Source organism: Aplidium turbinatum, chromosome 4 (genome assembly GCF_918807975.1).
Source record: "Aplidium turbinatum chromosome 4, kaAplTurb1.1, whole genome shotgun sequence".
Taxonomy (NCBI): domain Eukaryota; kingdom Metazoa; phylum Chordata; class Ascidiacea; order Aplousobranchia; family Polyclinidae; genus Aplidium; species Aplidium turbinatum.
The window spans coordinates 23,872,085-24,016,263 of record NC_137475.1 but is presented as its reverse complement, the minus strand read 5'-3'; the positions used below and the strand labels follow the sequence as shown (position 1 = coordinate 24,016,263).

Here is a 144,179-nt window from a genome sequence, read left to right as displayed (position 1 = left end):
CACCATGCGGACCAGACGGTAAAGTAATTGGCACTCCAGCATCAACTCCAACTGGAAATTATGTTGATGGTCTACCTGCACCATGTGTCAGCACGCCATTTGTACCAACCCCATCGGTAATTCCTCAGCCATGCGCAGCACCAACTGGCGGTTTTGTTGATGGAGTACCTGCTCCATGTGACACACCTGTGTATTACGAAAGCGGATACGTTCCAGAAACAGCACAATTTGCACCATGCGGACCAGACGGTAAAGTAATTGGCACTCCAGTATCAACTCCAACTGGAAATTATGTTGACGGTCTACCTGCACCATTTGTCAGCCAGCCTATCATTCAGCAACCAATGATAATTCCTCAGCCATGCGCAGCACCAACTGGCGGTTTTGTTGATGGAGTACCTGCTCCATGTGAAGCACCTGTGTCCTACGAAAGCGGATACGTTCCAGAAACAGCACAATTTGCACCATGCGGACCAGACGGTAAAGTAATTGGCACTCCAGTATCAACTCCAACTGGAAATTATGTTGACGGCCTACCTGCACCATGTGTCAGCCAGCCATTTGTACCTACCCCATCGGTAATTCCTCAGCCATGCGCAGCACCAACTGGCGGTTTTGTTGATGGAGTACCTGCTCCATGTGACACACCTGTGTATTACGAAAGCGGATACGTTCCAGAAACAGCACAATTTGCACCATGCGGACCAGACGGTAAAGTAATTGGCACTCCAGTATCAACTCCAACTGGAAATTATGTTGACGGCCTACCTGCACCATGTGTCAGCCAGCCTATCATTCAGCAACCAATGATAATTCCTCAGCCATGCGCAGCACCAACTGGTGGTTTTGTTGATGGAGTACCTGCTCCATGTGAAGCACCTGTGTCCTACGAAAGCGGATACGTTCCAGAAACAGCACAATTTGCACCATGTGGACCAGACGGTAAAGTAATTGGCACTCCAACATCAACTCCAACTGGAAATTATGTTGATGGTCTACCTGCACCATGTGTCAGCACGCCATTTGTACCAACCCCATCGGTAATTCCTCAGCCATGCGCAGCACCAACTGGCGGTTTTGTTGATGGAGTACCTGCTCCATGTGACACACCTGTGTATTACGAAAGCGGATACGTTCCAGAAACAGCACAATTTGCACCATGCGGACCAGACGGTAAAGTAATTGGCACTCCAGTATCAACTCCAACTGGAAATTATGTTGACGGCCTACCTGCACCATGTGTCAGCCAGCCTATCATTCAGCAACCAATGATAATTCCTCAGCCATGCGCAGCACCAACTGGCGGTTTTGTTGATGGAGTACCTGCTCCATGTGAAGCACCTGTGTCCTACGAAAGCGGATACGTTCCAGAAACAGCACAATTTGCACCATGCGGACCAGACGGTAAAGTAATTGGCAATCCAGTATCAACTCCAACTGGAAATTATGTTGACGGCCTACCTGCACCATGTGTCAGCCAGCCATTTGTACCTACCCCATCGGTAATTCCTCAGCCATGCGCAGCACCAACTGGCGGTTTTGTTGATGGAGTACCTGCTCCATGTGACACACCTGTGTATTACGAAAGCGGATACGTTCCAGAAACAGCACAATTTGCACCATGTGGACCAGACGGTAAAGTAATTGGCACTCCAGTATCAACTCCAACTGGAAATTATGTTGACGGCCTACCTGCACCATGTGTCAGCCAGCCTATCATTCAGCAACCAATGATAATTCCTCAGCCATGCGCAGCACCAACTGGCGGTTTTGTTGATGGAGTACCTGCTCCATGTGAAGCACCTGTGTCCTACGAAAGCGGATACGTTCCAGAAACAGCACAATTTGCACCATGCGGACCAGACGGTAAAGTAATTGGCACTCCAGTATCAACTCCAACTGGAAATTATGTTGACGGCCTACCTGCACCATGTGTCAGCCAGCCATTTGTACCTACCCCATCGGTAATTCCTCAGCCATGCGCAGCACCAACTGGCGGTTTTGTTGATGGAGTACCTGCTCCATGTGACACACCTGTGTATTACGAAAGCGGATACGTTCCAGAAACAGCACAATTTGCACCATGCGGACCAGACGGTAAAGTAATTGGCACTCCAGTATCAACTCCAACTGGAAATTATGTTGACGGCCTACCTGCACCATGTGTCAGCCAGCCATTTGTACCTACCCCATCGGTAATTCCTCAGCCATGCGCAGCACCAACTGGCGGTTTTGTTGATGGAGTACCTGCTCCATGTGACACACCTGTGTATTACGAAAGCGGATACGTTCCAGAAACAGCACAATTTGCACCATGCGGACCAGACGGTAAAGTAATTGGCACTCCAGTATCAACTCCAACTGGAAATTATGTTGACGGCCTACCTGCACCATGTGTCAGCCAGCCTATCATTCAGCAACCAATGATAATTCCTCAGCCATGCGCAGCACCAACTGGTGGTTTTGTTGATGGAGTACCTGCTCCATGTGAAGCACCTGTGTCCTACGAAAGCGGATACGTTCCAGAAACAGCACAATTTGCACCATGTGGACCAGACGGTAAAGTAATTGGCACTCCAACATCAACTCCAACTGGAAATTATGTTGATGGTCTACCTGCACCATGTGTCAGCACGCCATTTGTACCAACCCCATCGGTAATTCCTCAGCCATGCGCAGCACCAACTGGCGGTTTTGTTGATGGAGTACCTGCTCCATGTGACACACCTGTGTATTACGAAAGCGGATACGTTCCAGAAACAGCACAATTTGCACCATGCGGACCAGACGGTAAAGTAATTGGCACTCCAGTATCAACTCCAACTGGAAATTATGTTGACGGTCTACCTGCACCATGTGTCAGCCAGCCTATCATTCAGCAACCAATGATAATTCCTCAGCCATGCGCAGCACCAACTGGCGGTTTTGTTGATGGAGTACCTGCTCCATGTGAAGCACCTGTGTCCTACGAAAGCGGATACGTTCCAGAAACAGCACAATTTGCACCATGCGGACCAGACGGTAAAGTAATTGGCACTCCAGTATCAACTCCAACTGGAAATTATGTTGACGGCCTACCTGCACCATGTGTCAGCACGCCATTTGTACCTACCCCATCGGTAATTCCTCAGCCATGCGCAGCACCAACCGGCGGTTTTGTTGATGGAGTACCTGCTCCATGTGACACACCTGTGTATTACGAAAGCGGATACGTTCCAGAAACAGCACAATTTGCACCATGCGGACCAGACGGTAAAGTAATTGGCACTCCAGTATCAACTCCAACTGGAAATTATGTTGACGGCCTACCTGCACCATGTGTCAGCCAGCCTATCATTCAGCAACCAATGATAATTCCCCAGCCATGCGCAGCACCAACTGGCGGTTTTGTTGATGGAGTACCTGCTCCATGTGAAGCACCTGTGTCCTACGAAAGCGGATACGTTCCAGAAACAGCACAATTTGCACCATGCGGACCAGACGGTAAAGTAATTGGCACTCCAGCATCAACTCCAACTGGAAATTATGTTGATGGTCTACCTGCACCATGTGTCAGCACGCCATTTGTACCAACCCCATCGGTAATTCCTCAGCCATGCGCAGCACCAACTGGCGGTTTTGTTGATGGAGTACCTGCTCCATGTGACACACCTGTGTATTACGAAAGCGGATACGTTCCAGAAACAGCACAATTTGCACCATGCGGACCAGACGGTAAAGTAATTGGCACTCCAGTATCAACTCCAACTGGAAATTATGTTGACGGTCTACCTGCACCATTTGTCAGCCAGCCTATCATTCAGCAACCAATGATAATTCCTCAGCCATGCGCAGCACCAACTGGCGGTTTTGTTGATGGAGTACCTGCTCCATGTGAAGCACCTGTGTCCTACGAAAGCGGATACGTTCCAGAAACAGCACAATTTGCACCATGCGGACCAGACGGTAAAGTAATTGGCACTCCAGTATCAACTCCAACTGGAAATTATGTTGACGGCCTACCTGCACCATGTGTCAGCCAGCCATTTGTACCTACCCCATCGGTAATTCCTCAGCCATGCGCAGCACCAACTGGCGGTTTTGTTGATGGAGTACCTGCTCCATGTGACACACCTGTGTATTACGAAAGCGGATACGTTCCAGAAACAGCACAATTTGCACCATGTGGACCAGACGGTAAAGTAATTGGCACTCCAGTATCAACTCCAACTGGAAATTATGTTGACGGCCTACCTGCACCATGTGTCAGCCAGCCTATCATTCAGCAACCAATGATAATTCCTCAGCCATGCGCCGCATCAACTGGCGGTTTTGTTGATGGAGTACCTGCTCCATGTGAAGCACCTGTGTCCTACGAAAGCGGATACGTTCCAGAAACAGCACAATTTGCACCATGCGGACCAGACGGTAAAGTAATTGGCACTCCAGCATCAACTCCAACTAGAAATTATGTTGATGGTCTACCTGCACCATGTGTCAGCACGCCATTTGTACCAACCCCATCGGTAATTCCTCAGCCATGCGCAGCACCAACTGGCGGTTTTGTTGATGGAGTACCTGCTCCATGTGACACACCTGTGTATTACGAAAGCGGATACGTTCCAGAAACAGCACAATTTGCACCATGCGGACCAGACGGTAAAGTAATTGGCACTCCAGTATCAACTCCAACTGGAAATTATGTTGACGGCCTACCTGCACCATGTGTCAGCCAGCCTATCATTCAGCAACAAATGATAATTCCTCAGCCATGCGCAGCACCAACTGGCGGTTTTGTTGATGGAGTACCTGCTCCATGTGACACACCTGTGTCCTACGAAAGCGGATACGTTCCAGAAACAGCACAATTTGCACCATGTGGACCAGACGGTAAAGTAATTGGCACTCCAACATCAACTCCAACTGGAAATTATGTTGATGGTCTACCTGCACCATGTGTCAGCACGCCATTTGTACCAACCCCATCGGTAATTCCTCAGCCATGCGCAGCACCAACTGGCGGTTTTGTTGATGGAGTACCTGCTCCATGTGACACACCTGTGTATTACGAAAGCGGATACGTTCCAGAAACAGCACAATTTGCACCATGCGGACCAGACGGTAAAGTAATTGGCACTCCAGTATCAACTCCAACTGGAAATTATGTTGACGGCCTACCTGCACCATGTGTCAGCCAGCCTATCATTCAGCAACCAATGATAATTCCTCAGCCATGCGCAGCACCAACTGGCGGTTTTGTTGATGGAGTACCTGCTCCATGTGAAGCACCTGTGTCCTACGAAAGCGGATACGTTCCAGAAACAGCACAATTTGCACCATGCGGACCAGACGGTAAAGTAATTGGCAATCCAGTATCAACTCCAACTGGAAATTATGTTGACGGCCTACCTGCACCATGTGTCAGCCAGCCATTTGTACCTACCCCATCGGTAATTCCTCAGCCATGCGCAGCTCCAACTGGCGGTTTTGTTGATGGAGTACCTGCTCCATGTGACACACCTGTGTATTACGAAAGCGGATACGTTCCAGAAACAGCACAATTTGCACCATGCGGACCAGACGGTAAAGTAATTGGCACTCCAGTATCAACTCCAACTGGAAATTATGTTGACGGCCTACCTGCACCATGTGTCAGCCAGCCTATCATTCAGCAACCAATGATAATTCCTCAGCCATGCGCAGCACCAACTGGCGGTTTTGTTGATGGAGTACCTGCTCCATGTGAAGCACCTGTGTCCTACGAAAGCGGATACGTTCCAGAAACAGCACAATTTGCACCATGCGGACCAGACGGTAAAGTAATTGGCACTCCAACATCAACTCCAACTGGAAATTATGTTGATGGTCTACCTGCACCATGTGTCAGCACGCCATTTGTACCAACCCCATCGGTAATTCCTCAGCCATGCGCAGCACCAACTGGCGGTTTTGTTGATGGAGTACCTGCTCCATGTGACACACCTGTGTATTACGAAAGCGGATACGTTCCAGAAACAGCACAATTTGCACCATGCGGACCAGACGGTAAAGTAATTGGCACTCCAGTATCAACTCCAACTGGAAATTATGTTGACGGTCTACCTGCACCATGTGTCAGCCAGCCTATCATTCAGCAACCAATGATAATTCCTCAGCCATGCGCAGCACCAACTGGCGGTTTTGTTGATGGAGTACCTGCTCCATGTGAAGCACCTGTGTCCTACGAAAGCGGATACGTTCCAGAAACAGCACAATTTGCACCATGCGGACCAGACGGTAAAGTAATTGGCACTCCAGTATCAACTCCAACTGGAAATTATGTTGACGGCCTACCTGCACCATGTGTCAGCACGCCATTTGTACCTACCCCATCGGTAATTCCTCAGCCATGCGCAGCACCAACCGGCGGTTTTGTTGATGGAGTACCTGCTCCATGTGACACACCTGTGTATTACGAAAGCGGATACGTTCCAGAAACAGCACAATTTGCACCATGCGGACCAGACGGTAAAGTAATTGGCACTCCAGTATCAACTCCAACTGGAAATTATGTTGACGGCCTACCTGCACCATGTGTCAGCCAGCCTATCATTCAGCAACCAATGATAATTCCTCAGCCATGCGCAGCACCAACTGGCGGTTTTGTTGATGGAGTACCTGCTCCATGTGAAGCACCTGTGTCCTACGAAAGCGGATACGTTCCAGAAACAGCACAATTTGCACCATGCGGACCAGACGGTAAAGTAATTGGCACTCCAGCATCAACTCCAACTGGAAATTATGTTGATGGTCTACCTGCACCATGTGTCAGCACGCCATTTGTACCAACCCCATCGGTAATTCCTCAGCCATGCGCAGCACCAACTGGCGGTTTTGTTGATGGAGTACCTGCTCCATGTGACACACCTGTGTATTACGAAAGCGGATACGTTCCAGAAACAGCACAATTTGCACCATGCGGACCAGACGGTAAAGTAATTGGCACTCCAGTATCAACTCCAACTGGAAATTATGTTGACGGTCTACCTGCACCATTTGTCAGCCAGCCTATCATTCAGCAACCAATGATAATTCCTCAGCCATGCGCAGCACCAACTGGCGGTTTTGTTGATGGAGTACCTGCTCCATGTGAAGCACCTGTGTCCTACGAAAGCGGATACGTTCCAGAAACAGCACAATTTGCACCATGCGGACCAGACGGTAAAGTAATTGGCACTCCAGTATCAACTCCAACTGGAAATTATGTTGACGGCCTACCTGCACCATGTGTCAGCACGCCATTTGTACCTACCCCATCGGTAATTCCTCAGCCATGCGCAGCACCAACTGGCGGTTTTGTTGATGGAATACCTGTTCCATGTGACACACCTGTGTATTACGAAAGCGGATACGTTCCAGAAACAGCACAATTTGCACCATGTGGACCAGACGGTAAAGTAATTGGCACTCCAGTATCAACTCCAACTGGAAATTATGTTGACGGCCTACCTGCACCATGTGTCAGCCAGCCTATCATTCAGCAACCAATGATAATTCCTCAGCCATGCGCCGCATCAACTGGCGGTTTTGTTGATGGAGTACCTGCTCCATGTGAAGCACCTGTGTCCTACGAAAGCGGATACGTTCCAGAAACAGCACAATTTGCACCATGCGGACCAGACGGTAAAGTAATTGGCACTCCAGCATCAACTCCAACTGGAAATTATGTTGATGGTCTACCTGCACCATGTGTCAGCACGCCATTTGTACCAACCCCATCGGTAATTCCTCAGCCATGCGCAGCACCAACTGGCGGTTTTGTTGATGGAGTACCTGCTCCATGTGACACACCTGTGTATTACGAAAGCGGATACGTTCCAGAAACAGCACAATTTGCACCATGCGGACCAGACGGTAAAGTAATTGGCACTCCAGTATCAACTCCAACTGGAAATTATGTTGACGGCCTACCTGCACCATGTGTCAGCCAGCCTATCATTCAGCAACAAATGATAATTCCTCAGCCATGCGCAGCACCAACTGGCGGTTTTGTTGATGGAGTACCTGCTCCATGTGAAGCACCTGTGTCCTACGAAAGCGGATACGTTCCAGAAACCGCACAATTTGCACCATGTGGACCAGACGGTAAAGTAATTGGCACTCCAACATCAACTCCAACTGGAAATTATGTTGATGGTCTACCTGCACCATGTGTCAGCACGCCATTTGTACCAACCCCATCGGTAATTCCTCAGCCATGCGCAGCACCAACTGGCGGTTTTGTTGATGGAGTACCTGCTCCATGTGACACACCTGTGTATTACGAAAGCGGATACGTTCCAGAAACAGCACAATTTGCACCATGCGGACCAGACGGTAAAGTAATTGGCACTCCAGTATCAACTCCAACTGGAAATTATGTTGACGGCCTACCTGCACCATGTGTCAGCCAGCCTATCATTCAGCAACCAATGATAATTCCTCAGCCATGCGCAGCACCAACTGGCGGTTTTGTTGATGGAGTACCTGCTCCATGTGAAGCACCTGTGTCCTACGAAAGCGGATACGTTCCAGAAACAGCACAATTTGCACCATGCGGACCAGACGGTAAAGTAATTGGCAATCCAGTATCAACTCCAACTGGAAATTATGTTGACGGCCTACCTGCACCATGTGTCAGCCAGCCATTTGTACCTACCCCATCGGTAATTCCTCAGCCATGCGCAGCACCAACTGGCGGTTTTGTTGATGGAGTACCTGCTCCATGTGACACACCTGTGTATTACGAAAGCGGATACGTTCCAGAAACAGCACAATTTGCACCATGCGGACCAGACGGTAAAGTAATTGGCACTCCAGTATCAACTCCAACTGGAAATTATGTTGACGGCCTACCTGCACCATGTGTCAGCCAGCCTATCATTCAGCAACCAATGATAATTCCTCAGCCATGCGCAGCACCAACTGGCGGTTTTGTTGATGGAGTACCTGCTCCATGTGAAGCACCTGTGTCCTACGAAAGCGGATACGTTCCAGAAACAGCACAATTTGCACCATGCGGACCAGACGGTAAAGTAATTGGCACTCCAGTATCAACTCCAACTGGAAATTATGTTGACGGCCTACCTGCACCATGTGTCAGCCAGCCATTTGTACCTACCCCATCGGTAATTCCTCAGCCATGCGCAGCACCAACTGGCGGTTTTGTTGATGGAGTACCTGCTCCATGTGACACACCTGTGTATTACGAAAGCGGATACGTTCCAGAAACAGCACAATTTGCACCATGTGGACCAGACGGTAAAGTAATTGGCACTCCAGTATCAACTCCAACTGGAAATTATGTTGACGGCCTACCTGCACCATGTGTCAGCCAGCCTATCATTCAGCAACCAATGATAATTCCTCAGCCATGCGCAGCACCAACTGGCGGTTTTGTTGATGGAGTACCTGCTCCATGTGAAGCACCTGTGTCCTACGAAAGCGGATACGTTCCAGAAACAGCACAATTTGCACCATGCGGACCAGACGGTAAAGTAATTGGCACTCCAACATCAACTCCAACTGGAAATTATGTTGATGGTCTACCTGCACCATGTGTCAGCACGCCATTTGTACCAACCCCATCGGTAATTCCTCAGCCATGCGCAGCACCAACTGGCGGTTTTGTTGATGGAGTACCTGCTCCATGTGACACACCTGTGTATTACGAAAGCGGATACGTTCCAGAAACAGCACAATTTGCACCATGCGGACCAGACGGTAAAGTAATTGGCACTCCAGTATCAACTCCAACTGGAAATTATGTTGACGGTCTACCTGCACCATGTGTCAGCCAGCCTATCATTCAGCAACCAATGATAATTCCTCAGCCATGCGCAGCACCAACTGGCGGTTTTGTTGATGGAGTACCTGCTCCATGTGAAGCACCTGTGTCCTACGAAAGCGGATACGTTCCAGAAACAGCACAATTTGCACCATGCGGACCAGACGGTAAAGTAATTGGCACTCCAGTATCAACTCCAACTGGAAATTATGTTGACGGCCTACCTGCACCATGTGTCAGCCAGCCATTTGTACCTACCCCATCGGTAATTCCTCAGCCATGCGCAGCACCAACTGGCGGTTTTGTTGATGGAGTACCTGCTCCATGTGACACACCTGTGTATTACGAAAGCGGATACGTTCCAGAAACAGCACAATTTGCACCATGTGGACCAGACGGTAAAGTAATTGGCACTCCAGTATCAACTCCAACTGGAAATTATGTTGACGGCCTACCTGCACCATGTGTCAGCCAGCCTATCATTCAGCAACCAATGATAATTCCTCAGCCATGCGTAGCACCAACTGGCGGTTTTGTTGATGGAGTACCTGCTCCATGTGAAGCACCTGTGTCCTACGAAAGCGGATACGTTCCAGAAACAGCACAATTTGCACCATGCGGACCAGACGGTAAAGTAATTGGCACTCCAGCATCAACTCCAACTGGAAATTATGTTGATGGTCTACCTGCACCATGTGTCAGCACGCCATTTGTACCAACCCCATCGGTAATTCCTCAGCCATGCGCAGCACCAACTGGCGGTTTTGTTGATGGAGTACCTGCTCCGTGTGACACACCTGTGTATTACGAAAGCGGATACGTTCCAGAAACAGCACAATTTGCACCATGCGGACCAGACGGTAAAGTAATTGGCACTCCAGTATCAACTCCAACTGGAAATTATGTTGACGGCCTACCTGCACCATGCGTCAGCCAGCCTATCATTCAGCAACCAATGATAATTCCTCAGCCATGCGCAGCACCAACTGGAGGTTTTGTTGATGGAGTACCTGCTCCATGTGAAGCACCTGTGTCCTACGAAAGCGGATACGTTCCAGAAACAGCACAATTTGCACCGTGCGGACCAGACGGTAAAGTAATTGGCACTCCAGTATCAACTCCAACTGGAAATTATGTTGACGGCCTACCTGCACCATGTGTCAGCCAGCCATTTGTACCTACCCCATCGGTAATTCCTCAGCCATGCGCAGCACCAACTGGCGGTTTTGTTGATGGAGTACCTGCTCCATGTGACACACCTGTGTATTACGAAAGCGGATACGTTCCAGAAACAGCACAATTTGCACCATGCGGACCAGACGGTAAAGTAATTGGCACTCCAGTATCAACTCCAACTGGAAATTATGTTGACGGCCTACCTGCACCATGTGTCAGCCAGCCTATCATTCAGCAACCAATGATAATTCCTCAGCCATGCGCAGCACCAACTGGCGGTTTTGTTGATGGAGTACCTGCTCCATGTGAAGCACCTGTGTCCTACGAAAACGGATACGTTCCAGAAACAGCACAATTTGCACCATGCGGACCAGACGGTAAAGTAATTGGCACTCCAGCATCAACTCCAACTGGAAATTATGTTGATGGTCTACCTGCACCATGTGTCAGCACGCCATTTGTACCAACCCCATCGGTAATTCCTCAGCCATGCGCAGCACCAGTTGGCGGTTTTGTTGATGGAGTACCTGCTCCATGTGACACACCTGTGTATTACGAAAGCGGATACGTTCCAGAAACAGCACAATTTGCACCATGCGGACCAGACGGTAAAGTAACTGTTACTCCAGTATCAACTCCAACTGGAAATTATGTTGACGGCCTACCTGCACCATGTGTCAGCCAGCCTATCATTCAGCAACCAATGATAATTCCTCAGCCATGCGCAGCACCAACTGGCGGTTTTGTTGATGGAGTACCTGCTCCATGTGAAGCACCTGTGTCCTACGAAAGCGGATACGTTCCAGAAACAGCACAATTTGCACCATGCGGACCAGACGGTAAAGTAATTGGCACTCCAGCATCAACTCCAACTGGAAATTATGTTGATGGTCTACCTGCACCATGTGTCAGCACGCCATTTGTACCAACCCCATCGGTAATTCCTCAGCCATGCGCAGCACCAACTGGCGGTTTTGTTGATGGAGTACCTGCTCCATGTGACACACCTGTGTATTACGAAAGCGGATACGTTCCAGAAACAGCACAATTTGCACCATGCGGACCAGACGGTAAAGTAATTGGCACTCCAGTATCAACTCCAACTGGAAATTATGTTGACGGCCTACCTGCACCATGTGTCAGCCAGCCTATCATTCAGCAACCAATGATAATTCCTCAGCCATGCGCAGCACCAACTGGCGGTTTTGTTGATGGAGTACCTGCTCCATGTGAAGCACCCGTGTCCTACGAAAGCGGATACGTTCCAGAAACAGCACAATTTGCACCATGCGGACCAGACGGTAAAGTAATTGGCACTCCAGTATCAACTCCAACTGGAAATTATGTTGACGGCCTACCTGCACCATGTGTCAGCCAGCCATTTGTACCTACCCCATCGGTAAATCCTCAGCCATGCGCAGCACCAACTGGCGGTTTTGTTGATGGAGTACCTGCTCCATGTGACACACCTGTGTATTACGAAAGCGGATACGTTCCAGAAACAGCACAATTTGCACCATGCGGACCAGACGGTAAAGTAATTGGCACTCCAGTATCAACTCCAACTGGAAATTATGTTGACGGCCTACCTGCACCATGTGTCAGCCAGCCTATCATTCAGCAACCAATGATAATTCCTCAGCCATGCGCAGCACCAACTGGCGGTTTTGTTGATGGAGTACCTGCTCCATGTGAAACACCTGTGTCCTACGAAAGCGGATACGTTCCAGAAACAGCACAATTTGCACCATGCGGACCAGACGGTAAAGTAATTGGCACTCCAGCATCAACTCCAACTGGACATTATGTTGATGGTCTACCTGCACCATGTGTCAGCCAGCCATTTGTACCTACCCCATCGGTAATTCCTCAGCCATGCGCAGCACCAACTGGCGGTTTTGTTGATGGAGTACCTGCTCCATGTGACACACCTGTGTATTACGAAAGCGGATACGTTCCAGAAACAGCACAATTTGCACCATGCGGACCAGACGGTAAAGTAATTGGCACTCCAGTATCAACTCCAACTGGAAATTATGTTGACGGCCTACCTGCACCATGTGTCAGCCAGCCTATCATTCAGCAACCAATGATAATTCCTCAGCCATGCGCAGCACCAACTGGCGGTTTTGTTGATGGAGTACCTGCTCCATGTGAAGCACCTGTGTCCTACGAAAGCGGATACGTTCCAGAAACAGCACAATTTGCACCATGCGGACCAGACGGTAAAGTAATTGGCACTCCAGTATCAACTCCAACTGGAAATTATGTTGACGGCCTACCTGCACCATGTGTCAGCCAGCCATTTGTACCTACCCCATCGGTAATTCCTCAGCCATGCGCAGCACCAACTGGCGGTTTTGTTGATGGAGTACCTGCTCCATGTGACACACCTGTGTATTACGAAAGCGGATACGTTCCAGAAACAGCACAATTTGCACCATGCGGACCAGACGGTAAAGTAATTGGCACTCCAGTATCAACTCCAACTGGAAATTATGTTGACGGCCTACCTGCACCATGTGTCAGCCAGCCTATCATTCAGCAACCAATGATAATTCCTCAGCCATGCGCAGCACCAACTGGCGGTTTTGTTGATGGAGTACCTGCTCCATGTGAAGCACCTGTGTCCTACGAAAGCGGATACGTTCCAGAAACAGCACAATTTGCACCATGCGGACCAGACGGTAAAGTAATTGGCACTCCAGTATCAACTCCAACTGGAAATTATGTTGATGGTCTACCTGCACCATGTGTCAGCCAGCCATTTGTACCTACCCCATCGGTAATTCCTCAGCCATGCGCAGCACCAACTGGCGGTTTTGTTGATGGAGTACCTGCTCCATGTGACACACCTGTGTATTACGAAAGCGGATACGTTCCAGAAACAGCACAATTTGCACCATGCGGACCAGACGGTAAAGTAATTGGCACTCCAGTATCAACTCCAACTGGAAATTATGTTGACGGCCTACCTGCACCATGTGTCAGCCAGCCTATCATTCAGCAACCAATGATAATTCCTCAGCCATGCGCAGCACCAACTGGCGGTTTTGTTGATGGAGTACCTGCTCCATGTGAAGCACCTGTGTCCTACGAAAGCGGATACGTTCCAGAAACAGCACAATTTGCACCATGCGGACCAGACGGTAAAGTAATTGGCACTCCAGCATCAACTCCAACTGGAAATTATGTTGATGGTCTACCTGCACCATGTGTCAGCACGCCATTTGTACCAACCCCATCGGTAATTCCTCAGCCATGCGCAGCACCAATTGGCGGTTTTGTTGATGGAGTACCTGCTCCATGTGACACACCTGTGTATTACGAAAGCGGATACGTTCCAGAAACAGCACAATTTGCACCATGCGGACCAGACGGTAAAGTAATTGGCACTCCAGTATCAACTCCAACTGGAAATTATGTTGACGGCCTACCTGCACCATGTGTCAGCCAGCCTATCATTCAGCAACCAATGATAATTCCTCAGCCATGCGCAGCACCAACTGGCGGTTTTGTTGATGGAGTACCTGCTCCATGTGAAGCACCTGTGTCCTACGAAAGCGGATACGTTCCAGAAACAGCACAATTTGCACCATGCGGACCAGACGGTAAAGTAATTGGCACTCCAGCATCAACTCCAACTGGAAAATATGTTGATGGTCTACCTGCACCATGTGTCAGCATGCCATTTGTACCAACCCCATCGGTAAATCCTCAGCCATGCGCAGCACCAACTGGCGGTTTTGTTGATGGAGTACCTGCTCCATGTGACACACCTGTGTCCTACGAAAGCGGATACGTTCCAGAAACAGCACAATTCGCACCATGCGGACCAGACGGTAAAGTAATTGGCACTCCAGTATCAACTCCAACTGGAAATTATGTTGACGGCCTACCTGCACCATGTGTCAGCCAGCCTATCATTCATCAACCAATGATAATTCCTCAGCCATGCGCAGCACCAACTAGCGGTTTTGTTGATGGAGTACCTGCTCCATGTGAAGCACCTGTGTCCTACGAAAGCGGATACGTTCCAGAAACAGCACAATTTGCACCATGCGGACCAGACGGTAAAGTAATTGGCACTCCAGTATCAACTCCAACTGGAAATTATGTTGACGGCCTACCTGCACCATGTGTCAGCCAGCCATTTGTACCTACCCCATCGGTAATTCATCAGCCATGCGTAGCACCAACTGGCGGTTTTGTTGATGGAGTACCTGCTCCGTGTGACACACCTGTGTATTACGAAAGCGGATACGTTCCAGAAACAGCACAATTTGCACCATGCGGACCAGACGGTAAAGTAATTGGCACTCCAGTATCAACTCCAACTGGAAATTATGTTGACGGCCTACCAGCACCATGTGTCAGCCAGCCTATCATTCAGCAACCAATGATAATTCCTCAGCCATGCGCAGCACCAACTGGTGGTTTTGTTGATGGAGTACCTGCTCCATGTGAAGCACCTGTGTCCTACGAAAGCGGATACGTTCCAGAAACAGCACAATTTGCACCATGCGGACCAGACGGTAAAGTAATTGGCACTCCAGCATCAACTCCAACTGGAAATTATGTTGATGGTCTACCTGCACCATGTGTCAGCACGCCATTTGTACCAACCCCATCGGTAATTCCTCAGCCATGCGCAGCACCAACTGGCGGTTTTGTTGATGGAGTACCTGCTCCGTGTGACACACCTGTGTATTACGAAAGCGGATACGTTCCAGAAACAGCACAATTTGCACCATGCGGACCAGACGGTAAAGTAATTGGCACTCCAGCATCAACTCCAACTAGAAATTATGTTGATGGTCTACCTGCACCATGTGTCAGCACGCCATTTGTACCAACCCCATCGGTACTTCCTCAGCCATGCGCAGCACCAACTGGCGGTTTTGTTGATGGAGTACCTGCTCCATGTGAAGCACCTGTGTCCTACGAAAGCGGATACGTTCCAGAAACAGCACAAGTTGCACCATGCGGACCAGACGGTAAAGTAATTGGCACTCCAGTATCAACTCCAACTGGAAATTATGTTGACGGCCTACCTGCACCATGTGTTAGCCAGCCATTTGTACCTACCCCATCGGTAATTCCTCAGCCATGCGCAGCACCAACTGGCGGTTTTGTTGATGGAGTACCTGCTCCATGTGACACACCTGTGTATTACGAAAGCGGATACGTTCCAGAAACAGCACAATTTGCACCATGCGGACCAGACGGTAAAGTAATTGGCACTCCAGTATCAACTCCAACTGGAAATTATGTTGACGGCCTACCTGCACCATGTGTCAGCCAGCCATTTGTACCTACCCCATCGGTAAATCCTCAGCCATGCGCAGCACCAACTGGCGGTTTTGTTGATGGAGTACCTGCTCCATGTGACACACCTGTGTATTACGAGAGCGGATACGTTCCAGAAACAGCACAATTTGCACCATGCGGACCAGACGGTAAAGTAATTGGCACTCCAGTATCAACTCCAACTGGAAATTATGTTGACGGCCTACCTGCACCATGTGTCAGCCAGCCTATCATTCAGCAACCAATGATAATTCCTCAGCCATGCGCAGCACCAACTGGCGGTTTTGTTGATGGAGTACCTGCTCCATGTGAAGCACCTGTGTCCTACGAAAGCGGATACGTTCCAGAAACAGCACAATTTGCACCATGCGGACCAGACGGTAAAGTAATTGGCACTCCAGTATCAACTCCAACTGGAAATTATGTTGACGGCCTACCTGCACCATGTGTCAGCCAGCCTATCATTCAGCAACCAATGATAATTCCTCAGCCATGCGCAGCACCAACTGGCGGTTTTGTTGATGGAGTACCTGCTCCATGTGAAGCACCTGTGTCCTACGAAAGCGGATACGTTCCAGAAACAGCACAATTTGCACCATGCGGACCAGACGGTAAAGTAATTGGCACTCCAGCATCAACTCCAACTGGAAATTATGTTGATGGTCTACCTGCACCATGTGTCAGCACGCCATTTGTACCAACCCCATCGGTAATTCCTCAGCCATGCGCAGCACCAATTGGCGGTTTTGTTGATGGAGTACCTGCTCCATGTGACACACCTGTGTATTACGAAAGCGGATACGTTCCAGAAACAGCACAATTTGCACCATGCGGACCAGACGGTAAAGTAATTGGCACTCCAGTATCAACTCCAACTGGAAATTATGTTGACGGCCTACCTGCACCATGTGTCAGCCAGCCTATCATTCAGCAACCAATGATAATTCCTCAGCCATGCGCAGCACCAACTGGCGGTTTTGTTGATGGAGTACCTGCTCCATGTGAAGCACCTGTGTCCTACGAAAGCGGATACGTTCCAGAAACAGCACAATTTGCACCATGCGGACCAGACGGTAAAGTAATTGGCACTCCAGCATCAACTCCAACTGGAAATTATGTTGATGGTCTACCTGCACCATGTGTCAGCATGCCATTTGTACCAACCCCATCGGTAAATCCTCAGCCATGCGCAGCACCAACTGGCGGTTTTGTTGATGGAGTACCTGCTCCATGTGACACACCTGTGTCCTACGAAAGCGGATACGTTCCAGAAACAGCACAATTCGCACCATGCGGACCAGACGGTAAAGTAATTGGCACTCCAGTATCAACTCCAACTGGAAATTATGTTGACGGCCTACCTGCACCATGTGTCAGCCAGCCTATCATTCAGCAACCAATGATAATTCCTCAGCCATGCGCAGCACCAACTGGCGGTTTTGTTGATGGAGTACCTGCTCCATGTGAAGCACCTGTGTCCTACGAAAGCGGATACGTTCCAGAAACAGCACAATTTGCACCATGCGGACCAGACGGTAAAGTAATTGGCACTCCAGCATCAACTCCAACTGGAAATTATGTTGATGGTCTACCTGCACCATGTGTCAGCATGCCATTTGTACCAACCCCATCGGTAAATCCTCAGCCATGCGCAGCACCAACTGGCGGTTTTGTTGATGGAGTACCTGCTCCATGTGACACACCTGTGTCCTACGAAAGCGGATACGTTCCAGAAACAGCACAATTCGCACCATGCGGACCAGACGGTAAAGTAATTGGCACTCCAGTATCAACTCCAACTGGAAATTATGTTGACGGCCTACCTGCACCATGTGTCAGCCAGCCTATCATTCATCAACCAATGATAATTCCTCAGCCATGCGCAGCACCAACTAGCGGTTTTGTTGATGGAGTACCTGCTCCATGTGAAGCACCTGTGTCCTACGAAAGCGGATACGTTCCAGAAACAGCACAATTTGCACCATGCGGACCAGACGGTAAAGTAATTGGCACTCCAGTATCAACTCCAACTGGAAATTATGTTGACGGCCTACCTGCACCATGTGTCAGCCAGCCATTTGTACCTACCCCATCGGTAATTCCTCAGCCATGCGTAGCACCAACTGGCGGTTTTGTTGATGGAGTACCTGCTCCGTGTGACACACCTGTGTATTACGAAAGCGGATACGTTCCAGAAACAGCACAATTTGCACCATGCGGACCAGACGGTAAAGTAATTGGCACTCCAGTATCAACTCCAACTGGAAATTATGTTGACGGCCTACCAGCACCATGTGTCAGCCAGCCTATCATTCAGCAACCAATGATAATTCCTCAGCCATGCGCAGCACCAACTGGTGGTTTTGTTGATGGAGTACCTGCTCCATGTGAAGCACCTGTGTCCTACGAAAGCGGATACGTTCCAGAAACAGCACAATTTGCACCATGCGGACCAGACGGTAAAGTAATTGGCACTCCAGCATCAACTCCAACTGGAAATTATGTTGATGGTCTACCTGCACCATGTGTCAGCACGCCATTTGTACCAACCCCATCGGTAATTCCTCAGCCATGCGCAGCACCAACTGGCGGTTTTGTTGATGGAGTACCTGCTCCGTGTGACACACCTGTGTATTACGAAAGCGGATACGTTCCAGAAACAGCACAATTTGCACCATGCGGACCAGACGGTAAAGTAATTGGCACTCCAGTATCAACTCCAACTGGAAATTATGTTGACGGCCTACCTGCACCATGTGTTAGCCAGCCATTTGTACCTACCCCATCGGTAATTCCTCAGCCATGCGCAGCACCAACTGGCGGTTTTGTTGATGGAGTACCTGCTCCATGTGACACACCTGTGTATTACGAAAGCGGATACGTTCCAGAAACAGCACAATTTGCACCATGCGGACCAGACGGTAAAGTAATTGGCACTCCAGTATCAACTCCAACTGGAAATTATGTTGACGGCCTACCTGCACCATGTGTCAGCCAGCCATTTGTACCTACCCCATCGGTAATTCCTCAGCCATGCGTAGCACCAACTGGCGGTTTTGTTGATGGAGTACCTGCTCCGTGTGACACACCTGTGTATTACGAAAGCGGATACGTTCCAGAAACAGCACAATTTGCACCATGCGGACCAGACGGTAAAGTAATTGGCACTCCAGTATCAACTCCAACTGGAAATTATGTTGACGGCCTACCAGCACCATGTGTCAGCCAGCCTATCATTCAGCAACCAATGATAATTCCTCAGCCATGCGCAGCACCAACTGGCGGTTTTGTTGATGGAGTACCTGCTCCATGTGAAGCACCTGTGTCCTACGAAAGCGGATACGTTCCAGAAACAGCACAATTTGCACCATGCGGACCAGACGGTAAAGTAATTGGCACTCCAGCATCAACTCCAACTGGAAATTATGTTGATGGTCTACCTGCACCATGTGTCAGCACGCCATTTGTACCAACCCCATCGGTACATCCTCAGCCATGCGCAGCACCAACTGGCGGTTTTGTTGATGGAGTACCTGCTCCATGTGACACACCTGTGTATTACGAAAGCGGATACGTTCCAGAAACAGCACAATTTGCACCATGCGGACCAGACGGTAAAGTAATTGGCACTCCAGTATCAACTCCAACTGGAAATTATGTTGACGGCCTATCTGCACCATGTGTCAGCCAGCCTATCATTCAGCAACCAATGATAATTCCTCAGCCATGCGCAGCACCAACTGGCGGTTTTGTTGATGGAGTACCTGCTCCATGTGAAGCACCTGTGTACTACGAAAGCGGATACGTTCCAGAAACAGCACAAGTTGCACCATGCGGACCAGACGGTAAAGTAATTGGCACTCCAGTATCAACTCCAACTGGAAATTATGTTGACGGCCTACCTGCACCATGTGTCAGCCAGCCATTTGTACCTACCCCATCGGTAATTCCTCAGCCATGCGCAGCACCAACTGGCGGTTTTGTTGATGGAGTACCTGCTCCATGTGACACACCTGTGTATTACGAAAGCGGATACGTTCCAGAAACAGCACAATTTGCACCATGCGGACCAGACGGTAAAGTAATTGGCACTCCAGTATCAACTCCAACTGGAAATTATGTTGACGGCCTACCTGCACCATGTGTCAGCCAGCCATTTGTACCTACCCCATCGATAAATCCTCAGCCATGCGCAGCACCAACTGGCGGTTTTGTTGATGGAGTACCTGCTCCATGTGACACACCTGTGTATTACGAAAGCGGATACGTTCCAGAAACAGCACAATTTGCACCATGCGGACCAGACGGTAAAGTAATTGGCACTCCAGTATCAACTCCAACTGGAAATTATGTTGACGGCCTACCTGCACCATGTGTCAGCCAGCCTATCATTCAGCAACCAATGATAATTCCTCAGCCATGCGCAGCACCAACTGGCGGTTTTGTTGATGGAGTACCTGCTCCATGTGAAGCACCTGTGTCCTACGAAAGCGGATACGTTCCAGAAACAGCACAATTTGCACCATGCGGACCAGACGGTAAAGTAATTGGCACTCCAGCATCAACTCCAAGTGGAAATTATGTTGATGGTCTACCTGCACCATGTGTCAGCACGCCATTCGTACCAACCCCATCGGTAATTCCTCAGCCATGCGCAGCACCAACTGGCGGTTTTGTTGATGGAGTACCTTCTCCATGTGACACACCTGTGTATTACGAAAGCGGATACGTTCCAGAAACAGCACAATTTGCACCATGCGGACCAGACGGTAAAGTAATTGGCACTCCAGTATCAACTCCAACTGGAAATTATGTTGACGGTCTACCTGCACCATGTGTCAGCCAGCCTATCATTCAGCAACCAATGATAATTCCTCAGCCATGCGCAGCACCAACTGGCGGTTTTGTTGATGGAGTACCTGCTCCATGTGAAGCACCTGTGTCCTACGAAAGCGGATACGTTCCAGAAACAGCACAATTTGCACCATGCGGACCAGACGGTAAAGTAATTGGCACTCCAGTATCAACTCCAACTGGAAATTATGTTGACGGCCTACCTGCACCATGTGTCAGCCAGCCATTTGTACCTACCCCATCGGTAATTCCTCAGCCATGCGCAGCACCAACTGGCGGTTTTGTTGATGGAGTACCTGCTCCATGTGACACACCTGTGTATTACGAAAGCGGATACGTTCCAGAAACAGCACAATTTGCACCATGCGGACCAGACGGTAAAGTAATTGGCACTCCAGTATCAACTCCAACTGGAAATTATGTTGACGGCCTACCTGCACCATGTGTCAGCCAGCCTATCATTCAGCAACCAATGATAATTCCTCAGCCATGCGCAGCACCAACTGGCGGTTTTGTTGATGGAGTACCTGCTCCATGTGAAGCACCTGTGTCCTACGAAAGCGGATACGTTCCAGAAACAGCACAATTTGCACCATGCGGACCAGACGGTAAAGTAATTGGCACTCCAGTATCAACTCCAACTGGAAATTATGTTGATGGCCTACCTGCACCATGTGTCAGCACGCCATTTGTACCAACCCCATCGGTAAATCCTCAGCCATGCGCAGCACCAACTGGCGGTTTTGTTGATGGAGTACCTGCTCCATGTGACACACCTGTGTATTACGAAAGCGGATACGTTCCAGAAACAGCACAATTCGCACCATGCGGACCAGACGGTAAAGTAATTGGCACTCCAGTATCAACTCCAACTGGAAATTATGTTGACGGCCTACCTGCACCATGTGTCAGCCAGCCTATCATTCAGCAACCAATGATAATTCCTCAGCCATGCGCAGCACCAACTGGAGGTTTTGTTGATGGAGTACCTGCTCCATGTGAAGCACCTGTGTCCTACGAAAGCGGATACGTTCCAGAAACAGCACAATTTGCACCATGCGGACCAGACGGTAAAGTAATTGGCACTCCAGCATCAACTCCAACTAGAAATTATGTTGATGGTCTACCTGCACCATGTGTCAGCACGCCATTTGTACCAACCCCATCGGTACTTCCTCAGCCATGCGCAGCACCAACTGGCGGTTTTGTTGATGGAGTACCTGCTCCATGTGACACACCTGTGTATTACGAAAGCGGATACGTTCCAGAAACAGCACAATTTGCACCATGCGGACCAGACGGTAAAGTAATTGGCACTCCAGTATCAACTCCAACTGGAAATTATGTTGACGGTCTACCTGCACCATGTGTCAGCCAGCCTATCATTCAGCAACCAATGATAATTCCTCAGCCATGCGCAGCACCAACTGGCGGTTTTGTTGATGGAGTACCTGCTCCATGTGAAGCACCTGTGTCCTACGAAAGCGGATACGTTCCAGAAACAGCACAAGTTGCACCATGCGGACCAGACGGTAAAGTAATTGGCACTCCAGTATCAACTCCAACTGGAAATTATGTTGACGGCCTACCTGCACCATGTGTTAGCCAGCCATTTGTACCTACCCCATCGGTAATTCCTCAGCCATGCGCAGCACCAACTGGCAGTTTTGTTGATGGAGTACCTGCTCCATGTGACACACCTGTGTATTACGAAAGCGGATACGTTCCAGAAACAGCACAATTTGCACCATGCGGACCAGACGGTAAAGTAATTGGCACTCCAGTATCAACTCCAACTGGAAATTATGTTGACGGCCTACCTGCACCATGTGTCAGCCAGCCTATCATTCAGCAACCAATGATAATTCCTCAGCCATGCGCAGCACCAACTGGCGGTTTTGTTGATGGAGTACCTGCTCCATGTGACACACCTGTGTATTACGAAAGCGGATACGTTCCAGAAACAGCACAATTTGCACCATGCGGACCAGACGGTAAAGTAATTGGCACTCCAGTATCAACTCCAACTGGAAATTATGTTGACGGCCTACCTGCACCATGTGTCAGCCAGCCTATCATTCAGCAACCAATGATAATTCCTCAGCCATGCGCAGCACCAACTGGCGGTTTTGTTGATGGAGTACCTGCTCCATGTGAAGCACCTGTGTCCTACGAAAGCGGATACGTTCCAGAAACAGCACAATTTGCACCATGCGGACCAGACGGTAAAGTAATTGGCACTCCAGCATCAACTCCAAGTGGAAATTATGTTGATGGTCTACCTGCACCATGTGTCAGCACGCCATTCGTACCAACCCCATCGGTAATTCCTCAGCCATGCGCAGCACCAACTGGCGGTTTTGTTGATAGAGTACCTTCTCCATGTGACACACCTGTGTATTACGAAAGCGGATACGTTCCAGAAACAGCACAATTTGCACCATGCGGACCAGACGGTAAAGTAATTGGCACTCCAGTATCAACTCCAACTGGAAATTATGTTGACGGTCTACCTGCACCATGTGTCAGCCAGCCTATCATTCAGCAACCAATGATAATTCCTCAGCCATGCGCAGCACCAACTGGCGGTTTTGTTGATGGAGTACCTGCTCCATGTGAAGCACCTGTGTCCTACGAAAGCGGATACGTTCCAGAAACAGCACAATTTGCACCATGCGGACCAGACGGTAAAGTAATTGGCACTCCAGTATCAACTCCAACTGGAAATTATGTTGACGGCCTACCTGCACCATGTGTCAGCCAGCCATTTGTACCTACCCCATCGGTAATTCCTCAGCCATGCGCAGCACCAACTGGCGGTTTTGTTGATGGAGTACCTGCTCCATGTGACACACCTGTGTATTACGAAAGCGGATACGTTCCAGAAACAGCACAATTTGCACCATGCGGACCAGACGGTAAAGTAATTGGCACTCCAGTATCAACTCCAACTGGAAATTATGTTGACGGCCTACCTGCACCATGTGTCAGCCAGCCTATCATTCAGCAACCAATGATAATTCCTCAGCCATGCGCAGCACCAACTGGCGGTTTTGTTGATGGAGTACCTGCTCCATGTGAAGCACCTGTGTCCTACGAAAGCGGATACGTTCCAGAAACAGCACAATTTGCACCATGCGGACCAGACGGTAAAGTAATTGGCACTCCAGTATCAACTCCAACTGGAAATTATGTTGATGGCCTACCTGCACCATGTGTCAGCACGCCTTTTGTACCAACCCCATCGGTAAATCCTCAGCCATGCGCAGCACCAACTGGCGGTTTTGTTGATGGAGTACCTGCTCCATGTGACACACCTGTGTATTACGAAAGCGGATACGTTCCAGAAACAGCACAATTCGCACCATGCGGACCAGACGGTAAAGTAATTGGCACTCCAGTATCAACTCCAACTGGAAATTATGTTGACGGCCTACCTGCACCATGTGTCAGCCAGCCTATCATTCAGCAACCAATGATAATTCCTCAGCCATGCGCAGCACCAACTGGAGGTTTTGTTGATGGAGTACCTGCTCCATGTGAAGCACCTGTGTCCTACGAAAGCGGATACGTTCCAGAAACAGCACAATTTGCACCATGCGGACCAGACGGTAAAGTAATTGGCACTCCAGCATCAACTCCAACTAGAAATTATGTTGATGGTCTACCTGCACCATGTGTCAGCACGCCATTTGTACCAACCCCATCGGTACTTCCTCAGCCATGCGCAGCACCAACTGGCGGTTTTGTTGATGGAGTACCTGCTCCATGTGACACACCTGTGTATTACGAAAGCGGATACGTTCCAGAAACAGCACAATTTGCACCATGCGGACCAGACGGTAAAGTAATTGGCACTCCAGTATCAACTCCAACTGGAAATTATGTTGACGGTCTACCTGCACCATGTGTCAGCCAGCCTATCATTCAGCAACCAATGATAATTCCTCAGCCATGCGCAGCACCAACTGGCGGTTTTGTTGATGGAGTACCTGCTCCATGTGAAGCACCTGTGTCCTACGAAAGCGGATACGTTCCAGAAACAGCACAAGTTGCACCATGCGGACCAGACGGTAAAGTAATTGGCACTCCAGTATCAACTCCAACTGGAAATTATGTTGACGGCCTACCTTCACCATGTGTTAGCCAGCCATTTGTACCTACCCCATCGGTAATTCCTCAGCCATGCGCAGCACCAACTGGCAGTTTTGTTGATGGAGTACCTGCTCCATGTGACACACCTGTGTATTACGAAAGCGGATACGTTCCAGAAACAGCACAATTTGCACCATGCGGACCAGACGGTAAAGTAATTGGCACTCCAGTATCAACTCCAACTGGAAATTATGTTGACGGCCTACCTGCACCATGTGTCAGCCAGCCATTTGTACCTACCCCATCGGTAAATCCTCAGCCATGCGCAGCACCAACTGGCGGTTTTGTTGATGGAGTACCTGCTCCATGTGACACACCTGTGTATTACGAAAGCGGATACGTTCCAGAAACAGCACAATTTGCACCATGCGGACCAGACGGTAAAGTAATTGGCACTCCAGTATCAACTCCAACTGGAAATTATGTCGACGGCCTACCTGCACCATGTGTCAGCCAGCCTATCATTCAGCAACCAATGATAATTCCTCAGCCATGCGCAGCACCAACTGGAGGTTTTGTTGATGGAGTACCTGCTCCATGTGAAGCACCTGTGTCCTACGAAAGCGGATACGTTCCAGAAACAGCACAATTTGCACCATGCGGACCAGACGGTAAAGTAATTGGCACTCCAGCATCAACTCCAACTGGAAATTATGTTGATGGTCTACCTGCACCATGTGTCAGCACGCCATTTGTACCAACCCCATCGGTACTTCCTCAGCCATGCGCAGCACCAACTGGCGGTTTTGTTGATGGAGTACCTGCTCCATGTGACACACCTGTGTATTACGAAAGCGGATACGTTCCAGAAACAGCACAATTTGCACCATGCGGACCAGACGGTAAAGTAATTGGCACTCCAGTATCAACTCCAACTGGAAATTATGTTGACGGCCTACCTGCACCATGTGTCAGCCAGCCTATCATTCAGCAATCAATGATAATTCCTCAGCCATGCGCAGCACCAACTGGCGGTTTTGTTGATGGAGTACCTGCTCCATGTGAAGCACCTGTGTCCTACGAAAGCGGATACGTTCCAGAAACAGCACAAGTTGCACCATGCGGACCAGACGGTAAAGTAATTGGCACTCCAGTATCAACTCCAACTGGAAATTATGTTGACGGCCTACCTGTACCATGTGTCAGCCAGCCATTTGTACCTACCCCATCGGTAATTCCTCAGCCATGCGCAGCACCAACTGGCGGTTTTGTTGATGGAGTACCTGCTCCATGTGACACACCTGTGTATTACGAAAGCGGATACGTTCCAGAAACAGCACAATTTGCACCATGCGGACCAGACGGTAAAGTAATTGGCACTCCAGTATCAACTCCAACTGGAAATTATGTTGACGGCCTACCTGCACCATGTGTCAGCCAGCCATTTGTACCTACCCCATCGGTAAATCCTCAGCCATGCGCAGCACCAACTGGCGGTTTTGTTGATGGAGTACCTGCTCCATGTGACACACCTGTGTATTACGAAAGCGGATACGTTCCAGAAACAGCACAATTTGCACCATGCGGACCAGACGGTAAAGTAATTGGCACTCCAGTATCAACTCCAACTGGAAATTATGTTGACGGCCTACCTGCACCATGTGTCAGCCAGCCATTTGTACCTACCCCATCGGTAAATCCTCAGCCATGCGCAGCACCAACTGGCGGTTTTGTTGATGGAGTACCTGCTCCATGTGACACACCTGTGTATTACGAAAGCGGATACGTTCCAGAAACAGCACAATTTGCACCATGCGGACCAGACGGTAAAGTAATTGGCACTCCAGTATCAACTCCAACTGGAAATTATGTTGACGGCCTACCTGCACCATGTGTCAGCCAGCCTATCATTCAGCAACCAATGATAATTCCTCAGCCATGCGCAGCACCAACTGGCGGTTTTGTTGATGGAGTACCTGCTCCATGTGAAGCACCTTTGTCCTACGAAAGCGGATACGTTCCAGAAACAGCACAATTTGCACCATGCGGACCAGACGGTAAAGTAATTGGCACTCCAGTATCAACTCCAACTGGAAATTATGTTGACGGCCTACCTGCACCATGTGTCAGCCAACCATTTGTACCTACCCCATCGGTAATTTCTCAGCCATGCGCAGCACCAACTGGCGGTTTTGTTGATGGAGTACCTGCTCCATGTGACACACCTGTGTATTACGAAAGCGGATACGTTCCAGAAACAGCACAATTTGCACCATGCGGACCAGACGGTAAAGTAATTGGCACTCCAGTATCAACTCCAACTGGAAATTATGTTGACGGTCTACCTGCACCATGTGTCAGCCAGCCATTTGTACCTACCCCATCGGTAATACCTCAGCCATGCGCAGCATCAGCTGGCGGTTTTGTTGATGGAGTACCTGCTCCATGTGACACACCTGTGTATTACGAAAGCGGATACGTTCCAGAAACAGCACAATTTGCACCATGCGGACCAGACGGTAAAGTAATTGGCACTCCAGTATCAACTCCAACTGGAAATTATGTTGACGGCCTACCTGCACCATTTGTCCGCACGCCATTTGTACCTACCCCATCGGTAATTCCTCAGCCATGCGCAGCACCAACTGGCGGTTTTGTTGATGGAGTACCTGCTCCATGTGACACACCTGTGTATTACGAAAGCGGATACGTTCCAGAAACAGCACAATTTGCACCATGCGGACCAGACGGTAAAGTAATTGGCACTCCAGTATCAACTCCAACTGGAAATTATGTTGACGGCCTACCTGCACCATGTGTCAGCCAGCCTATCATTCAGCAACCAATGATAATTCCTCAGCCATGCGCAGCACCAACTGGCGGTTTTGTTGATGGAGTACCTGCTCCATGTGAAACACCTGTGTATTACGAAAGCGGATACGTTCCAAAAACAGCACAATTTGCATCATGCGGACCAGACGGTACAATAATTGGCACTCCAGTATCAACTCCAACTGGAAATTATGTTGACGGCCTACCTGCACCATGTGTCAGCCAGCCATTTGTACCTACCCCATCGGTAATTCCTCAGCCATGCGCAGCACCAACTGGCGGTTTTGTTGATGGAGTACCTGCTCCATGTGACACACCTGTGTCCTACGAAAGCGGATACGTTCCAGAAACAGCACAATTTGCACCATGCGTACCAGACCGTAAAGTAATTGGCACTCCAGTATCAACTCCAACTGGAAATTATGTTGACGGCCTACCTGCACCATGTGTCAGCCAGCCTATCATTCAGCAACCAATGATAATTCCTCAGCCATGCGCAGCACCAACTGGCGGTTTTGTTGATGGAGTACCTGCTCCATGTGAAGCACCTGTGTCCTACGAAAGCGGATACGTTCCAGAAACAGCACAATTTGCACCATGCGGTCCAGACGGTAAAATGATTGTCACTCCAGCATCAACTCCAACTGGAAATTATGTTGACGGCCTACCTGCAACATGTGTCAGCCAGCCATTTGTACCTACCCCATCGGTAATTCCTCAGCCATGCGCAGCACCAACTGGCAGTTTTGTTGATGGAGTACCTGCTCCATGTGACACACCTGTGTATTACGAAAGCGGATACGTTCCAGAAACAGCACAATTTGCACCATGCGGACCAGACGGTAAAGTAATTGGCACTCCAGTATCAACTCCAACTGGAAATTATGTTGACGGCCTACCTGCACCATGTGTCAGCCAGCCATTTGTACCTACCCCATCGGTAATTCCTCAGCCATGCGCAGCATCAGCTGGCGGTTTTGTTGATGGAGTACCTGCTCCATGTGACACACCTGTGTATTACGAAAGCGGATACGTTCCAGAAACAGCACAATTTGCACCATGCGGACCAGACGGTAAAGTAATTGGCACTCCAGTATCAACTCCAACTGGAAATTATGTTGACGGCCTACCTGCACCATGTGTCAGCCAGCCTATCATTCATCAACCAATGATAATTCCTCAGCCATGCGCAGCACCAACTGGCAGTTTTGTTGATGGAGTACCTGCTCCATGTGACACACCTGTGTATTACGAAAGCGGATACGTTCCAGAAACAGCACAATTTGCACCATGCGGACCAGACGGTAAAGTAATTGGCACTCCAGTATCAACTCCAACTGGAAATTATGTTGACGGCCTACCTGCACCATGTGTCAGCCAGCCATTTGTACCTACCCCATCGGTAATTCCTCAGCCATGCGCAGCATCAGCTGGCGGTTTTGTTGATGGAGTACCTGCTCCATGTGACACACCTGTGTATTACGAAAGCGGATACGTTCCAGAAACAGCACAATTTGCACCATGCGGACCAGACGGTAAAGTAATTGGCACTCCAGTATCAACTCCAACTGGAAATTATGTTGACGGCCTACCTGCACCATGTGTCAGCACACCATTTGTACTAACCCCATCGGTAATTCCTCAGCCATGCGCAGCACCAACTGGCGGTTTTGTTGATGGAGTACCTGCTCCATGTGACACACCTGTGTATTACGAAAGCGGAGACGTTCCAGAAAAAACACAATTTGCACCATGCGGACCAGACGGTAAAGTAGTTGGCACTCCAGTATCAACTCCAACTGGAAATTATGTTGACGGCCTACCTGCACCATGTGTCAGCCAGCCTATCATTCAGCAACCAATGATAATTCCTCAGCCATGCGCAGCACCAACTGGTGGTTTTGTTGATGGAGTACCTGCTCCATGTGACACACCTGTGTATTACGAAAGCGGATACGTTCCAGAAACAGCACAATTTGCACCATGCGGACCAGACGGTAAAGTAATTGGCACTCCAGTATCAACTCCAACTGGAAATTATGTTGACGGCCTACCTGCACCATGTGTCAGCCAGCCATTTGTACCTACCCCATCGGTAATTCCTCAGCCATGCGCAGCACCAACTGGCGGTTTTGTTGATGGAGTACCTGCTCCATGTGAAGCACCTGTGTCCTACGAAAGCGGATACGTTCCAGAAACAGCACAATTTGCACCATGCGGTCCAGACGGTAAAATGATTGTCACTCCAGCATCAACTCCAACTGGAAATTATGTTGACGGCCTACCTGCAACATGTGTCAGCCAGCCATTTGTACCTACCCCATCGGTAATTCCTCAGCCATGCGCAGCACCAACTGGCAGTTTTGTTGATGGAGTACCTGCTCCATGTGACACACCTGTGTATTACGAAAGCGGATACGTTCCAGAAACAGCACAATTTGCACCATGCGGACCAGACGGTAAAGTAATTGGCACTCCAGTATCAACTCCAACTGGAAATTATGTTGACGGCCTACCTGCACCATGTGTCAGCACACCATTTGTACTAACCCCATCGGTAATTCCTCAGCCATGCGCAGCACCAACTGGCGGTTTTGTTGATGGAGTACCTGCTCCATGTGACACACCTGTGTATTACGAAAGCGGAGACGTTCCAGAAAAAACACAATTTGCACCATGCGGACCAGACGGTAAAGTAGTTGGCACTCCAGTATCAACTCCAACTGGAAATTATGTTGACGGCCTACCTGCACCATGTGTCAGCCAGCCTATCATTCAGCAACCAATGATAATTCCTCAGCCATGCGCAGCACCAACTGGTGGTTTTGTTGATGGAGTACCTGCTCCATGTGACACACCTGTGTATTACGAAAGCGGATACGTTCCAGAAACAGCACAATTTGCACCATGCGGACCAGACGGTAAAGTAATTGGCACTCCAGTATCAACTCCAACTGGAAATTATGTTGACGGCCTACCTGCACCATGTGTCAGCCAGCCATTTGTACCTACCCCATCGGTAATTCCTCAGCCATGCGCAGCACCAACTGGCGGTTTTGTTGATGGAGTACCTGCTCCATGTGAAGCACCTGTGTCCTACGAAAGCGGATACGTTCCAGAAACAGCACAATTTGCACCATGCGGTCCAGACGGTAAAATGATTGTCACTCCAGCATCAACTCCAACTGGAAATTATGTTGACGGCCTACCTGCAACATGTGTCAGCCAGCCATTTGTACCTACCCCATCGGTAATTCCTCAGCCATGCGCAGCACCAACTGGCAGTTTTGTTGATGGAGTACCTGCTCCATGTGACACACCTGTGTATTACGAAAGCGGATACGTTCCAGAAACAGCACAATTTGCACCATGCGGACCAGACGGTAAAGTAATTGGCACTCCAGTATCAACTCCAACTGGAAATTATGTTGACGGCCTACCTGCACCATGTGTCAGCCAGCCATTTGTACCTACCCCATCGGTAATTCCTCAGCCATGCGCAGCATCAGCTGGCGGTTTTGTTGATGGAGTACCTGCTCCATGTGACACACCTGTGTATTACGAAAGCGGATACGTTCCAGAAACAGCACAATTTGCACCATGCGGACCAGACGGTAAAGTAATTGGCACTCCAGTATCAACTCCAACTGGAAATTATGTTGACGGCCTACCTGCACCATGTGTCAGCACACCATTTGTACTAACCCCATCGGTAATTCCTCAGCCATGCGCAGCACCAACTGGCGGTTTTGTTGATGGAGTACCTGCTCCATGTGACACACCTGTGTATTACGAAAGCGGAGACGTTCCAGAAAAAACACAATTTGCACCATGCGGACCAGACGGTAAAGTAGTTGGCACTCCAGTATCAACTCCAACTGGAAATTATGTTGACGGCCTACCTGCACCATGTGTCAGCCAGCCTATCATTCAGCAACCAATGATAATTCCTCAGCCATGCGCAGCACCAACTGGTGGTTTTGTTGATGGAGTACCTGCTCCATGTGACACACCTGTGTATTACGAAAGCGGATACGTTCCAGAAACAGCACAATTTGCACCATGCGGACCAGACGGTAAAGTAATTGGCACTCCAGTATCAACTCCAACTGGAAATTATGTTGACGGCCTACCTGCACCATGTGTCAGCCAGCCATTTGTACCTACCCCATCGGTAATTCCTCAGCCATGCGCAGCACCAACTGGCGGTTTTGTTGATGGAGTACCTGCTCCATGTGACACACCTGTGTATTACGAAAGCGGATACGTTCCAGAAACAGCACAAATTGCACCATGTGGGCCAGGCGGTAAAATAATTGGCACTCCAGTATCAATTCAAACCGAAAATTATGTTGACGGTCTACCTGCCCCTTCGAATGAACTCTCAGTTTGCCCTGGTTTGAATTGTACCGATGAAACTCCTTTTTGTCTTGTCGGAACTTCTTGGGATGGCAGAAACTGCGTCAGCACACATGATTGTCCTTGCATTCGTGATGAACTTGTTCACGAGGTTAGTTTTTTTAAGAACTTTTTTTACTTTTGTTTCGCCGATAATGCAGATAGACTCAGTGACTACCTGAGTAGTGTAGTCTTTGAATAAAACAAAGGAACTCTTTTTAGATTTTTGTAACCAGTTAACCCAAGCAAAGTTAGCCCGTTGAAGGGCAAAATCGAATGCCTTTGGCAAACACTCATAATAATGGTTATCAGAAGTTCTAGGAGTATGAACCCTTTGGCCCTCCCTGTGCTAAGCCATGGCCTTTAGAGTCATGGCTAGCTAATAGCTATGTCACATTTGTGAGCATATATCTAAAACCCTAATTTTTTTTGATATTTTTAAAAGTAAAGAACTGCAGTGTTTGTTCAGGTTACTAGCAGTTCGAAAAACTTTTGCAGCTGTTTTGACTCGATAATAACACAAAAAAATGGTAAAACTTTATGCACATTTAGCACCAATAGAGCATTACATGCAGCCTCCTTGAGAAATCAATACAATGACAAGAGATTTCAGCAACACTTATTTACAGTATAGCCTACATTTTGTTTGTTAACTGAATGAAAATTTTACAGTAAATTTTGAAGCTCTGCAAACTCAATAAAACAACACTATAATGCAAAACCGGAATTCAATGCTGCTGTTCTTTGATGTTAATTCGTCGTCGTGTGAGCCTCTTGGGCCGAGGGTCTAACCTTTTACCACCCCGGATTAACAATGTTTCCGGACTAAGCTGGATGGCAACTAGAGAGCAGCCGGTCTTTTGATTCACCATCCAAGACACACAGACCTTCCACTCTGTTAGGTGGCTTGAAGACGGAGCAATCGTTGATGATGTGGTCTGCGGTCTGTTCTCCAAGAGGCAATTTCCTATTGCCCATTGGTACATGATTGAGCGGAAAAGCTCGATGGCCGTGCGGAGACGGTTGAACCGCACCAACGTCTGTCTTTGTAGTGTCAAGCGGGTGGCACGGGTGTTGGCATCGGAGGTGGACAAAGGTAATCTGGTGGTGTTTGACTTCCAATTAGAGTTTCATTTATGATCCGCCAAATTACCCCCAGAGATGTTTTATCCGTCAGCTTCGTTGATCAGAAGTTGAACGGCTGGCACGAATGGGTGTCTTAATTTTAGTCGATGGGGTACTCTCTTGGGGTAGCAGAGACTTTGAAATGGAGAAAATGGTTAGGCTCCATGCCCGTCGACCGAGAGATAGAGTAGCTTCTTCTTGACGAAGCTCAGCGGGTGGGATGCTAGCAAGAATATAACGATTGTCCAATGGTGTGGGACGCAGACACCAGGTCACTGTGGGCAAAGCGCTGTTGATGGCAGTGTCTATGTTGTGGCAGTGAGCACTGCGGCACCAAAGAGGTGTACAGTACTCTGCTAAGGAGTGGACAAGGGCGAGGACTGCTATACGCAAAGTGCAGCCCTCGCTGTCCAGCTAGAGCAGGGGTTCTTAAACTGGGGTACATGGACCCCCAAAGGGTACGCGGACTAGTTTTATGGGGTCCATGAAGGCCCAATGGAAATCTTAGTGTATACTTTCAAAAATGGAATAAATGTTTCAAAAGAAAAAAGATTAAGTTCAAACAAATGTCCTATCAGCCCTATCAAACACGAAGCCACAATTTCATGTTCTTCTTGAAGACAAACAGCAGCATTCTTTACATTAATAAAATTAAATCAAAGATATTGAAAAACAATCTGCATTCGTTATTTCTTAAATTTAATAAAACATAAATTTTGCTACCAATTCATTTTAATTTTATTGCGTTATGTCCAATTCATGCTGATCAAAAAAGTTTCTCGGACTAGGCCACAAAGGGGGTCCACGCAAACCAATCTTTTTTTAAGGGGTCCGAGTTAAAAAAAAGTGTAAGAAGAAGGTGTCTTTTAGGCTTTCCCATGACTTTATGGAGTGGAGAATTGCCAGGTCGTATGTGTAGAACTGTAGATGTTAAGGAGAAGTAGAGCCAAAACTGATTCCTGCAGGACACCATTTTTCAAGCGTCTCAGTCTCCGTCGTCGTGAGTTGCCGGTGATGAGGATGAAGCTTTGATTTCTGACAAGTTCCATAATCGTATGGACCATGTGTCGGTCTGAAAACAGGCGAAGCAGCTTGCAAGTAATTTACCATACGGTGTCGTAGGCGGTAGTCAGACAACTCGGCATGCGACAACTTAGCAAGTGCTTCAACTCAGCAATTACATTTCAGCAACTGCCAAGTCAACAAATGAGATTTGCGTGCTCACGTCGGACTTGCTTGGTCATCGCTTGTCAAACTTATTTTGCTGACTTATGATATTCCAAGTTATGACTTGCTCAGTTGTTACTTGCTCAGTTTCATCATTTACCCACCTCAGCCACTTGCTCAAATGTTGCTAGCTTAGTTGTCACTTGGTCAGTTGTTGTTCGCTCAGTTCACAACAGCTGACTTGTAGGAGACTCGTCGTAGGCAGCTATAAGATCTATAAAGTCAACGCCGGCCTTATTTTTTGCCTCAAAGCAATCCGAGATGTCTTCGGTCAAGAGTGTGACCTGATCTACGGTGGATTTTCCGCACGAGAACCCAGCTTGCTCAATGCTCATGTGGGAGGAGTGGGTCGATGATGGGAGGAGTGGGTCGGAGATCAGTCGATTGAGGATTTTGAAGGGAACACAGAGGAGAGATATCGGGTGATAGCTCAGTGGGTTCTCTGGTTGCTTGTAAGGCTTAGAGATCGCAACTATTACAGCTCTTCCTCATATTTTTGGGATTGTGAGGTGGTGCGAGCAGGGAGAAAGGAAACTACGTAGCCGAAACTTGAGTACAAGCTCAGGGCAGATCTTATCCGGCTCTGGAGACTTGTGTGGTTTCACTTGGCGAAGGGCGGTGGTGAACTCCTCTGCGGTGAAGACTACTGATATTGCTTCATCTGGTAGTATTTCCTTTCGTCACCGGGCAGATAGTTCCTTTGCGACAAGGCGAGTTGCTTTGCTGTCCTTTATCTTGTAGACACCACTCTGCACTAGCTGGAAAGCAATGGCATTTACAGAAATGGGGCACTGGCGAGGGGAGTTTGCTGAGCGCCCGGTAAGGCTGTTGATGATAGGCTACTACATGCTTTGCGGCTTGAGTGTGAGAAGTCGATGGTTTGGATGGCTTCGTTCATCGCTCAAGCTTCTTTGCATCCAGCCGCTCAAGTAATTTGGTGTCGGCGGTGTTAGAAGCAATACCAGGTGTGGCGTTTAAGTAGGAGCAATAGAGATTCTCACACTCAGAGTCCCAACATGTTATATAGCTGGCTCGACATCCACGAGGCATTGTGGCCTTAGCTGCAGATATTATGGCACTGCAGAAGTCCTGGTATGCCTCGTCTACGTTGCACATTTCAAGTGGTGGAAACTTTGCAGTAGACTTGTTGGTCAAGAGGCTGTATTGATTCAAATCGGCTTTTGTGAAGTTCCATCGCTTCACCTGTGAGCTCGGGACAGGAGCCACGAGTTTTGGGGCGATGATGAGAGACGACCAGTGTTGGAACCACGGGAACTTCTCAATCACACGTCTGTCTGGAAAGAGCTGTCGACACTCGCGAAGGGCAAGTCCGGGTTTGTTAGCGTTCCCCAGAAACCAGAGTGGAAACTGTCTGGTTCCTTTGGGTTAGATAGGAGGACAAGATGATTAGTGGAGGCCCAGTCAGCCAGCAATTCTCCGTAGCTGCTTGTGTTGTTGTAGTCCCAGTCAGTGTGATGGCAGTTGAAATCGCCAGCGTAGAGACAGGGGAAGGGGAGCGTTGGAAGAGATGATGGCAACATTCGCAAGGATAGGGGCTTGTAGATATTGACGACGTTGTAGTCTGAGATACATATGCACACACACTCAATCTTGGAATCAGTTGGCGATTGATCGATGAAAAGCTCTCATGCACAAACGTGGCAATGCCGTGCTTCCTGCTTAGGGTAGGCCCGGCTATCGTGTAGTTGCGAATAGCTAGCCGATATGCAGAGGTGCAGTGGATCTCTTGGAGGAGGATGACGAGTGACCGGTTAGTATAGGCAAGCTGCTCCATAACTTTGATTTGCAGGATGGTGGAACATTTGAACTTGTCCATTGCCCCTGCAGCTGTGCCGTCCGGGTAGAGGTTGTTGGTTGATAAGTTTCGTTTCTCATCTGATTGAAAGCAGATGTTACTCAAAGGATGGGGTACGGGGAGCCACTTGTCATCCGTCCCAATGTTAGTTTATACAGCAGAGTTTACAGTGTTGGCAATTGGCAGGTGACATCAGCAATTATTTTGTTCTTTGACGCTTTTTAAACCAAGCCATACTTTCCTTTCTTACAGGGTCATTAACTATTTTTTTAATTGTTTGCCATGATTTTTAAGGCAGTTTTTCTTCCGCATTTCACATGACTATCTCATGTAGGCTAAATACGGTTTTGTAAAATGTCTCTAAAACAAATAGAGATCCTTTAAGAGCAAGCGTTGGGTGTGCTTTAAAGAGGAGCCTATCTGTAAATAAATTTAATATTGCAAAAGAAGTACACACATAGTCAGCCAGGCCTGTTAACCCTATCTTAATACGAGCTGTTTTCGTACGCGGAAAGCTCGTCAAGTGCTATCTTAGCCCCGTGCTAATCAATCGCTAATAACGGGAGCTATGAAAATCACAGAGCCAAAATATATTACAAGGTAATAGCCATGTGTATTGTTCGTATAGAAATAATAGTTTTGCCCAACAAATTTATTGAAATAAAGTGTTTGAGATGAAAAAACTTCAGAAAGTCGTTTTTTATTCCGCTTTCCCAAAAATAGGTTCAAAATTGAAATTTTTGAATTATAACATAGGGTAATGCTAAACTAAACAAAAAATTACTTTTGCTCATAAATATAAGGCATTTAGGGCGTTTTTACATTTCAAAGTAATTGCACTAACATTTATATTGCACTAACATTAAATTATATATCTCTAGCATTGGAAGAAAATGTCTAGCCACCTGAGACGAAATGCTTATTGTGAAGGGCAGGAAGGTAGAAAATGAACAGTGTAGGTTTAGAAGATTCGCAATGAATAAAAACTAAACTTCAAGAAATTTCACATTTCTAGCATATTTCCTTCTGTGAAATATTTCACTAATAGAGTTGGGTGTCCTCATAAAACCCCGTGTCGCTACAGATAAGATTAATGCTATTGACCCCCCCTCGCAAAATTATCTGAAAATAGGGTAACTCACTTTTATTGCTGTTTCGTGTGAGAATTGATAAGTGAGTAAGAATAGTTGATTGATAATAAGTTAAGTTAATTGTTAGTTGATTAGTTTATAAGTTAGTGTGTGAGGTGTTTACTTTCGAATATTTCATTGACATCTTGTTTTTTTGGGGGGCTCTTGAAACTTTCTTAGTAGCCTACTATCCTTTAAGTTCACTGCTGAAACCATGCATTCCTAGGGCCACTAGTTAGACATGAAATTGAGCAAAACGAGCGAGAAAATGTTGTACAAAATACAGAAAATGTACGTGTTTTTTTTTCTATTTTGAGGAGATAAAGGCCCCTCCTCCTTGGATCCGTTACCGCGATAGGTATAGTCTACAACAGGTTATAGTTAATATTTAGTTGTACGTATTTAGTGTGTGGCTGCAATGATTTAAACTTCAATCAATTATACTTTCAACCAACTTACACTCTTGACGGTTATTTTAGACGTATGTTCTCTCGACCCGGTAGCAACTTTTTCGCGACCCGGTGGTTCGGGACCCCTGTGCTTTATGATTGATCAAACTGATATCGCATACACTGTAGTTTAAATAATTTATATAACAAAATTAAAACTACAACAAGTTTTCCGAACTTTTAATAACCTCAACAAACACTGCAGTTCTTTACCTTTCAAAGATCAAGAAAACAGAAGTATGTATTTTAAATGGTAAAAATTGCTCACAAAATGTAACATAACTAGCCATAACTCTAAAGGCTATGCCTACGCCTATGTTTCAAATAATTGTCAGAAATAAAAAATACATAATAATCAAACACCATTTGCAATTACACCATGCACCAACAAAGCCACATTTAGTCCTTCTGGGTAGTTCAAAGTTGTGTCTTTTTAGTGTTAATAACATTGAAAGTGATCAGTATTTTCCGTTTTACAACTGGCGTTAATATCGGTCAGATTAAAAACATTATTTTCTCATGTTTTCAACATACACTGCTATTTCAGTGTATCTGGTTTTGTACATTGGTATTGGATGTTGGGAAGAAATTTGTTATGAATCTAATTTGTTTGTAGTGCTGTTTCATAAGCGTTTGGCACATTTTCTCGTTTATTTCCATGGTGTGCCTCATTGTTTTCCAGTTGCCAACTTAACTTCAAATTTCTACAGTTATGTGTATATGTGTGTAGACCGGTTCAATTTGGAAAGAAGACTCTGGATGCACAAACTGCATTTGTATCGCTGGTATTGCTAAATGTACACCTCAAATTTGTGACGTAAGTTCATGTTCTCCTGGCTTCCGACTGATCCATCATGATGACCAATGCTGCCCTGTCTGTGAACCTACTCACTCCACGTGCCTGGATGGTACAAAATTGGTAAATACGTTAAACGAAGTGTGGATTTGAAGCTGACCAAGTATTTGTTTTTATTTGGCGTTACTATGTCTTGCAGCTGGGAGAAAAATGGAGTGAGGAATGTGAAATGTGCTCATGTACAGAAGAAGGCGTAGTGTGTGATCGGGTGCAGTGTCCTAAAGCAGAAAAACCAGTATGCCCAGTGGGTTACGAGATGGTCCAGAAGGTTGGCGGTTGCTGTCCAAGTTATGAGTGTGTCTGTGACAAGAGTCTTTGTGACCGAACGATGCCAGAATGTGAAGAGTATCATGAGCCCACTCCAATCGGACTAAATACTTGTTGCCCCGAGTACAAATGCGCCTGTCAACCCGAGTTATGTCCTAACATGTATTGCGCAGCCAACGAGCGCAAAGTAAGAATTAACGACGTTCAGGAATGCTGTCCTGAGTACAGGTAGGTTTTAAACAAACGCAAAGCTTTTTAGCACAGACGTGGTTAATGGAGAGCATATTTCGTTGTAGCTACGTAGCTTTTTTGTTACTTTTACGAAAAAGTGCGTAACATCATAGATGTTAATACCGTATCAATAACAAAAAATGCAAATAGATATTTAACAATAACAAAAAATGCAAAATGGACACTAAGATTGGCTTTCTTGCCTTCCCGTCCACTTAATCTAAATCTTCAACCACCAGGTGTAAGCCTGGATACGACAAAGAAGAAGATTTGCATTACGGTCTTTAGAAGGCAAGAAAGCCAATCTTCGTGTCCACCTTCAGGCATGCCTTTGAGTGTCCTACCAAAGACACAGCTGCATGCTCATGAGCGGTGTCGAACCGGCGCCCTTTCGATTGCCGTTCCAGGGCTCTCACCACTCGGCTATGCAGCCGACCTTCGGCTATGCAGCAAATCTTCTTGATGCTGCTTTTTTGAATTTTACTGTACACCTTGCTTTTAATGTCATGCTTTGTAGGTGTCAGCGAATGGGTTGTATTGACAACACAGGCGGCGCTCATATGATCGGCGACCGCTTTGCAGACCCGAGAGATCAGTGTTCGGAGTGTACTTGTGTTGCTGACGACGTCATTTCTTGTAATAAAAGGCAATGTAACGTTCCGTTCATACAAACCTGTAAGAGCGGGAACATGCCGACACTAAAACCATCATCTGATGGCTGTTGTATGGAATACTCTTGCGATTGTGAGTGTAACAACATTTTTTAATTGCATCAGACTTTTTCACCTCGCAACAATGCAGCAGTATAAGCTTACAGTATAATATGTAGGTTAATAAACAGATACGGGTGGTAACAAAACCAGCCGCAGTCTACCGAAACTTGTGCTGACAGGTAATCCTACTGTATATTGATCGTCGTCGTCGTCGGTTAAAGAAACAATTTGAAATTGAACGACAAAACTTGAAAAATCCCTTAAAGTCTAAATGCTATGCTGAGTCTTGAGTGTGAGCCTGTCTTCAATCAAGCGTCTTGATTACAGATTTAACACGGCGATAAGCTAAGCAAGTTCTAACTTTACAAATAAATCACATGCATTTGATTATTGTATTTTGTGTTATTTATATCAAATTCGGTTTGCTTTTGCATTGCATTTGTGTATTGCAATTTTGTAGAAATCTTGCATAGTGGGCTGCACATAAAAAAATGGTAGCATAAGTGGGTCTCTTGCGGAAAAGGTTTCAGAAACACTGTTCTGAAACAACAATTTTCAACTAGTGTTTTGTGGTAAACCGTCAAGCGTTCCGCATAAAATATTAGGTCTCACATTATACGTCACTGTCATTACTCAATAATAATACCAAAGAAATTTGTATGCTTGCTGGTTCAGTGGGAATAAATTTGTGAGAGTTGTGTCTTGACCTGATCATTGACCACTACAGCAATAACCATTTGCATTTCACAATAATAGCAAAACATGCCCAGATATCACACTGAAACAAAGAATATTTAATAAGCTATGATAGACTTTATTTTCTGTTGCAACATAGCTTAAACTTTTTCTGAGATTTTTTTAGTGTTAGACAAAACGTCTTTCGTGGCAACACAAAGGCGAATAGCTTAATGCTCTTCTGAAATCTGAACTATATAGATTGATTTGTTCATTTTTGTTGTGCAATATCATAATAAGAGATAAACACTAAATGACACAGCACGCATAACGATCATAGTTAACAACGAAATACAGTAAATGTACTCTGCATGGTTCAAGTAAGCAAATGCTTCAAGTAAACTACAACTAGAAGCTGCGAAGTGACCGTGACGATCTTCGAGTCAAGCAGCCGCACTGAACAAACCCATCAATATCAATGTAGTTGCAATAAAATCTGGTTAAGACTTTTTTGGTTGAATGTTTTTTTTTTGCAGGTGTCTGTTCTGGAGTAGATGTTGCATGGGAAACGTTTGACTCAAAATCCTTATCAAGTGGCGGAATAGGCGTCTACACTCTTTCAAAAGACGTCGGCGGACGAGACTTCACCATCAAAATCAGCAAAGCAGCAGACGGATTGTCTTTGATCGCAGAATATATCGAACTTGATGATTTAGTCGGAAAGCACAAAGCAAGAGCTAATAGAAGCGGGAAGGTTAGCACTGATGATTTTTAATGCTTGTTGTAATATATTTCAAAGCCTTTTGCGATTGAATGTAAATTAGGAACCTTGGGCAATTGTAGGTTTGTTAAAAATTAAATTTTCTGTATACAATAACTTTACACAGGATAAAAGAAATTAGGTTCGTAGTTTTCAGGGAGGAAAATACCAAGAGAAGCAAACTTACCACTCAGTTCTTTTGGTTGGCTAGTCTACTGGATACTAACTAAGTAGTGATAGTATTTCACAAACCTTCACGGGTCGTATGGATTCACCTTTACCTAGAAAAAGGTTTAGAATTTGGCAAAACATAGAAAATTTATCAAAGCAAGCCTTTTAATTGTGAATTAACAAATTCTTATTCCAATAATGCAGATTGAAATCGACAAATTCGAAATCAAATTATCTGCTGGTACATCTTCCTCTCAAAACGGATTTGCTCTTTCACATCAAGCAAATGGTGACATTAAAATTCGATCATTGGCCACTGACATAACAGTGACTTTGGGAAGTGACGGACACTCTTGGTCGGTGGCGGTTCCTTCATGCTATAGAAGTCAGACAGAAGGCTTGTGTGGTACATGCGACAGTGATATCACCAACGAGCTATGGAGTGGCGAAAAGGTATGAAGTTGTTCCAAATGATTTATTGTTTTTTTTACCTCAGTAAATATTTGATTTTATCACTTTTTAATGTTGCAGGCTATTAACTCCGTCAAAGAATTTATGACTTGCTTCAGTGACGACGGGACACCAGTGTTTGTCGATTATCCAACAAGCTGCGAGGAAGCTGAGGTCTGCCACACCATTGCTGGCAGTACGTTCACCTCTTGCCCAGTTGACTCCAGCATGTACATCGACTCATGCGTCACGAGCCTCTGCAATGGTATGTACTTTCCTTTCGTGTCAAGCGTTATGGCTACATCGGCTTATTTTGTCGTCTTTATATTTGTAGTTTTTTTTTCCTATCTGACAAAGCCACGTTGAGACGACGTGGTTAAAAAGTTACAAATATAACTAACGATGTTGGTTCCGTGTGTACGTGAAGAGCGTGGTATTGACTCAATATCACGCTATTGACGTTGAAAATTATTTTCGTAAAATGTTCAAACTTGCATGAAGTTATCGTAAAATTCCTGTGGCGTTATTAATGTATCTGTTAATAATGCCACTGTTATGTGAGGCAACATTCTACCCACGTTCTTTCGTTTCACCATTTCTGAAACAGAAGCGTAAGATGTTTTACTACTGCATATACTGTACAGAATAATGACCGTAGGAGTTGTATAACTGACAACAGTTTGTTAAAATACTGTAAAACATTATAGTTTACACTAGCATCTGGTATGTAAATAACGTGGTGGTCACGTTTTGTGACCTTACATTTGTCTGCACGTAATAGGCCTAGGCTATAACTTTCTGTTTGCTGGGAAGCTTCCATCTGGTTCAGTTGTTTTCGTAAAAGGATTTAGTGTTACCAATCTTTATCTTTCCTAGGTGGCAATGGTTGCGATGGACTTGCAGCTCTCGCCTCTGCTTGCCGGGCAAATGGACATTGCATTGAATGGCGTAGCGATACGGTATGCCCAATGAAGTGTTCAGCAAACATGGTATATTTGTCCTGCGGGCCAAGCGTTGTTAGAACATGTGAAAACTACAAAACATACGACTCACTGAGTGTCAAGTATACATCCGAAGGATGCTTCTGCCCTGATAATATGGTAAGGAGCTTTTGCTACTGCTTTTTGCTAACCCATTTGCTACTGCTTCCCTAAGGCAACAAAAAGCTTTATTTTCATAAGGAGACAGCAAAAAGTAAAAAAAATCACAGAAAATGTCAGTCAAACACCAGCAGTAGCTGTAATTAAAATCTGCAAAATGTGATAAATCAGGCCGCATCTCCTGGTGGACATGTTGTTCCTAATTGTCTTTATCAAAATTAATACAACTTTACTTCACTATGAAGAAATCAAACTCTCAAAAATCATCGATGAATAGCCTATACTGTAAATATTGAAACATTTAATTTTAGTAAGTAAACGTGTAATTAGTTACATTTGGAAGTAATTGTAAATTGATAATTTCAGAACTATGTAATTGTAACGTAATTCAAAGTTTTGATGGTGTAATATAATAGAACTCAAAGGTATGTTAAGCCTAATTGATCCAACTGTTTGAAGTCATGTCTAGGAGTAGGCTTTGTGTAGGCTATGCAAATTAGTGATTCTTGCAACTATAGGTAGAAACGCTAGTGGTGGCAATCGCCAACTTGTAATTATAAAACAAATAAAATGTACATCTATAGATATAGGGTCAAGGTAATAATAATAATGTTATGGTTTTATTTATTATCGCTTTACTTGATGCTAGTACTGTTGTCTCCGACCCTGAGTTTTACTTTTGCGCGCACAGATTCTGTTGGATGGCACATGTGTCACCAGCTTGGCTTGCCCTGTGTGCAAAGATCTAGAAGGCAATGCACGTTGCGCAGGAGAAGTGTGGGTGCAATGCGATGACCCTTGCATTACAAGCACCTGTCAAGTCGATGGAAGCGTTGTAAGTATCAATGGCAAATGTTTAAACATTAGATAGTAGTGATCAGTTTAGGAAGATCTCAATTTCAGTAGGTCTCATACGACATCGTAGGCTACTACTTCGATAGTTAAAATCAAATTTAAAAAATGTTTCATCAGTAGTTTCATAGATGAGGTCATATCATTTTATGAACAGATAGACGGAAGATAATTTGTTTTAGTTGTTTGATGCAGTCCGTCTCATTAACTAACGGTAATAACTAGGGCAACCAAAAGTCAATAAAGTCAAAATTTTTCTGCCTTGTTCAAAGTTTATAAAACGTCTAGAAACTAAATTTCAGGTTGACACGAAGAGAGGTTTCAAAGTTATTAAGTCAAAAAAAAGTCAAATTTTTTGGTTAGGTAAAAATTTTTTTTAAACGTAGTTTTTCTTCTCTCTATTGATATTTTATTAAAGCTACACAGATACTGATTTTTTGTTGCAATTTATGTTGCTACTCTGACGTAATAATACATTTGTTGCAATTTCTGTGGTAATAGCCTTGTTTCGCCCTGCCAAATTGGAAAATGGGACGAGATGATATTTCACCACATTTATATAGCCTGCTGAGGAACTCCCAAGCAACTTCTGTATCAGTAGTAAGAAGTTTCTCCATTTTAGAAAAAAAATTGGCGAGAGACAGGAATTTCAAAGGCGATAATGTGAAACATTACCGGTACTTGATGTTGAAATATAGCCTAATACTGCAGAACCCTCTCAGTAATTTAGGGATATTTAAAGACACTCCATATTTATCTTTTGCAGTTTTTCGAGTGATTTTCATTAGGCCTACATGTTCGTTAGCTGTGGTGTCATTGAGTCTTCCACATTTTTCTTTTATTTTATTAGAAAAAGAAGATATCCTTACCTTACGGTTTGATTTCTAACATGCTTTGTATTTCGCATTTGGGTTGCAAACGCAGAAAGTTATTGGTCAAAATTAGGTCAAAATTTGTAAACTATAAAGTCAAAATTTTAAGTTTTTAGGTCAAAAATTTGGTTGCCCTAGTAATAACCGGCAGTAGGGTAGGGGAAAAACAGGCCAGCGGATAACGCTGGTGAATTTCGATTTGATGAAGTATAATTTTTTGCTTTGGAAAGAATTAATTAAAAAATGTTTCAGAGCACGGTGGTTCATTGGTGATGTGACAATAACAAATACAGTAGCCTACTGCAAAAGTTTTGCTTACTGTGTTAATCTACGCTTCTGCTTACTGTGTTAATCTACGCTTCAAAACTTCCAGTAAAGTAAAACTTCACCTCCATCTTTTTGACTTACTTTTTTTTATTCCGTAGTTACGACGAAACTGGGCGGGAAAGTATAAAAAAGTTTAAACAACCATTGTTTTAAACGACAATGCGATTATTAAGTAGCCTATACCACCTTTCAAAAATATTTATCATGTTGTTAAGTTTTGAAAATTACTTTTATTGGGCATGAATTTTTGCTTACTCATTGTTATTGTGATTGGAGCAAAAAGTGCACTAATTATCTGCTTTTTTTCGACTTAAAGCAAAACCAGTCATTTGACCTTTCATGACAAATGTTGCTGTAACAACACCATTTAATTTTTTTTGTCGTTTAGCTCGTGTAAGGAAACCCTATCACGGTTAAGCCTATCGCTAAAAACTTAATCTTCCATAAAGATATATAGACGATAAAACCAAAATGTGACCGCAGTCTTGCCCCGGACTACCCTACCTTGCAACACGTCGCGTTAGCAAAGACTAGTCCAGTGGTTTTCAAACTGTGTATGATAGAAGTTAATAAAAATTAACTTTATTTTAATCGTTGTAGCAGCAGTAAAATCCTTTTTCTTTCACCGCAATTAAAAAAGTGTGCTTGCTTTTTGTACATGAATAGTCTTGATTCGGGGCTTAACATAATTTTGGAGTGGTCTGATAAGCGAATTATCGTAGGCCTATCCAGTTAATTGACGGTCTACTACAACACAAAAACAAAATTATTGCTATCTTCTGGATTTATTTGACACTTTGAAGTTTTGCGCGACTTCTGCATCATTCAGATTACAAGAGTTTTACGGCACATTTGTAACCTTTCTGTGGCACCCCAGTGTGACGCGCCACACACTTTGTAAACTCTGGCCTAGTCATCAAAAGTTTAAGTTACAGATTAGGTGCTTGGACTTCATTCAGTGCTTTGTGAATCCAAAGCAATCATGTGGTTGATTCATTAACGTATTCTTGTCTTCATTGTGTGCGCGTATAAGTGGATGAAATGTATGCAGCTTGAGCTTTTGTATCACTTTCTCTAATCTTTGTTGCTCTGATATGGCTTCTGCTGTAGGTTCGGACTTCAAAGGCATGTTCAGCTGAACCGACGTGCGTTGATGGCGAGACCATGATCAAGGTATCGGATGGTATGTGCTGTCCAGTTTACCAGTGCGTACCACAAGACAAGTGCAAGGTATTTTTCATGACTCAGCTGTTGTTTATCTACTCTACGCCATGTAGGCTACATTGATAGCGCAAAATGGTTGAAGATGTCGACAGTCGTCGTAAAAAACTTGGTCGTGCAAAGTTGTTCGATAAATGCAATTGATTGAGTTTCGCTTTTAGCAGCATGATCGTTGCTTACTTCACAAGGTAGATTTAAACGATCTGTCTTAGCCTGATGCAGCGAGTTTACTGTGGCAATAATAAGTTGCGCTAGCTTTCGGAACACAGTTCCCTAGTAATGTGCTATGATGAATGGTGTTGAAGTCAGTGGGAACTGTGCACATGACTATAGCACAGGGCTCATAGCACATGACTAGGGAACTGTGTTCCGAAAGCTAGCGCAACTTATTATTGCCACAGCAAACTCGCAGCATCAGGCTAAGACAGATCGTTTAAATCTACTTTGTGATGTTCGATAAATGTTCTGATAAACTGCATTACGTCACAAAGTCTACACCTAGTGAATAGTAAAATTGGTAAACGCAAAGTTTTCTGAGTGAAGCAATGAAAAGAGAAAGAAACGATGGCAATTCGCTCGAAATGTGTCTTTGGAAAAGCTACTTGCAAAACAGTTCTGTATTCAGTGGTGCTCGTTTGATAGATCGGAACATCATACTGCAAGTACAAAACTCATAGTATGACTGTAAAGCAAGAATGAAGAGCTTATGAGACTGCTGTTTCAAGGCAGGGGATTCAGAAAAACGGGATTTCCAATTAGGCTGGAATAACTGCCTAGATTCCTAGAAGACGGTGCATTAAGACTGAGTGTTGCCAAATGGTATTTCATATTTCAAGCAGAAATGCTATTTTAAAGCGGTAGTCGCCCAAATCCTCCCTGCTTAAAAGCCCAAAATTTGAGGTTAAAAAAAATGAAGCAAAAGACACTTACAATCTATTTACGTTGCAATAATATTTGTAAACTTACTTAATCAAAAAAGAAACTACAAATTTAAGGAATATTTTACTAAGTTTTTGAAGCTAAAAGAATGAAGAAAAAGAAAACAACGACTAAGAGACATTAAGTATCATGTGTCAAGAGATAAATCTTGTAACTTCTTTCTGGTTATAAGTTCTGCATGTAGATTGAATTTGTAAACTTATTCTGTTGAAATGAAATGGATGCTGGTGTTTCTCAACGGCTGGTCTGGTTTCTCGGTGTTACTGAGGATGAGAAGTTAGACAATGATCCTTCATTTAGGATACAACCGAACGATTAAATAAAATGAGTAAAATCAGTCAGATTCACAAACTTGGGCAAGACTTAGGCTACCAGTACTATAAAACAAAGATTTACCTGATAAGTTTGAACAAAATCTGACAACACTGAAAACTGAACACACTGAAAAAACTGAACACAACTGACAAGTAGTTGGATATCCCGTCCTACTAGAAATCCTTGTTTTGGCTTATACATTGAATACTATAGCCTACTAAGCTATAGCTTACACAGCTGTCTCTTTCAAAAATGTGTGCTCTTGTAGAAAATTAAACTTTCATTCACCTATTTGTTTACTTTTCTGCTATATGTATGAAATTAGAGCCTGATGGATAACCGACATTGTGCTGCACAGGATGTCGATTGCCCTGTGTGCCCCGTCCCAGTCTGTGAGGCAGGACAGGAGGTTCAGACAACCATACACAATGAATGCTGCCTTGAGTACAAATGTGTATGCAATCAAGCTCTATGCCCCATTACCAAAGCCAAATGCGAGGTAAGCTTAACATTGTGTCTACAAAGCGAGCAAGTAACATAAAAATATGCGCATTTATTTAAATCTCATTGCGTTAAGCTCCATCTCCAATGAACAATATAGCATTTTTCAAATGATTTTAACAAGGTTGCAATTCAAAGAATTCTCGTGCTTGAGTAAACCACCGAACATTGTAATTGTAGGAAGGAGAGGTCGAGGTGACCGTGTTGGGGACTTGCTGTGAAACGAAAGTCTGCCAGTGCAAGCCAGAAAATTGCCCTATCCAACCTTCGTGTAGTAAACCCGGCTATGACTTGCAACTTACCTCTGAAGGCCGATGTTGTTCAACATATGAATGCAGGTTAGTTATTTAATTTTTATAAGATGTCTTTACAAAAGCGATTGGTGAAAAACACCGTTCACTTCTTCCCAGGTGTAATAAATTGGGTGGGCGAAGTTGCTGAAAGAAAGGCGGCCGAGATAAAGGAACTGGCCACCCTGCTCTCGTTAGTGGTGAATGCTTAGTATAATGAGAACCTTATCTTTTCATACCCCGATGCTTTGATCAAGTATGGGACTCGCCTTTACCCTTTTTTTACAAAAGCGATGGCATAATGTGGCTGTGTGGCACGAAGCAGACACTGTCCGACTATAAGAACCCCACACGCTAAAGTTGGACGCATGCCATGGTTACAATCCTTCTGATCTATGAGTAAACGCTAAAGAAAATGGAATAACCTGTTACTACAGTATAATTTTCTATATCATTCGGTTTACAAAGCTTGCTGGAAATTGCTGATTTTGAAAAAAAAAAACATTATCAGGTGCATACGATCGCTCTGCCCAGTTTTGGATATTCCTACCTGTGGCTTGGGCGAAGTGGCTAAGATTTCTAACCTAGGCGATTGCTGTCCGATCTACGAGTGTGTTTGTGAGGATTACACCTGTCCTGCTGCTATTACTAAATGCTCCCATGGATTCAAACTAAAGGTCAGCATTATTCAAGTCTTAACTTATATCCACGAATGTTTGTGCATCAGTAGGTCTGTACATTTCATACTGTATATAGTGACAATAAAAAGCTTGGTCGTTTGTAGAGTTTCTTTGAGTAGATATTATTAACAGTGATGAACAGAATGTGGTCACATTAAACTATACAGTAATTTATATGATATCACGCATGTACTGATAAACAATGGGTTCATGTGCAGAAGGAGACCCGATTGGATCAATGCTGTAAAGACGTGTTCGAATGTGTCTGTGATGAGTCAATGTGTCCAGTATACAAAGCGCCAACATGTGATGCTACGCTTGGCTTTAAATCCATTGTCACTGCGACGCAGTGGCGCCCATACGAGATGCCATCTTGCTGTGCCGCCACCTATGAAGAAGTGTGCATTTGTGACGTGTAAGTGTTTACGTAAACCTTTTTAAATATTTGTTTTGAAACATGCTGTACATTATCATGGTTTCATTCATGATCTTGTGTATAAATGAGCTACCCAAACATTTTAGCTGTTTTAAAAACCAACTGTTGTAATCCTCCACGTTTGTCTGTGATTGTGATTACAGCAATACACTGTGATGACAGTTACCATATTTAAATCTCTAATACACATATAGATCGATGTGTCCGGCTGCTGAAGAACAAAGTTGCGAGGACTACCAATCTGTCGTCCAAGTTCCGATTTCGTCATGTTGCAGTGTAGCTCAGTGTGTGTGTGATGTATCCAAGTGTGACTCTGGGGTGAAAATATGTCCAAACAACAAGCATGTTGAAGTTAAGATTGTCAACGAATGTTGTGAGAAAGCGACGTGTGTTTGCAACGAGTGTCCTCCAGCCGACGTGTGCAAAGAAGGATGGATTGCCGACGAATCCACAGACGATTGTGGGTGCACCAAACGTATGTACTTCTTTGCTGTTGTTGACTATAGGTGATTGAATTCCATTTTAATTTTTTCAATCTATGCTTGTTAAAAAACAGCATCTACATCAGTGATGACTGAAACCGTTAACAAAAATTTTCAGGAACATGCTGCGCACCGACTGTGTGTTTGTACAATGGAGAGGAACACGACCCCTCAACCACTTGGATGGAAGACGTGTGTGTAGAGTGTTCTTGTCCAGCTTCACCTAACCTTGATGGAGAATACGAAGCAGAGTGTACTGCTATAGAATGCGGAAAATGTAGCTCAGGATACACTTACGTTCCAGTGCCTGGTGCATGCTGCGGTGATTGTGTGCCAGTGACGTGTCACTACGAAGGAGAGCAACACTCGGTGAGACTTTTTTTCATCAAATTTCCTTCTTGGGTTACTTGAACGGTTTCAAGTATTTTCGATCGATTACTTGCGCAACTTTAATCATTGGCATTTAACTTTATATGTGAATTTAGTCGAATGTATTGCTAACTTAATGATTAGCCTAGTAACTTACCGTACTGATTTCTTCAGAATTATTGAAATGAGAAAAATGTTAGTTATGCCAGAAAAGCAATGCAGATGTCAGCGGCAAACATTGAGAACTATTCCATTAAGACATCAAAACGATAGAAAAATGTTACCAGGATTAAGTCAGTTCTGCTATGATGGCTCACTTTTGATGATGTCCACATCATTTTAAACTGTTCCCTTCAGCTCGTTAATTGTTACCAGCTCGGTAACTTGAACTCTACTGTCTCTGTACATAACACCTTTATTGTTTGAAAACGAGTGATATCTTGTAATGTCAAGTGCTTGAAGATAAATTTCTAAGCTGATTTGTCGATTGTATTCAATTCGTGCATATAAGCCTAGGCTGTAGCTTAAATCAAAAATTGCTTAGATTTGATGCAAATACATAGCCTATCCGTAAAATTAGGCCCCTTAATGCGGCTGTCTTTTGATATTGTAATTATTATAGCAAACTTCTCCATGACATCAAAGATATAAACTACTCACTGGATAAATAAACATACGGTAGCCTATTTGAGAATAATATTCAGAGCCACCATAGAAACGGTAGGCACTTTAACATTACCCACTCGTCGAAAAGCGTACTCGCCATTCAGCTGATTTCAGTCATAGTAACCGTTTGAGGTAAACCACCATGTAAAATATATTTGAAAGTATTTTTTGACTTGATACGCTGTAATAGTGTTCTTCCCCACAACTTAATATTAAAAAATTGATGCTAATGCAATTTTTGTAGAAACAAATACCGCAGGGTAAAAATCCAATGCAGTCAAGACGACCTTGTCGGCCGTTGTAGTGTTAATTCCTAACATCATCGAGTATTGCAAGGAATATTTGTTTGAATGTGGTTCCTAACCTATTTGTAAACTGATTTACAAATTGATAGTTTTCTATGTTAAAGGTTGGTCAAACATGGTGTCCACATGAAGATACATGCAGCACTTGCACATGCGAAATGAACCCAGCCACAGGAGAAGTGTACACAACTTGCCAGAAAGTCGCATGCGCTCCGATTGATCCAACATGCCCTGCTGACAAAATCCGCACAACGCCCGATGGATGTTGCTCATTCTGCGATGAAAGTGAGTAGTTGACTTGGTAACTTTAGTTTATCACAAGTTGCATTCTTTTTTAACCAAACGTTAGTCGGAGTCCTATATGACTGGTACAAAAGTCGCGACTTTTCCACAGCAAAAGCCAAATTACAAAGAAAAAGGCAACTGTAACAAAAAATAGACGACTGTCGAAGAGGCCGTGGTCATGCAAGTTTTTGCTTTGTTGCTGACAGTTAAGTCTCGTGCAGTAGCCTGCATTATGATGAGTCTAGGTTGATTCACAGGAGCCAATGTTGCCGTGTTTCGCCTGCTCATGTTCACTAGTGGTAGGCCACCTTTGCTTTCATGAATAAAACCAGTAGCGTTGACAGGACTTATTTTTAAGAGCTCGGAATCTTTCCAGGAGATAAACTGGTAGAAAACGCCACGTATTTTTGAGACAACTTTGTTTTAATGGATAAATATACCGCTTCCTTTTATGAACTTACTTACTGGTAAATTTCCCTTTATTGAGGTAATGTCTTCTAAGCTACCATACTTTTTTTCCAAGCGTTTTGATTGGGTGACACAGCCTCGCATTGGCACCAGGCCCAAATTATCTTCTCAATACCGCACCCCTGAGTAAAACATTCTATTTTCACAAACAATAGTCCGAAAAATGTCAGTGTGACATTTCACCGTAATCAGAAATAGCCAAATACGATAGCGCAATCAATCAACTAGTAATGTTGAAAAAGCTTAAAAATAACTAGGCTACAATTCTCTAGTAACAATCTCCTTGTTGAAACTAGTGCTTAATTCGAATGTTGCAGGCTACATCCGCATCTCTGGAGAATGCCAAACGACTCCTGGCGTGGGTGAGCTGCTCACTATTGATGGATGCACCAGCGAAGATTTAGTTGCTATAGATACCTGCGAGGGATCATGTGTCAGCAAGTCTGTCTACTCTCTTGAGTCCAACAACTACACGAGACTATGTAGCTGCTGCAGCGCCACGGAAACCGAGACACGCTCAATCACCCTCAATTGTCCAGATGGATCAAGCAAAGAAGCTACTTACAAGGTGGCTACCAAGTGTGGTTGCCACTCCAGCAAGTGCGAAGACCTTCCTTAATCTGAAAACTGATTGACATTCAAATAACCTTGTTCTACTTTTAATTATTTCTCGTTTCATTAGCCATTTGTAGCTTTTGCAATTCCTTTGCCTTTTCAGGCACGACGGCATGCGCTTTGTGGTATATCATTGCTGATAGTTTGAGTCGCCGATTGCATTGGGTTATTGGGGGATAACCCGAGTGAGGGGCAGCCAAGCTAGTGTCATTCATCACGTGGAGAACACGAGAAATAAATCATTGCATTTAAAAAAAAGTTGTGCCAGAAGTTTTTGTAAGACGGTTCAGACTTTCATCAACAAATAAGAGAGATCCAATCGATTTTAATTCATTGAAAACAACTCAAGAATATCACGTCACTTTACAAGCCGTCACATATAAGTGACCAGTTCTCTTGGTTTCGACAAAACCGATGAAACAAGAATAGTTGCAGATAATGAAGACACGTATAAAATAATCGTTTGTGCACTACTATCCATGTAGCTTATCTGCAGATCAGATAAGCCTACATCCCTACATCAGTAGACTAAAACACCGATGAGGATGAAAAAGATCAGTGACGGTTGTGATGACATCTACTAGGCTAATTCAGTTTAAAATATGCTCTACATCAGCGATAGCGCATACGTGGTTAAACGAGTAATCCTTATCGGACATTGCATCACATCTTAAAAACAAAAGCATGTCGACGATCGTGGAAATGTTAAACAAAGAAATTATGTATCCAGGATGAGATCATGAGATAAATTTCTCTCTCTCATATGTTCATGTATTTGATGAATCTGGGTCATCTCGTCCGAAGCATCACTGGAAGTGTTGACGAGTCGAGCCGTGGTATCGCAGAGTTCTCGCTCCTTCCCGTATACTCGCTGCGAGCCGCATTCGCGTCAGCATGGCCATGAAATACATCAGAAAAATTAATAATTTGTTCACTCCACACCCCTATGTTATCTACTCAAACCCAAGAGATTGAAAAGGAATTGTTATACAGTCAAACTTCGATACTATGTCACCTTGCTATTATGCCACCCTCGCTACCTTATCACTTTTGATCGTCACCAGCTAAATTCAATAGAAAATATATTCACTATGCCACCCCTTACCCTCGCTAGTATGCCACATCAGAGTACAGTATTACTGTATTAACGAAACAATTAACGGTACGAACGAAACGATTAAACGGTTGTAAAACGGCAAAAGTATATGTATGTGCATGTAATGTGTTCTCTCAAGTTATCTACTGCAGGTCAGCCCAAAACTATGAGGAATCATCAGCTGGCGCATGTTTTTTCGGCAAATTTCGCACACCTCGTCGTCTAGCTAGTCGATCGCATCATACTGGGCTTCCCGCTTCTCTGCTGCATGAACTTCCAGACAGTGCTCCATGTCCGCTGGGCGTCCTCGAACAAAACGATTTCCTCCTCAACAGTTATCTCATCATCTTCGCTTTCAACCGGCTCCTCGCTGCGCAACATCTCCTTCGCAATCTCATCCAGAGTGAAAGATCCACCAGTCTCGAGGCGCTCATCAGCTTCAAGAAAGTCAGGCACCTCGATCTCTTTGTTCTGGTGCATCTTTTCCTCGGCAGGCAACGCTTCTCAGATCTCGAGCAGATTAACATCATCGGGCTCAGATTGGATTTCCTCGTACAATAATCGTACAACACAACGTGGCATTACATGGTCACGCGACAAGGCTGTTTTTACAAACTCTCGCTACTATGCCACCCTTGCTACTATGCCATTTTCTCTCGGTCCCAAAGGGTGGCATAGTATCGAAGTTTGACTGTATCCTAACTTCAAAAACATAAAATTGAATAAAAAAGCAGCGGGATAAAATGAAATGGGTTACTCTCCTCTATAAGTCACGGGACCTAGAAATTAGTGCATACAGAAAAAACAATCACTTTGAGACCCAATGTATTCTGATAAAAGTGGTATTGGAAATGCCAAGGGTTGGCGGTAAAAAAAATCGTTCAAGTTTTGTTCAACAAGCAATGCATCTTCTTTAGCATTTGACTTTATAGTAACAGTGAAGCTAGTGTGCCAAAACCGCAATGTGGTTTGTGGAGTTATGCTCATCAGCAATGAGTCATTGAAACTTCAGATCTAAACAAAGCACTTATATTCAAAACATAAGATTAGAACTAAGATAAAGAATTTCTTAAGGGGAAACAAACGAATTAAAAGCTGCGCAAAAAACAGATGTAGGCGTACAGATACTCATATAAATATAAAAGCTTGACTCTTATGACTCGTCTACACAGCCACATTTCGAAAAAATTTATCATTTTCTCCCGCGATTTTCTAATTTCCATGTTTCGCTGCAGTAGAGCGTAACACTCCACTTTAAAGTCTTTGCCAAATGCACTTTGAGCTAGAGAAAATATCGTAGAGGTTAGCTGTGATGGTTCTACAGTATCTGGGGTGTTGTAAGATACTGAGTGCTTGAACTTTTCCACGTTTTTGATTTCTTAACCATCACTATTTACTTGTCCGTTTCTATGCACTGTCATTATGATTGTCTTGAGGCTGTTAATTGAGAGACCTATTTCCAGGCTGGCTCGTTAATTAAAGCATGCCAGATGCCTATCTGAAGAATTGAGCGCTGCACCGAACATAAAATCCCGCTTCGTTCTATTTGATACCTCTCCTGCCCCCTCACTCCACTTGGTTCTGAGCTTTAGATACGATAGTGGGTGACGCTTACCCGATTAAGAACGGGAATTGGCCGTTTCAATGCTTACTTGACATGTTGGGGCATAAAGGCCTCTGCTGCGTGTTAGTGCGGTGCAAAGGAGCAAACAGCCAACCACACGGATTGATTTTGCGCTATAAGCAAATAATAAAATGAGGGACTAAAGCTTGGCGACCTCTCGGCCGATCAACCCTTATCTGATTTTGCACAGCACTGGTACACCGCAGTAAGTATCAATCCTTATTTGTGCATGGTGAAAGTTGGAGAAATCAATCTTTGATGGTAGTCAGTGATCTCAAACTAATCGAGTTGGAGGGTCAATTTTGCAGGTCGTATATGACAGGTAGCGTAGGCTATGAAGCTATTAAATAGGGATCTGATGATTCTCCATGCACTTTTAATAAAAAAATACTAACTTTAAATTATAAACATTCCTCATGATTAGATTTGCTTTTTTACAAACAACGAATCCACGCAATGCATTCCGCATGCAAGTGGCTGTTACGGCAGACGCACTTCCCTCAATAACACAGGTCTGGTATCCGAATTGTGTCTCCTCCTTCAATGATATCTATCTCCTCAGAACTAATAAATTGACTACAGATGTTGCGACATTTTAATTCAACTATTTATTGCCAAGTAACCTGCTTAAGGACGTCGATCTCATATTGCTTCCTTCTCAACTTCTTGTCACGCTTCTCTTTTTTCTTTTCCATCTTCTCCTTTTCTTGTTCCATCCGATGCGATGACCTTGCAGGGATGGGGGGCATACGACTGTCCATGTTTTCAAGATGAAATGTCTGAGATGGAAAGTAAATGTCTGCACCAACTCAACGTATGCGTATTATTATTACAAAGCACTTCACGACATTTACACACACCAAGGAATTCAGAGCGGGTTGCTCATCTATCTAACACACGTTCGAAAGCTATAGCTATATTTAGAAAAATATGCGTGCCTAGTGTATAAACATTTCATCAACGCATTTTTCGTATGCCATTGTATCACTGGGTATCTCAAACCAACTTTTATCTTCCATTTGAAAAAGATATAGGTCAGAGAGAACGAAATAGGCAATCTTACATGCAGTCGCTAAGGCACAAGTACCGCAATTAGGCTCCAAGGAATCAGCCACGACAAGATATTTCGTACAGTCATTCAACACAGAGCTTTTACAATGCAGGGTCATCAATAATTAACGTTACAACTTCAAACAACTGTATTTAACATCAATATTTAGCGTTACAATGTTAATAAATTGAATATTTCTCGATTTTATATTTTTAGGCCTAAATTTTACAGGCCATAAATGAAAATTTGAATAAAAGAATAGCTATTGTAGAGCTCTTCAATCGGGCAAGTCAAGGAGTGATATTTGCAAGGACCTAGAAATTAACAGAATGCCTGGAGAACTCTCAAAAGGCACAAAGAAACTTCTTCTTCAATTGCCATGCCTGAACCAGGCATCGACGGCCTCAGGTGAATAATTAAACCAAATGTTCCTATTATATATGTTGCATGGATGATTGTTTCTGTCTTGTCGTTGTTGTTTCAGATGTGTTTGTCTTTGTCTGCCAGGTGCTCGCTTTCCAAAAATTTTACGAGTTAAAGAGAGATGCTCCAGTTTTTGCTTTCTTATTACAGGACCAAGAAATTTCGGAATGGCCCGTTTCGGTGAGTCCGATTTGGTGAGTCCGATTCGGTGAGTCCGATCCCTTAACGGGGGATTTTTTCAATTTTTTTTTTAAATTATCGGGTACCGTAGCCTAATCATCATTGCCGTTTTAGGGTTAGGGGTTAGAGGTTAGAAACTCACCGAATCAGACTCACCGAATAGTAGCAGACCCAAGAAATTTATATTGTCTGGTTTTCATACTTTTTAACAGAGTTTTGGTTTGGTTCACTTGGTGTAAAATTTCTTTATTTGTTTTCTTTGCCAGCCATGAAATGCGTTGCATTCTACGGAAACACCACATTTCAAAAGCATTAATTTTTTCAGCCATTTTTGTTGAGATATTCCAGGTTTCAGAGTTGTAATGAAAAACAGGATAAATGTAGCATTTTAAAACTCTAGACCTTGTCTTGAAAGAGATATTTTTATTGCAAAGAATTGGTTTCATTTGTTGGAAGCTTGCTTTTGCTTGGGCTGTTTTTATGTTGAGCTCTGTTTCGTCTCTTGCATCCCAATTCACCATAGTACAGAGGTATTTGAATTTTTGAACCTGTTTAGGAATTGTTCCATTAACTGATGAATTACAAATAGGAGTTTCGGCTTCTTTTTTCTTTGTTCTGACCATTGTTTCTTCTTTCTTTTTATTTAATTCCATGCCAAATATCTTTCTTTTCGTACACACAATATCTAAGATGTTCTACAGTTTTACGTCCGAGTCGGCTATCAAAACGGTGTCATCAGCATATCGTATGTGGTTAATGTTGTTTCTTCCAATACTAATACCTTTTTCATCATCAATATGTCTTAAAATTATTTCGCTGTATAATGAGAAAAGGTCGGGTGATAGCACACAACCTTGTCTTACTCCTTTCTGAATGGGTATGCAGTCGCTGCAGTCATCATTAATCCTGATGGCAGCTGATTGTTCGTAATATAAATTTTGAATGATTCTTAGATCTTTGTCGTCAATTCCAATTTGGTCGAGCATGCATAACATTTTATTGTGTTGGTCTCAATGACTCATTTGGTCTCAATGACTCATTGTTTAATACACAGTGGCATACAACACATTGCCCCTTTTCAGTTCAATGATTATTTAGAGAAGTAAATCCAAACCTCATGCAACTTTCATTATACTTCTTTTTAGCCATATTTGCAGCTTTTATTTAGTAAATTTTACTAAATGTTTTTGAAAAGTAAGCTAGTTTAATAAATGGCTACTTCTCAATGCCCGCTAATCACATGCTTGACTACTCAAGTACTCACCCACTTTGAACTGCTATATCTCACACACCAGTTAAAACCCATTGTTAGTAGACAATGACCTTTCTTGGTAAATAATTATTGTTTTGTAAAATTATGTTTTTCAAAGCAAAGCGCAGACTATCTACACTACAGTATAATAACACAGTAGAATCTGTTCAAATAGCTCTGTGGCCCATTGAAAATGTCTTGGTGGCCTAGTACTGGGCCATGGCCCACAGTTTGGGAACCACTGCCCTAGACTCCCCAGACTTTGGCATCTGGTCTTACCTGGAGAGCAAGGTTTTGACTAAACACCACCAAAGTTTGGAAGCGCTGAAGGCTAATATGAAACAAGAATGGACCAAAATACCTTAAAGAGTTATTCATGACTCTTGCAAGTCCTTTTCGAAGCGTCTCCGATTTGTTATCGACGCAAATGGCGGACACATTCAGTAAAACTTGTTTTTCCTAAATATTTATTTATTTGACAATAATATTAAATCAAATATAGTTATTACTATATTTGATTTAATTTGCTCTGCTTTGCTTTTTTGCTTAGCATTGAGCACTTTTTTGTAGTATTAATAGTTTTCATTGTTTTGAAAATAATATTATATGTTTATTACTCAAAAATTGTCTACCATTTGTTTAATACAGTTGTTTGAAGTTGTAACGTTAATTATTATTATTGATGACCCCGTAGAACTTAATGGGAGCTATAGTAATTGTACGGCATCACAGCCAAACGATGCACGATAGCACGTTCAGAAACGCAAGAGAATGCGCGATTCTATGGGCATCAGTTTGCGTGACACAAAACAAGATCGTGATGAGCATTGTCTGTTTCGTACTGTGGGTATTTGTATTGTGAGGTCAGTTGGAAAGAGTACGAAAGAAAATTTAAGTTTGCTTATAGATTTTTCGAATGTCATGATAGAAAAGGCACTCATTGATATGTTCATGGATTGTCAGACCAGTCCATCTTGTGCCATCCACCAAGAAGCTTGTGATGCAGATGAATATGTCATTTGGTCATCAATCTATATCGACGGTCGAAAACAAGAAAGTCATAAGTTACATTTTGAGAAACTCCCTTTTTTGCATTTTCAAAACCTATGCACTTAGGGCTATCTACTACTACTTTACTACTATAGTTACAGATATTAATGCTCAAAGTAAATGCATTAACGAAAGTTAAAAAGGAAAAAAAAATGTTTTTTTGGCCTTTTTACTCCAAAGTGTAAAAATGCACTTACAACTTTTTTATTTTCAACTGTCGATATAGTCCGAGGCTGGTGAGGTTGTCCTATACTGAAATACTGAGCGGATTTTTTTTTTATAGAAATAGTTAGAGGGGTCCTATAGGCACAATTTTTGAAATGTGGCCACCTTCCAAACCCTGGTCAATATCTCGATTTCGTTCAGGTTTTAAAGTAGGTAAAATCGGGAAAATTTTCCAAGGTAAAATTTGGAAGAAATCTCAATTGGTCCAAATATAGGCATGTCATATATCATTTTAACGGACGTTCTCTCCAGTTTCAGAATATTGAGTTCTTAAAAATTCTAATCACTCAAAATTAAAGGTATTGACAAAAAAACTCTGATCAATTTATCACCTTTAATCCCATTAATTTTTGTTCGTTTTGTTGGCAAATAGACAAATAAAACCTAAGAACCATTTAACATAATATTTAACATAATAACACGGAAATAAACTAAAAATTACAAAGAAAGGATGAATCATATGTCTTTGATAACTACCACTTCAGGAGAAAAATAAAAGAAGACCATTACGTTTAGCTGACACAACCTGGTGACATGTACATCTCTCGTGTCACAACACCAAGTGGTCGTTCAGTCGACATTTTAAAATGTAGGCTATAATCGATGAGAATATAAACATGGATAGAATTCGAATAATAGGTTGTGACGGGACAGCAGTGAACACTGGGAATCGTAATGGAGTAATTGCTAGAATAGAAAGTCATATCCAGCATGATGTTCAGTGGAATATATGTATTCTGCACATCAATGAGTTACCATTGAGGCATCTATTTGGATTATTTGGAAAGACATCTGGTCCAGACACATTCATTGGTGAAATTGGCGATATTTTGCGGTCAAACCTTACTACCTTGGAGATCGCATTGTTTGATAAAATTGAAACTCCCCATTTGCCAAACTTGGACAATTCAAAGGACCTAAGCACAGACCAGTACCTTTTGGAAATCTGCCATGCAATCAGTTCTGGGGAATGCCCTGAAATACTCTTACACAGAGATCCTGAGAAATATAATCATTCACGTTGGCTCACAGGAGCAAATGGAATGTGCCGCTACTATGTTAGTCAACCATCAGAAGTTGTTAAGACATTGACACGATTCATTGTAACTGTATATGGGCCTGTATGGTTTGCCACTAAGATGGCCACAGATATCAGCGATACTCCAGCAGTACTTTTCCTTATGATGCAACTCAGTCGTGGAATTGAACCAGCAGAAGAGCAGTCTGTCATCCACAAATCGATCAAGCAAAATTGTTATGCAGCTCACCCCGAAAACTTACTACATGCCATGTTTCATGACAATAGACTTGCAATTCCTGAGCTAGCTGTCAGGCGAATTCTGAAAGCTCGAAAGCTTCCATCGTGCTGCTATCTGCATAGTGCGCAAAACTCATTAAAAACCATTTTATTCCATTTTTAATGAGTAATGCTTCATATAAATAATATGCCACTAAATATTGAAAAGATAATTACGATGAAAAACGAATATTCAAGGGTATTCTAATGAAAACTACATCGGCCTTCAGTCACGTCTCACGATCGCATGTTGTCAAGGCCTGTGTATATAGATCGCTATGCTTTATACAGAGTAAATGAATTCCGAGTGTACTTTTTTTTAATTCTTTGGGACTTGGGCATAGTTCAATCAATGTTTTAGAGATGTTCATATTTAAAATTGGACAATATTTCTTCTAACAATCTTTGGAACCAGAGATGCAGAGTCGCTATACAAGAGGTCTGGCTGAGGCTCCAGCTGTCAGACTGAACATGAGTGGCTCCAGCTCCGGAGCTGTCAGGCTTCTCATAATTGGCTCCGGTTCCAGATACGGAGGTCCGCTCCAGCTTCGGCTCCACAACAAGAATAGTTAAAGGCTATGGCTCCATTGAAAACGCTTGTCTCCAACTCCGCAGTCCTGTTTGGAACGTGATGATGCAACTGGAGATTTGATTAGAATCAGAATAAAAGGTACATATAGCGACTTGCATACAGCAGTGGCGAGGTATCAGTGTTACTATTAACGAGTCATAATGGTTTTTGAATTATAGTGATATCTAGTACGAAACAGACTTTCTTTTTGTAGCTAGTACTGTGATATTCTATGAACTTCGTTTTTGCCTGGTTGAATATTCCTTCTTTATCACATGAAGCAACTGTCTAATTGTCCATTGTTTTGTTTATGTCATTTATAGAGGTACCATGAAAATTGAAAAGAGCTTAAAGGTATTTCAGAATCCCAAGGAGATCGCATCAGCAAAGCGTGATAGATGATAAATATATTGATTAAACGCTGTGGTGACAAAACGTTTCACAAAATTACAATAGGCACTTTCAGTTTTAGCAAATGACAGGAAATTGGTTAAACACTTGTATGACATCTACGTATCAAGAATTTCGAAGGTTCAAAATATTGACAGCAGCTTCCAGTGACAACAAAGATAATGAAGTTAGGTTGAGAGCTGGTCTTATCCAAATACTTGCAGACAACTTCGATCCACATATTCTTTCCCAAAATGGCCTAAAACAAACGCACAATATGGCAACAATCGTTGCCCAACCAACACCTAAATCTGGACCGTCAAAGACAGCCATTCCGAGACTGAAACAAGAGAACGTGATGCATTGAACGGAACGATACTGAAATGAAGTATTTCAAGGGGCAAAACAAAACCTTATGCCAGAATCACTTTGAAAATACCAAACACTTCCACTGAAGATGTTGTTTCAAGCTTTGAGTTTAAATAAAAGTAGATGTGACGATCTTTCATTTAATAAAAAGTATCATTCATCAGAGTTATTCCCTGACTTCAATGATATAATTGCAGGCAGCTTCGAGAATCCGGAAACTCGTTAAAACCAAAATCCAAAGTAACTTTCTTACCACTCATCGATAAAACACCATCTGATCCCTTAGCAATTTTGACTGTGATGCATAGCTTGAAAGAATCACTGTTGAATCAGGGCAAGAATTTATAGTTTTACACTGAATCAGCAACTTTACAAAGTGTCTTTAGATGTTATCTGGTCTAACGCTTTACGATGGAACCACAAGATTCCAAGACTTGGTGATATGCACTGGTTAATGATTTTCAGAGAATGCGTTGGAGTTCTAATGTAAAGCAGTGCTCTTGCCCTTGGTTACAATCTGCTATTGCAATTGTACCGAAAATGATGACTGGTAAAAATTACCTTCTGAATATGCGCGCACTACGTTTTGCAGTCATGGAGTTACTTAAGAGTTTTATAGATGATATAAATTCCTGTGAAGATCTGGAGAAAAAATGGAAATTTTAGCAAAGAAAGGTGTAATTGCTGAGCATTGAATTAATAATTTGATACGGCCAGTTCTGCTTATGATACTGTTTGTACGAGCAGAACGAGGAGGGAAATTTCCCCTACATCTTTATGCATGTCAACAAATGATTTCTTATTTCTTTGATGCTGCACATATCAATTACGCAAGGTTTGGGTTGTGCTATCTGCTGACAATGTTCAGGTTGCCACCAACAATATTCTCGACCAGGTTTTGAAAAGAGAACAGGTTCTGCGCTATGGAGGACACATGGAATGGTATTTAGTCTGACATGATAACTAAAACCTCTTACATAAAGTTCGACAAAGGTCCTAATGGAATCATCGGAAAGATAAAAAAGCCAAGAACCCCACAAAGCTGGTCCAAAAGTCAAACCTCGTGCAGTAAAGTACTCCAATCCATCTTTGAATGCCGTCAGAGAGAATCAAGAATGTACGATGATAATCCACAAGGAAGAAAAAGGAAGGATAAAAGCGGATCTTACAGACAAGGTGAAGCTCAAAAACTTCATTGAAACATGCCTTCACTCTCTCGATTGTTCAAACCACTTAGAAAGTGCTTTTTGCAACATGTATACAGGTCATCTGTCTGGTACTAAAGTGAATGTCAACAAATCGGTCGAGATTGGTAAAAAACATGATTAGCTTAATTCCTGAAATCATTGCCTGATGGCTTCCGATCGTCAATAAAGAAAGTTGTTAAAAGAAAGAACAAAACAGCAGAAGTATACAACACAGATATAATTTTCTCAAGAGTCATGTATTTTTTGTCTGCTGGTCGTATCCGGATGGAAGATTCTTTTTACTATGAACTTGCACCTGTTCCAACAGCACTATTTAAAGATACAGTAGGATAAGACAGACTATACTCTACACGAGGCCGTTGAATTTTTAGTGTGAGAAGATAATAGATTTGACTGATAACCATCGTAATGACTATGTTACAGAATGCAGACCAGCAACAAGTTCAGAAACCATTGTACTGGCATTTCCAAAAGGAAGTAGCGTTCTAATCTATAGCCAAGGGAAACATTTCGCAATTTGAAAACGCTTTACAACTGTGCAAATTCAAAACCTAAATTCTGCTCTCACGGAATTTAGGTCACACTTCCGTATTTTAGAAGCGACTTGAGTGTGTAACATCTCCGCTTTCATACATCCCACCGTGATGTTACTGTTTAAAAAAGCACTACATCATGAAATAAGGCGGGGAATTGAAAAGTGCTCATAACGTATATAAACCAAAAGAATTTCCATTTTTTAAACAGACTTTCAAAACAGAAGAGGAACGACTCTTGATCAAAAGGTAAACCTCACGACGGGAGAATGTCGCTTTTCACCCGCCGCAATGAACTAAATTGAGTAGACAGAATGAATATTTTTTAATTTCCCGAGTAGGAGCTTGTATCCTTAATTGGTTATAGGCAAATTGTTCGTAAACAGTTGTTCGTAAAACAATTGTTCGTAAACAATTGTTCGTAAACAGTTGTTCGTAAACAGTTGTTCGTAAAACAATTGTTCGTAAACAGTTGTTGGTGAAATGAAATCCGTAAAACAAATCTTCGTAAAGCATTTCTTCGTATACATCAAATCTCAATTGCATGCACGAAGAAATGCTTTGGGAAGAATTGTTTTACAAAGAATCAATTTTACGAATTGTTTACGAAAAATTGCTTACGAAAAATTGTTTTACGAAGAACTGTTTACGAAGAAAACGTCGGACACCCCTTAATTAATGTAAAATACACTTAACTTCAATATACCGGACTTGTTTTAATTGTAGGAAATCATACCCTAGACTTAGAGCCTAGACAGAAACACTCTAACTTAACCTCGACAAAAGACTGAGAGTCTCTGTTATCACGCAGATAGCCTAAAACAGACGCTTTTAACCAGAAAATAGCCTACACCACCAATAGATGAAGCTTTCAAACTTATCAAACGTGCAAGATATCAAAGACTTGTATGGGGATCGTGTCTCGATGGTAACCCACCAAATGTGGACCCTTGCCAGGTAGCTTAAATTAGATAGACATTTCTATTTAAATTCTTCCTAAAATGATAAAGTAAAGTGATACAGACGAAATCGGTTAATAGTATACTGCTTAAACGTATCAATCGTTTATTTGAATCAAAACCTGAAATCCCAAACCAAATCCAATCTAATGTTAAGTAAAAACATCGGTTAAGCGTATACCGCTTAAAAGAATAAGTCGGATAAAAGCATCAGGATTTGGTTCTAGTTTGCCTACTTCATTCATTTAATCGTATAATTGTACCCGTTAGCGAAAAGAGAATGTCTCTTTTTTGCTTCGCATAATTGTCTGCAATGTTCAAAGGCGAAATGAAGCAAAGGTGAGACAGACGCAAGCGATCAAAACAAAGACAAGTGTCTGTAATCCCAGGCCATAATCTTATGTGCTAGACATCGCACTACAAAGAACCAATTTTCGCACAGCTGGGCTTCATTAAAACAGAATAATCACACTTCCCAATAAAGAAGTTTAAATGCTTTTGATGTCATCGGTCGGCGACTGGTCTTGCAAGGAAAGGACATGGACAAATTATTTCGGCTTGAGAGGGAAGTGTTGAAAAGAATGTCCAAAAGTTTAAACCAGAAAACTGTGGAGAATTTTTTTTTAAACTGCTGAAAAAAAGTAGCCTATTGTTGTGAAATGCAGTGCGTAATTTCATTTGTGCAGTATTGTTCAGTTGAAGAACATTGCAAATTAATTATTCTACCAGAAATGGCAAAACACTTGAAAAAAAAACCTTTGCGATTTCAAAACAAACAATGAGTGTGAGCTGTGTTTTTCCACCATACCACTATTTTCGTAGGCCCTTTTCCGTACTCAAAACTACACAGCTGGTACAGAGCTAAAAATAGCCCGCTTGAATCAAAATCTCCAACTCAAAGTTCGCGTTGTGACGTCACAGAGATCGGTGATATGAAAGATTGCCGATTTGCAGTCCGATTGCTGCAGTTTGCAGAAAAATGCTTTGATGGTTCTCCCAGTCAGCAAAGCTGATCTTTTTTACATTGTTTCAACGTCTGCAGACAATAAATCAATGTAAAAAAGACCAGTTTTGCTGGCTGGGACATACAGCGTAGTGGTATGTTAACACAGAACTAGGAAATTCTTTAAAGTTTAACCAGAATTGTAAACAGTTGTAGGAAGTATCAGTGGTAATGTGCGTTGCAGCCTAGTCAGCACAGACATCTTCTCAACATTACGCCCATTCACAATAAACAGTTTTTTAGTAAATTGGTTAAACGAATCAATCGTATAATCGTATCAAAATGTCTGGCAAATAGGTGATTCGATTAACCGATTTCGTCTGTATGTAAAAGTAAAATGATAAGATAAGTAAATAAGTTAAAATAATGTGATAAAAACAAAAAAGTAACAGAAAAATAACACTTTTTCCAAGAAAAATCTAACAAAACAACATGGATGCAACTAAGCAGTTATAATAGCGAGCTATTGTTTACTTTGCGTTGCTTGATTAATTTGTTGAGTCGTTTCTCCATCTCCAACTTATCGTTATTTTGGGACAGCGCCTCTCTCAGGTGATTAACTTCTTCAACTTTCTCCAATAGTTGGTCTGAAAGTGCTTCAACTTTATTTGACTTAATTGAAGCGAAACTCTCGGCATCCCTGCGGTGAATACAGCATAATGATTTAAAACAGCAGCAAGGTTCAGACTCAGTTATTTCTAATAGCACTTGAGGACAAAGAAAAAGTAGAAAAAATGTACCATTCCAGGAATATTGAAACAAAAACGGCCCACATTTCACAAAACAAGCTTTTTAAAGAACACAAAGGTCTTAAAAGTGATCTTATCTCCCACAAAAAATTATCAGCACTTATCGTACAGGACTGATAGTAGTCCTCTGACTGATACAAAGTCAAGCGGCTGATCAGGAAAGTTGCCGAATTCTCGGTGGACCAATCGGCCCTGTTTTGAAGAACAATTATCACAAAAAATATTATAAATTGGACTTAACTTGATAATTCGAGTCTCACCGTAGCTTAGCGAGATCCTTTTCGTATCCCTGAAGGAGTTGCTCCTTCCTATCCAGCTGTTGCATAGTCGACTTGGCGACGCTACAAACCTTCTCTAAATCCTCTCTACGCTGATTTACAACTCGCTCCTTCTCATCTGGAGGAAGGTTCTGCAAAGTGGCGCATCCGTGGAGGTTGCTCATGTTAAGGATGGACGCCAGGCTATTCACAATATCCATGTACTGCAAGCAGAAAAATGTGACTGGTTAGTTTTGCGTCAAAAAAGTTAAAACCACACACCATATAAAAAAAATTAAAACAGTGTCTCCATGGTAACCATCTTACGCATTTTTCGGAAGCTTCTAGTCTCGTGTCAACCTGTTCTCGCGTTGTCCTCTCTACTGAAGCCTGCATCGTTGCTGTCCGCAGTTGCTGCTGGCTATCCTGTACCTGTTACGTGACAAAGGAATAATTGCAATCAAGAACACATAGTATTGTTATGCATTACTTATTATCGAACAAAGTTGGTGTTCCGAGTCGCGCCTTTTAAAGCTCCAAGCAGTGCAGAAGCGTACAACATACGGCCGGCTGGACAGAGCACAGCCTTGATAGCCATTTATGTAAAAACATACTAGATTAGTTCTTTACATTGTTAATGGGGAAACAGTGTAGTTTTTAACGTACGAAGTGATGATGTTTTACATCATATAGCACCACACTGTTTGTCACGGTTTCTTTCTATCTCTTACCAGGAAAAAGACTTGGAAAGGTTCAATGAGGTATTTTAATGGGTTATAACCGAAAAGCAGTCAATTAAATGTCGAAAGGTTCCACTAGTGAAATGATAATCTAACTTCTTGAAGGACTTTAACGAACGGCTTCTCAAATAACTCTAATTTCGAACACAATTTATATCAGCACCAATTCTCATCTACTTGTATTCGATTTCTTCAACTCTCAATCAACAATAATTTCGGCACCAACTACCAATCCACAACTCATAACACAACTCTCATAATCAACTCGTCATAATACAACTCCCATAATAATAAAATGATTACACAAATTACACCACTATTTATAGAAGGTTGTTTCGGTCTAGTAACTTCGAGAAGGTTACGTAATGTCACATTGTTCTGTCAAGTTGCATTAATGTAAACAAGCAGAAGCTTAAAGAAGTTTAAAGAATGTCACGTAGGAGTAGAAGATTCTTACATAATAAATATTTCGCAATCGGACATCTACTAGTAAACATCCTTATGACGTCATGACATACGACGCTCAGAAATTATGAAAAACAACAGAACATTCCAGATTTGCATGCTTACAGACGATTCTGGAAATGCGTTACATAATACAGATTTCTCATTCAAAGGTTACTTCAGGTCAATACCCGATAATAACACATCGCTCAAAATTCCATAATGAAAACAGCACATTCTGTCAAGACGCAAAGCAGCCCGACGCGAGGCCTTGCACATTAGGGTGGGCCGTCGGAAACAGATCGCTTAGCAACTCGAGTTTCTTAGGAGGTTTGTCGAGTAAATGGCGAAATCGAAAACCATTTTTTAATTGAACGCCAGGAAGACGGCGCACAACTGGGACCTAATCGGTAAATCACCCCATTCCAGGGATATTGACAGGGTTGCCATAACGTCCTTATTTCTAAGATTTGTCCTTATTTTGAAGAACTCTATCTTAGAAAATATTACTGTCCTTATTGCTAGGAAATGTCCTTCTTTTTGACTTGAGTCCTTATTTTGTCTTATTTTCAACAATTAGTGAATAAACTTAGTGGAATGACAGCCAAATCCCTACTACAGTAAAAGTAAACCTAGACCTGAGTTGTCTTGAGATGCACAAAGTATTTTTTTACGAACAATGAGTTGCTGGAACACATTGTTTCTGGCAAACAATATGGCATGTGATATATAATGGCTCGTATAAATGCTGAGGTTTGTTCAAAAACGTTTGTTTTACTTTGTATGAAAATTTAATTTTTCTGTTGTCCTTATTTTGGGGTTCATGTCGATGGCAACCCTAGATATTGCAGTGGCGTATATTCAGAGTTTGTGTGCCGCACACCCATCAAACATGGTTGATTCATCAATCATCATACAGTTAAACATGCAAGTAGGCTACTTGGTAGCCTATATAAATGGTGAAGGCAGGGTATACAAGTAGCCTAAGTACTTGGTAGCCTATATAAAAGGTGATGGCAGGGTATACAAGTAAGTAGGCTTCTTGGTAGCCTATATAAAAGGTGAAGGTTTGGTATTCAAGTAAGTAGGCTACTTGGTGATGATGAAGGCGTATACAAGTACGATAGCCTAAGATGATGAAGGCGTATACAAGTACGGTAGCCTAAGTACTTGGTAGCCTACATAAAAGGTGATGGCAGGGTATGCAAGTAAGTAGGCTACTTGGTAGCCTATATAAAAGGTGAAGGCATGGTATGAGCATTGCAGGTAAGGTAGATATAAAAGTGAAGGCAAGGTAATATGGACTACTCACAGTACTCAGGTATCAGGTATATATTAGTGCTCAGAGAAGGCAAACAGGTAGGGTATTGGCCTACTGACTGAAGCAAGTATAATTGGGTTCTGTTTCAGTGAAAAGTTTATTCACAATAGTGGAGGGAAATTTAAAACAAAATTCGCAATTTATTACAGGTATTCAGTACAGTAATTCGTAGTGGTGGCGGTAGCCTACGTCGAATTTTACATTGATTGATTGAATACAAGTAATCAGTAGGCTACCGGTGGCAGTTTACCAATTAATTGCAGTTAATTGGTCTGCAATAGTTATAACATGGCCGCATATACTCGATCTGCTGATCCGGTGTTCGGCTTTGCCAAAGAAATGAATGAACTGGTTCTTCCCACCAGTGGTGACATTCTCCGATATTGCGCCCAAGTGAAAGAACAATACAAAATCATGAAGAAGAAGGACACCGGAGATTGCAAGAAGGAAATGGGGCTGCGCGAAATGGCGGAAGCAGTGGCGACTAAGATAACAAGCATCTACATATTCTACAATTTCGCCACAGTGGCGATCATTACGCGTGAGGGAGTGATCAAGAAGATTCTGAAGCAATGGGCCATGGTTAAGATGAAGAATAAAATCCCCACGGCGAGAAAGACGGCTGAATGGAAAGCTTCAATGAAGGCCAGTCTTTGCCTCGACACTCTTTTCGACGTCGTTGACGACAAATCGCTGCATTCACGCGAGGTTGATTTTGTTAAAGACCAACGCGGAGCACGCATTGGTTTCATTGGAAACGTCGATTGGAAGGCGGAAAAATCTGAGAAGAAGAGGGACGAGCGGAAGGAGCAATTGCTTTTGAGAGAGAAGCGAGAAAAAGAGCGGGAAGAACGCGAAGAATGTACTCAAGACTCGGATGACGACAATACAGAAGAAACTCCTAGAAGGCGCTTCCCTTCAGAGTGCTCGATCGGCAGAGAAGAAATCGAAGAAGAGCAGGAGCGATGTACTTTCGATCTTCGTACAGTTGCGCGTGAGGCGGAAAGGTATGGAATTTCGAGTAGAGCAGCAGCTGCCCTCGCCACCGCAACATTACTGGACACAAAAGATGATTTCAATCGGATGATGGTAGTGGATAAAAACAAGCTCGTTCGTGCACGAAAACGGCTTCGTTTAGAGATGAATCACTTTGCTTCAATTTCGCTCGGCACAATAGTTGAAGGCCTTTACTTTGACGGCAGAAAGGATAAAGCCCTTACATTGAATGGCATAACTGGCTATCGTCAAAAATCAATCGAAGACCACTACGTGATGCTGAAATACCCAGGAGGTGAATATATCGACCACGTTTCCATTCAAGGGCGTTCAACTGGAAACAACATTGCCAAAACGATGTTGGCTGCTCTTGAAGTCAAGGGAATTGACGTGAAAGGCATTCAGGTCGTTGGCTGCGACGGAACTGCCGTCAATACAGGTAAGCACACAGGAGCCATCACCAGCATTGAGCAACATATCGGGAGTGCGGTACAATGGTCGATTTGCCAGTTTCACCTCAACGAACTCCCGCTTCGGCATCTCTTCGGCGAGTTGGACGGGAAATCATCAGGACCGCAAACCTTCAAAGGATTTATCGGCCGTGTCGTCGCTAATGATAAGTACAAAATGGGAGAATTTGCAGTCGTCGAGTTCGAGAAGATAAAATCCAACCTGACAGAAGTCGATGAGGTGATGGATATTAGCGGCGATCAAAAGTATCTGCTCGATATCGTGTTGGTCATCGAGGGAAGTCTGCCTCCAGAAAGCATTCGATTCCGTGATCCAGGAAAACAGGGTCATGCACGATGGCTTACTCTCGCTTCAAGGATATGCCGACTTTATATCTCGGAGCCAGAACCAACAGAGGCGCTGATAGAAATGACGAAGTACATCGTTAAAGTTTACGCTCCCATGTGGTTTACTATCAAGCGAAACAATAAGATTCACTTCGCTGCTCGGTCTTTCCTTCGGTTGGTTAAGCTGACTCGCTATCTGACAGGCCAATTAAAAAAAGTCGTCGACAGTTGCCTACAGACAAACGCCTTCGCTGCGCATCCGGAGAATGTAGTGTTGGCTCTTCTGCATGACGAGTCTAAGCCAATGCGTAAGCTCGCAGTTCATCGGATCCAGAAAGCAAGGGACGATTACACGGGTGGGATACGTCGTTTCGAAATTCCCAAAATAAACTTTGAGTACACAGACTTGACAACAAACTCGTTGCTCCGGTGGAGCGAGCAGAAGCTCACTGAGCCACCAATTTTACGTGATTTCAGCATCCAACAGCTCACAGAGCTTTTCGTCGAGACCGATTTTCCTACATCGATTGACAGTTTTCCGTGCTGCACACAAGCAGTTGAGCGCGCAATCAAACTCGTCACCGAAGTGAGCGATGAAGTCATCGGCCATGACCGCAGACATGAACTCATTCTGACGCGAACTGCTGCTCGCTCACAGCGTTCACGTTTTGAGTCAAAGAAAGATTACGTTCTGTGATTGTTTTTGACTGTGTTTACGTCGTTTTGTGTATTTTTTACTTTTTTAATTACCGCACTTTTTTTTTTTTTTTGGAAAAAAAAAAGTTTTTTATTGCATTTAGGTGATATTGATTTTTTGTGCGGCGTCTTCCCGCCGCCCGATCTAAAAAAAATTTTTAGATTAATTGTTTGTGACCTAAGCCTCCTATCTGAGCCGAGTTGCTAAGTGATTTGACAAAAAAAGTGCATTGACGGCCCACCCTATTGCACATTGATCGTGACACTGTTGATGAATTTAGGCGAACTTACGAGGTTATGAAAACTCCCTTCATATAGAGTTACTCAAACGTAATTAAATACAGGGTCATCAATAATAATTAAATTAACGTTACAACTTTAAACAACTGTATTTAACATCAATATTTAGCGTTAAATGCTAATAAATTGAACATTTTTCGATTTTATATTCTTTAGGCCTAAATTTTATAGGCCATGATGGAAAGTTTTGATAAAAGAATAGCTATTGTAGAACTCTCCAAATCGGGCATGTCAAGGAGTGATATTTGCAAGGACCTAAAATTAACAGAAAGCCTGGAAAACTCTCAAAGACACAAAGAAACTAGAAATGTCAAAAATCGACATGGCCAAGGTCGCCCTCGAAGCGCCGGAACTTCAAAATTGATAAAAGCAACCAGAGAAAAGGTGCGAAGAAATCCCAGAGATCCATTCAAAAACTGGCAAAGGAGGCGAAATCGGGCTATGGAACCATGTTCACAGTTCTCAAGAAGGATTTGAAGATGAGCCCATTCAAACACATGAAGAAACAGTTGCTAAATGCCAATGCCATTGAGAAACGTCTCTCCAGAGCCAGAATTCTGCTCTCACGCATTGAAGGAGGCACGCTGCCAAACCTTGTGTTCAGCGATGAGAATAAATTTGATGTCCAGCATCATTTTAACAGTCAGAATGGTCGTGTTTGGTCAAGAGATGGTGACGTGGAACCGCGAGTAGTCACTCGGAGACAAGGGGCGGCATCAATGATGGTGTGGGCCGCAGTCAACGAATCAGGAAGGAGTCCATTAACTTTTGTGGACCAAGAAAACTACCGAAATGATATTCTTGAGGGTGCATTGTTACCTTGGGCAAAGAAACACTTCAAAAAACGTAATTGGTCATTCCAACAAGGTTCTTCCCCTTCACATGGAACTAAGAGAACGCAAAACTGGCTTTCAGCCAATGTGCCGTTCTTCATTTTCCAAGGAAGAATGGTCTCCTTCATCCCCAGACCTGAACCCCCTAGACTTTGGTATCTGTTCTTACCTGGAGAGCAAGGTTTCGTCTAAATACCACCAAAGTTTGGAAGCGCTGAAGGCTAATAAAAAAAAAAGAATGGACCGAAATATCTCAGAGTTATTCATGACTCTTGCAAGTCCTATTCAAATCGTTCCCGACTTGTTATCGATGCAAATGGTGGACACATTGAGTACAACTTGTTTTTCCTAAATATTTATTTATTTGACAATAATATTATATGTTTATTACTCAAAAATTGTCTACCATTTGTTAAATACAGTTGTTTGAAGTTGTAACGTTAATTATTATTGATGACCCCGTAGAATGTATAATGGGAGCTATAGTAATTGTACGGCATCACAGCCAAACGATGGAATAGCAAGTTCTGAAAAGCAAGAGAATGCGCGATTTTATGGGCATCAGTTTGCATGACAGTTTGCGTCAGTTCTCACATGTCGTTCCTTTGACCAAAATTCGTTTGTTGGCCAGTGTTATGCTTGGCCCGACGAAAAACTTTTCACAACCCTCATTGTTAGTCCAACGCGATTCAAGGAATAGGTTGCTGTACTTTGACACAAAACGCAAAAAATATGTGAACAAAGAAAAAACACGTTCAATGATGACCTGGTAGACAAGGAACTAAAAAACAAAACAGAGCTGAAACTATGGTGATGACAGCAGTTTTAATGCACCACAACAACGTTTAAGTGATGTTTTTTGGTAAAAAAGAATTTCATTGGAAAATGGGAATTTTGAGATATCACATGCCTGGTTATCGAGAAACATCTGTGCCTGGAAATTCTCGTCTTCGCCTATCGCTTGACGTGCGCGGATCTCAGCAAGTTCTTTCTTCAACAAAATAACCTGTTGAAGTGCTTGCTGTTGGCTGGGCACTGTAATACAATAAAGTATTTGTTTCACAAGATCTCCCTAGTAATACGAAAGGGTGATCATTGTTACCACTCCACCAGCAAACTTAATCCCTTATTCTACAGTGGGTGGGCTGCACTCAAAGTATAGCCACACTTTTGCCCTATTAATAAACGGATTTTTTTACATGATTTTTACATGAATATGTGCCTGATCTGATACAGTAGAATTCGCCTATAGTGACACCTGAAGGGACCGCGAAAAAAGTGTCACCATAACCGAAGTGTCACTATAGCCGAATTCTACTCAACTGTTGCGTATGCAAACGGGACTTTGCAACATGTGTCACTATAGGCAAAGTGTCACTATAGCCAAAGTCACTATAGGCGAATTCTACTGTACAAACGTTGACGATCATGGTCTTCCAAACATCTCTGTCATTTTACATTCGCATAAAATGTTTAGTTTTAACTGTTGTGTTTGTGGCCCATTGATTGACTCTGTTTAAATAAGTTAATCTTTGTCAATCTCTACTTCTTTTTCCTTGTATCATACATGGCCACCTAAAGATACGGCCTGATTTGTCACATTTTGCAGAAATTTCCAGATTTTGCTAACTTTGGGCAAATGTTTAAATAAATTTTTCTAAAAATTATATTTTTACGCTTTCTTTACTGTTTTCCCCAAATGACACAATAGGTTTTAACATCCTCAGATGTTGAAAAACAAAGAAGTTTTGATTTCGTAGATTTTAGTCAGACTGTTAATTTTTCAATAATAGTCTGATTCAGCGTTTTTCATCTTACTTTTTCTCATTTGCTACTGCTTCCCCAAGGCAACAAAAAGCTTTTATATCATTAGGAGACAGTAAAAACATCTCAGAAAATTTCAGTCAAACACCAGCAGGAGCTGTAATCAAAATCTGCAAAATGTGACAAATCAGGCCGCATCTCAAGGTGGCCATGTATCATACTAAATAGGGTTAATTTTTCCATATTTCCATGTCTGTGAATATGACTTATAAATTGCATGTGACGCTTTTTAACTGTTATTATTAATCTACTTTCTATTTTAGTCAATTCTAGAATTTCGTTAGTCTATCACTTTTCTTTTCACGTCAAGAAATCCTCAATTTTCTTTTGATAAACGACATCTCAGCAGCCTGTTTTTTTTTTTATCATTTTGTTGCTTATTGTCCTGCATTCGCATCCGTAGGTTAAATCTGATCCCACATATGATTTTAAAACTTTAATTTTAGTTTTCATTGCCATGTTCTTGAAGACTGGGCTAATGTTGTTTATTCTTGAAGATTGAGCTCATTTTACGGAAAGTGTCTTTTGCAATATCGATTCTCTTTTTTTCAGTGTCATTATTGCTATTCATTCGTAGCTTGCTACGTCAGTGTCAGAGCCAGATAAGAGCACTGTCTGTAATGTTTTTTAGGTCATTGTCGTCACAGGAAGGACTAAGAGGGTATTTTGTGAGGATATGCTTCATCGTCTAATTGTCTAAGCCACAATCACACATTAGCTCGGGAGTCTTCTATAAAAGAAAGATTGCTTTATTTCTCTCGACTCCGTAGCAGGTTCGATTCAAGCAACACCAATTTCTGCTCTCAAGAGTGGAAGCACGACCTACTAGAACACGGCCAAATATGTTGCTATTTGAGGATATTTCTAAGAGTCTGAATTGTTACAATCATAACTATGACAAACCTGACATCTTCCCATTTCCAGAAGTAAGTAAAATAAGCAATATTTGCATCTAGACATATGTTTGGCTTGTTTAACCGGAGATTAGGTATGTACGTTGAGCACAGTTTACACAATAATAATGTAATATGTAAAACTTTCCAACTGCACCCTGGAGGTAGAATCGTTTGGTGCAATTGCATGTTCCATTTAAAATGTCAAGGATTTTTTGTGAATTCTATGTTGTAAGCTGTTCATTAGATGTGCCAATTTAAATTTTAGTTTGTATTGCTTTTCGCCAAGTTTAATTTTGCAAGTAAAATATGTCTTTTGGCGAAAGACCATGCTATACAAAAAACCTAACGACTGTATTATGAGACTACCTCCAGGATGCAGTTGGAAAGTCTTACATATTTTACATTATTATTGCATAAGTTGTGCTTAACGTACATATCTAATCTCCGTCAAAATAAGCCAAATATATGTCTAGATGCAAATATTTCTTATTTTACATTTTGTTTGTTTGTTTATCTTTATCCTGCATTGCGGGAAAGCGGACTTGAGCGCTATGCATCGGTTTACGCCTTCCGACGTACACCTGACCCACGCTGCAGCCGACAGCAATGTCTGTTTCCGGTTGTTTACTCTACTTATGACTTAAATTTGGTACTACCCATTACTCGAAATCGATCACTAGGTAGAGGCAATTATCGTAAAGTTTCTTGCCCAGAGAAACAACAGCAAGTGCGGGTGGCTGGAGTCGAACATGCAGGCTCTCGACTGCGAGCCCAACGCGCTAACCACATACTTCTGCAAGTGGGAAAATGACAGGTTTGTCATGGCTATGATTGTAACAATTAAGACTCTTAGAAATTTACCCAAATAGCAACATATTTGGCCGTGTTCTAGTAGGCCGTGGTGGAAGCTTGTTGAAGGCTTCCGGAAGATATTTAAATCTGTCAACTTGTTTCACTGCAACAAAATTAACACGCTTTGCTTCCCTATTATTCGGATGTAAAGCAGTCGGCACGGTTTTAGTTCTGCTGAGCTTGAGTATTCACTTGTAGAGGTAGTCTGTCATCTTAGCTATATCTTGGGTTAGATTCCTTTGCCGTGGGGACCATTCCGAAGCGTTGTGCACTATAGCCAGATCATCGGCATAAGCATACAGTTTAAATGTTGTTGGTTGAGACGAAGTTACGTAATAATGCCGATTTGGGATATAATTCCAATGACGTAGACTTGAATAAAGCTTTCTTAAGTTTTGTGATTCGTTAAGAGTAAAAAAGAAACACAGGTGATAAATAAAGGAGAAGTTGAATCACTTTCTCAATTTAAGAGTCGAGCAACGCAAAACTGCTGAAAACAAAACGTTTCGTTGGAGTGAAAGAATTACTGCAACTAACGCATGCCAAAAGGAGGCGCAAGAAATCATGAGAAGGTGATGTATCAAAAATTTCACAGGTTGTTATTTTTCTACATCAGTGTGACGTTAGATATTATTTCAAAAAATCCATATGTTTACTGACTGTAAAAAAGACGCAAAATGTTTAATGAATGATATACACTATACAGTACTATCACATGTAAAAATGTATGTGGTCACGCAAGCTTAAAATGAAGAAGGTTGACATCATAAATTGCAGGTGCTTACGCGGAGGTTGGATTTGTTCCAAGGCCTTTACTCTCGCCCGTAGTTCCGCCAGAGCTTCGCACTGTCGCAATATGATGTCTTCATGGCGCTCCCCGCGGCACCGGGCGCCCGCACAAGACAACTCCTCTGATATTTTAGCCTGATAAAATGTCTTAATAATTAATTCTATGCTGAAGTATTTCAATCTCAACATACAGCTTCCTAGATTTCTTCTGTTTCTGGCAACAAGTAGAGTAAATGAAGATAATTGAAAAAATCACTTCATCATTGTGAAAACAAAAGGTTATTAATGGGTTAGTTGTTTCGGTTCAAAATCCACGGATAGAGCAAACTCACACGCTGTGACAGAATGAATGACCTCTAAAACTACGCAGAGTACTCATGTGAGCTCTAAGCTTGGCCCACAATGAGACGTCACTCCAAATATTGCGAAAATGCTACAAAAGTATGATGTTGAATTAGACTGATCACCAAGTAGACCTATCTCTTCTTTAATTTTTTTTTACTTTTTACAGTGACCACTGACCAGTGACCATATTATTGTATGCTGGTCTAAGTGATCACAAAATGTTAAACGAAACATTAAAAGTTACTTCCGCCATTTCCAAAAAAAAGTATAATCTGTGGTCACCAAAAGATTAACAATTTTGTAATTACATTTTTAGATGCAAAATATCTTTGTGAAATGCAATATTGCACATGGCATAACGATTTAAAAACTGTAAAATGAAGTTGATTTACCACGTAAATATTTCATCTACGTCAATGTTAGGGAGTAATTTCTCTAAACTTAGAAACAAAACTATGCACGATATACCTTACATCGTATGTAATGTATACTGCTCTACCGAGTGAAAAAAAAAACAGTTGCATAATGAAATGTGGAGCTCATGTGTAAGTGTTTACGTAACTTTGTAATGACGTTTCGTACCTTCTGTGTCTCCTTCTGCTCTTGGCCTATCACCTTTGCTTTCTCTAGTTCCGCACTCAACTCTTCGATGTTGTTCGCTTGATGGATGGGTTCGGCCTTGCATCTGTTGGAGGATGACTTGTAGCCACTTCAAGATAATAAACACTAAATTTAAGAGTGCAAGCTGTAAATATCCTTAGCATGACAGCAACGATTTTGTGTGCACTGCACAAACTATTACCAATTACCATTATACCAATATCATCGTCGTATGTATCAACCCCGATGTGATCTTTCATGGATGAGATTAGAGCCCATACTGGTTGTGGGACATTTTTTTCGCTGCAATGGTTGGTATTACAAAATATAGCTGAGACAACAAAAATAAATTACATGATGCAAAAATAGTAGTGTTGCCAGACGCGCTACTGATTTCCAGCACAAGATGATAAGGAGTTCAATTTACATAAATAACGTTGTCACTACGATTTGTGCGCATGACTATGCAGAAATGTTTGCACGAGTATTTATATTAGCAGGTAGCCTACATGCCATGCTTTCGTTTTCTTACAATTTGTATAAAGCTGATGATATTTACGCAGTAGTTCATTGAAATTAACAACCAAAACATCTCTTCCCTATCTCAAAAATTATTTTTCAACTAACGAAGTCGACTTTAGCTCGCTTTGTTATGGTAGCTGATTGACCTCATCTTTGGCTTTTGCCTGCAAACGTTTTTTTGCATTTTCAAAACAGGGGTTCTCAACCTTTTTCTCTCCTTCACCCCTATAGAGGCTTTGTAATGGTATATGACATGTCCTCAGCAGTTTTTTTTATGTTTGAGTTTGGGCATTTTAATGAAGCCAAGAACCTTTGGTCTAGCGATAACTGATAGCGGTGTTTACAGTAACTGTTATGTATTTTAGTTTATTTGCATTGAAACGATGTACTTTGTTTTCGTTTCCCTCAGGTCTTCTCTTTTGCTTAGTATTCATCCGACTGCTTTTGTTAATTGGCACTTCTCGTTTTGGGCTTACTTTGCAGGTTTCACACTATATCTTGGTTGTGCAATTTTATAATAAAACAGAATTCCAGTATGACTCTGATTGAATGAGCTAAGAACACAACAGAGTTATTTGGCGACGAGGATGGGATGCTGAACGTCTGAACGAGAAACTTACAGTGGTACGCAGAAGTGTTCAGTTTTAGTCCCTACGAGTTTTACTTTCTACAACTTTTAATTTTTACAATATGGACAAGGTGGTGGAATTAATGCAGTCGCAGCTAGAACATATGCGACAACAAATGCAGCAACAAGAAGAACAGGCGCGACAACAAAGGCAACAGCAAGAAGAACAGGCACAACAACAAATGCAACAGCAAGAACGTCATCATGAAGAACAACTGAAGGAGTTAATTTCAGCCCTCAAAATTCCATGCGAATCAGAAAACCAAAATCGATTATCTCAAGCTATTCCTAAATTTTGTGAGTTTGATTCAGCTTTAGAACTTTGGACTGATTATTGGTCACGTTTTTGCACATTTGTAAAAGCACAATCCGTTCCTGAAGATAAGAAGGCTCAAGTTTTCCTCACTAACCAGTCAGCCAGCATCTACAAGATGATCCTCAATCTGGCCGCACAAGAGTCTACAGCAAAGCCAATCAATGAACTTACAATGGAGGAAATTTCGAATTACATGAAGGCACAGTTCGACCCTAAGCGCTTCGTTATTCGTGAACGATTTCGCTTCTGGAGCAACTTGAAGCGGAAACCAGGTGAGACTGTTCCAGAATTGGGTGCACGAATAAGGCAAGCCGCTGCCACGTGCGACTTTTCTTCTATTACTAATCCTTTAGATGAAGCTTTGCGTACTTGTTTTATGTGCTCGGTAGGAAACGAAGCAGTTCTTAAAGCTCTCTTTAAAATTAAACCTGACGATCTTACTTTTTCACGTGCTCTTGAAATAGCCATAGAAACTGAAGACGCTGCAAAAGTGGCTAAGGAGACGGTGTTTGGCACTGAACCGTCGGTGGTACATAAAGTTAAAGGCACCGATAGACGATATTCTTTCAAGAAAGCTACAGTGGCCAGTGCTAATGCGAACAAGCAAAGTAAGTGCTATCGATGTGGTAATTCTAATCACCTTGCTAACAACTGCAGATTTAAAAATGCGGTCTGTCATTTCTGTAAACTTACAGGGCATGTACAATCCGCATGTCGTAAAAAAGCCGCACAAGTTCATTCTTCTAAGGTCAACTGCATACAGGAGGTAAATACTGTTCATAATTCGTCGAGTAAAGTTCCTAAACTCGAGGTTCGAATTTTTATTAAGTCTTTTCCCGTCTTAATGGAACTTGATACAGCTACAGGGGGAAATTTCATCTCTTCTGAAGTTTGGTCGCAGCTAGGCAAACCTATCTTGCAGACTCCGCAGCTACGTTTTCAGTCGGCAAGTAAGCACTCGATGCCTATTATTGGATCTTTCACTGCCGAAGCGAGCTGCAACAAATCGGGAAAGACAACCACAGTTCAATTTATGGTATGTGAAATCCCTAACCTTAACTTATTAGGACGTGATGCTATTCAAGCACTAGATATTTCGGTAGATAAGTTCTTTTCTTCATCTTTACATGCTATTCATCGTCACAACGACATAGATTTTAACTTGCAAAAATCATGTTCCGAGTTATGTGACCAATACGAAGACTTATTTAAACCTGAGTTAGGTTGTCTTCAGGATTACGAATTAGAGATTGAGTTTAACTCTGATTGTAAACCAGTGTTTTCAAAGCCCAGACCAGTGCCTTTCGCCATTCAAGAAGACTTAGCTCTTGCCTATGACGCCGGCATAGAAAAAGGTATCTGGACACCTGTACAATTTTGCGACTGGGGAACTCCTGTAGTACCAGTTCGCAAGGCTTCTACCGAAGGTAAGAAACCCAAATTAAGGGTTTGTGGTGACTATTCTTCGACGGTTAATCCACAACTTAAAACTCACAGGCACCCTTTGCCTCTTCCAGAGGATTTAATGCGTAAACTAGGGGGTGGCCACGGATTCACTAAGATTGACCTGGCAGATGCTTATAACCAGATTAGGTTAGGTCCAAAGAGTCGAAAAATATTGGCATTAAGTACCCATAGAGGGGTTTTACTGCAAAATGTTATGCCATTTGGCATCTCTTCTGCCCCAGGCCATTTCCAAAAGATAATGGATGATTTAACTAGTGACCTTCCAGGTGTAGCAGTCTATCTGGATGACATTTTGATAAGTGGAACTACAGCGGAAGAGCATTTCCAGAACCTTAAACGACTACTCGATCGTTTATCTTCGAAAGGTCTTAGATGTAGGAAGGAAAAATGTAGATTTGCCGAGGCAAATGTCGAGTACTTAGGTCATGTTCTTTCTAAACAGGGGATTTCAAAGGGTCCTAAAGTCGATGCTGTGCTGAACATGCCTGCTCCTTCCAATGCTGGTACCTTACGTTCTTTTCTGGGGTCGGTTCAATTTTATTCTAAGTTTATGCCCCCAGATTTTTCTACGGTAGCGCAACCGTTATATCATTTAACCAAGAGTGGTGTTCCTTGGAGATGGGAACACAAAGAAAAATGCGCTTTTGCAAAATTAAAAACGTTTCTTTCCGCAGAAGATATTCTCGTACACTTTAACCCGTTGCTTCCTTTAGGAATTGCATGCGATGCATCAAGCGTGGGCATTGGCGCCACACTGTTTCACCGCTCCCCGGACGGAAGCGAGAGGCCAATAGCCAATGTGTCGAAAATCTTGACAAAGGCTCAAAGAAACTACAGCCAAATCCAAAAGGAGGCTTTGTCCATCATCTTCGCTTTGAAGAAATTTTATCAATACCTCTACGGTAGGAATTTTATTTTGGTAACAGATCATAAGCCTTTACTTTCACTTTTTGGTCCAGATAAACCTACCCCTTCGCTGGCGGCTAACCGGTTAGCACGCTGGGCGTTGTTTTTGATTCATTTTAGTTATACTATAGAGCATCGCAAAACAACGCATCACCAAAATGCTGACGCCTTGAGCCGTCTTCCGTCCAACGATGACACAATTTTTGATGGGGAGGAAAGTGCAGATGATGTTGATATTGTCTGCGCAATTGATACGTTGGATTCGCAGGTTAGTCATTCCGATTCTTCTACTTTGCGCAAGGAAACTTCCAAGGATCCAGTCTTGTCTAAAATCATTCGCTTTACACAAGAAGGATGGCCTGCGAAATCAAATTCTAACGATCCAATCGAACAGTTCAGAAGAGTTGCTGATTCTCTAACAACATGTTATGGTTGTTTATTATATGGTTCTAGAGTAGTTATTCCTTTTAAACTCCGCAATGATATTCTTTCTCTTTTACACGAAGGTCATTTCGGCATGCAGCGAATGAAACAGCTGGCCAGGACAGCAGTCTACTGGCCCAATATCGATGCGGACATTGTCGACCTCTGCCGAACATGTACTACATGTGGTGAGCATCAAGCTGCACCAAGCAAGGCTCCTATCCACCCATGGATAGCTCCAGAGAAGCCTTGGAGTCGAATTCATGTCGATCACGCTATTAATTTTTTAGGTTCCAATTGGCTTATTGTTACCGATGCTTATAGTAAGTATCCTTCTATTCACCCAACTTCTTCCGTATCGACATCTGCTACTATTGATCTTTTAGAGCAGGATTTTGCCCATTTTGGATACCCCCACTCCATTGTCTCAGACAATGCGACTACGTTTTCTTCAGAAGACTTCAAGAATTATTGTAAAGCTAGGGGTATAGTCCACATCACTGGAGCACCATACCATCCAGCTACGAATGGTGCTGCAGAGCGTTTGGTGCGCACTTTCAAGCAGGCGTTGAGAAAATCGTCGTTACCGCCTAAAAGTGCTACCACTCAAATCTTGATGCAGTTTCGCCGTACGCCTAATGCCAGTGGTTACTCTCCCAGTGAGTTATTAAACCACCGACAACTACGTACTAAATTAGATATTTTACTTCCTTCCTCAGCTCAGATCACGAAACCATCGACGAGTCCTTCGCCTCGGAAACAAAACCAGAAAACAATTAACTTCGATGTTGGTGATCCTTGTTATGCTTTATACTTTGGTTCCAGGCAAAGCCGAAGCCCTCGGTGGGTTCCTGCCGTCGTGGTGAAGCGACACGGGAGTCGTAGTTTGCAGGTTCGAGTGGACCCTCGAGGTCCAATATGGAGACGCCATATCAACCAGCTACGTCCGCGTTACATCTCGCCGGAAGACGGGGACCCAGGGGAGACTACTTTCACGTCGTCATCGACAGCTGACGAGTTTCCGGTTCCATCGACGCCGATAGCGACCGAGGACTCATCGACGCCGATAGCGACCGACGATCCATCCATCGTCATCGCATCAAGAACAAACATTAAGGCGATCAAAGAGAAGACGCCAACCACCTCTTCGTTATGGGTGGTCATAAATTTTATTGGGGAGATGTTATGTATTTTAGTTTATTTGCATTGAAACGATGTACTGTGTTTTCGTTTCCCTCAGGTCTTCTCTTTTGCTTAGTATTCATCCGCCTGCTTTTGTTAATTGGCACTTCTCGTTTTGGGCTTACTTTGCAGGTTTCACACTATATCTTGGTTGTGCAATTTTATAATAAAACATAATTCCAGTATGACTCTGATTGAATGAGCTAAGAACACAACAGTAACTTAATCGAATAAATGAATAAAATAACCCACTCACTTAATGACCTTCTGCAGCTGACCAATTTGATCTTTCTGTGCGTCCACTATGCTCGACATTTTCATTAGCTTTTGCCGAGTCGTATTCATTTCCATTTCTTGATTTTTACATCGGTTTCTAGAAAAAACAGCCCGATACATATTATCTTCAAACATTTATCCAATATTATCACTTCTATATCATCATTATGTCACATATACCTGTTGTGTTCCAGTTCGATTTTCTGGGATTCACTCAGTTCGCCAGTCATATCCGATATCCTTGCCTGACTTCCAATCAAATCTCGCCGAAGTCCTAAAATCGCATCTTTCTGTGTCTGCAAAGCAAAGTTCACGTCGATTACAGCAACTCGTTCCTGCAACGTTGTTAATCTGACGTTGGTAGGCAACAATTCTGTGACATTCTACCAACGTACCTTTCACCATTCTTGATACAATGGGCGGTGACATCTTGACTATGTGCTGATAGTACCAGCCATGTCACTACTGTAAAAACATTATACTCTATACAACAAGTATGTAAAATTGTAAATAATAATTGTGTTAAAAAAATAGATTTTGCAATTTTTCGTGTTGAAAGTAATTTATTTCTTTTTTTTTGGTTTTAAAATGACATGAAGTGATAACAAATTACGCTTTAGGTTTTTAACCCCACGCCGGTGGGGCGAGGGTGCTCCAATTGCCGGAACCTCACTTTAATGAAAAATGATATTATGGCATCAGTTGATGGAAAATTTAGTCTGTGAACCTACTATATATTTTTTCTGTATCATGTTTTGTTTAGAACTTAAGTTGCATTAAAAGTCTGTACTATCTTCAAGCTACCTAATGGTGTGCGCGTCTTGGATGATGAAACCAAAAACTGGCTGCTCTCTAGTAGCCTTCCAGTGTAGTCCGAGAACATCGTGAATTCGGGGTGGTAAAAGGATAAACCTTCGGCCTCAGAGGCTCACACAACGACGACTCGTACAGGACTGACAAAACCTCTGATTGTTTATATATAAATACGAAGGCTATGTTTGTTGATTTGTGTACTTATTAAATCTAACTTGTAATGTATTTTTTCACATTGTCATGTTACATATCGGCGATTGCGGGTAATCAACCTCGGGTATTCGGGAAATCGTCAATATGTAACATGACAATTTGGATTTGGACTTTGTCTTACATTTACTTTGAATATAAAATTTTTCAGGCATTGCTTCCTTTGGATGCACAATTGGGATTATCTCAAGCACCGGCTTGACTGGGCGTGCAGTTGTTTTCCTACGTTAAATTGCCTACCCCAGTTTTTATTTATTTATATTTCATAAATAGATAATTTTTTGAGAAAATAGTTTAGTTTTGTGATGACCTCTAATTTATCCATTTTAGTGAAAAACAAAATGTGTCAAGTCACTCACCAATATTTCCTGGTTAGCATGAAACAATTCCGTCTTGAGAAATGCGATCTCTTGTTCTAACTGGTCGTTGGCGGCTGGTGCTTGCATTGGAACTGCTGGAAGATGTTTATCTGTTTCCAAATCTGTACAAAAATTTTGCGCAGTGCGGATAACAAATTGGAATCATACTTTGCATGGCGATCAGCTGAAAGCTGTAAATCAGGGGTGTGCAAACCGTGGCCAACGGGCCAAATTTGGTCTGTGGCCCGTGAGACGATTTTCATTTATGTGTCAAGTTTACAACGTTTAATAAACATATTTTGTAGTAAAATTAAGCATTAAATAAACGCAAAGTAAATATCGAGAGATAAGGTTCTCAATATAGACCTACCACATTTTTATCACGCAAAAAGAGGATGCTTTATAAGCAAGTAAAATTCAAATAATTTTTTAGGATTGAAGAATTTTTTACATCTTCTCGGATAATTATTATAGGTCGTCTTTGCAGCAAACAAGCTAAAAACAAAACGAGTTTATATGTCAGATTCAACCCATGAATATTTTGCTGCTCCCTTAACTTTTTTCAATAAGAATGGATCAACTAAAGAGATGATAAATTTGCTAACACAAAATATGATCGAAATTTTACACACCCGTTAAGATGTTAGAATCGGACACATCCCCTTGCTTCAACCGTAGTGGCTTCACCATAGAAAAAAATGGGTTCTACATTTGATTTATGAACCATGGCCTATTGCAGACAAATAATTGCGCGATTTTTAGCATTTAATTAAACATTCTGGTTCAGCAATGTTTGAAACAAATATGCTATCATTTTAGAAAAAAGTAATGTGCATAAGCTTTGGTATAGACAGATCGAACAGTTTAGCATCACCAATGCCAATATTTTCTCTGCCAGATACTTCCAATACGGACAGCTGACCGTTATCCCATTTTTCAGTTTTGGGCAGAAACATCCATTCACAATATTAGAACTAGGCAAATGAAGTGGTGTATTAATCCAAGTAGACAACACCTCAGAGTCTTCAGACAACCACTTTATCAGGTACACCACTACACATTTTCATCAGATCGGGTATGGATCTGATATTTTTTTTGGGTCACCCTGTATTCAACTTTAAAGTCAATTAACCTTTTTTTTAAACAAGGATACTCCCGCCACAGCTCACAGAAAACAGACCTTTTCTGTTTGATATTATTGCTTAGCCTGATTTAGCTTTCGCCAAAAAGTCACAGTAAAATAAAATCCTGTTAAAACCATGAGCAAGAAAATTAAAAATACAAAAAAAGGCATTTGAGCATTCTCGAGTGTCTTCGCAGGACAATTAATTTTTCTTGAGAAAAGAGGACAAATCCTCTCTAAAGAACACCTATAGTAACCCTACATATAGGCCTACTAAGCCTTTGGCACTAACGATAGTAGGGAGGCCGGTTCCTTTCTCTCGGCCGCCTTTCCTTCCGCAACTTCCTTCCTACGCCTTCAGTGCTACGGTCTTTCGCACTCTCTCATTGGATGAACACTGTACGTTTTTGTTTTATTACGTTTCGGCGTTTCGCATCAAAACAAAAATAAATGACCATCCATCCATCCAACTACGCCCAGCCAATCACCCAATTTATTACACTCTGGGTAGAGATGCACGTTGTTTTTCAACAACCAGGTTAAGCCGGGAATCAAACCATGATTGAATGATTGAAAAGCGAGCACTTCATCCCCTGCGCCAATCGACTTTTACAACAGCTGAAAAAAGCATTGTTGCGTCAAAAAAGCATAGGTATTCGCTTTGCTTTCTTTCGTGTAGTAACTGTACAGTTGTGTAGAGTTTTTTTCTCTTTTCAAACGTTTGTTTCGCGTCGCTGCCACGATTTTTTTTTGTAGTGTGAACAGGCCCTTAGCCATAACTATCAAGGCCTAGCCCTCAATTCAATGGATGCCGTAGCCTACCAATCGAGCAACAACGAGAATTCGGTACCCGGTCATTTGGTCGACAGGACGTTTGGTCGACAGGACGTTAGGTCGACAGAACGATTTATTTTAGGGTTAGGGTTAGTTAACTAACCATAACCCTAATCTAACCCTGACTCTAACCCTAACCCAAACATGAGTCGTTCTGTCGACCTAACGTCCTGTCGACCAAATGTCTTGTCGACCAAACGTCCTGTCGACCAAACGACCGTGCACCGAGAATTCAGTTTCATGTATGCGCACATTAAAACACCACTAACCTTTAAAGCGGGACTTAAGTGATGCAAGATTCTCCTCGGCTTGCTGGCGCTGGCGGTTAATTAGCTGGATCTTCTCTTCCATTGAAACAATAGTGACGGAATGCTGCCGCACTTCTTCCTATAAGGCAAACTTGATTAACTGTTTCAGGAAAAAAATGTCAAGACACAAGATCACTGCCACCATAAACTTGGAATACGATTTCGTGCATCCCGCTAATGAGTCAGACAAAGCCGCATCAACTGAGCCGCGTCATTCAAGTTTATTTATTAAAGTACTAAAATACACTTACTTTGTGCTGCTGGATGTCTTCTTCATAACTCTTCTTAGTTTGTTCGAGGCGCTCGGCAATTGCGAGAGCATTCAACTTGTGGTCCCTTTCCAACTTGATCAACCGTTCGTTTAGCTGTTTCTATATTTAAATGCATGAATATCGGAACAAGTATTTAAATGCGCCGGCCGGTCGTAGCAACAAAATTACTGTAAATGGTGCGAACCCCCTTCAATTAGCTTATGTCACCATTTGCTTTAATGAGTGCTTTCACATAATTGCCTTGGGATTAGAGGAGCTTCAGGACTGGTAGCGATTGTCATATGGCAATAATTAGGGCAAATTTTTTCAACTTGTTTTACAGCTTTCAAAAGAAACAAGACTAATACAGCAAAATATTTTTAGCTATTTCCGGGAATTTTATAATGCAACATTTTGCAGCTTTTTTTTCTTTTAAATGCAACCTTTAACTGCATATTGTTTTAAACATTATTTTTCCTTTACAGCAATCAACTTAGGAAAAACTTGTATTTGGATGGTCCGCTTGCTTCCAGACCATATGAGGCTGTGTGCAAAGGGTGGCGGTTGGGTTTGGATGTTAACCCTCCCTGGAGGCAAAGCATTCTACAATTATTAGTTTACTTTAGGTTATTCAAAGACAGATAAAACCAAGCAACCACACGGCATTTAATATAATACATTAAAAAGTGAACATAAACTACGAACGTTTTCGTTTTCTTTACTCATAAAATCCTACAATCCTCGCCTCAATACGCAGTTGTTGGCCGCAGGAATTAACCGCCATGTAATGTGCCTTTCTCCCCTGCTTTGCCGTTTCATTCTTGTGCATTTCGTTTTTCAATTTATTGTGTAGATCAGTTATTTATTTTCAATGTAGGTGCAAAATCAGTTATTTTCCGTTACTTGAAAAGGGCTAACATGTGTATGGCCGAAAACGTTCGTAGTTTATAGTTTATGTTCACTATAATATATTATGTTAAATGCCGTGTGGTTGCTTGGTTTTATCTGTCTATGGTTGAAGAAAGTCACCTCTTTACCAAAATTGTATTTAAGTTATTTGTCAAAATTTTTGTTAGTTTTACTACAACTTGCGCTTGCTTTTGGTTGTTTATAGAAACAGTTGTGACAAAACAGAGAGTCTTACGGCGCCCCCCCCCCCCTACCCCCAAAAAGCGTGGTGTACTTATTAAATTTGTTGGTAAAGGTTGAAGTACAAAAATGTGTAGCTTCCATAAAAATAACAACTGCATAATATTTGCATTCGGCACCCGAATTTAGCCTAAGGTAAGTGTCGGTGGCAATACAACAGCATTATATGCAAATTATCACATTGTACAGCAACCTCCTGCAGGCTTGTGCAAAGCTTCAGCCATGCTTTTTAGGTAAACAATAGTCAAAGATCGTCAATTTTCCACAATTCATATTTGGAAACATTTGGAATAAATAACACGAATAAATAAGTACTGGGGTTAAAAATGCTCGCGCATACATAAAACTTTTTACTTCAAATTTCCTTTAAAATCAGTGCGATTTTATCACTTTTGTACGGCAATAAACATTTGTCTTAACGATAAACAGTAGGCCTGCAGTACATCCTGTGTTTCAACTTTGCGTTTATATTCCTGGTTACAAATCGAAGCCGATGTTCACTCAAAAAAATGCTAACCTCTATATTTTTTTGGGCTTCAAGGTTGGAATAAGTCTCCTGCAGTTTCGTCTTCAATTTTTTCTCTTCCACTTGTTGCTCAGACAGCATCTGAAATGCGGCACACGTCATGTTAGCATTTTGCATAGATGCAGCTGCAATGTATCAGCCAAAATAAGTGCGTGGGATTAAAACTGGTGATATCCACCTAATTGGTATACACTGGGTCTTACATTTGTAAAATTTTACTGAACAAGTTTTTATTGTTATAAAATCTTGGGTTACAAAGAATAAGTTGCGAGAGAACACCGGGCGATCTATAGCCTGTCCAGTGTCCATGGACAGTGGAGATGGCAAAGCTACGTTTTACTGATACGGACCAGTTATCGATAGGGAAAATATGCCACGGCTACATAGAAACATGAAGACAGTTAATATTCTTTGCATTATTACAGAGTTTACGTTAGGTATTTTTTATCGGACAATGTATTTGTTATTCAAATCATCATCATCAGCCAGTCATGCCACCGCTGGCAGATGGCCAAATCACAAAATGATAAAGAAACGTTAGCACCCGACCTTCCTCAGTTGCTCAATGCCTAAGTTTGCTGAAGTCATCTTCACTTTTTCCTGTGCTAGGGCTTCCATGCGCTTCTCTTCCTCAGCTTTTTTCAGCTCCCGGAGAGATAGTTCAAAACGGGTCTCTTCTTCCCGGCTGCATGATACATGGTTGTTATTGTAAGGCTTAATTAAATAACTTTGTAAAGTGCAAATTTCACGAAAGGTCAGGCCAATTGATAAAACTTTATTTTCGAGCTGAAAAAGCATCATCTAGCTTAATTCATGCAGTTGTATACGCCATACGCATACCAGTAGCAATAGACGAATAAACAATCTTTGAAACACAGGCAGCAGACCAAGAGTTACTTGACAAAGAAAAGCTGTGAAGGATTAAAAGGATGAAAAAGTGCTAAGGGGCTAATTGGTGCTGACATTCAAAACCAACTAAAAATAGTTTCTTTTAATATTAACATCCATCACCGAATGTTTTCCAACTGAATGGCCAGTTTTTCTTCATTTTCTTTTAATAATTTATCGATGTTGCTCTGCAGCTCCTCTTGGTGATGGACTTCGAGCTGATTAAACGCATCTAATGCCGCTTGGTGGCGATCCTTCTCGGAGAGCAAAGCATGGTGTAATTCGCTCACATGACTTGCTGGATCTAAATCAATCAGTATGAATTGATGATAGATCACTGAGAAAAGTGCGGGTAGTAATCGTTACTCCTCAAACGAAAACGCTTCACCCCGCAAACCGAAACAACAGCAAATCTGTTCGATTCTATGTTATTATGTTACAAAATAATGTGACTTGCGAAATACAGGAATATTTATTGCTTGAGACACGTGCATATCATATCACGTTGCATTCAACACATTATCGCAATCCTATAACTAATCATCTATATGCGTGCTGTTTGCTTGTTGTTCTCGACAATCTATCAATGATACCAGATAGACCATTATTAGTGATAAATACAGCACCGTACACCACCAATGACAATAGGTTATTCATAGCCACACACATCATTAGTCCTTCAACGATGACAAAAATTCCAATGTCTTTCACTTTAGTAAAATTTGCCAATATTTGATCTGATCACCAAAGATAAGCCAACCTTCTATTCCACTTAATGGACAAAGGATAGAAGGGGAGTCTTAAAAAATGATATGGTATGCGGTTTATTCCTCAGTGCCAAGCTAGCTTAAAAACAACAACGAGATATACAATTATCAATTGGCGCGCAGTTAAAACGTAAAATCCGACAAGTGCACCCTAGCCTGTCGTTGAGGACATTCAGACGGGCATTTTAAATTGAACTTGGATGTATACAGCCATTTTGCTTGCGATTTATGGTCTATCCAATCTGCCATGGAAATGTCTTTATCGTCGTCTACCCCAAGTAAACTTTTATCAAATAGCTGTTGTCTTGACTTCATTCGATAAAAACACTTTTCTTAAGGAGCTAAGACTTTAAACCGGAGTAAGTTATTCAGTACCAGGTGCCGTCAACTAAAAGTCAAAGTGTGGCCTCTTGACGACAAAAATCAGCGGGTTTGATGCCTGCCAGAATAAGGAGATTGTTCAGCAGTGAAAAACATAGACATCCGGTTATGGTTTTCCAGAACCCGTTGATTGTAGTGTTGATGTTGTGACAGTTCAGCTAACACAAGTTGTTTTTAGCGACTTATGGCTGAGTAGACGCTAAGGCTGCCGTTCATAGGTCATGACTTGGCTTAACACATGAAGCAGAAATGCAGAAATATTACTATACAGATCATCATGAGTTATTAAATGTTAATTTAGGACAGATTGCGTCACTTGCATGCAGCAGGTTTTGCGATTTTGACAGCACACCCAGAGAAACCAAGTTCGATAAGAAGACCATGCGCCAATGCATGCCTTACCTTGCCACACAAACCCACCACAAGCGGATTCTTTTCCAATTCTATCCACACTACACCTGATTTTGTAACTCCTAATGCCATCGTCTACAACAACCTTCACTTCACTCATCACTTTGCTCAATTTAAAGCTGTAACTGAAATAAGACAATTTCTCAATGATAAAACTTCAGTTGGGTTAATGAACGCCTGAAATCTTCCAACGTCCGAACAACGATCACCTTGTTATGAAAAAAAATGACCGTACCAACAACCAGGCCAGGAAATATACAGTATGAATGCATATTTTAGAAATGTAGAGGTGCTTGAGCAACGCACGTTAAGGACTGCACTCCATTCAGCGGCATCTAATGGATGAAATAATTCTCTGGTAACAAGACTTCAACAATCGGAAACTTCACTTTGTCAATCTCGGTGACCATAGGCCTGCGTCAGTGCGTCACTCAGTGATGCAAAGCCTCTACAAGTATGCGAAACTGCCAAGATTAATCTCTGCAAGAAGCTTTCCAAGTCCGAGGATAAAGGTTGAATCAATCATGGTTAAATATTACGAAAAAAAAGTCTTTTGCTCGTAACATATCTCTTCGGAACGACGTAACAAAACTTTGGTGCACAGTAATTATCATATGCAGTAACAATTCCATTACAAAAATTTAGCCTTTAAGCACCCTTGATCTAGACCAGTGATTCCCAGCCGCGGCTCTTAGAGCCGCATGCGGCCACAAGCTAGCCTTCTTGCGGCTCTCATTGACCCCTGAAAATCCCACAAAAAATAAAAAAAAATCTTTATAATAATTAAGGCGATTATTTTTTGACTTGTCAAAATTATTTTCGAAGTCAAAATTGTTTACAAACTGCATAGTCGTTGTGTCGTAGAGGTTGCACTGTCAGTGAACTTTTCATTTTACATCTTACACCAGGGATACGTGTACCCTTTGGGGGTACGAAGCACCAAAGCAGGGGGTACGACATGCAATGTGAAACTATAAATCAAATCCTATTGCAGTTAATGTGGCCACTGCTCCTGATAATTTACAATTGGAGTTGCTAGACATGCAGTCAGATATCGAGCTCAAACAATTATTTCAAAGTGAAGACCTACTTGAATTTTGGAGTCGAGTTCCAGAGGGAAAGTATCCCAACTTGAAAACCAATGCCCAGAAAAACGCCTCTGTATTTGGATCAACTTACGTATGTGAAGCACTTCAGCAAATGATCAGAATCAAAAATACATATCGCAATCGGTTGACCGATGACCACCTTAAGCAGCTACTGCACTGCATTCTCTGCAATTGCGCCTCGCTTTGACAAACTTGTTAAAGCTGAAAGCCAATGCCAAGTTGCACATTAAATTGATTCGTTTGTGTTATTTTTCTTGTTAGTGTTGCTATTCGTTGGTACATCCTTTCATGCTGTAAAAGTTTCGTTATAATTACTTGAGTGTTTTCATGCGGCTCCATACGCACTCTGAAAGTTGAAATTAGGGCCCGACACCAAAAAAGGTTGGGAACCACTGATCTAGACTCTACTTTATTCTGTATTAACTGAAACTGTGTTCTGGAGAAAAATAAACTACTACAACATAACTGTTCTTTTTTTAGTTAATCAATCTAACTAAAGAATAATTTTATTTTATCTGCTATAAGTTAAAAAAAAGCAAAGTGGTGTCCTTAAAGAAATAAAGGCGAAAACTTGCAATGCGTGCTGTCCTATACCACCATGATTTCGCTCAGAATTGTCAACGTAGGCTCGCTTTATGCTGCAGTACTGTAGTATCAAGGTCTCGTTCAACGTAATCTTGTCGTCAGAAAGCTACTTGCTAATTCAAACTAAGAAGACCCCACAACCCGCTGCAAAGATGGTCGCCATAGAATCGCTAGAATTATCAAAGGAGAGGGCATTGTTTGTTCACAACAAATATATCGTGTTTCAAATCAAGGAAAACAATGATAGTTCATGCTAGATTGACAATGTACAGAAGGCAGGCATTAAATAACTAATTCTTTGGATTAATCAACACAAGTAACAAATACAACTTAACAGTAAATGATAGCATGCCGTGTATGTGGATTTGATACAAACTCACTCTTTTCGTCGATTGCCATATCATAGCCGGCCTGCATTAGGGCTTGATCCATGACAGCTGACCAATCAGCTTCCGAGTTGAGAAAAGCAGCAAATGACTTGTAAATCCAAGAGAAGCATTCGTCAGCAAGTGCAAGCGTCAAAAGAAGCTCTCCCTCAGTTCTCAGTGTCTTGGTGAGGTGACCAGACTTGGAGATACGGTCCTGGCAACACATGACATTGGTCACTGACACAACCAGCTGGTGAAAAGCGTCGTTGGATTACAAGGTGGCATCGGTCAGCAAGGCAACTAATTAACCCTTCCCTCAAATCACAATGCTCTCCAAACAAGAATTAATAGCTGATTTCACAATTATAACGCAACAATGATTCTAACTTTTCTCGCTGGCTTTTGTCTGTGAGAAACTATTGTCTACAATAATAATTTTAAAAAATGTAAGTTGAATTTGTATGATTTCGGTGTGTCTGCGCCAAAATAATACATTGTGCAACAACCGGCGCAAGCCATACAAAAAGGTATCGAGGGCTGGACTTTGGTCACCCCTGCGTTAAACTGTACCGTCAGGAATATCTCCAAGCAAAAATTTAATAAAATGTGATTGACAAATCAGTCTAGCTTGGATATACATTTATCAGTTGTAGCAATCGGCAAACACTCACCATCATCTCACCCACAGCAGCCTGGCAAGTCGTAGAGGACGAGGTGAGATCCTGAAGTAGTAATGTTTTTTCCCTCAACTTCTCTTCCACTTCTTCTACTTTACTCTTCATTTCCGACCTAGAAACGAAAATACTTAATTTCGCGAGTAAGGGATTCTATGAATTGTGTTCCTATATATAGAAGTACAATAATGCAAGGGTGCAACTAAGGTCTGGGGTTAGGTGTGTTCGAAACAAGTTTTGTTTCGACAAAATAAAACAACTTTATTTACAACGAAGCTTAATCAAAATGTGTATAGTGAAAATATCAGGTCAACGTCATATCAATTTAGGCTACAGTGCACTATCTTCCACCTAGCAAACATAATAGGCTGTCAGGTAAATCTTATTGATCAACAAATTGGCAACTTATCAATCAGCTGAAACGACAAGCAATGTGCACTGTGCAGCATGGTGGAAAGAACTCTCATGGTTGAACGTTCATGCCTGTGTAGGCTTGGTCGTTCTTTATCATCGATATTCATTTAAACAAGTGGAGAAAATGTACATGTGTCAGGAACCATTGCCACATAGAGCGATAGTTCATGGAGTCACTTCATAACTGAATGACTGTTTTAGCAAAATGCTTAGTTTTCAAAACAAAAAAAGTAATGGGACTGTTGTTATGAAAATTTTAACACAACTTTTGTTTCATAAAATACGAATTGTCCCTTTCAAAGTAGTTCCCTTTCGAGTTAATGCACTTTTGCATTGTATCCTGCCACTCCCTGAAACACTCGGCTAACTCCTTCTCTTTGAGGCTTCTTTTTAGCTTCCTCGACACTGAGACCTAGATTTCTTATGAAAATGAGAAATGAGTTCCATTTAGAAAAAAATTTAGTTTGGGGAAAAGCCAAAGATTTGTGGAATATGGAAGGTGGTGGAGAGATGTTATTTGCTTTTTACCAAAAGCTGCCTCACAATGATAGCCTTGTGGGCAGGTACATTGTCATGGTAAAAGAGCCATGAGTTGTCACTCTACATTGCCGGCCTGCTCCGTCGAACCTGGTGATGGAGGTGAATGAGAACCTGCTAGTAGAAGATCTTCCCGAACTTACAGATCTTCTCGAATGTTGTCGAGACAACGCTTCTTTGAACGTCCTCGAGGGTTATTCCCATGGACGTCATGACGGGATTTTCTTCGGCCACGCGACTCATTCTCATGGCATCTTCAAGATGATGGATGCCAAGCCTGGATCTCAGCTCTTTTATCGTCACTCGGTCAGAAAGGCGCTTGGAACAGATCCATCGTACCATTGCATTGCCATTGCAACATAGCTTATTGTGCTCTTTGACAGTGACAGGCCTGGTTTCATTTGCATACAATAGGACACTCCTCACACACATATTATGCACGTGGCCGCGGCTATCGATGGGAATATCCCTGTCAGTAAGGATAGGGATGAGCTGAAGGAAAATCCTCTAGGCTAATTGTATCATCATTGCAGTGTCATCCATACGGCCTCCCAATTGCTCAATCATGTCACCAAGACAGCGAAAGGCAGGCACAATGTCAAATTCTGCATCACCAATTGTAAGCTTGTCAGCAGTTGGCTAAGTAACTACCGTTATTTTATCGTGTCAGCAGTTTTTGCGTTTAGACTTAGAATTTTTCCTTAGAGAGCCATTCACCCCTGAACACTTGTGATGAATCGATTTTTACAATGAGCGTAGTAAATAGAGTTCCTGCCAACGCTTCTCCGACACACACCACATGGAAATTTCCTCCTTTCTTTAAACTGGCGGTTCTAAAAGCTTGAGGAGTGCAGAATCTTACTCTTCTTGACATGCGAAGCCCATAAGATACAATCCCTACTTTCCACGCTGAGAATTTCTGATCCACCTCAGCAAGACACTCAGCAGCAATGACAAGATCATCCGCATACGACATCTCTCAAGGGCAATCACAATAGAAATCACTGGAGAGTGCCTTCATCACGATAACCCACAACAAAGGACTCAGCACTGACCCTTGATGAACTCCGATGGTTACTTCAAACTCTGGACTGTAGTTTCCATTAACTCGAACACCAGAGTTTGAGCACTCGTACATGGCTAATACAACTGTGATTAACCACTCTTCAATAACAACATATCGCATAGCCCACCACAACACTTTTCTTGGCACTCGATCAAAAGCCTTTTCCTGGTCAACAACAAAAAAAAACAAGTTTTTCTGCTTTGATAAAAACTTCCCTTGCAATTAACACAGAATGAAAATGGCACCAGTGGTTCCACGTTCCGGCATGAAACAAAACTACATCGAATCAATATCGGCTTGCTCACAAATAATAGGCTTAAACAATAAACACCCTCTCAATGAGTTTGAGAACTTGGCCCTGTTACGTGAGGCCTCAGTAGGCCTAATATCTTCTGTCAAGAGCATCACCTTTGCCTTTATAACAAGTGATGATGTAAGACAAGTTCCATTCATCAGCCACTCGTTCTTTTCGAATAATATCATTTGCAAGCTCAGCTATTAATTCTGCTGTATGATCACCACCACATTTAACTATCTCGACAACGATCTCTGAAGGGCCTGGAACTTAGCCATTTTGCATGTGCTGTACCACCTCTCCTACCATGTCTTTGTCAATAAGCTGAAGAGGGCCAGCTTTCGGACTAATCTCACTAACAGACAGACAAAACAAAGTAACTTTAATGGGTTTAAAATATTTTATTACACAAAGAAATATAACATAATTAAAATAAACTCAAACGCTTTCGACACGTACTTGTGTCCTCATCAGAAATAACTTCAAGTACTGCAATATACACAAAATGAGAATTATAAGATAAATCTGACTGTGCACTATAACTGCAACGACATTACGGACTGCAAAGCAAAAACTCAATAAGTGATACAAGCTCGAGTACGAGTAAATTACAAGGCGGAAAACAGACCAGGAGATGTAAAATGCAACAATTAGAACACACAGAAAAAGAAAAATGAGCCACAGGCAAATAATTGCCTGTTGAGAGACGGATTCCTGACGAGGACATAAATACGTGTCGAAAACGTTTGAGTTTATTATAATTGGTATGTCACATTTCTTTGTGTAATAAAATATGTTAAACCCGTTGAAGTTAATTTGTTTTGTCTGTCTATGGTTCAACAAAGCGAAATCTATGCCAAAGCTTTATTAACCTCACTAAGAACATCAGGGTTCCAGGGGAATTCGGTATTGAGCAATCTATCATAATGGCTCAACCTGGCTCCAATCTTATCAGCATCAGAGAAAGCAATGCTGTTGTTGTCACATCTAATACATTTCTTACCTACCACATCCCCATTCTCATACATTTTACAGGCAAGCTTAAACCCTTGATTCCTCTTGTCGATGGATTTGCGACAACTGAATCTTTCTTGCTATGCTGCTTTCTGGTTGGCAAAGGATATTACTGATTTCGCAACCTTTATAGCAACATTATAATCTTCCTTACTGCCACCTTTCTGACATTCTTTGCGTTTTTGCTTCACTGCTGCATCTACTTTATATTTCCATCATCATGTCTACCTACTGTTGGAAGGCCCTCCCTTTGTGTAGCCACAGGTTTTTTCACAAGCATTAGTCAAACTGGATTGCAGCACAGTCCATAAATTATTTCCAACACTCCTACTATCAAATATCAGCAGCTCAAAGTTGGTCAGAAACATGCTCTTCAAATATAGAACGGCTTTCCGGAAACTTAAGCTTCCAAAGCCGAAGCTTGGGGTAACGGTTTTCAGCTTATATGCTTTGACGTTGATGTTCAATTGTTCATGTAACATACGCAACATAACAGTAACATAACAGTAACATTTATAAGTAGTTTGTGTTGAGATGTGCATTTTTTGGTTATAGGCGAATTCTTCGTAAACAATTCTTCGTAAAGCAATTCTTCGTAAGCAATTCTTCGTAAAACAATTGTTCGTAAACAGTTGTTGGTGAAATGAAATCCGTAAAAGAATTTTTCGTAAAGCATTTCTTCGTATACGTCAAATCTCCATTGCATGCACGAATAAATGCTTTGGGAAGAATTGTTTTACAAAGAATTAACTTTACGAAGAATTGTTTTACGAAAAATTGCTTACAAAGAATTGCTTTACGAAGAACTGTTTACGAAGAAAACGTCGGACACCGCATTTTTTACTTCCAATAACTTTAGCATTTCTTACTAGGTTTAGGTTAGACCTCCTCAACAGAATGTAATCAATCTGAGTAGTTAACTAGTTATAGACCCAGGCTTATAAGTTATCAGCCGCAAATCAGCTTTCTCAAAGAATGTATTAGTCACAGAAAGATTGAGAACAACACTTAGGTCCAACAACTTCAATACTTCTTGTACCGATCCCAAAGCCACCATGGACACCCATAAAACTACTTGCAGATTCACCAACGCGATAATTGAAATCACCACCAACCAGAAGCAATTCATGGTCAGGGACAGCAGCAAAGTTACTTAAGAGTATGTCATAGAAACTGTCTTCCTCTTTTTGAGAGCGACCAACCTGAGGAGCATAAGCACTAGAACACATTTATAACATCGTGTTCATTTAGAAACCTAAAACAAACTATTCGGCTGCAAATGAAAGACAAAGACAAAACTTTGTTGATCCCTTCTTTTGCTACAAGAATCCCCACGCCACCAAACCATCTTCTTCAACTTTCCAGAAAAGCTTGTGTTTCTTATTCATTCCTTTAATAAATCTCGAGGATTCTCCTCTCCATCGAGTCTCTTGAACACAACAAATGTCAATGCCTCTGCGTGTCAAAGTCTCCATAATTTCGCTTGCTCTTCCCAGCATGATGCCGACGGTTAAATTTCCCAGTCGCATTCCAGTTCAAGGCAACTGGGATGAGTCCCTGTTCACTCCTGTCACATCAGTCCGGGGCTGCTGATGTGCCCTTCTGATCGACCTTCGAGGGTCCGAAGGTGGCCTCCTCTGATCTGCACTATTCAAAATTGACATTATCATAAGCATTTCAAGCAGGATTTTACAGCTGAATGTCCTTCCTAAAGCCAACCCAAATAATTTTACAGATATTGATCACTCTCAAAGTTGCAAATTTCCAACCCAATGTAAACCAACCGATGTGTTCAGATGGCATTTTCTCCATCAGCCGGTGGCAATTGTTGGAACATCGGTTATTCTGCTGAGTGCTCGGTCAAGGTCAAGAATGTTTTGTGTTGAAGGTCAATGTATGACAAAGTCCAAATAGTATAAACTCATCATGTTGTGAGGTTAAGAGGCTAAAGTTGTTACGCGGTTGCTAACATATAGATAAATTTAGTCTAAAAAACAATAACAACAGTTATTACGCGATAATGAAAGGAGTTAAGCCATGCAACAAGAAAGCGGAGTGACAACGTCAGAGAGGGATTCTGGGGAAAGCGAGCCATTCTCGCAATAAAGTGACTCAAAATTGCCCTTTCATTCCTTTCATAATTCGCATAAAAAATGTTGTCATTACTACTCGCAGACAAAATTTATTGGTATGTTAGCAACTGCATAACAACTTTAGCTTTTTTCTGAACTAAACTGCTGAATTTCACGGTACAGTACCTGTTATAACGTGATGCTGAAGAGGATTAAATATCTAAAATCGACATCTACAACATGATGGTTGATATTATTGGAACTTTCTCATGCATTTACATTTATCATGAAAGTACAACCGACTTTATATTAAAAGACATGTAGTCGTCATGTACTTTACCTTTATTTTAAATGCAAAATAAAACAGCCTAGCATACATTGACATCACCTTTGCTTAATTGTTTTCTTTATGTCCTCTACAACAGTACTATCCTCCACCGTTTTCAGGTCATCCGGAACGGACAGGCCGGGACATGAGTATAAGGCGTTCACGATTCGCAGCCGGAACCGTTCCAACTGGAAGAAAAGTATACAATATAAAGTATGTGCAGGAAATGTGCCCAGAACGGAGCAAGTTTGAATTACTTCAAACCATAACTCACAAAAATAAATAACTTAGACACGGTGCACAAGATTTCAGAACAAAACCCGAAGTCGATTGCAGACAAGTGTGCTTGAATTCTACATTTGCCTAAAATGTTTCTTCAGGTGTTTTCAGTGTTCAACGCTTTTTTTCATCTTGCAATCTGAATGTTATCATAATGAGAGTTGATAAAATAATACCTGCTCCCCAATGATAGCTATTGGATCTCCATACAGAGAATTTCATTCAATGTTTGAACTACTGAATTGTATTTACGTATTGCTTGATAAAGAGCTATTTTTTCTTCTCGTATTAAAGCTTTTTATAAAAAAATAAATAACTTGAACAATGAACACTAAAACAATTGAATAAAAACGCTTAAAAAAATATTTTAGACAAATATAGGATCCAAATACATGTTTATCTGCAATCCACATCGGCCTTCAGTTCTGAAGGTTTGTACACGAGGTACAGCAAAATCCTCTCCAACAGACTCACACCCATAATCACAAACCTGACTTGTCCAAATCAAAAATGTGGATAGCCAAACCGCAGAATAGAGCATGTCACATTGTCACAATGAACAAGCAAGCAGCCTTGGAGGCATCCCAAATACAACACCAGCACTCGGCACATGTATATCATGATAATAGTCTTCAAAAAAGCATTCGATAAATTCGATAAAGATAATTCGATAAAGCATTCGATAAAGCGTTATTAGGTCCACATAATCTATCCTGGGGTCCGTATACAGGACATTGGTAGATAATGTAAGTCTGAAAATGATGTCTGAAAAAAAATGCAGGCTGAAAATCTGAGCCACATGCACAAGATGGTGAGTCGGAAATGCCCATTGAAACATGTTATTATTGAAACGGCCTACTCAAGTTCGCCGGCGACTGAGCTTCACCCATTCCTTCCGAGATAGTTCTGTTCATCATCATCATAATCCATCGTCGGTTTGTTCCCCACTAGTGGGGGTGGCCGATTGTTTCAGGTGATATATTGGTACCTTATCGGGAAGGACTGTGAACTGAATTAGTCTGGCAACTTCTTTCCATTCACTGTTCCAAACTTCGGAAATGTGGAAGTTGGAGTTGCAAATAGCTGCAGCATGGCGGGAAAAGGGTGTCAAGATTTCAAGTGCTGGGGCCTTTGGAAGTGCGAGTTTAGAACAATCTGGTTGAGGAGGTATTCATCCCTTGACATGGCTTGTAAAACCAGACTACGTACGTGATTTTTCCTACGCAGTCTAGCTGGGGCAATGCCTGATAGTACTAGCAGAAAGTCGGTGGGAGTTGGAAATAGGCAACCAGTGATAATTCTCATGGTGGTGTTGAGGGCAGTGTCAATTGTGCTAGTGTGTACACTACGGCACCAAGTGGGGAAGCATACTCTACGGTGCTATAAACAAGTGCAAGAGCACTTGTACGAAGTGTGGATGTACGAGCACCCCAGGATGTTCCAGCTAAGCATCTCAGCTTAGCATGCCATGCTTCAGCATGGTGTTTCTAGGTTAATTGTCGGTAAAGCTTTACTCTTTAGTAGCGTGACGCGACAATTTATTGAAAGACAATTTATCGAACAACGGTTAATCGAACGACAGATTATTATCAAAAGACAATTTATCTAAGGACAATTCATCAAAACGACAGTTCATCGACCAACTGTTTATCGAAACGATAGTTTATCGAGCGACGATTCTCCCGAAACAAATTTTATCTAAAATTTTAATGCACATATGCAATGGAATACTCAAGGGTTATGTTTTCGATTAACTGTCGTTTCATTAATTGTCGTTCGGTGAACAATCGTTTCGATAAACAGTCGTTTCGATTAACCGTCATTCGATTAATTGTCGTTCGATAAACTGTCGTTTCGATTAACTGTCGTTCGATCAATAGTCGTTCGATCAACTGTTGTAGTACCCTTAAGTAGGTGGGACACGAGTAGTGTGGGAGTGGGTTTCCGTCAAGCGAGACTGACAACTGGCAGGTGGATTCCATGTTGCAAAGATGGAAGGGTGTTACAGTGGTCTTTACCGGGCTCAAGTTCAACTTCCACAGCTTCAGACGATCTGCGATTCGGAATATGTTGTTTGTAAGCGCTCCCTCTACTACATTCCAGTGCTTGTCAAAATGGAGAAGTTGCCAGAGTAACAGCATAGCCACACTTGCGTGACGCAGTTTTTGGCTTGTCACTGATGTAGATGTTAAATAGTAAAGGTGACAAGCACAGTCTTAGCGAAACACCATTTCTTAAGCAGCAGGGCCGACTGCACTACTCGTCACCGGTTTTCAGCAAAAAAGTTCAATTTGACAGAATATTTGTGAGAAATCGCACTACATTTTTGTCTGGGATTGTGCGAAGGAGCTTTAGTGCTAGCCCTCGGTACCACACAGTGTCATAAGCAGCAGTGAGGTCCACTAAAATCACTCTTGCTTTGTTGCCTTTCTCAAAACTTTCCTCAATATCATTGGTCTGCTTGACTGCTTGATGAGTTGTACAGCGTCCGTGCCGACATCCAGGTTGTTCTTGAGGCAGCTGAAGGTCAATAATTGGTTAGAGTCGAGTCAGCAGGTGCCATTCCAGGATCTTATATGAGACGCAGAGTACTGATATTGAGCGATAGTTCTTGGGATCATCAGCTGGCTTGTTTGGTTTAGATAACAGATGCTTTTCGCCAGATTTTAGATATGGCCTGGAGGATCAGTAAAGCAGAATAAAATCTTACAATCATGGCACACATTTGAGGCCACAGTGCTTTAGGAATTCTGCAGGGATATTATCGGGCCCCTGAGCTTTCCCGCTTTCAACTTGCTTGATGATAGATGCAAGTTCTATGGTACTAAAAGGAGATGACAAATGGCTATCTGCGTTTGGGGTGTTCCAGAGCCTGCTGCATTCCTGCTTCAGTGCAAAAGCGTGTTTCTAATTTAACACTTTGCATTTGCAATTGGCTTAAAGCTGTTGCACTATTGTGTTAGCACACAGGGTATCGATTAAGATTGGAGCTGCGGCCTATAAAGCGATTGAAAGTTTTCTATGCAACTCTGCTTGGGTGGCCTTGTACTGTATCTTCCCAACATTCTTTACATTTTATGTTGAGGTGTTCCGATAAATCATTGACAGTCATAGATGTTTCCTCACCGTTTTTTAAGCTGTGTTTGTTAATCTAACAGCAGCCTATGACACCGAGACCTGGTCCACAAACTACTCTGCCTGACAGACGCATGGTCAAAATTAGAGCTTCCATGGAACTCGTCTACAAAAGGTTTTTACTCTTATCACCGAAAACACAAAACTAAGTAAACAGGAGGGTCTCAAAAACGATGCCCCACAAGGATCAGTCTTGATACCTCTCCTTTTCAACGTCTATACACACAAATTTCTACCTACAACATCTAACAAGTGTGCATATGCTGATGACCTGGCCATTTTGCATTCTACGAAAGACTGGCAATCATTACAAATGGCATTGAGCAAAAACAAAAACAAACTATGTCAGGATATCTCCACCAATCAATCTAAAGGTCAGCGACAGTAAAACTATGACAGCAACGTGTCATTCTCAACAACAGGGAGGAAAAACGCGATTTGAAAGTGAATATCAATGACAAGATTTTTTCCATCTTTCACAGAGCCTAGATACCGTGGGGTGACCCTTGATAAATCACTCACATATTGTCACCATTTACAGTCACTAACTGACATCTCCCGTGGCCTTGCTGAGGCGTTCAGCAGGCACAATTTAATGTACAGGTGCTGATACCTTGCGTACTGCAACCCTGGCTTTGGTTCATTCCACCACTGAATATAGCGCCCACATCCGCCTAATTAACTGGCCAATCAATGATGCTTTGCGTACTGTGAATGGATGCCTGCGCCCAACTCCAACAAAGTACTTACCTGAGCTTCAGTGAAAAGGAGCCATTAATTATTCACCTGGCTCGCAGTGCTAAAGATCCTAACCACTTGCTCCACACAAACTTCATATTCCACTTTAAAAATCTTTTTGGCGATTGAAGTAAAAATAAAACTTTTGCACTACCTTTGAATTGGTAAAACTATTCGGTGATCATACCACCAGCGTAGCACATGATTTGGAAGACACTAGGAATGCAGCTTGGTGTGCTCACCCGATGGCGTGTCCTACTGGTATGGACCTGATCTGATCAACTTGGGTTAAGCTCAGAGATGGGCAGCAGCACGCTACTTTTGTAGTGCCGCTACCTTTTTGTTGGAAGTAGTGATAGCACTTACATTTTGTTAGCGGCTGTAGAAGCAAAGCTACTTTTTTTCAATGTAGCGAAGAGGCACTAGATTTCTTTGTCGCACTCCCACTATCCACTACTTTCCAAATTAAAGTGAAAAAATGGCTCGTTTTTGAATATTTTTTATGGAAACAATGCGTGCAAAAATCAAAGCAGAAATCATTTGACTGTATTGTGGGAAACATGAAGCCACGTTGATGCCGATAAGAGTGACACCAACCCCAGTCACAACTATGAAAATTATTTTTTGGTGTGTTGTTGCCATCGAATGAAACGTCAGTATAGAAAAATATCAACTGTAGAGGCCTTTTATTAGACAAAAGCTAGACCTGGAGTTTTCATAGTGCCGATTTATAATGTCAATTTATTGAATACAACACTCTCATTCTTTCCAGTGCTGTGTTGGATAGATTTTCTCTGTTGGAAAAACGTACCGAAGATAAAAGGAATGGCCCGTTTCGGAGAATCCGATTCGGAGAAATACCGATTCGGAGACAGCCTTTTTCGGAGAATGTCCTTTTCGGAGATTTTTTGAAAATCTAACGACGCCTTCTGTAAATCCAACGACGCCTTCTTTGAGATTGCATGGTGCATATTGGATGTATATAATAGGACGCAGATTGGACATATGTGTCTAAATGCCACTTGTACTATGAGACAACTTTTCTTTCTCCTGATTGAAACATGACAGCTTGTCTTCTGGCTATTTATGTCAAGTACCGTGATATGTTCTTCACCTCTCTTCTTTTATCCCCGAATCTACATGAGTTTAAAATATAGCCTACTAGCCTATTGTCTTATTTCATTTTTTAGGTAAAATATTACACAAAACTTATTTGTTTGCATAATTACGAGCAGTTTCCTTTATGACAGTATGGTACCGTATGCTATTATCAGGTAGGCTATAAAAACACCTTAATCTTAAGCAACAGAAAGATTGTTGAAACTAACTTTTAAATTGGGTGAAAACTGATCATTCATTTCTCTATTGAAAGATAACTCCTTTCAATATACATATGCCGCTGTGATTTTACAATTCTCCGAAAAAGGCTTTCTCCGAAAAAGGCTGTCTCTGAATAGAAATTTCTCCGAATTGGATTTTCCGAAACGGATTCTTCCAATAGTAGCAGACCGGAAGCTAAAGCGGGCAGAACTCAACAACAGCATTTTAAATTGCTCGTGTTTTTAAAAATATGTGTAATAATTAGTTCCACCTAGAACTTGTTTTCTATTACAACTTTGAAATGGTAGTGTAAACGAATGATACCGTTCCTTTTGAAGATCATTTTGAGGTCACTAAGTGCTTCCTGTGTCAGTTTATGTTAAGACAAAAGTAGCGGGAGAAGTAGCAGTAACAGCAACACGCTACTTTAGCTTGAGTAGCGGTAGCGGATAGTGCGCTACTTTCAAAGCAGCGGATGCCCACTTATTGTCAAACTGCATAGAATTCAAACAGGAGTGGGCTTCCATTACAATATGCATACGTTGGTTTGGCTCGCTCATCGGCCTGCAAATGCGGTGCGGAGGAATTCTTGACATGTCATTCTTGACTGCTCCATTTATAAGGCACCAAATGAAATGCATGCCATAGCAGAACTGGACGAAGCTACACTCACCTGGTTTTTTATTAGGCCTACTTGCGTTGAAATCTGATCCATCATATCTAACATGAAAGAAGAACAATTGATGATGAACAAAATTGTTACAAATTACATGAGCTTCATACCCGATTTTGGTTTTGTTCGTTGTCAACGCGCAGAATCCTCTCTGATCGTTGAACTTCAAAATATTTTAGCTTCATATCTTCGAGGTTCTTAGCAGCTGCCTTTCCTTCATCGAGGGTGGACTGATGCTTTGCCTGCATGTTTCCAATTTCATCTTTGTAGGTCTGGAGGAGTTTCAACTGGTCAGAAGACCTTGATTCCACCACTCGTTGTTTCTGTTAAAATACGTTTTCTGATGGTGAGAGAATTGAACAGTTTCTTAAACTTTCCATGAAAACTAAGTTGTTCCAGAAAAAGGATAAATTAAAGCCATAATTTACAATAAAAAAATGTTGCTTTACATGTAAATGATTTTTCAGAACAACTTTGTCTACGATTAGTGATAGGAATATGTTAACATTTTTAATTCCAACATTTTTGGCGATGTCATTGCGCTGCCGATGCGGAGGTGAATAATTTAAGTGCTCCCTCACTGTATCGCTGGGAGAATTAGGCACTATACCAGAAGTGCACAAGATCGTCAATTCAGCTGAGATGATCCATGCTCAGCATGTGGAAAAAGATTTAAAAGCAACTCTATTACGGGTAATTACTGCAATGAATGGGTTCATCAAAGATGCACAGGAATTAGCTAAAGCCTGGTAACAATTAAGGACTTCAAATGCAAACGTTGTCAATTGAAAGAAAATGAAAGACATGAAGAGACAGTCACCCTGAATTGGGATAAACTAAAAATGATTAAAAAGTTCTGCTACCTAGGAGATGTTCTGAGCAGAGATGGAAAATTGCAAAATTTAATAACATTAAAAATAAGAACGGGATAGAAAAAATTCAAGGAAGGGCTTGGATTCTGTGGAAAAAGTGCTCTCCCAGAAAATGAGATTGTTTATAAACCATGATGCATAAGAAGAACAATCTGCTACGAAGCCGATAAATGGACCATGAGTATCGAAGATATGAACAGGATAGAAACAACTGAAATGAGAATGCTCCGAATGATGTGTAAAAAAACCTTGAAGTATAAAATTAGAAATATTAGTATTATAACAGGAGTAGAAAGCATCCCTGAGTTAGTTAGAAGCCATCGTCTACGATGATGTTGTGAAACGTATGTCTGGTGACAAGGCTCCAGTATTGGTAAAAACGATTTCTGTCCAGGGAAAGAAAATTGAGTGACCAAAGCGACATTGCTATTATATGTATGTGACATCAGTGTCAGGAATCTGGATAAAGTCAATCGCAACAATCGGGAAACATTGTAAAAGGACTGTAAAAACTGGCGTACTCCTGCTGGCAGGGACAAACACTAGGCCTCATTCATAAAACAGGCATAGCTCAGCAACAATACGACATTTAACATTATCACACAAAAATGAAATATAGCGAACGTTTTCGACTATCCATAAAGTCCTTTTCAAGGCTTAAGCCTTTAAAAAAAATTATACATTGCATAGGAAAATACTAGAGAAACATAGTATAACATCGATCAAAAATATTGTTTAATCTAAACATTGAAAGACTGACTATCCTGCTCACATATTATGCAAAATGACTACACAACACAATGGTTTAAGTAGAGAATTAAGTTAAGCGTATCCAGGCAGCTTTGTGCTTTAGTTTAGTCCATTTCGTTTTGTGCTTTAGTCATAAAAGATTTAAGCAAGATTCGTAAAAAATATACCATGTAATGTCACATTTGACACTAATTTAAACCAAAGTTAGCCCTCTTTCATCTGCATGTTCTGCATTTTCTTCACTTTGCTAATGTCATGTGTCCAACTGTCCATGGTTCATTAAATATCCTTTCGTGTAAAAAATACTGTCTAACTTTTGCCGTTAAACAGAAAAATTATGAAAATAGTCTTGGACATTTGCAATTTGCATTACTGTTAGGCCTGAAATATATCGTGGTGTTGCTACAAAGAAGCACCCAATAATACACACTTCACTCGAAATAGCGCCTAAATCATACATGTGACGCAGCACCTAAACCGCCCGCAAAGAAAGGTACATTATATTGGAACCATGTATAAGTTAATGTCATTTTCATACACCAAAACAATATGTAGGTTTAAGTATTTCGTTATATAAGGTAGCCTACATATCTAGATGATAAGTTAGGCGATTTACGTCATCTGCTCTTCTATTATTAATTAAAGCATTCAGTAACTTTGTTTAACACAGTTGTGTTAATATGAAGGATGAAATTGACGTCTTCATTTCAATACCCAGGTCAAGTCTGGCTCGGGGAAGGAAGTGGACAAACAGGTAAAACATCACATAGGCGGGTTCGCTCAGTTTTGATCTCAAGTAGTTCACGTTTAAGGTTATAACTGAGAACTTCTGCTCACAAAAACATGTTGTCACAAACAAGCACAAAACTTTCTTGAATCTAGTGGTTCTTCGAGTTCTGTACCGCAGATCGAGGCTTTTCTTTCCAAGTCGGAAGACTCTCAACACATTTTTCTAGGTCGTCGGCTACAATGGTTAAGTCGTCTGCATAAAGATCTTCCCAAACAACACCGGCTCAAAACTCTCATGACAAAGCTTCTAGAGCGATGATGAAGAGTAGAGGGTTTAATATTGAACCTCGGTGTACTCTTACCTTCACACCAAACTCTTTTTGTAAATCACTCATCAGCAAACATATAAAAGTGAAAATGTACACATAAATAACTTTGAAATTGTTTCTAAGAACCATAAATCCTACAAAAAATCTTCCCGATTCTTATGCTGATTGTGTTTCCTTAGACATCAATGATCGTTTCGATTTCATTTATAATTAAGAAACATTACTTACGATCTTCGCATCCTTCAATTCTCTCCGCAAAGCATCAATTGTCTCGTCTTTGCTCCTGTGGTTGGCCAACTTTGTAAACTGAAGAAAAAAAAATAAAAAGGTTCACAGAGCGTTTGGTTTTTTGGAAGATCAATAAGTTTTTCCATGCGCAATTAGTATGTTTGCCAAGTTCCAATTACAAAACCTGCTGCCCATCGTCAACGGCACCCTGTAAGCCGACTGCATAGTCGAGCGATAAGAGCTCTGGTATGACACTCGAAAGGGCACCGGTTCGACAATGCTTGAAGATGCTGCCGTGTCTTTGACAGGAAATTTAAATGTGTGCTTGAAGGTAAACATCAAGATAGGCAGTTTAGGCACCCTTATCTTTTTGATTACTTAATCTAAATCTTCAAAAATCATCAGGCATAAACCAGCGCATGTGAGACCCATTCTTATGCGGTCATACAAAAGCAAACAGCACCCTTTCAGTTATAAATACCTGCAGTCCTTACAGTAGATCATAATTCAGAAAGTGTTAAATTTCAAAATAAAACATTACAATTTCTTGTGAAATTGTAATGTTCACTGCAAAAAAAATATGCTGCAATGGTGAGCACGCTTTCTACACCAAACCTGTTACTGTATTATTAACACAGCACCTCAAACTGATACGGTTGATGCAAGAGTTTATGTACAGTAAAAAAAACGGGTCTGCTACTATTCGGTGAGTCCGATTCGGTGAGTCCGATTCGGTGAGTCTGATTCGGTGAGTTCCTAACTTCTAACCCCTAACCCAACCCCCTAACCCCTAACCCTAAAACGGCAATGATAATTAGGCTACGGTACCCGATAATTAAAAAAAAAAAATGAAAAAATCTCCCGTTAAGGGATCGGACTCACCGAATCGGACTAACCGAATCGGACTCACCGAATCGGACTCACCGAAACGGGCCATTCCGAAAAAAAAACATATGCAGACGCTAATGATGTTCATCAATCTTTAATTTTAGAGTGGTCCAACTTCAACTAGATTCGGATGATTAGATACGTATTCAATTACATGCATTGTAGCAGTTTCAGCCATCTTGCAGACCTGCTGACCACTTAAAATTTGATATTTTTCAACGCATAATATAAAAACCAGTCAAAATGAAGAAAACGAAGCAGAGACAATGATTTCTAATGGTAATGGGTCCACGTTAGGGTGGAGTGAATTTTACTTAATCCTTTGGATTTTGATTTAAGGTGTTGTAATGTTGTCTTTGGGCCTAAAAAACAACCCCGAACATAATTTCGATTCTCCTACCCCTAAATTGACCCTCCTACCTGAGGTCAAAGGTCACATGAGGTCAAAATTGCTCTATCTCCACTTCTACTGGTGCTAGAAATCTGTTTAATGGCTTAAAAGATTCAGAAGACCCATATTTCTATCTGTTCTAATTGAACTTTTTCTTCTATTGCTAGTAGAATTTGACTAAACAGCAAAAATATAGTTTTTGTGTTTTTGCATATACAACATTATAGTTAACGAACTTCAACAGCCAAAATAGTAAATTTCAGCAATTGGTTGGATTATTGTTTGAGAATCACAAAACTATCCACAAAGCACTGGAAAATACCGACCTGCAGAACAATTTGTCAATTATAGCCTCAAATGGAACCGCAATTATGACAGGTAAACACCATTGCAGCATTGCCACATTAGAAGAGTTGCTGCAAAGACCTTTGCAATAGGTCATCTGTCTCCTGCGTACCAACGAACTACCTCTCAGGCATGTTTTTAAGCACTTGGATGGAGTCTCTTTAACTCCGAGTCGTTTTCAGGCCCAATTGGCAAAGAGCTAAATGGTTTATTGTCTGATTGGCATGTGGTTAAGTTTAAGCCATTATCTTCTATTGAATTTCCTCAATTGCCAAAAGAAGTTATGGAAAGTTCTAGTTCCGATCAATTTTATGCATACCAAATTTGTTTGGCTGTCATATCTGGAAAACTTGAGAATGACTTAGCACAGTTTGAAGTATGTGGCTTGTCACATGCAAGATGGTTGACACTTGCATGTCGCATTATGAGATACTACACTTCCCAAGCAAAGCCGAGCAAAAATTTGAGAATTCTGGTAGAATTCTGTTTAAAAGTCCAGCCTACTTCCTAAGTTGGTTTGATATCAAGCTTAACTATAAAATAAATAAAGTAGCTGTCAACTATTTTCGAATGATCAAACGAATCAACCAATTTCCCTAGAAGCAAGCAAGAGACATTGCATTAAAAATTTGATACGTAATGGCTTCTCAGCTCACTCCGAAAATATTCTTCTTTCGATGATGGCTGACGATGATGATACATCGATCGCAAGCTGTCAATATTGTGCTATCGCTACGCAGCTAAGCAAAGATGTTGAAATGACCCAGATGATGAAAGTGCAAAGGCGAAATCTATTGCAGAGAGGACAGTAACTGTTCGAAAATGTATCATACCGGAGATCAATATCAACACCGAGTTGTACCACAACATGGTAACTTTTGATGAAATTAATGCCACAGGAACCTCCCGCAGCCAAAGTCATGAATGATGATACAATACAAAAAAATTTCAAAACAAACAGGCTTGAACTTGATCACCCATGCCACAATCTAGCTGTAGAGCGTCATGTGAAGCTTGTAATAGAAACTTCCATGTATGTGGCTAGGTTCGAAAGACGGAATGGTGTGATCCGGCAAAAGATCAAATCAAGGAAGTTGATGCCCCTCTTTCAACACCAAAAATCAATTTTACTGCTGAATATGATTGCATAAAAACCACTTGTTTTTCGTTATAGTTACCAGGGGCATAGCCGGGACCTAAATATGAGGGAGGCAAAATGTTTTGTGACATCTTTTGAGTGTGTAATAGTGCAATTGGATTTTCATTTTTAAGCAATGGGACTTTCATTAGGTGCTGCTTGACTTGAAGACCTGTCGGTGGTCCTTTCGCAGCCTTCTCGTTGTTGATGGTTATTTCATGCTCAATTTAAATTTTCATTGTTTGTGTAATAATTATTATTGTACGTAGTGTGACTTGTTGGCAAAAACTGTATCTCTCAATAATTTCATGACTTTCAACCATTGAAATGTCATCTTAAATGCATTAAAACATTAATTTCATACTTAGTTCAAACTTCAATTCCTCATCAATGTTTCGGATAAGAATAATTCGATGTTCAATACACTTATTCTCAAACAATAATCCAACCAATTGCTGAAATTTACTATTTTGGCTGTTGAAGTTCGTTAACTATAATTGTATGTGCAAAAATATCACAAAAACTATATTTTCGCTGTTTAGTCAAATTCTACTAGGAATAGAAGAAAAAGTTCTCTTAGAACAGATAGAAATATGGGTCTTCTGAATCTTTTAAGACATTAAACAGATTTCTAGCACCAGTGGAAGTGGAGATAGAACAATTTTGACCTTGCGTGACCTTTGACTTCAGGTAGGAGGGTCAATTTATGGGTAGGAGAATCAAAATTATATTCAGGGTTGTTTTTTTGGCCCAAAGACAACATTGAAATTCACTCCACCCTAGTCCACGTCTTTTAGGCGCAGACAGTGAGGCGCCGGTCAAATAGGCACGCACACTGTGGCGTCTGGATATGTAGGTGCAGAGCACTCAGGCGCCGGTCAAATAGGCGCGCACACTGTGGCGTCTGGATATTTAGGTGCGGAGCACTGTGGCGCTCGTTCATTAGGTGCTATTCCTAGTAAAGTCTGCAGATTGTATCAGCTCAGCTTTGGCAAAACCTAGTCGAGGTTTTGACGGAAAACTAAGTTACTCTTCACTCAAAGCCTACCACCCGCTTGAATATAGGCTACGGTATATTTTTTACAGGTTTAGTGTAGTTATAACTAAAAGTGAACTCAGTCATGTTCGGAAACTTGAGTAATTTATTGATAAAGCTTTCACTGACGCAAACCTGGACTAACAACAAATAAATGCCGAACATGCGCATTAAAAAACAACATATTTTTCTGTTCAATATAACATTTTGTGTGAAAAGCATTGCCCTATCTGCCAAGTTGATACAATCTGCAGACTTTACTAGGAATACCACCTAAATGAACGGGCGCCACAGTGTTCCGGACCTAAATATCCAGACGCCGCAGTGTTCGCGCCTATTTGACCGGCGCCTAACTGTCTGCGCCTAAAAGACTTGCTCCCTTTCTAATATCCACCATTCCACCTTACTGTTCAGAATGAGGCGAGTACTGAGTGCTGCTACAGAGTTTCCAAATGTTTTTCAAAATTTAGGTCACATGCAATGTTAAAATATGCTTTGAAAAGCTTACTATTTACAAAACCTAGCTCAAATATGGACCATACGTTTGCGAAAACTGTGCTAATTCAAAACAAGTTCGTGCTAATTCAGCAATGCAAAGATATTTGAAACTGTACATAAAAAAGTTATAACCTGAACAGAGATTATAATTTTATCATAGCCTACTCTTGACGTCAGAAATATTAAGGAACGCACTAAATTCATATGCTCGCACGTATCTATTATAATGTATTTCATGTATCATGTTTCAAGTGGTTGTGCAATATTTCATCAACTTATATGCCATGTTTTGCAAAAGAATTTCAAAAAAAACGTTACCCAACTTTGTGTGGTATCACAAATTTTATAAACGTTTTAAATGAGCAAGGTTCAATCAACTCATAAAATAAAAATTTAACATGCGCATTACGCAAACACTGTTGCTGTACTTACTCTACTCTTGACAGTGAATTAGATATCTCATAGGCAGAAGACGACTTTGTGGAAGACGCACAAATACCCAAAACCCCAAGCAAAAGACAAAGTGTGGCTGGTCAGGCCATGCCAAGTGATGTTAGAGAGCCCAATACAAAATTCTTATCCAAACTATTAGTGAAGTCACCGAGAACCTACCTTAGACGACATGGCGGCCAATTGAACATCTTTTCGCTTCACCTCCCGACGTAACTGGGTGAGCTCAGGTGTTATATTTTTTATGGAATCTTCCTTGACTTGCAATTCCTTTTGCAGGGATTGAACCAAACCTAAAAAGTATTTAACATATTGCTGTGAAAGTCAAATGGCAATTGTAGAAAGTCGAATATCGCTTCACCGAAAACCAACGCAAAGAAAAAACAATCCAATGTTTGTACATCCAAGTGTGATTTTATTTATTTTCAAAAAGTTTGAATTAAAAATGAACGCAAGTACGCCCTGACCAGTAAAAACATTTCCAACGTAACACAATTACACATTGTCGCATGACATTTCGACTTTACCATGTAAAGTCATTCTTTCTTTGTGGTGCAGAACAATTTTACTTTCGATGTTTTTACTTTCGACAATCGACATTTCTACCTGTGCATGTGCCACTGCAGGGGTCACCAACTGGCGGCCCGCCACGCTGTTATGTGCGGCCCGCGAAAGGCATCAGCATACAAGTATAACCAAAAATAATTTTCTTGAGGAGTTAAACAGCATGAAGCCAAAAAATACTTTCCGAGAAGCATATTTTCGCTTTGCATACGATTCCACCGACCGATCAATTAGATTGTAGTTCTAAGTAGGGATCGTTTAAAGTTTTGCGATGCGATGTCTAGCCACACTGTCCCAGTGGTTGATTAAAACGTCTGTTTTCGAATTTCGAAAATGTCTGTGAGCATAGGGTTGCTTATTTTCAGTTTGTAAATGTCATGTAAACACTAGTGTGTGTTTCACCGTTACTGGGTTTCACGAGCAGTGTTCCTTTATGCAAGTTTTTGTTGGCAAAATAAGTCGGTATGGCAACTCAATTAATAATAAATTGGAAAAATATTATATATAAATTTAAAGACTTTTTTTGGTATTATGAAAATATTTAGCTTAGTGCTGCAAAATGTTGTTAATCAACAATTCTTGCCATGCTAATAAGCACCGCAAGTGACATTTGTCTAATAATCAAGGAAAGACGGTTTTATAGACTCTCACAAAAAGGATGAAAAACTAACTCATTGCTTTTTTAGAGGGAACACTGTTCATGAGTTACGATAGAAACGTTTTTTCAGTGATTTCCACAAGCGCTTGTTTCATGGAGCCTGGTTTCTTTCTCCCTGTTATTGGACCTATTTTTCGCTGATATGTTTGCAGGTCACTGTTGTTGCCTGCATTGCGATGTGTCAATCATTTCCATGTTTACTGAAGCTGTTAATGGCAAGATTATCTTTTGTGAAGCGAAGTGACAACACCACTCTTGCATGGCGGTGAATATTCTGATGAAACCGCTCGCCTCGCTATAAGTGCACAAAACAAGTAGCCTCGTTTATTAGGCAATGTTAAAAAAGTCAAAAGTGTTGTTAAAGGAGCTTGGCCTGGCAGTAGCGTTGTTCGGCTAAGTTTGTTGCTGCGGTATTCTAAGATAAATATTAACAACATGTAACGCTGGATACTGGGCACGAAATGCGTTCTTTTCTAGCATAAGAGTCAACCTACTTAAAATTTTATTAGTGCGGCTCGCCACAGCTCTCCTAAGTGCCACAGTGGCCGGCATGCAAAAAAGGTTGGTGACCCCTGTGCCACTGGATGGGCTAAAACACACTTTTTTCTGAATTTCAGAAAGAAGAGGTTCCAAAAAGCTGAAAAAAGGTACAAAAACTCATTTTTCAATATTTTGGGGAGTGGTCCCCTCTAACGTGCCACCAAAAGGTCAAATTTCCATATCTCGAGAACTGCAAAGCAAACAAAGCTCAAACGAAGCAGAAATACAACGTTTCTATCTGTTCTAAGAGACCTTTTTATCTTAGTTGCGCTAAAAACTTTAAAGTTATTACAGTATAAAAAACATTTTTTTATGCTATACCTTTTGGGCTGAGTGGCACGGCCGTTAGGTAAAGGTGGTCCCATACTTGATTCAAGTGTCGGGTATATGAGATTGTACTAAGCCTTTGGCACTAAGGAGAGTAGGGTGGCCAGTTCCTTTCTCTCGGCCACTTTTCCTGCAGCAATTATGCCCACCCAATTTAATACACTCTAGGACAGTGGTTCCCAAACTATGGGTCGCGACCCAAAAATGGGTCGCAAAGGGTCAGAAAATGGGTCCTGTGGGGGCGATCTAAATCTACCGAAATCGGACTGTTGTAAATTAATTTATAAATAAACTTTTTTTTCTTCTGTTGAGTTGTTTTAATCCCAACATCGACAATTATTGCATCATACGCTTTTATTTGGCTTCTCTTATCAAAATCAATTATGGTAAGCAGTTTTACCGGCATTCAAGTCACTTCCTTCAATAAATCACAGTAAACGTAAATTATTTTTTAAGTTGTAAATAACGAAAACGTAAATAATTCAAGATTTCTAAACTTTTTTTTTTAATCTGAAGTTCCTTTTTATCTGCGACCCTGGTGCTGGCAAGAGGCTATCTAGGCTGTGTTTTAAAATGTTGTCAACCAAATCTTTAATGGAGAACAAGTTAAAGAGACATCCGACGCATGCAAAAAATGAGCGTATTTTTAAGCACCGAGAAGAGGCATTGAAGTCAAGCCGGTTTGACTCAGCAACGAATCTAGCACTTATAATGAGCCTCTGAGCAAGACGAGCTACAAGACCACCCTACAACTGGTTGCCTGTGTCTTGTTTATAGCAGGCAAAGATTGCAAAAACAGTGAAGTGGTAAACTTGTTTATACAGGTTGCCTGTGTCTTGGGTCGCGAGATGTTTACCAAACTCAGATTTGGGTCGTGCTCAAAAAAGTTTGGGAACCACTGCCCTAGGACTAGGTAGAGGTGAGCGGTGTTTCCAACAACCAGCAGAAGCTGGGAGTCGAACCAACGAGCGTAAGAGGGGGCCACAAACCAAAATTTTGGGAAATGAGTTTTTGGTCCATTTGCTAGCTTTTTGGAACCTGAAAAGTGTTTTTCAGCCCACCCTAACGTGCCACATTTTAACCTTGCCACATGACTCAATCCTTCACTGCTATCTGACATAGTCTTCTCATTATGCATTGTGTCATAAAATTCCTTGTCTTCATTTTGTATTTGTTGATTGCCACGTCTGTTTTATTCGGTACTACGACAGTTTATCGAACGACTATTGATCGAACGACAGTTTATCGAAACGACAGTTTATCGAACGACAATTAATCGAACAACTGTTTATCGAAACGACAGTTTATCGAAACGACTGTTCACCGAACGACAATTAATCAAACGACAGTTAATCGAAAACCTAACCCCTAACCTAAACCCTAACCCCTAATCTAGGGACATTAGATTACCGGGATGCGTAACTACATCCGCAACATTAGAAGGGTAATTTTTTTTTATTTACAAAATAATAGGCTATATTTTTTATGGGTTATATAAAAAGAGTGAAGTTGGTTTTGAAGTAATTTAAAGTTTTTAGTTGAATGCAAGCCAGCAGCAAAGCGTGAAAAAAATGTCAAATTGGCAATTTACCCTTCTAATGTTGGCGGAACAACGGGGTTGCGCGTCCCGGTAATCTACTGTCCTTACCCTAATCCAAACCCCTAACCCCTACCCTTAACCCCTAACTCCTAACCCCTAGCCCCTGAGTATTCCATTGCATATGTGCTTTGTCGTTCGATAAACAGTCGGTCGATGAACTGTTGTTTCGATAAACAGTCGGTTCGATGAACTGTCGTTTCGATGAAGTGTCGTTAGATAAACTGTCTTTCGATTAACTGTCGTTCGATAAATTGTCTTTCGATAAATTGTTGCGTCACGGTTTTACTCGTTCTTGCATTGCGCCAGTGTTCCTTTTGTGTTGACCAAATCAGTGCATTTTGAAAACTCGCGAAGTTGCAGACAGGTGCAGTTCTCAGTTGCGTGCTTTATTTAACTCCTATGTTTTTAGATGCTTCGTTTTAAGTTTATTAAAACCTTGAATTAGGTAAAGGTAAGGTGCAAAATGATTGAAACGCCTGGTTACTCTAATCAGAAAAGAAAGAGCCCAAAATGTAGATTCTACATTCATGTTCAGCAAACAAACGTTTCAAAAACTATACTGTCTTTATCTTCAGTGCTATAAATGTTCGTGTGCCAATAAATATTACGTTAAAACATTTACAGGGTGGTCCACAAAAATGTGACATATTTTGTTTATCTGTCACTCCATAAAAATTAATTCTACCTCTTGATTTTCAGGTTATTTATAGAGTACAGCTATAAGTTTTATGTGTAGCAGTATGGAGCCGGGATATCGATTTTCAGTGGCTGAGCGGACAAAAATCATTGAACATTACTTTTCGACAAAATCTGTAATCTTGACCCAGAGACATTTTCGTCATGACTTTCCTGGAAGGAAAACGCCGTCTCGGAATACTATCAAACGCTTGTTGGAGAAGTTCAGAGACACTGGCAGTGTGACTAACAACAATAAGAACCATAGTGGTCCACCTTCCACCGCAAGAACCCCCGAAAAAGTTCACGATGTTCGAACTCGTGTGGAGAAGTCTCCACGGAAATCCACCAGAAGACTTTCTCAGGAAGTGGGGATTTCAAGATCTTCTGTCAATAGAATTATTCATGCTGACTTGCAACTTTTCCCATACAAAATTCAGCTTCTTCAGACTCAAAGTCAAGCCAACAAGGATGAACGATTTGAATTTGGTCAGCAAATCAGTGAACGGATTGAGAACAATCCCGGTCTTTTGGATGTGCTTCTCTTTAGTGACGAGGCCCACTTCCATTTGAGTGGCCATGTGAACAAACAAAATATGAGAATTTGGGCAGAAGCACAGCTTGAGTGTAACAAAAGTCACAGTTTGGTGTGCAATAGGACGTAATGGCATTTTTGGTCCCTACTTTTTTGAGGACGACGAGGGATGCCAGGTGACTGTTAACACTGAACGTTACATCAAATTGCTCAGACGACAATTCATTCCAGCAGTAAGGAGGAGAAGGGGGACCGACTTGAATACAGCTGTATTCCAGCAAGACGGTGCCCCACCGCATTGTTCCAATCGTACCCTTGAGTATCTGCATCAGTACTTTCCTGGGGATCGATTGATTTCAAGGCGGACCAACAACCCCTGGCCGCCATATTCACCCGATCTTAACCCTCCTGACTACTTCCTCTGGGGATATCTGAAGGATAGAGTCTACCAGGACAATCCTGATACCATTGACAGACTGAAGGAAAACATTAGAAGAGAAATTAGAAGAATTCCAAGGGACATGTTAGGGAGAGTAATGGACAATTTCAATGTGAGAGTGGCAGTGATGATTCAGCAGCGAGGAGCATGGATCGAACATATTATCAAATATTGAAATAACTCAGAAACCGGTTCGTTTTTTTTCAAAAGTGCTTTTAAGGGCAAAAACTTATAGCTATGACCCATCTCCGGCTGAAAAGATTTTGAAAAATCTTCAGATTTGTAGAAATTATAAACAAACGAAATGTGTCACATTTTTGTGGACCACCCTATAACACTAAAGATGAAGACAGTATAGTTTTTGAAACGTTGTTTACTAAAAATGAGTTTAGTTGTACATTTTTGGATTTTTATTTTTTGATTAAATTAAAGGTAACACTTCATATAATACAATCTTACCTTGAGACATGGCACATTCTTTCCGAGATTGATCGTTCTCTTGACGAAGTGTATAAATTCTCTTTTCACATTCTGCCACTTGGGAGGTCAAAGTGGGAGATGAAACTAATCCACTGTTGACAGTGTTCAGTTGTTGCCGTAAGATCGCAACCTCACTTCTACGTTCATTCAGCTCCTTTTCAAGGCCTTGTAACTTTTGGAATATCTGATTGCTTGACAAATTTTGCCCACAAGTTAATTGCTCCTGTAGTCTAGCTATCTCTTCTCGAAGGCACGACATGGTGTTGTCTTTCCTCTTTGATTCCTGAACACAAAACAAAGAGGTTGACAGACATTAATTTAGTAGCATGCTCGCTGCACACCGGGATCTCAAACTGAAATTTTTTTGAAGCTCAGGATAAGTTTTGAAACTTTGCTTCAGTTTTAACTAGTGATGTGCCGATTACAAAATTTTTGCCGATGCCGATTCTTAAATATTTGCCGATGCCGATTCTTTGGTTAAATGATTCAAGCTGCTTTTAGTTGGCGCTCTACAAGTGGTTGCGATTTTGTTACAAGTTGCTGCCTTTGAAATGTCTAAAAGCGTTCCCTTTGTCACCTGCTCTAGACAGCGTGATTTTTTACGGTAGTTCTTCACTTCTTGCGCGCTACAAAGTGGTCATAAACACGCGTTTTATTTGTCGCGGAAATCAGTTAAAAGAGAAAAATCGCTATCGCTCACAGAGTGCAAAATCAACGTAGCTTAATGCAGTGTGCAAAATATTATCTTGTGCGGTTTGTAGTATTTTTCTCGCAGAAAGAAGGTGCCAGAAACAAGAAGAGAAAAAGACTAGAGTGTAAAAGAAAATGAACGTAGCGGTATTGGTAAAATCATTTCGATACGATATTACCAAAAATAAAGCGATATTACCAAACGATATTTTACGGCGAATTGCAAACCATGGTTTTAATGAAAGAGGCAAATCTTCTGCGGTTACCCCGAGTAATGAAAAGAACACTAATTCAAAAGCGTTTTGAATCTTTCAGACAGTTGCTCACATTTTTTTTTGCAGTTTATACTCCCTTGCTTTTTCTCTTCTTGCTTTTAGCGCCTCCCATACTGCAAGAGGCACTAAAATAATAACTATTACGTAATAATCCATTTCTCCTTTAACTTCTAACCGTTGTGTAATCATTCAACTTTTATATTTTATCTGGTCTGATTTTCTCCTTGAACGTTTTTCGTCATTTCAAAGAAAGAAAGTATTTTGATCTGGTGCCTACTAAACAAGAGTTCACAAAATGGCGGACAATCGTCATTATTTAGACTACCGCTCTCCGAATGCTCGTTGACGCTGATGCGGTTGTTCAAAGAAGCCGTTCTTAGATAGGTATTTCCACGCACTCGCGCTACATATGATTAGGAAACTTTGATAAAGAATCGACAATTTTTTTCGATGCCGATTCCGATTCTCCAAAACTTGCCGATACCTGTCGATTCCAATGCCGATTAATCGGCACATCCTTAGTTTTAAACCAGCCTTGAAACTCTAACTTCTACGGAAATGCATTTTAATTTGATAAATTTGGTCAAATACAAAGTGTGCAACTCAAACAAAAACCAAATTGGCCAAAAAGTGCTACTACGCAATAGGCGACGAAAACAAGGTATGTAATGTTTATGAAATTTTTCTGGGGTAAACCCCTAGAAAAACATCTTTTTTGCTTCTATGGACCTCAACTCTAGCGTTGTCCATGTTTAGCTGCATGGCCGAGTGGTGAGAATCCTGGTTCGACACCACTCAAGCATGTGGCTGTGTCTTCGACAAAGATACTTAAATGTTGTGATTGCATTACCGGTACTGAAATATTACAATGATACAAAAGATTAGATTTACCCAAGGTCAGGAACTTGACCACAGTCACAAGTTATCGAGAGACAAATTGCTGTGATTGGTAAAAATAACACCATTATAGTGAAGTGATACTCGACTAGGCTTAATCTTCAATTATTTGCAATCTAAGAATTAGTAGGAACAAGGTGGTGAGCTTGCACATACTCCTCTGGATCTAGGCCGGAGCAACTATCACTCCCAGCCCAAAGCCGGAGTTAAAAAAATGGCTGGAACCGGACATTGTTCTATCACTACTTTAATGCATGGTTGAAGGTGGACATGAAGATTGGTTTGCTTGCCTTCCCTTCCAGTCAATCTAAATCTTCAACTACCGGGCGTAAGCCAGGATACGACAAAAACTTGTCCGTTTTCTCTCAAGATTTTATTTAGTTGAACTTCGGTGCTTCCCTACTTTTTTTGTACATCTGCTACGGTCCTAAATTTGTTAAAAAAGAAGCAGAATAAGCGAGTTATATGCTAAAAGTCAACCTATGAAACTTACAAATAAGCTCAAGAACCAACTCACAAATTGGAGTGTGTCCTGGACATTTGGTATGTATGTTTTAATATTATAATGTATGTAAGGAATTGTTTAGAATTCTTTATCAATATCAACACTCAACAGTGGGGTTTCAAGTGTGGAGTACGCCAAGGATGTACGTAGGCTACTTTCTCCATGTCTTTTTGATTTATATACAGAAATGATTTTTCGACGCATTGATGATATGAAAGGGGTAAAAGTTAGCGGTTTCAACATAACAAATTTACGCTATGCTGATGAAACTGTTCTGTTGGCTGAATCAGAAGAAGATCTTCAGGAAATATTGGACAATGTTAACTCAATTAGTAAAGAATTTAATATGAAAATTAACGCTGAAAAGACAAATCAATGATAATCTCAAAATTACCAGCCTCTCCAGTACTCCAAATTGTAATTGACAATGAAAATATACAAAAAGTAAAATATTTTTCCTATCTTGGACATTTAATAACTGAAGATGGGAGGTGTGACTATGAAATTCTAAGACGGATAGAAATTGCAAGAACTACATTAGGAAAAATGAAAAATATTTTAATCAATCAAAGTTTAAATTTATCAATTCGTCAAAGGATATTAAAATGCTATATCTGGTCAACCCTTTTATACAATTCTGAAACTTGGACAGTGTCACAAAAAATGGAGAAACGGATCGATGCCTTTGAGCTCTGGACATAGGCCTACAGGCAAATACTGTATTAAAAATTTCATGGAAACAAAAGATCCCTAACGATGAAGTACTCTCCAAATTCAATTCAAACAAAATTATCTTACAAATCGTCAAAAGAAAATTAAAATATTTTGGACACACAATAAGGCAAAACTCGTTACAAAGATCATTAAGAGAAAGAAAGATAAACGGAAAAGAGACAAAGGCAGACTAAGAATGATTTGGACAACAAATACCACTAAATGGACAAAATTAAGTTATGAAAGTGCAGTACGAACAGCTCATGGTCGAGAACAATGGCGCATTGTATTCAACCCTCAATACGAGTAAGGAACATAATGATGATGATCCATGTCAACGTATTTCATCCTACTTGTTCAAACATTGCCAGCCTGTTGATCTCATCTCCCATGTGAATTATCTTTTTCTCCTTGTCCCGCAACAACCCTTCCATGTTGGCGGAGTTACTCCAATCTAAAATAACAGCAGGTTAAAGATCAACTGTCGTCAAAAGATAAGGATATTTAACAACTGTCTCATTGCAAAGTATTGAGATTTCTTGTTTTTCCAAACACGCATACCATAGCTATACATACTGTTTCAGACCAATCAATCTTCCAATAGTCTAATGCAAAAGCAAGAGTGATATCCAACATCACAAACATCTCATTACTTCTTTGATTAGCTTTTCAATGTTCAAAAATAGCATACAGGTAACAAAGACATAAAAAAGGTTTAAAATTAAAAATCTACCTAGTTGTCGGTCACCTGTGATCCCACGCGCTAGCTCAGTATTTACGCCATGTGTTACACGGGGAAGGTCGTCCATACTAGATGGTCGATTCAACAGTGGTGGGTGTGGCTGCACACAACTCATCTTTGTAGGGGTGGGAATGGGTGCAGCTTTAAAAATAAAATTTATAAATTAGTGGATTGCCACACTACGTCGCTATCGATAAAGCAAACCATGAATCCTAAAATTGACATTTCACCTATGTATAGAATGCCAGAGTCAACTCAACATTACAAACTATGACTTGATTTAAATTTATTTTTGCACAATCTTTTTGTAGCAAGATCTCGCTATGACATCCAGTCACCTAAGTGATTTTGGGAGTTACTTGTCAATCATTAACCATAGTAGCAGCTCTCCTACGAGATCTTGTACAAGCTAATTGTCAGCGAGGACCATATACCAGCAGACTTGGAAAAAAAGCTATATCGTGAACATCCACAAAGGAAGAGAGGATGCTCTTGATAGGGGAAATTATAGAGATTTGAAGTTGCTCAAGCAGACCATGAAAATACTTGAGAGAGTGCCAGAACAACTGATTAGGAAACAAGTGCAGACTGGTAAAATGCAGTCCGACTTCATACAACTGAATTGATGCCATCTTTATCCCGTCAGCTTCAAGAAAAGCACCTTGCCGTAAACAACACTCTTCATATGGATTCTGTAGACCTCGAAAAAGCTTTTGATTGAGTGCTGAAGAAGGTAATCTGATGGGCCATGTGTAAGCTGAGTGTTGAGGAACGGCTAGTACGGATAATACAATCAATGCACTTGAATGCTAGAAGCCATATGCGTGTTGGAGACGGATACAGTAACACTTTCAAATTGGGAGTAGGTGAACATCAGGGTTCTGTATTGAGCCGCTGCTCTTCATCACCTTTCTGGTACTGTTACTTTAATTGCACACTGGCTATTTTTGTGAGCCATCGTACGCTGACAGCCTTGCTATCATCGACACCTCATTAGAGACACTAGTTTACAGAACCACATCCTAGAAAAAAATGGAAGCAGAAGAACATGGGAAAAATTATTTCTGGTTTCAACATGAACTCCCTGAGAAGATCAGGAAAACATCCTTGCTCGGTATGCCTATGTGGAACCAAAAGAAACTCTGTCTTTTGCACCAATTGCTCTCACTGGGTCCACAGGAATTGTAGTGGAATAAAATACCCGCTCAGACCGGACCCACAATACTTATGCCCTTGCTATAACAGCATAGCAAGACCTATGGACAGTAGGCCAGTCATCGAAGTTGAGGGTGGCACACTTGACATGGTAGCTGACTTTTGTTACCTTGGAGATACCACGTTTTCTGGAGGGGGTGTGAACATGCAACCATAACGCAGTGCGAGTCAGTCTGAAAAAAGTTAAAAGAACTTCTCCTTATCCTCAGAAGCAAGCAACTTTCTGCTGCAATCAAAGGTCAAGTTTACTCTAACTGTGTGAAGAGTGTCATGCATTATGGTTCTGAAACGTGAGAAACATTAGCAAACACAATCAAAAGCCTACAACGTAATGAGAGAGCGATGGTAAGATGAACCTGCCTGGTAAAGCCTAAAGACAACATCATTCTAGTTTGAGATTCTTTTATCTAGGCTAAAAGTAGGAGACATTGGTAAAGTCCTCCAATTGAGCAGAATGAGATGGCTTGAGTACGTTGAGTGCAGTACTAGCTGGATCTCTCGGGTCAGATGTGTCAACATTGCAGCACAGCGGGGTCATCATCATCATAATCCATCGTCGGTTTGTTCCCCACTAGTGGGGGTCAAGGTAGACTAAAACTTTTTGGGGAAGGACTAGTTAAGCGAGACCTTCTAGCCCTGAACATGAACTCTGCCAACCCATTCGCTCTTGACAAGCAGGCCACACCCTCAATATGTGGATTAATTCATAGCCTGTACAATCAAAAATTTTTAATGATGATGATTGTGTAATGTGTACGTAATGGCACAATAATAAAATTCAACAACTTCGCTATTAAATTAACAATGGGCTATAGTTAGATGGGCCTACATATTTTATTCTCTAGTGTCACTTCTCTCCTGCGTCACACCGTGAGTTACATATGTCCACCCATGAGTAGAGCACTGTTTTTCCACTATGTTACCACCTTGTTTGGATTTAAATCGTGCTCAAACAAAAAATGGAGTTGTTGTAATTTTTCTGAGTAAGAATTTCATCATTACCAAATTGCCTTTACCAGTCTGGTTCTGATGGTAGCTTATAGGTGTCTTTCATTAAGTCAGTGCTAGCAATTGGTTTAAGTAGACCTAATCACTATTCAGTTAGATTCTAAACACAATTTTGTGAATGTATTACATTTCATTGATGAGAGTCCGATCAAGGGAAAAGCGCAAGGACCTTGTGCAAGTCTGTCCTGGCGAGGAGAAGAGACAAGAATTTGGATGGGAGAAGTCCATGAAGGTCGTTGCTGCACTGGAAGATATTGATGTGCCTAAAGTAAAAATAGGAAACCTTTATTAATGACCAACAACCAACATAGCCTATTTAATAACCGATTAGAATGAAAATATTAATTACTGTGCTGCATTTACAGTATAAGTAACATTGGAACTTTCAGTATGCAGTAGGCTACATATGCATATTTATTTGCTTTCAATATTATTTCTTTCCTTGTAACTTTGTAAGAGTTATCCGTCCACCAGCTTGTTCAAATTGGGTTGAAAGCTATTCTTTTAAATTGAAGTAAAACTCGGTGAATCAGCCCTAAACAAGAATAAACGTACAGTGATCTTAAGATAATTTTGTGTGTTGGTTAGCCTAGCTAGGCCTTGTTCAAAAGTCGTTCAGTATGATTTTGATAAATCAATTCGTGTGCCGTCTGCAACAATTATTAGATATAAACAATTAGCCTTACTTTGCAACTGGTATCCGCCTCCAATTCATAAGCTTTTCCGTTATGTGAAAACCTTATGGCATCTCCTGGTGCTAGACGAACAGCTGAGTTTTGAATTCGACAGTTATTGACGTAAGTGCCTTGCACTGTGTTGAGATCATGCAAAACAAAACAATCTTCGCTAGGAGAGTATTCAATTACAGCGTGCCGGAGATCAGTTGCATCATCCTGCAAAAAAATACATACAAAACTACACTGTACCTGAACTTAAAAAGTAATGCAATCGATTACTTGTCTAAAATGTAAGTATGATGATAGTTTATTCAGAGGTGTGCGAACCGTGGCAAGCGGGAGAAATATGGCTCACGAGCACAAACTTTTTGGCTCGCCATAAGGTCCGGATTTGAAGTAATGTGTAGCCCGCTAGACGCTCTTCATTTATGTCTCAAATTTGCAACGTTTAGAAATATTATTTTTTGTTTGGAAACCTGACAACTTCAACCAGTGGGAAATTAAGCTAGCTAGGTGTGGGCAAGGCTGTGTAGTCTGGTGAAAAACATACAACTCCGATTGCTCGATTGGTAACTAGCCCATTCCCACTTTAGTATTGGCAGGTTTTGGAGGATTGCTAGTTTTCTATGAAATTTCGTCTTTTTTCATTTTTTTAACAATTAATTTCACTAAAATTGTAATCAAAATTGAAACGATGATTTTCACAAAACTGACAGTGCTAATGGTGTGTTATTGCACTTTGCCTATGTTGAGGCTGCTTGTATTTTGCTATCATTTCTTGTCATAGTTGTGGTCCGCGGACCAAGTTAGTTACGTGTATTTGGCCCTACAGTGCTGCACGTTTGCACACCCCTGGAACAGATCAAAAGAACCTATTATTACAAATGCAGTATTATTACTTTTCTGTTATTAGGGACTATAATTAAACCAGAGTGGTCCAAACCCTGACACGCGGACCGCACGCAACTTCTGAAGAATTTTTTGTGCACCATATTTGTTCTGGAAAAAACAGCAATCACTTAAAAGCATCAGCATTTTACATAAATGCACTGTATTAGTTGGTAGGCCTAACCCAGTATTTCCGAAATTTCAGACCAGTTAGGTAGCCTACTTCTTCTTGCTCCAAAGCTCTCCGTATTGGATCATCAAGTGTCTTATCAAAAAAACAATTTATATTTCTTGTTTTGATAACAATTGATGAACTAAACCCCTTTTCAGCCAAGTAGGTAGGTTGGTAAGATTTTGCAGAAGAACTTTGAATTTTTGGATTGCCAGGTCTTTGCAAGATCTATCAGCAGCTCCGACACAAAACTCTGTCTGTTTTCCATGGATAAAAAATGCTTGTACTTGTACACAGAAATCGTTTTTAAGAATATGACCTAAAGGTCTCGGAAGCTGCTGTTCGCCAAAACGGTTCAAAACTCAAGCTTTCATTCTAATTTGGATGACTTGGGGAGTAAGCTTCAAAACTATCAAGCAGTGTGACGTGTGTGCAAATGAGCGCTTGCTACCTTGATAATACGCTTCTCCAGATTCCGTTTGGTTTGTTCCATTTACAGGAAGCTATACATTTTGGCTGAAAACGATGGAATTTTGGAGGTGGGCTTCAAATAGATCAATTCCACATCCTTATAGAGTGGTGTTTAAGCTCATTACCGAATATATCAACAAGATAAATAGCCTGACAAGCCAAAAATTTTCTATCCAATTTTTTTTTTTAGTATTTTGACCAAAAAGAAGCACTCGTTTCAAACACGGCCAGGCACCACACCCTTCACATCACAACCGGGTAGGAATATCATAAATTCGAGAAAGGATGTTTGCTTTGAGCTAAGTTATGCGTACCGTACTCAGTAGGGTATCGGAATGGCCAGTTTTGCCGAATCCAATTCGGAGAAGCCGATTCAGAGAAATCTCATTTCGGAGACAGCCTTTTAAAAACCAATTCAGAGAATTTTCGAAAATTTGTAGGGATTATTTAGGTAGGCAATTTTTGAGTTATTTTTCCATACGCATGCAAATGATTAGGCAATTAACTTAACCTATAACACTGGTCATTTGGTCAACAATTATTTTTTACAAGACAAACTAACAATCATTTCCAAGTAATTCTGGTACCCAAGTAAATAATTCAATAGTAATATGCAGCCAGTTCTATGCTGATCAAAATTAGTATTGTTTTTGGAAGCTTAAGCGTAAACTGTAGGCTAGAAGGTAGCTTTCAAGTTGCTGTATTTTTGTTAATAGCATAGATGGCAAGAGCAACTGCAACAAGTACGAGTGCTAGACCAAGTAACTCAAGAACCTAGAAACAATTTTTCCTTTCATATACGAAGAGTAGGTACAAGTTTATCTTCTGATTATGTAATGCTGTCCACCAGCCACAAGTTTGCCTGGACTAATGAAGTTAATTTGTTTTGTTTTAGTAAAGTTGATTTGTTTTAAGGAAGCGATTGCCAGATTCGCCACTGATATGTCGACCGTGGTAATGATTCATCTTTGCATGCATGTCTTAAACCATTACGGCTTTGCCACCTTTTCCTTTTGTTGGTTATGTCACTGTATGTTATTTTCACAATATCATTCCTTCAGCATTGCGACAAAGAAAAATCAATAAAGTGTATGACACAACTGCAAAAAATTTACGTTTTAATGGGGAAGCTATAATCTGTTGTCTTAAACAAAACAGTGATTTTATTTTGGATTTGCTTTATTTCCTATGGCAGATATATATCAAATTGGATTTAATGTAGGCCTAACTAGGCTACTCTAGCAGGCCCGTAAGCTTGCTAATTTTTCTGACCAAGCTTATCCTACCAGAGCTGCTTCCTAGTGGCTAAATTCTCGCGCCCGGCAACCACAACAAACAACCATTAAAAAGTTGTGTTTATAAAAATCCATTAATTGATATCGTATTTTTGTGTTCACTCAGAGAAGAACAACGCAAACAAGGACGTAAAACATATTTGCAGTTGTATTTAAATATACTGCTTCCAATGTAGTGTAGGCTATAAGTGGTCTTCAAGTTTTTATAGGTTGACAGCGACGCTCATACTTTGCCTTGTTGGTGAAAAAATATTGCAAATGCGAGTGAAGAGAAAAAAGTTTTAAATGCCCACGGAATAGAGAAATGTTGGCTTGTGGAAACCGGCCTACTGGCACGATAGTTTCAAAGACCATTTAAAGTTTGATAACTGTTTATTTTTTTCTTTACTTTCTTACTGTTTGACGTCTGCTTTTTTTGGCTGAGAGTTTATTTAAATAACCTCTATTGTTAATCATGAAACATCATTTGATAACTGTTTTTTTAAGTTGAAACTTTTTTGCTGACACTTTACTTAGTTAACCTCTTACCTATTATATGCTAATTTCTATAATTATGGTATATAGGCTTACTATATAACCTATAATTCAGCTATTAAAACCTAATTTATTTGAAGTTTAAGCAGATGTCGCTATGAAATTTTAGAATTCTCTGAAAAAGGCTTTCTCCGAACTGGGAGTTCTCCGAATCGGTTTCTCCGAATAGTAGTAGATCGTAAGGCTATAGCATTTCTCTTTAAGTTGATATTGGCTCTTTCTTTTTCTATGAATACCGTAGTACTGGTTAGCCTACTTTTATTTGTAAACTTATATACAGTATATACTTAATGGATGGTTGCATCCACCATCTTGGTTTTTCAAATGGAAGTTTCAAAATGGTAACGAGAAATTTTTTTTTTTTTTTTGTAGTATTATTATGTGTTTTTGTGGGGTGGTAAAAACATTAATGTTGCATATAAAAAAATCTTCAAGAAACTTTCAGTGTCACAACACGTGTAACTTTATTGTAATTTATCCAACAACATACGAGCTGAGTCATTCTAAAAACGAAGATTCGCTATTTCAGCTATCCTGTTTATTGAGGAATAATGAAAACTTCCAATATCAGAAAAAGGAGAAATGCATCAAAAAAGGTTGACAACTACTGCTCTAAATCAATAGCAGCCTATCATCAAACTAAAAAAAATGTTGGTTTTATTTAGACAGTTAAACCATTGTCACATGTCATTTCTGTATCTTTGTTCCAAAACTATTATGTAGACTATAGGCTACACACAGAGCCATCAGACAACTTTCTTTCTAGAGATGTGTTGTATCTGCAATAAGAACAATGTGTTATCTGAAACAACTCTTACAAACTTCAAAAGTAACTCACGTCAATGAGAATGTCACAATTTTCACGGCCAATTGTGGTTGTGCTGGAAGAAAGTGGACTAATCCCATCTCTATTCTTCAAATACCCTTTTTGCATCATGACCGAAACACAAAAACAACTCTTCTATTGTTACTAAAAAGTAAATCAATTATATATCTAATCTAATCATCTAGCCATAGTATGTTTCTGTTTAAGTAAAAATACAGAAACTAACCCTAAATCAAATGTAGTTATATTAATCTCTATATTCTTGACAGCCTGTTTCAACCTAAAGGGGGGATCATCAGAAGGTCCTTATTCTGTCAAGAAGGCTGTCAAGGGTTTAAAGCAGGCTGTCAAGGGTTTAAAGCAGTGGTCTCCTACCTGTGGGTCGCGACCCCATGTGGGGTCGCCTTAACTCTTCCTGGGGTCGTCACAACTCACCATATTCAATTTGTTGCTGTTTCAATTCAGTACCGAAAAAAAGACCGATACTTTTTTGTTCTAGTTCGCAACCTTTGCCTGTGTTTTGGCTCTTGCTACCTCGTGTCACAAATAAACCATAGTGGTGCAATAATCACAAATGGCATAGTTGCGACCAGTGGCTCCGAGAGGGGGGGAAGTCGGGCCAATTTCCCCCCTAGCAAAACAATGTAAAGGAAAAACGAGTAGTTTTTTGTTTTTGCACTTTTGAGGGGGGCCCATTTTTAGTACTAAAGTAAAAATGTACCAACTAAATAATCAACAAATTCTTAAATGAAGTGCGTAGTTCCAAGTATTTCTCAATCATTGTAAATGTCACTCTCGATGCTTTTCATCAAGAACAAAACATTTTCGTGTTAAGGTAGGCGATGTTGAACAGCTTCAAGACATAAAATCTGAAGCTGAAATGATTTCTGTATCACTGAACGGTTTCGATTGTATTGATAGTGTCAACTTGAAAACTGGTGCTGTTTTAGCTAAGCGGGAACTATTTTTGCTTGACTACTGAACCTTAACTTCAAAATCTGCGTTGGCCAGGCATAGGATGTTGTATCCAACATAAGTTATCTGGGAAAGTTAAAGGTATCAGTCCAAGCACGATTAAAGAAAGTAAATCCTGTATATTTTTTGTTTATAGATTATCATCAGTCATCATCTCCGCGTACAGCAGACTGTGCATCAACATGAGTTATTTGCTTCCAAGAGTGGCGATTTTGAGCCAGCTCGCCCAGTGTCGCCAAGTTGAGTCTGGTCCATGATTGGATGTTGTCTTGCCATCGTTTTGATTGTCTGCCACGTTTTCTTTTTTCTTCTACTTTGCCTTCTGTGCAAACTTTGCAGATTCCGAATTGTGATCTTTTAGTGTGGCTGAACAGTTTTAAAACTTTTGATTTTATTAACTTTTTGCTGCAATTAGATGTAATTTTGTCATAGGGTCATTCCAGCCCAACTCAACCAGTGCTTCCATGGGTACCGTCTCAGATTTTGCTCAAAATTGCACCAAATGTACCTCTATGGGAGCAATGAAAAATCCCCAAGTTTCAGATGAAAATTCCAAGCAGCTTAGATTTTATTTAAACTTTAAGGGCCTCATCCCTTTTTCGTAACAGTGGACCGCCGCGTTCATTTTTAATGGTTTTTGAAGGCACATATCTTCATTTCTATGCATGCAATATGCCTGAAAATTGGTATTATGGGTATTTCTGGGCTGCTCTTTCAGAATCTGCTGTCATAATTGGACTAGGATGTATTGATAAAAAGTTACAGGCATCTCAAAACTGGATTTTTGTTGGTCAAAATGTAAATTTTTCACATTTTGACCATCAGCTGTGAGTCCCCCTCTTGGCCAACATCACCAAATTTGTGAAATTTAGGCAATAAGCATTGTGTAGAAGCAATAGAAGCAAAATGTCTTGATACAAACATGAAATAATGGTTTTAGAGGCTACTGAAAATGGTCACCACTTAAAAAATACCCCTCGGGCCTCCTTTTCCGGGGGGGGTAGATAACCATGTAGATGGTACCCCAGAGTGATGAAACTTTCACCACTTAAAGATACATGTCTTGGCTATGCCTGATATAAATTAGAACATCTCAACTCAACTCCTTCTTATATTACTCAACTATTGAAAAGAAGCAGTTTTTCTGTACTCGGCCTGTACATTTTTAGGGTCATTCCATATCAAAACAGCCAATATGAAGATATCTTGTATATGGTACCTTTCAGATTTTGCTGAAAAGTTGTCATACTATGCTTTAGGCTACCAAACGAAAGAATCCTAAGTTTTAGATCAATTTGAATTTCTGGCGCTACCCTCATTTTTGACTTGGGGGGGGGGGGGGGGGGTGGTAGCGAATAGCAATTTCAGCCATTTTCAGAGCCCCATAACTTTTATTGTAATTGTAGTAGAAGACTAACAATCGATGTGCTAGTTCATTATAAACTATACTACACAATTAAATAGTATAAAACAACATCTCTTGATGCATAAGTGTTAGGTGGGTCATCAAAATCCAGCTTTTTTGAGTTGAAATGTTCTAATTTATATCAGGCATAGCCAAGACATGTATCTTTAAGTGGTGAAAGTTTCATCACTCTGGGGTACCATCTACATGGTTATCTACCCCCCCGGAAAAGGGGGCCCGAGGGGTATTTTTTAAGTGGTGACCATTTTCAGTAGCCTCTAAAACCATTATTTCATGTTTGTATCAAGACATTTTGCTTCTATTGCTTCCACACAATGCTTATTGCCTAAATTTCACAAATTTGGTGATGTTGGCCAAGAGGGGGACTCACAGCTGATGGTCAAAATGTGAAAAATTTACATTTTGACCAACAGAAATCCAGTTTTGAGATGCCTGTAACTTTTTATCAACACATCCTAGTCCAATTATGACAGCAGATTCTGAAAGAGCAGCCCAGAAATACCCATAATACCAATTTTCAGGCATATTGCATGCATAGAAATGAAGATATGTGCCTTCAAAAACCATTGAAAATGAACGCGGCGGTCCACTGTTACAAAAAAGGGATGAGGCCCTTAAAGTTTAAATAAAATCTAAGCTGCTTGGAATTTTCATCTGAAACTTGGGGATTTTTCATTGCTCCCATAGAGATACATTTGGTGCAATTTTGAACAAAATCTGAGACGGTGCCCATGGAACTTTTATTAATGTTGGTTGAGTTGGGCTGGAATGACCCCATAGTTAAAAGATCTTCTGTTTTCGTGTGGTCAAGTAGCCTTTTGTTGGTCATGCTTCTCATAATGTGATTTTGGAAGGTAGTGAGTTTTTTCTTTATTTGAGTTTTTTGTTGATGGATGTTGTTGCATCTAGTTGGATTGGAATTCATAATGTTGCCTACAGACAGCGTTGTTCAAACGTCTTATCATTTTTGGAGTAATTGCTTATCTGTAAGCTAGTTGCATCTTTAAAGTTATAGCCCAGTCAGAGGAAAAATTTAAAAAAATCTAAAGAAAGCTGTCCTATCATCTTGCAAAGAACATTGACTTCGAGAGGGTAATCAAGGCGTGGTGCAGTCAAACCCACCGCTCTACATTACCCTTTTGCAATTGAAGCTCTAAAGACGTTACTTAAATGCATCAAGTTGGAACCAACAAGAGCTTGATCGGAAGCTGAGTCAAAGCTAAAGTAGCCTACAATGAGCAGTTTAAAATTTGTGACTGCTTTGCATTGTGTATTACGGGCCTAAACAAGATTCTCTGATGAATTTAATGAAATTAAAGGAAGATGTCATCTAAGTAAGAGAAAGCTGAGAAGAGTAGGCTACTACTCGTAAGCTAAAGTTGCAGTGGCAATTATAAACTTAAAAGAAAATGATTTTCTTTTCCTGAGGACAGAACGCTTTTATAACTCCACTTAACTAGGTGAATCATTCGAAGGAAATGTATTCTACCGACTACCGTACATTGCAAAGGATTCGATAGTTGTTGGAATTGACAAATGTATCAACAAACTCAAACATATCGTCGATGAGTTTGAAATTCCATGAAAATTTCATCGTATGTCCGTTGTGCAGTTGTGGGCATGAGACAAATTTAAACCATTTGTAGGTTACAACAATGACATTTTTCAAGACATTTTGGATGTGTCGGTACTTTTGACAGAAAGCCACAGCAAACTTCAGCTGCAAACTAGAACGAACCACCCCATAATCTCTACACAAGGAATCATTGATTGCAACTTTCGAAAGGTTTTTCCAAATAGTTTTGTTATGATTTTTTTTGTGTTCCGGTAGCTACCTCTAACGGTTGCGCTTTGATAACGTGGTTTTAGCAATTACTGAAATTTGAAAAAAATTGTTTGCGCTCCAGTCGGCCTATGACTCAAAAGCGATTGAAAAGCCTAACTATGGCCTACATGTTGTGCATCAATTCAGATGTCGCAAAATTTTATCATTTGATGCTGTGATCCGTAACTTTGCATTGCAAAAAGTCCAGAAAGGGTTGATATACATCAGGGATGTCCAAAGCCTGGCCCGCGGGCCAACTGCGGCCCACAAGACGTTTTTGTATGGTCGCGCCTGTTGTTGTACAATGTGTTATTTTTGGCCTGCAGACACACTACAATCATATAAATTCAACTTGCACTTTTCAGAAAAATTATTGTGGCTGTTGGCTCGCGAACACTTATTAACAAATCTGGCTCGGGTGGGAAAAAGTTTGGACACTCTTGAGTTAAATGCTTGGTTGAACTATTTTCGTTGGTGTAGTTTCATGGTGTATGTAGTAGTTTATGGTGTAGTGTACGGTGTATAATGTAGTTTCCATATCAAAAAAGCGATTTGTTATATCTACTGATGTGTAGGCTACATTGAAAATGAATGTGGACTGTGGAGCTATGCCGAAATAAACTTGATTGATTGATTGGTTGATTGGTTGCCTGTAGGCCTATTGTGTGTTTACAAAGCTTTCTAGACAAAATAGTTAGCCTCAATGGCATTTTTGCTGCAAGTGTAATCCAGTGATTATTACCGTATGAATTTTACATTGAACAAAGTTCTTTTCATCCTGAGGAAAGTAGGCTACTTTCAGCTTAACACGAACATGCAAAGCAATATTTGCTAAAAAATATTATGGGGCCCATTTTTTGTATTGTTTCCCGACCAGTGCTGACTTCTCTCGGAGGCCCTGGTTGCGACAAGTAGGACAGAGCAAACGCATTTGCGTTACTAGTTTAGACAAACTTTTTATTATTCAAGGTGGCTCCAGAACGAGCGAATAGTTATTTATGCAGGTGTAGTGTGCAGAAATTTCACCGGCTGTTTACGGTTTGCTTTGCAGCTAGTAATAGTAATTTGTAGCTAGTAAGTATAGCTAAATATTATACAAAAATGGCAGCAAAAAATACCCGAAAAACATCATACGACGAGGCTTTTTTAAAACTTGGTTTCACAGAATTTAATGGCAAACCAAAGTGTATCAATGTGTCATCTGTCTTAAAGTTTAGTGGGTTTAACATACTTTATTAAACACAAAACAAAATATATAACATAATATCTCAAACGTTTTCAACATGTACGCGTGTCCTCATCAGGGATTCAATCTGCAATACACATAAATGAAAAATTGTAAGAATAATTTGACTTTGCACTACAGGCACCATTTCAGTCCAGAGTGTCGTTACAGTTACAGACAGTGCAAAGTAAAATTTATCTTACAATTTTGGGAAAAACAAAATGGGGTCGCATGTAAATGTTGAAAATCATTTTCATTTAAATTGGGGTCGCTTCTTAAAAAGGTTGGAGACCACTGGTTTAGAGAGTATTAACTAGGCTATATTTGATTTATATATATTATTATTACATAGCCTACCTTATATATTATATGTAGAAACTAATCTTATATAATATTCAGCAAATGTTTTAAAAACTAATTTCACACCTTCTTCATCAACTATTGTGCCACACCATTACAAATTTGGAAAAATTAGCCAAATTTGGTTGTTACCAATGAAAACCATAGCATGATCAGTTGATCACATGGTATGTCTATCAAAATTGCAATGAGATTAGCTAAAATACACAAACAACATAACATGACAAGAAAACATATTTTTTTCTTGTTAATTCAATGGATATAATATATTTTTACTGCAGAAAAGATTAAATTATACCATTTACACATAAAATGAATTTGAATGATTTTTTTTTCGATTACACAGATTGCACTCAAACCCGTTCCTGGGCTTGAATTAAGGCTAAGAAAAGCCAGAGTGCTTTGACGTGAAGGTAACAGTGAAATCACTATGATATACTTCAATATCATTATAGAATTTCAGAGGCTTATATATATCAATAAAAAGAAATAAAGCTGTGTTGTGTATTTTACAGGTCGTATTTTTGCGAAAAATTGAGATTTTCAAAAATTATTATAGATCTATAGATTTCAGAAGAAAATTTCTTCTTGAAGTAAATTGGAACATAACATTTCTGAATTTATAGCACCAATAATTAGGTTTCTAAGACCTACGATTCACAAGTTATACCAATTTTATCGATTTACCCCTCCATAATTCAAACTCCTCCAGGTTGCATGAATACTGAACAAGTGAACAGTGTTGGTGCAACTGCTCAAAAATATGACAGGACATATATTTTAGGCCTAGACCATCATTTTAGAAATACCTTTTCTTAAAATTCAAATATTTTGATTTTTTACAGCACCCTATCCACATGGGATTCTTGACTTTGAGGCCAAGATTTGGTTCCACCGTAACAAGGATGAAACTCAAGAATAAAACTTTGTATTCTGCTATAGCGTAAAAGGCCTTCTGTTGTGTTTCTAACTCATTCAACAACTTCATACCTTGATGGAATGATGGGTGTCATTTAGGACCAAGCTAATGAGTCGCATGCAAGGCGACACCGGCGCCGAGTCCCGGGCTGGGTTTTTTTTTCGCTGAGACTTTTCGGTCATTTGTCCGAAATGACTTGAAAAAATTCGGTCATTTTTTTCTGATGAAAATATTTCCTTTCAAGTAGCTGATACAAACCGAAATTTGCACTTCCTGACCAGCTACAACATGAAGTTTCGCTGAGAAGCGTGTTATATCTGAGAAAAGTTAGAACAGACAAACGTTTCTTCAACGTTCATCAGCAAAACTCAACCTTGCAACACCCGACCGCAGACATCTTTTATTGCACAACGGAAAGGAATAAAAACAAGTAAGAATGACCAAATAAAAAAACACGTTACGCTCTAAGTCTAATGGTTCGCATTTACAAAGTGATTTAACTCGTCAACAATTTCACCGCTCACGTTGTAGCGTGTTCGCTTCGGGTTGCCGTGCCAGTGCGCGTATGTCGCGTCATAATTGAATGTTTTGTATGATGCAGCATTCAACCTCAAACGCATACGCGCCGACTTCCGGAGGCTGCGCCCCCCGTAAATTTATAGTTGAGGGGCAACAAAAATGGTTATTACAAGTGGTGTTTCAAAGATAAAACACTTTGCGAAAGAGATTTAGATAATTTAAACGGACTTAAAGAATGCCGAAAGCAAAAAAAACAGCCCACGTTGCTCTTGCCCGCAAAACAGCAGCTGATCGCATGGCTTTCTCATACAGTATGGAAATTTCAAAGTAGATGGTAGAGTAACTTGCACTGCTGAAATAGTCACGAAACTATTCACTGCAATATTAAGTAAACCAGCTAAATTAGACGCGCTATTTTCAACGAGGTTTTCCCGCTTTGAGACAATTATGATTCAACAGAACGCACTGTATTCTTCGTAATGTGTGAGAATTAAATCGAAAACCGATAAAAGAAAAGATGTTTAATGGTCTTGATCGCAGATATTGCCTGCTTTAACGACGTCTTTTACCGCTATTTATCACCTAGCTAACCTGACATCATTGTTTTATGCGGCCGCTAAGGTTTGACATCGACTTCAACGATCATGGAATGTTACGTAATAAGAACGATTACAACCTACACGCAAAAATTAAAAAAAATGATCTCTTAAAATAACTCTTTCTGCAGTTTTGTCTCGTGAGCTTTGCATATTGCTCAACAAATGCATAAAGTTTAGAATTGACAAGAAATCATTAAATTTGAAAATTAAGTTTGAATCACTGCAAATAAACGTATTAAAACTTTTACTTAGGCCGACACGATTTCACACTCCGTAATCTACGTCGACAATGATTTTAAGTGCGTTCATTTTGAAAACTGCCAAGCTGGAAACAACAGCTTGTCCTGTGTTAGTTGAACTTGTCTTTTTGAGGTGAAAATCACTTGCGAACATCTCGACCTACACTCGAGTATATAGCCTACTGTATTCAATAAAAGACTATAAAGACTTTCGATAAAAAACAAAAAAGAAAACACTTCGCCGTTGTTAGCGCTTTGAAGGTAAGTAATTGGCAAAACGAGCGAAGCGAAGTTAATAAAACTGATGGCGGGTTTTCACTCTGCTTGAGATCATGATTTTTTGCGTTTTTATTCGACAACTTCACTGTCTCTGATCGTTGTTATTCACTCGCACGAAAAGGAAATGAATAGGCTTGTTTTCCAACTGTTCCAATTATGAGCTAACAATATCAAAATTTTTACAACTAGGTACTACGTACTGCATGCGTAAAACTAATCGTTTCAAGCAGCGATTGTAATAAATTCGGTTTGCGACCTAGGTGTCAATATAAACAAGACACTAAGCTTAATCAAAGACTATTTTAATTGAGTAAAATAGCGTTATGGTTATGACGTCATTACCTTTCTTGCCCCCAAGGTTTTTTGAAAGGTCGGTGCCTATGCGTCAAACGCATAAGTTTATCTGCAGTTGAACATTGAACAACGCAAGCAATTTCTTGCTGGAGTTCGCATCCGAGAAAGCAAACTGAATCCACGTTCTGCGGTTGCAATCTCTTCATTAAAAGTCAGCAAAGCATTAGCAATTAGCTGCCAAACTAGCCCAATCTATGCCACGCTTCGCAGCTATTGTTAAAACTTTCCGCCAATTGTCACCTGGTTCGCAATTACACATTACTTCAAATTTAAAAATTTTAATGGAGTGGAGTACGACGTTGCAAAAACCATCACACAAAATCATCATCTATCGATGTGGAGTCAGAGGTTATCACCAGCTCTAAAGTTAACAACATTATGCAATATGCTGGGATAACTTCCCGACTGACAGATCAATCTTTTCCACGACTCGAAGGAAAGATTTGAAAATACAGTGGCATTTCTAGAAAGTTGAATTCTTTGAGTGTGTTACTTTCATGTTTGCGTTTATCACAAGCAATGGGACATTGGATCAACGTACAAAGGGATACTTCGTGTTTATCAAGGTCTGATCAATAACATTTCGAAAGGGTTGACCACCAGCTCAAAAATTGATAATATAATTATGCAACATGATGACAAAAGATCCCGATCGACAGAACGGATCGATCAATCTCTACCAAGCGGTTTGACCTTTCCAAGGCAACGCAACATTGCGTCACACTTGAAAGCACCACATCAGTCACGTTTAGGAAATGTTACTTCTGTATTTGTGTTATCACATATATTATAATAAGACATTGGATCAACGTTCAAACACTAAGTCTATGTCTTGTATTTCCGATTGACAAAAAATCGTAGAATGGCGCAAGAAGCTTCTTTGCAATCACTGAAATCGATTTGCGCGGGTGGACTACATATTTTTTCGGACATTTTGACCGAATTGACTATATTTTTTTCGGACATTTTGCTAAAAAATCGGTCAATGACCGACAAATGACTGAAAAAAAAAACCCAGGTCCCGGGCAGGCGGGCGGACTGCACCCGCCGGACATTTCAGAAATTAAAAAAAAAATTTAATGCAATTTTAAGACCCAAAATTTCTGTAGCCATCTGCCACCTTCTGATACTAGCCTACTTACCTTATTTGCAAGGTTTTGTTGCCATATGATAGGCCCTACTGATTAAGCGATTAGTTTTCGTTAATTATTGCCATTGTTACATTCATGCAACGTTAAACAACATTGATTTGCCGTTAAACGAGCAAAAGTGTCCAGCCGCGCCGTTTGTCTCCATTCTGCAATCGTAGCCCAGTGCTATTTTATCAAGTAAATTGCGCAAACCTGTGAGGAATTCATTCGCAGCAAAAGTCTGACCCCAATTTCCACTGCTTTTACATCGTTTTAACATCGCCAGATGTTAAATCATTGTGAAAACTGTATCATATTCATTGTTCTTCAAATGAGCAATTTTCTCTCAAACAACGTTATCAATTAACTCTGCTGCCAAAATGCTCTATTTTGTTGTCTCAATCATCACCGTTGCGTCTGTTACGTCACTGATATTAAACTGTGCACACGTGTTGGTTTGGCCGGATGAAACCGTTGGTTGTCATTAGTTGCAATTCAGCTCCTTCATTATATAACTGTTCTAATTGTAGCTTCAATGTAAGCTCGGTTAAATAGCGCAGTTTATCGCTAGATATTTGCAATTTATAGTACGGTACAGTAGTAGGAACTAGGAATCCTATTAACTTGTACTTGTTTCCAAATCGTGTTAGAGGAGACATAAACTTAAATGTAAAACTAGGCTAGCCCAACAGCCTAGCAAAATCGCCTCTTTGAAAAACGCACAAAATAACCTTGATGACGTGACAGTATGTGTTCGTACACCCAGCTATTTTGAAAACTCGGTGCCTATGCAAGGCGATCTCTGTAACAGGCCTGGACACCACGCGCCCTGCATCAAAAAGACGGAATTGCCCGTTTCGGTGAGTCCGATCCCTATTCATAGGCCTACCATATTTTCATCGCCTAAAAAGAGGACACGTTTCGACAGCAAGTAGAATTTTTCGCTTGAAGAATCTTGTACATGTTTTTGAATCATTACAGTATAGGCCTACGCAGCAAAAGTTACCAAAAATAAAAAAGAGAACAGATTGATGGCTAGCGTGGAAGCTACACCGTTATGGTTGGCGAATCGCAGCTGTTCGCTGTACTAGTGAGTGCTCAGCCTTGTGCTGATAGCCGGGAAGAACGCCCCTTTCTTCACAATGTCCTCTGCCCTGGCGCCTGCTGGTTTTGTTGGCTCTTTCTTTGTTTCCACAAAAATAAGAGTTAAACTGACTGGTAAAGCGGTGGTCGAATAAATTTGTGGCAGAATACGGTGCGATACTGATGAGCCCAGCCTCATGGGAGAAACTCGTGTTTTCTGTACAAAATACTCCAAAAAATTGGATTTAAGCCAGTGATGATTTCATACTTAACTCTTATATACTCAAACATCTCTAGTCGAGTTGAAATGAATGGAGCACTGACAAAAAAAATCGACATTAGGCGAGGCATCCGACAAGGATGCCCTCTGAGCATGCTCTTTTTTATAATATGCGCCGATGTACTCACACGCCGCATAGAGAGCAATGCATCAATAAAAGGCTTCTCCATAAATAAAAAAGCAGTAAAAATCCAACAATACGCAGACGACACAACGTTTATCACAAATAACCTTAATTCTATTACTGAAATACTTAAAGAATTAAAACTTTACCAACAAATGTCAGGACAAAAAATAAACGAAAATAAAACACAAATGCTTGTATCACAACCTGAGTTACAAAGTGAAGTACAGCAACATTACCCACCTATTCACATTCAAAATGAAATAAAAATCCTTGGAATCTGGTTAGGAAACAACAACAAAAAACTAGACACTCTTAACTGGGAAAAAGTGATAAAACAAACTGAAACGACTGCCAACATTCATAAATTTCGACCACTCTCCCTTCTAGGAAAAATCACCATAATAAATACTCTCCTCGTGCCTATATCTCTTCACATGGGAAGGGTTCTTTACCCACAAAAAAAGCATATCCAATCCTTAAACAAAATCTTATACAATTTTCTATGGTATCCATCTCCAATTGAGCAATTAAGCAGAACAAAAATCATTGCAGAAGTTAAAAACGGAGGATTAAAAATGATTGACATAGAAACAAAATTTCAAACCAGTAGAGCTGACAGAATTAGACACCTGTCCACACTCGATAAAGCTACAGAACTATGGCATGAGTGGGCAAAGTACAATCTAAACTATAAAATAAGGCACATCAACCAAAAATTATATAACCTAAGTGAACCACACTCTGATTGCCCAAATTCGTTTTATTCTGATATTTTTCGCACTTTTCTCCAACTCCGAAAACACAATCTTGACTGGACTGATATATCATATAATACAATATACACAACCCTAAAAACACAAAAAGAAACTAAAACTGAAATTAAGAGCCAAAACAATAAACCAATAAGCTGGTCAGAAATGCTCCTTATGAAGAAAAATATCAAACCATACTTTTCAAACTCTGACATATCGATCTGCTATCGAATAGCACATTCAGCTTTTAAATGGGGCGATTTTTACAAACAATCTAACTCATGGCGTTGCAGCCAGAACAAAATTACTCAGTGCAAATTTTGCAAAATGGCTGTTGACAATATAAAACACCTGTTAACTGAATGTACCTTCACGAAATCAATTTGGAAAAAAATAGAAAAGCTATATCATTCAATAACAAAACAAAAGATTAAACTTACAACTGATATAATCCTATACAACCATTTTCCAAGCAGACAGGCAGACAACCTACTGATTCTGCTGATCCTAAATACAGTTAAGAGTACCATAATTAAAAAGAAAATTTCACTAGACATTGGAGATAAATATATGTGGGACAACAAAAAATTTACCAAAACAACCCTCTGGGTTATTAAAACAAAAATTAAAGAATATCTTCAAAATGA

The 144,179-nt window shown here is 41.2% G+C and overlaps 2 protein-coding genes across 6 annotated transcripts; one reads left to right on the top strand and one right to left on the bottom strand.

Annotated features, from left to right (window-relative positions):
• The first annotated feature begins 32,200 nt into the window (after positions 1 to 32,200).
• Positions 32,201 to 53,191, top strand: LOC145768235 (von Willebrand factor-like). 2 transcript variants are annotated; one of them, XM_082579722.1, is made up of 18 exons: positions 32,201 to 32,561; positions 38,927 to 39,115; positions 39,192 to 39,547; positions 40,068 to 40,294; positions 41,475 to 41,692; positions 42,074 to 42,322; positions 42,401 to 42,584; positions 43,196 to 43,419; positions 44,111 to 44,254; positions 46,581 to 46,700; positions 48,304 to 48,444; positions 48,627 to 48,784; positions 49,248 to 49,413; positions 49,638 to 49,831; positions 50,047 to 50,327; positions 50,453 to 50,703; positions 51,779 to 51,959; positions 52,745 to 53,191. In XM_082579722.1, exons 3-18 carry the CDS (start codon positions 39,222 to 39,224, stop codon positions 53,044 to 53,046), a joined length of 3,366 nt encoding a protein of 1,121 aa, XP_082435848.1. In that variant the 5' UTR covers positions 32,201 to 32,561; positions 38,927 to 39,115; positions 39,192 to 39,221; the 3' UTR covers positions 53,047 to 53,191. The 2 variants fall into 2 exon arrangements, with proteins under 2 accessions (XP_082435848.1, XP_082435847.1); XM_082579721.1 differs by having other exon boundaries at positions 49,635 to 49,831.
• Positions 53,192 to 53,351: 160 nt separating this feature from the next.
• On the bottom strand, positions 53,352 to 131,575 carry LOC145768233 (forkhead-associated domain-containing protein 1-like). Of its 4 annotated transcripts, none has more exons than XM_082579718.1 (28): positions 131,453 to 131,575; positions 127,264 to 127,470; positions 126,705 to 126,840; positions 124,346 to 124,495; positions 123,966 to 124,066; positions 120,511 to 120,814; positions 114,876 to 115,006; positions 109,968 to 110,045; positions 107,170 to 107,382; positions 100,975 to 101,102; positions 95,186 to 95,303; positions 94,527 to 94,728; positions 91,017 to 91,197; positions 90,555 to 90,690; positions 89,997 to 90,086; positions 88,331 to 88,450; positions 88,041 to 88,158; positions 85,815 to 85,936; positions 84,613 to 84,728; positions 84,413 to 84,529; positions 78,695 to 78,821; positions 77,764 to 77,902; positions 74,317 to 74,441; positions 67,607 to 67,711; positions 67,283 to 67,503; positions 66,748 to 66,913; positions 56,386 to 56,541; positions 53,352 to 53,913 (listed from the first exon to the last, which is right to left on the bottom strand). In XM_082579718.1, the coding sequence occupies exons 1-28, from the start codon at positions 131,549 to 131,551 to the stop codon at positions 53,761 to 53,763; spliced, it is 4,059 nt and encodes a 1,352-aa protein (XP_082435844.1). In that variant the 5' UTR covers positions 131,552 to 131,575; the 3' UTR covers positions 53,352 to 53,760. The 4 variants fall into 4 exon arrangements, 3 of the variants coding, with proteins under 3 accessions (XP_082435844.1, XP_082435846.1, XP_082435845.1); XM_082579720.1 differs by having other exon boundaries at positions 78,695 to 78,797; XM_082579719.1 differs by having other exon boundaries at positions 124,361 to 124,495.
• Between the last annotated feature and the right edge of the window lie 12,604 nt (positions 131,576 to 144,179).

Bases quoted from the DNA above. Each gene is read 5' to 3' on its own strand.
- LOC145768235 (XM_082579721.1), top strand. From the start codon at position 39,222: ATGTGCTCATGTACAGAAGAAGGCGTAGTGTGTGATCGGGTGCAGTGT. The intron at 40,295-41,474 runs GTGAGTGTAACA...TTTTTTTTGCAG, and splicing joins TATGGAATACTCTTGCGATT to GTGTCTGTTCTGGAGTAGAT. The intron at 44,255-46,580 runs GTAAGTATCAAT...CTTCTGCTGTAG, and splicing joins GTCAAGTCGATGGAAGCGTT to GTTCGGACTTCAAAGGCATG.
- LOC145768233 (XM_082579718.1), bottom strand. From the start codon at position 131,551: ATGATGCAAAAAGGGTATTTGAAGAATAGAGATGGGATTAGTCCACTT. The intron at 95,304-100,974 runs GTGATGTCAATG...TTTCGTTTCTAG, and splicing joins AAGAAAACAATTAAGCAAAG to GTCGGAAATGAAGAGTAAAG. The intron at 67,504-67,606 runs GTAAGATGGTTA...TTCTGCTTGCAG, and splicing joins TAGAAGCTTCCGAAAAATGC to TACATGGATATTGTGAATAG.